Source organism: Lynx canadensis, chromosome E2 (genome assembly GCF_007474595.2).
Source record: "Lynx canadensis isolate LIC74 chromosome E2, mLynCan4.pri.v2, whole genome shotgun sequence".
Lineage (NCBI taxonomy): Eukaryota > Metazoa > Chordata > Mammalia > Carnivora > Felidae > Lynx > Lynx canadensis.
The window spans coordinates 51,337,103-51,475,222 of record NC_044317.1 but is presented as its reverse complement, the minus strand read 5'-3'; the positions used below and the strand labels follow the sequence as shown (position 1 = coordinate 51,475,222).

At 55.1% G+C, this 138,120-nt stretch overlaps 5 protein-coding genes across 11 annotated transcripts in view; 4 read left to right on the top strand and 1 right to left on the bottom strand.

The window, feature by feature from the left end:
• AP2S1 (adaptor related protein complex 2 subunit sigma 1) overlaps positions 1-10,633 on the top strand; it is a 17,848-nt gene extending 7,215 nt beyond the window's left edge. For 2 of the 3 annotated variants that reach the window (XM_030299076.1, XM_030299075.1), the window contains exons 2-5: positions 3,589-3,738; positions 9,560-9,673; positions 10,025-10,084; positions 10,268-10,633. In XM_030299076.1, the coding sequence (XP_030154936.1) occupies positions 3,589-3,738; positions 9,560-9,673; positions 10,025-10,084; positions 10,268-10,369 (426 nt within the window). In that variant the 3' untranslated portion in view covers positions 10,370-10,633. Of the gene's footprint in view, positions 1-2,092; positions 2,205-3,588; positions 3,739-9,559; positions 9,674-10,024; positions 10,085-10,267 lie in introns of those variants that run through there. The other variant, XM_030299077.1, reaches the window with a different exon arrangement.
• A 31,011-nt stretch (positions 10,634-41,644) lies between these two features.
• On the top strand, positions 41,645-53,793 carry SLC1A5 (solute carrier family 1 member 5). The gene is made up of 8 exons (XM_030298719.1): positions 41,645-42,813; positions 45,830-45,872; positions 46,305-46,352; positions 47,243-47,409; positions 50,076-50,309; positions 51,091-51,285; positions 51,430-51,564; positions 52,770-53,793. The coding sequence occupies exons 1-8, from the start codon at positions 42,245-42,247 to the stop codon at positions 53,002-53,004; spliced, it is 1,626 nt and encodes a 541-aa protein (XP_030154579.1). The 5' UTR covers positions 41,645-42,244; the 3' UTR covers positions 53,005-53,793.
• Positions 53,794-57,630: 3,837 nt separating this feature from the next.
• On the bottom strand, positions 57,631-67,670 carry LOC115502983 (fukutin related protein). Its single transcript, XM_030298887.1, has 2 exons — positions 66,527-67,670; positions 57,631-61,543 (listed from the first exon to the last, which is right to left on the bottom strand). Exon 2 carries the CDS (start codon positions 61,502-61,504, stop codon positions 60,017-60,019), a length of 1,488 nt encoding a protein of 495 aa, XP_030154747.1. The 5' UTR covers positions 61,505-61,543; positions 66,527-67,670; the 3' UTR covers positions 57,631-60,016.
• Positions 67,671-67,810: 140 nt separating this feature from the next.
• Positions 67,811-94,302, top strand: STRN4 (striatin 4). 4 transcript variants are annotated; one of them, XM_030299876.1, is made up of 19 exons: positions 68,038-68,109; positions 74,561-74,678; positions 75,524-75,627; positions 76,155-76,228; positions 77,259-77,337; positions 80,146-80,343; positions 82,228-82,369; positions 85,571-85,730; positions 86,284-86,418; positions 86,763-86,878; positions 88,427-88,602; positions 88,681-88,728; positions 89,039-89,160; positions 90,356-90,526; positions 90,685-90,825; positions 91,267-91,365; positions 91,478-91,564; positions 92,868-93,103; positions 93,336-94,302. In XM_030299876.1, the coding sequence occupies exons 2-18, from the start codon at positions 74,670-74,672 to the stop codon at positions 93,035-93,037; spliced, it is 2,031 nt and encodes a 676-aa protein (XP_030155736.1). In that variant the 5' UTR covers positions 68,038-68,109; positions 74,561-74,669; the 3' UTR covers positions 93,038-93,103; positions 93,336-94,302. The 4 variants fall into 4 exon arrangements, with proteins under 4 accessions (XP_030155735.1, XP_030155734.1, XP_030155732.1 ...); XM_030299875.1 differs by lacking the exon at positions 74,561-74,678 and having other exon boundaries at positions 67,811-68,109; positions 86,305-86,418; positions 86,784-86,878; XM_030299874.1 differs by lacking the exon at positions 74,561-74,678 and having other exon boundaries at positions 67,811-68,109; positions 86,305-86,418.
• Positions 94,303-96,846: 2,544 nt separating this feature from the next.
• Positions 96,847-131,637, top strand: PRKD2 (protein kinase D2). Of its 2 annotated transcripts, XM_030299871.2 has the most exons (18): positions 96,848-97,828; positions 99,922-100,060; positions 104,721-104,852; positions 107,911-108,065; positions 108,162-108,384; positions 109,983-110,060; positions 110,140-110,293; positions 113,106-113,223; positions 113,973-114,050; positions 114,857-115,115; positions 116,692-116,744; positions 116,884-116,956; positions 117,441-117,547; positions 118,794-118,955; positions 123,304-123,402; positions 126,824-127,091; positions 130,768-130,853; positions 131,171-131,637. In XM_030299871.2, the coding sequence occupies exons 1-18, from the start codon at positions 97,589-97,591 to the stop codon at positions 131,381-131,383; spliced, it is 2,637 nt and encodes an 878-aa protein (XP_030155731.1). In that variant the 5' UTR covers positions 96,848-97,588; the 3' UTR covers positions 131,384-131,637. The 2 variants fall into 2 exon arrangements, 1 of the variants encoding a protein (XP_030155731.1); XR_003965411.2 differs by lacking the exon at positions 131,171-131,637 and having other exon boundaries at positions 96,847-97,828; positions 126,799-127,091.
• Positions 131,638-138,120: the final 6,483 nt, after the last annotated feature.

Sequence of the window (138,120 nt, the reverse complement as noted above, 5' to 3'; positions counted from 1 at the left end):
TAGGCTGCTGTAGGGAATGGGGTCAGGGGAAGTGTGTTGCAAAGCAGGAGAAGGCTTGGAGGTAGGGAGTGGGTATTAGAAACGGTTGGGGGGCAATGGAACAGGTCCTTCCAAGAAGAGGGGTCTTGGGTAGGGATAGACATACAAGTGTGAGAGATGTGAATGGAGTTTTTGGAGCAAGGACTGGGCATTGGATTTGGCTCCCCTCCCCCAGGATGGGTCTTTGGGCAGGGAGCTGGAAAACAAGATCAATGGAGGTGGGTGTCAGAACGAGGGAGTCTGCCCCATAAACAGGGTCCTTGGAGGCAACACGGACCTTTGGAACAGGGGAGGAGGCCTTGGCGTCAGAGAAGGGATGTCCCCAGTAAAAGGCCTTCTGAGGCCTAAAAGAGGGGATTGATCGAAACCCAGAAATTGGAAGTCAAAACGGAAGAGCTCCAGGGGATGGGGGCTCAGAGACAGGGAAGGTTGGGGGGCATGCAGAGGGAACATCAGAGGGGTGAGGGTGCAGGAGGGAAGGGACCTCTTAGGGCAGATTCCCAGAGGTGGAGAGATTCTAATACAGAAGAGGTGTGTGAGGGAATTTGGGGGTGAGCGGCAGGACTCTCCCTCAGCTCTTTTAGCTCTCCTCCCCCATATACCCTATATATCTCTGGCTCTGCCCACAGGTTGTGGCTGCCTAGTGAGCCTCCCCCCAGCCAGGCCCAGGCCCTTTCCCTTTGTACCCGGGACCCCTGGCCTGCTAGGAAGTTGTTTTCCCTGGCTCAGCAGATGGGGTTCTTGGAAGGAGAGTGTAATATCCTGTTCCTGTCTGTCTTGATTGGTTGGGGGAGGGGGGACTATTGGAGAGTGAGGCTTAGGAAAGAGAGTGGACTCCCATGAACGGATAGAGGCTCCCGGAGAGTCAGCCAGGGTAAAGGGGTCCAGAGCAAAGCCTTTCGACTCCCAGGTGTGCTTTGTGGCTGTGAGACTTCTTTCTCTGAGCCTCAGTTTCTTCATCTATAAATGGGTATGCGCATGCCTGTCTCAAACAGAACTGGGCCTAAAGGCGGGCTTCCTAGCTGGGTGAAGTTGGGCCTTGGTTTTCTTTTCTTTTCTTACTATTTTTTAACTATTTATTTGTGGCGCCTGGGTAGGCTCAGTCGGTTAAGCATCCGACTTCAGCTCAGGTCATGATCTCAAAATCCATGGGTTCAAGCACTGCGTCGGGCTGTGTGCTGACAGCTCTGGAGCCTGGAGCCTGCTTCTGATTCTATGTTTCCCTCTCTCTGCCTCTTCCCCGCTGTCACTCTGTGTGTTTAAATAAACATTTAAAAAAAATTTTTTTTAAATGTTTATTTATTTATTTTGAGAGACAGAGTGCAAGCAGGGGAGGGGCTGAGAGAGAGGAACAGAGAGAGAACCCCAAGCAGGCTCGACGCTCAGCGCGGAGCCCGGCATGGGGCTCTGTTCCACGACCCCGGGATCCTGACCCAAGCTGAAATCAAGAGTCGGACCCATAACCGACTGAGCCACCCAGGCGCCCCGGGCCTTGGTTTTCTTAAAGTCAAATGATGGTGAATTATAATATCACTAAGAACTAATACTTGTGTAACATTTAGTATGTTCCAGCCACTGTGCTGGGCCCCTGACATTTCTTAACCCTTGCGACTATCTTATGAGGGAGGTGCTCTCATTATGTCCGTTATACAGAAGGAGAAACTGAGGCCCAGAGAGGCCAAGTTACTTGCCCATGGACACACAGCCAGGAGTGCCAGGATTCATTCAGGCTCTAGAGTCTGTGTTCTTAGCCACTTGGACAAATGCCTCTCAGCCATGATCACTAATCGTATCGAGGGCTGTACATATAACAGGCACTGTGCTAAGCACTTCAGGCATTAACTTGTTCACGTTTTCATAGTAGCCCTATGAGGGTTGACCTGGCTTTTCAGAATCACAAGAACGAATTTCCTAGCCCTCGCTGGCTGATGGTAATCAGAACTGACACAGCGCATAATCCTAACCAGGCACGGTGCTGGTCTAGATGCTTTTCATGCACTGTTTACTTCCCATAGCACTTTATGAGGCCCTTTCCAGGTGGATAAACTGAGGCACCAAGGAGTTCCATGACTTGAGAAGTGGCAGATGCTTTGGAAAACAGTTCAGCAGTTCCTGAGAAAGCGAGACGCAGCATTAACACAAGATCCAGCGGTTCCCCCCCCTAGGTATATACCCTAGAGAAATGAAAACATCACATGCACATAAGAGCTTGCATGCAAATGGTCATAGCGGCCTTATTCATAATCACCCAAAAGTGGAAATAACCCAAATGCCCATCAACGGATGGGTGGGTCAGCAAAACGAGGTATATCCATGCGGTGGAATGCGATTCAGCCATAAAAAGAAATGAAGCCTGGGGGCGCCTGGGTGGCTCAGTCGGTTAAGCGTCTGATTTCAGCTCAGGTCATGATCTCACGGTCGTTGGGTTCTGCGTTGACAGCTCAGAGCCTGGAGCCTGCTTCGGATTCTGCATCTCCCCCTCTCTCGACCCTCCCCAGCTCATGCTCTGTCTCTCCCTCTCAAAAATAAACATTAAAAAAAATTTTTTTTTGAAAAGAAAAGAAGTGAAGCCTGGACAGGCCTCCACGTGGGTGCGCTTTGAAAACACTGCCAAGGGACAGAAGGCAAACCAAGGGCCACATAGTTTCTGATTCTATTCACACGAAATGTCCAGAACAGGAAAATCTATAGAGATAGAAAGGTTCTTGTTTGCCAGCGGCCGGAGGGAGGGGAAGTGTCTGCTACACGGGTGGGGGTTTCTTTCTGGGGTGATGAAAATATTCTGGAATTAGAGACTAGTGATTTTTGCCCAATCATATGAATGCACTAAAAACCACTTGAACTGTATACATCTTGAATGGGTGAATTTTAGGTGGCGCGGTCGGTTAAGGTTCTGACTCTATGATCTCTAGCTGGTGAGATCCAGCCTAGTGTCAGGCCCCACGCTGACAGCGCAGAACCTGCTTGGGATTCCCTCTCTCCTCCTCTCTGGGCTCTGTCTCATGTGTGCGCTCTGTCTCTCTCTCTCTCTCTCTCTCTCTCTCAAAAGAAAGAAACATATCTTTTAAGTGGGTGAAATTTAAGAAATTGGTAAGGAAAAAGAAAATAAAAGAGTTGGGGTCTCCCGGATTCAGACCACAGAAGTCTGAAACTCAAAACATTTCCCGAGCGCATGCTACGTGCCGGCTCCTGAATTAAGCTTATAAACCTCTATCCCACCGAACACTGACAAGATGGATCTTCTTAGGAAACTTACTTTGCCGGTGGGGAGTCTGAGGCTGAGGGGGCGGATCCTTTGTCCAAGGTCAAACAGACAAAGATAGCGGAGCCTGGGCCTCAGGGCCAGGGAGTGGGAAAAGTCACTCCCTTGGGGTGTTGGGACCACCGGGCTCTGGGGAGCAGTTGAGACCCCAGAGGGCAGGCGGCAGGAGGCGTGGCCCCTGTCTACAGGCGTGGCCCGTGGGGGTGGGCGGGGCTTCGGGGCGGGGCATCCTGGACCAGCCCTCTCTCCCCGCCACGCTCACTTCCGCTTTCTCCTGCTGTCCCCAGATCCGCTTCATCCTCATCCAGAACCGGGCGGGCAAGACGCGCCTGGCCAAGTGGTACATGCAGTTCGATGACGACGAGAAACAGAAGCTGATCGAGGAGGTGCACGCCGTGGTCACTGTCCGAGATGCCAAACACACCAACTTTGTGGAGGTGATGCTCCCCTGCCCCCCCCATGCCTACCACACTCGCCTGCTTCCCTCCACCCGTCCTTCCTGCCCAGCCTCCTGCCCGACGCCTACAGGCAGGAACCCCTCGGGCCCTCTTTTCCTTCCCGCGTTCATTCCCTCAACACGCTTTGAGCTGGCGATCTTCCTTCTTTGCAAAGAACTTTTCATTGTGGGAAAAAAATTTTTCTTTAAATTTTAGTTTTAAGTCATCCCTACACCCAACGTGGGGCTCGAACCCACAACCCCGAGACCAAGAGTCACACGCTGTACCAGGCGCCAGGGTCCCCACGTTGTGAAGATTTTCGAACATACAGATTAATACAGTGAGAAGGAAGTTGATTGAAGATTCATACACCCACTATCCAGATTTCATCTGTATTAATATTTCACCCTTTGGCTCTACCTTTTCTTTTGGCTGAAGGATTTTTTTTTTTCTCGTGCCTTTTTAAAACTTCCTATAAAGGGGCGCCTGGGGTGGCCCAGATGGTTAAACGTCCGACTTTGGCTCAGGTCATGATCTCAGAGGTCCTGGGTTCGAGCCCCGCGTGGGGCTCTGTGCTGACAGCTCAGAGCCTGGAGCCTGCTTCAGATTCTGTATCTCCCTCTCTCTCTGCCTGTCCCCCATTCGTGCTCGCTTGCTCTCTCTCTCTCTCAAAGGTAAATAAACATTAAAAAGAAACTTATTTTAAAAAATTACTATAGGGGCGCCTGGGTGGCGCAGTCGGTTAAGCGTCCGACTTCAGCCAGGTCACGATCTCGCGGTCCGTGAGTTCGAGCCCCGCGTCGGGCTCTGGGCTGATGGCTCGGAGCCTGGAGCCTGTTTCCGATTCTGTGTCTCCCTCTCTCTCTGCCCCTCCCCCGTTCATGCTCTGTCTCTCTCTGTCCCAAAAATAAATAAAAATGTTGAAAAAAAAAATTACTATAAAAATGAGGGCGCCCAGGTACCTGGCTGGTTCAGTCGGTGGAGCACGTGACTCTTGATCTCAGGGTTGTGAGTTTACCCCCCCTTGGGTGTAGAGATTGCTTAAAAATAAAATCTTAAAAATGAAATAAAACTCTAGAAAAACACACACACACAAGTAGAGACTAAGGTAGCGAACTATCCCTTGCTGTAGTGTTTGAAATTAAGTTACAGAGATGATGACTTTTCACTCCTAATTATCTCAGAAAATAAAGATGCTTCCTTACATTACCGCAATATCATTAGCCGACCTGATGAAAGTAATCATACTCCCTTATTTACTCTAATACCCAATCAATAGTCGTAGCTGATTATTCAGAGCCAGTCAAGGATCTTGTATGGCTGTTTGTTGCTATGTCTCAGGTCCGTTCGTTCATTCATTCATTCATTCATTCGTTCATTTTAAGTAATCTCCATACCCAACAGGGGGCTTGAACTCATGACCCTGAGATCAAGAGTTGCAGGCTATACTGCCTGAACCAGCCCGGTGTCTTTAAATCAGGAAGGCTGTGTCTTTAATTCCCACGGCATCAGCCAGGCTGTAAGTTCAACACATTTAATGGGGGCCTACTGTATGCCGGGCACTGTTCCTTACTATTATTATTATTACGTTTATGTTTATTATTTTTGAGATAGAGCAGGGGAGAAGCTGAGAGAGGGGGAGACAGAGGCGCTGAAGCGGGCTCTGCGCTGACACCAGAGAGCCCAACGCGGGGCTCGAACTCACGAACTGTGAGATCATGACCTGAGCCGAAGTCGGACGCTTAACCAACCGAGCCACCCAGGTGCCCCCGCCGGGCACTGTTCTGGGTGCGGGAACTGAAAGATCCAAGTCCCTGCCCTGAGGGCACTGATGTTCTGGTCAGAGGGAGCCTGGTGACAAAGGTAGACCCTGGCGGGTGGTGATAGGTGCCCGGGAGCAAAAGCGTCATCTGTGGGAGGTGAAGTGCTGGCGTGTGTACAGCGGGGGTCGGAATGCAGGTGTCAGGGATTTAAGGAGGAAGTCTCGAAACGGTAGCATTGGAGCCAAGACCTGAAGGGGCTGAAGAAGTGGCAGGAGATGATATCTGAGAGGGAGGGAGCCCTCCCAACCCAGGGAGTAGCGAGTAAGGAGTAGCGAGCAAAGGCCCTGAGGCGGGAACCTAGTGGGGCATTCCTGGGATAGCAAGAAGGCTAGCGGGTCTGAGGTGCTGTAAGGCAGGGAGGAGGGCCGATGAGGTCAAAGAGATAACAGGGACAGATCACCTGGGGCCTCGTGGGCCTCATAAGACTTGAGCTCTTACGAGTGCGGTGGCTGTTCCGGGAGGGTTTTGAGCAGAGGAGGGAGGTGGGCCAGCTCAGGAAAGAGCAGGTTGAGGGCGAAGGCCAGGAGTGAGGTGTCTGTTCACACCCCAGCGGAGAATCCAGGACGGAGTGATGAACCGGAGTTTGGGCAGGATGTGGTGATCTGGAAGGTTCTGCACACTGCGGGCAAGGAAGGCCGAGGGACTTAGCGGGGTTGGGGGGTGGGGTGACGATCGACAGAGGGGAACAAAGGAGAGAAGAGAGGCCATATGTAGAGGCGGGAGGTGAGGAGGCAGAGGAAAGCCAGGAGATTCGGGGTTCCCAGCAGCCTAGAGAAAAGGGTTTCCAGGAGGAGGACGGGATGGGGGGCCTTGCGGGGAGCGGGGCGACGGGGCGAGAGCCGGTACAGCAGGTGCAGGATGGAAGGAGGGGGCGGATGCCCCGTCCCCCTGCTGCCAGCATAGTGGGCCTCCTGCTCGGAGTGCTGAGGGACCGGGAGCAGGTCGGTGATGCCAGCTGGGCAGGCGAGAAGGTCACAAGGGGCCCTGACGCCCAGATCTTCGGTTCCTCCCGATGTAGGCCATTCATTCATTCATTTGTTCCTTTGTGCGTTTATTTCCCACTCTCTCCCACCACCACCCAGAGAGGGCAGGGCTGGGACGGAGCAGCCGGGTGGGAGGAGGGCGCCTGACTCAGCCTGAGGGTCAGGGAGGGGTTCCCGGGGGAGGGAATGCAGTGGGGAATAAGAGAGAATTGGTGGGGCGCCTGGGTGGCTCAGTCGGTTAAGCCGCCGACTTCGGCTCAGGTCATGATCTCGCGGTCCGTGAGTTCGAGCCCCGCGTCGGGCTCTGTGCTGACAGCTCAGAGCCTGGAGCCTGCTTCCGATTCTGTGTCTCCCTCTCTCTCTGCCCCTCCCCCGTTCATGCTCTGTCTCTGTCTCAAAAATAAATAAAAGTTAAAAAAAATTTTTTTTTAAAAAAAAAGAGAGAATTGGTCCCTCCCCAACGAAGTGGGAAGGATCAGGGGTAGGAGACAATAAATACTGTCTCTCTCAGGAGACTGAGATCAGGGCAGGCTTCCTGGAGGAGGGGACTTGTGAGAGGAAAACCTAAGAATGAGTACCCAACGAGAAGGCCCAGGCCACCCAAACTTTCTTCCTCTCATTTGTTCATGAATGCCTATTCCTTAGCACCTATATTAGATTCCTTTTGCTGTGGTAACAAATCACTTTTTTCTTCTGGTTTATTTATTTATTTTGAGAGAGAGAGAGAGAGAGAGAGCGAGAGAGCGAGCACGCACACAAGTGAGGGAGGGTAGGTGAGAAGGAGAGACAGAATCCCAAGCAGGCTCCACGCCACCAGCGCCGAGCCCGATGTGCGGCTCGAACTCACTGACTGTGAGATCATGACCTGAGCCGAGATCAAGAGTTGGGACACTTAACCGACTGAGCCACCCAGGCACCCCTGTGGTAACAAATTACTAAACTTAGTGGCTCCAAACAACACAGATTCATTGTCTCAACAGTTCTTGAGGTCGGGCGTCCACAATGGGTCAGCAGGGGCTGAGTTCCCTCTGCGGGCTCCGGGGAGAGTCTGTTTCCTTGCCTTTCCCCCACTTCTGGAGGTGGCCCGTGTTCCTCCGCACGGGGGACCCCTTCTCCAGCTTCAAAGGCGGCAGCATAGCCTCTTGAACTCTCTCTCCCACCCACACTCTCCTGTCGTCTTCTTTCCCTTATAAGGATCATTGTGGAATTGCTCTGGGCCCCGTCGGGATAATCCCAGATCTCCCGTCTCAAGATCCTTAGCACACCTGCACAATCTCTTTTGCCATGTAAGGTCACCTATTCACGGATTCCAGGGATTAGGGCTTGGCCTTCTTCCCGTGCAGGGTGGTGCTGGGGACACGGCGGTGACAGCCCCAGCTCAGTCCAGTGAGGAGACAGACCTGCCCCCAGACAGTGACGCCTGGAGTGGTCAGGGTGGGGATGGGGGCCCCGTGGGGGGGGGCAGTTCAGAGGGGGCCTGCCCCAGCCTGCCGGAAGAGACTCATCTGAGAGTATATAGCAGGAGAAGGTGTGAAGGTGTGAGGCCGGATCCCTGAGAGAGAGAGAGAGAGAGAGAGAGCACACAAGGTGCCCATGGGGAGGGGCAGAGGGAGAGGGAGAGAGAGAATTCCGAGCAGGCGCTCAGTGCAGAGCCTGACTTGGGGCTCGATCCCAGGACCCTGAGATCATGACCCGAGCTGAAATCAAGAGTCGACGCTCAACTGAGTGAGCCACCCAGCTTCCCCGAGAAGCCTCCAAATTTAAAACTGAGGCATAGGAACAAGCCGGAAGGGTGATAGTGGGAGACGGAGAGCTTTCAGAAAAGAAAGAATGCTGGGCGCCTGGGTGGCTCAATCGGTGAAGCATCCGACTCTTGATTTCTGTTCAGGTCGTGATGTCAGGGTCCTGAGATTGAGCCCCACGCCTGCTTGGGATTCTCCCTCACTCCCTGCCCCTCCCCGGCTCGCTCTCTCTCTCTCTCTCTCTCTCTCTCTCTCTCTAAGTAAACAAATAAACTTAAAAAAAAAAAAGGAAAGGAAACATACTCAAAGTATAGAAATTAACAGAAGGATGAGCCCGGGGGGAGGAAAAAAAGAGGCATAAAAATCAGGGACTAATGTTTTGTAGTTTCCACCAGGTGGCGACAAAACATTCTAACACCAGACCCAGAGCTGGGATTTTTCAGATATTGGCCAAAGACCTTGTGCTTAGCAAACCCTGATGCCTATTTGTATCTATATCTATCTCTCTCTCTTTTTTATTTTTATTTTTTTTTAATTTTTTTAAATGTTTTATTTATTTTTGAGACAGAGAGAGACAGAGCATGAACAGGGGAGGGGCAGAGAGAGAGAGGGAGACACAGAATCTGAAACAGGCTCCAGGCTCTGAGCTGTCAGCCCCGGAGCCCGATGCGGGGCTCAAACTCACGGACCGCGAGATCATGACCTGAGCCGAAGTCGGAGGCTTAACCGACCAAGCCACCCAGGCGCCCCTCTCTCTTTTTTTAAAACAAATTTTATTTACTTTGAGAGAGAGAGAGAGAGAGCGCGCGCGCACCATGCCAAAGGGGGAGAGGTAGAGAGGAGGAGAAGGAGAATCCCAGGAAGGCTCTGTACTGTCCGTGCAAAGCCCAATGCGGGGCTCAAACCCACGCACCACGAGATCATGACCTGAGCCGAAGTCGGATGCTTAACCGAGCCCCCCAGGTGCCCCTGTATCTATCTCTTTGTCTACTCTCCCAGTGCAGACCTCAGTGCAGGCGCCCCCTCCTCCAGGAAGCCCTCCTGGATCCCCAGGCTGGGGATGACCGTGGATGAACCTCTGTGGGTTTGGGAGCCCCGCGAGGGGAGGGCCAGGCCTGTCTCCGTCACCACTGTGTCCCCGGCACAGGGCCAGACGCAGAGCAGGGCCTCAGGGACCGTGCATGGGATAAAGGACGGAATTTTTTGGCTCCGCTCTGCCCAGCACGTTGGGTCCTGGGCACAGCTGGGCGCTGACAGGCTCTCTGCCCTGCAGTTCCGGAACTTCAAGATCATTTACCGACGCTACGCTGGCCTCTACTTCTGCATCTGCGTGGATGTCAATGACAACAACCTGGCCTACCTGGAGGCCATCCACAACTTCGTGGAGGTGCAGGGGCAGGCGGGGGGTGGGGGGGCGGGGGAGCGGGTAGGGGCGCTGTGGCCCCCGGGCCCGACTCCCCGGAACCACCCCTGGTCTCCCCTCGGGATGCCCAGACCGGGTGGGTGGGGGGGGGCCTCCCTCTGCCCCTCCCTGCCCGTACAGTTTCCTCTTTCTCCCTCTGCCTGTCTGTCTGTCTTGTCTGCCGTCTTTCGCTCTCCGATCATCCCTGCCCTTGACTTTCTGCCTCTGACCGTCTCTGTCACCGCGTCTTTCCTCCTCCCTGCCTCCCCCTTCCTCAGTTTCTCTGCGTGTCTCTCCCTGCCCGGCTCTTACCATCTCTGCCTCCCCCCCCCCCAGGTCTTAAACGAGTATTTCCACAACGTCTGTGAGCTGGACCTGGTGTTCAATTTCTACAAGGTGGGCTTCCGGTCAGGAGGAGGGAGGAGGGCGGGCCGCCCGGTGCCTCTGCCCCTGTCCGTTTCCTGGCTCTCTGTCATCAGGGGTTCGGACCAGCACCTGTTGGGGGGTGGGGAGGTCTCCTTCACACCGGGGTCTCCCCCCCCCCCCGCCACCCCGCCCCATCGACCTCCCTCCGCTCAGGTTTACACGGTCGTGGACGAGATGTTCCTGGCCGGCGAGATCCGCGAGACCAGCCAGACGAAGGTGCTGAAGCAGCTGCTGATGCTCCAGTCCCTGGAGTGAGGGCGCAGGCCCCCCACCCGCCCCGGTCCCCCGGCTCCCTGCTCGCCCCCTTGCCAGGCCCGGGCCACCCCGGTGCCCTCCCTCAGCCGCCCGGGAGGAAGGCCCCCGCTGGGCCCGGGCCACCAGGAAGGAGACTGCACCCCACCGCCTCCGGGCCCAGCCGTGGGTGGAGGCCACCTCGCGCCTTCCGGGTAACCGTGCCCTTGTCGTGTGACGCTGTGAGTGCACGCGTGGAGCTCCCAATAAACCCATGGTCCCGCCCGGCCTGTGTCTCTGAGCCCTCGCCTGTTCGCCCTAGAAGCCGCAGGCACCAAGGGACGCCCCGCCATCCGTCGTCGGTCGGTCGGTTGACTAACCCGTTGGCCTGAGTGAGGCAGGTGCACCGGGTGCATTCCTGCCCGCCCGACCTGGAGGGGCGAGGGATTTAGACACTGAGCACTTGCTACTAAAATAGTAATACTCTTGCCAACATCTAACAGCACCAGGCGTCACCTTCCCTAATCCTCACAAGGTCGTGAGGAAGGGACTGGTAGTATCCCCGCTTTCCAGGTGAGATCACTGAGGCTCGGGAAGGTCAAAAGACTCGCCCGCAGTCACATATCTAGTGTGGCTAAGCTGGGTTTGTTCTGAGCCCTGGCAGGTGGCTCCAGTGTCTTTTTTTTTTTTTTTTTTTTTAATGTTTATTTTTGAGAAAGAGTGAGCGAGCGGGGAAAGGGCAGAGAGAGAGGGAGACAGAGGATCCAAAGCGGGCTCTGTGCTGAGAGCAGAGAGCCAGATGTGGGGCTCGAACTCATGAACCGCAAAATCATGACCTGAGCCGAAGTCTGATGCCTGACCAACTGAGCCGCCCAGGCATCCTGGCTGATAAGAGTTTTGTTTTGTTTTTCTTTCTTTTTTTATTTAATTTTTTTTTTAACATTTATTTATTTTTGAGACAGAGAGAGACAGAGCATGAGCAGAGGAGGCTCAGAGAGAGAGGGAGACACAGAATCCGAAACAGGTCCCAGGCTCTGAGCTGTCAGCCCAGAGCCCGACGCGGGGCTCGAACTCATGGACCGCGAGGTCAGGACCCGAGCCGAAGCCGGACGCCCAACTGACTGAGCCACCCAGGCGCCCCTGGTTTTGTCTTTTAAGTTTATTTATTTACTTGAGAGAGACAGAGACCGCGTGAGTAGGGGAGGGGCAGAGAGAGAGAGACTCCCAAGCAGGCTCCACACCGTCAGCACGGAGCCCGACGTGGGGCTCGAACCGTGAGATCACGACGGGAGCCCAAACCAAGAGTCGGATGCGCACCCAGCCAGCTGTCACCCAGGCGCCCCGGCGGTCGCCAATAGATTTTATCTCGCAGGGTTTGCTTGAGGGTGAAGTCAATCCTGAGAAAGTTGAGGGGGTGCGTGACATTAGGAAGCAAACGCTCACTGCACAGACCTGAAGTGCCCGCTGCGGGCCGGGCCCTGTCACAGACACCAGAGACGTCTGCGGAAGCGGACAATGAGCAGCCGGTCCGCAGAGGCGACTTTATAGATACGATCGTTACAACAGCGTGTTAGTTTCTCGCTGCTGCCGTAAGGACTTTCCCCGAACTCGGTGGCTTCAAACAACGGGGATTGGCGACTGACCACCGGAGGAGGGGTGAGGGTGGAGCGTCTGCGGCTGTCGAGGGAGTGGGAGGTGAGGCCCTCCCCGGGCTGCGGAAAGAGCGGGTGGGAGGAATATGCTGAGGTTCTCGGGACACGGCGAGCGTGTGAGTTTCCTGCAGCCGCTGTAACCTACGACCACGAAGCAAGGTGGCGTGAAAGGAGAAATCAAGCCCCTCCCAGTTCTGGGGGCCAGAAGTCTGAAATCAAGGTGTCAGCAGGGCCCTGCTCTCCCCGCCCCCCCCCACCGCCCCCGACACCCCAGGGTGGGGGGATCCTTTCTTGCCTCTTTCAGTTTCCCGTGGCTCCTGACATCCCCTGGGCAGGGACCACGTCCCTCCAGTCTCGGCCTCCATTGTCACGTGCTCTTCCCTTCGTGCCTGCACCTTCTCCTTTCCTTTCTCTTACAGGGACACTGGTCACGGGATTTAGGGTCCTCCAGGAATTATCCTATATGATAATATCTATTATATATAATATATCTAATATATCATATATTATCTATATGATCTTGGGGAGTCTGGGTGGCTCAGTCACTTGGGCATCTCGATTCTGGCTCAGGTCCTGAGCCATTTGTGCTCCACTGACGGTGCGGAGCCTGCTTGGGATTCTCTCTCTCTCTCCCTCTGTCTTTGCCCCTCCCCTGCTCATTCATTCTCTCTCTCTCTCTCTCTCTCTCTCTCTCTCTCTCTGTCAATAAATAAACATGAAAAAGGGGATAATTCACATGATCTCATCTCAGGATCTTTTAACATAATGACATCGGCAAAGACCCTTTTTCTGAATAAGGTCATGTTCACAGGCTCCAGGACGCGGCATTTCTGGGGAGGCGGGGTGGGGGACCATCCATCACTAGAGTGGGTTTGAGATACCTTGGGTCATCCAGGAAAGGTGACCAGGAGGCCTTTGAACACGCGGACTCTGAGGCTCAGAGAGGGAAGGATGTAGGGAGCGTTCCCTAATTTGTGCATTCAACACCTGTTTCTTGGGCACCTGCTATGTGCCAGTCACTGTTTAGCCCTGGGCGGATACCACAGCGAGCAGGACAGGTCACCTGAAGGCGATGGGGCAATGCATACATAAGCAAGTCCGTATCCGCTATGTCACAAAGTGAGGAGTGCAGCGGAGGCAAATAAAACAGGGAGAGGAGGCAGAGAAGCGTGGCGGATGCCATTTCTGTTCGAGATGATGGTCCGGAAAGCCTCTCCGGAGGAGGTGATGCTGGAGCTGAGAGTGAGAGAGGGGAGGGAGTGAACCGTGGGAGATTTTAGGGGACGACTGTCCCAAGCAGCGGGAACAGCAGGTGCAAAGGCCCTGGGGCAGAACACGCAAGGAAGCCAGCATGGCGGGAACAGCATGGGCAGAGGGGAGAGTGAAGGTGATGTGTTCAGAAGATAGAAGGATTGCGGGACGGGAAGGGGACGGCAGATTGCAGCGAGTTGCACCCGCTGTGGTGAGGACACTGGGTTGAGTTGAGAGCCACAGGAAGGATTGTTTGTTGGTGGTGGTTGGGAGGGCTTGGGGGGAAGGTGGTGACGGCTTTGTTGAGCTCGACCTCGCACTGCATGCAATTCCCCCACTTAAAACGTACAATTCAGAAGCTTTCAGGGTATTCGCAGGGGTGAGTTACATCACCACGATCACTGTTATTACCGAATTTGTTATTATTTTTAATGTTTTATTTATTTTTGAGAGGAGGGACGGGGGGGGGGGACAGGAGACCTGAAGCGGGGTCTGGGCTGACAGCAGAGAGCCCGACGCGGGGCTCGAACTCACAACCTGTGAGATCACCACCCGAGCCGAGATGGGACACTCAACCCACTGAGCCACCCAGGCGCTTTCAACGTGTGAAAATCCTCATCACCCCCCAAAAGACACCCGTGCCCTCAATTGCTGGCACCCCGCAATCCAGCCCCCACCTTCCCCCAGACCTGCTCCCCCACCAACCTTCTTTCGGTCTCTGTGACTCTGCCCGTTCCGGACGTTTCATAGAAACGGAGTCCTACCATCCGCGCTGCTCGCGAATGCTGAGCCAGGGAGGGAACGGAGAACCGCTAGCTGGGATTTCAGGGAGCGGAGAGGCCAGTGAGGTGACTGGAAGAGTCTGGGCGACAGAGGCCGCTGGCAGGGGCCAGGGGGGGGGCACCGCGACCGAAGTAAGGGGGGGGGGCGACACCGGATTCCGGACACGTTTTGAAGGCCGAGAGAGGACTTGCTGACAGCGTGAGGTCAGCTGGGAGAGAAATCAAGGATCCCTCCCGATTTTGCAGCCCCGAGCGTCGGGGTCGCTGGGGCCTCCTTTTCCAGGAGCGCGAAGCCAGCGGGAAGAACACGTCTAGTTGGTGCGCTCGAGTGTCCACTCGAGCGGTGCTTGGTGGGTCTGCGGCTCAGGAGAGAGGACGTTTGGAAGTTGCTAGAACGCTGCAGGTATGGACAGCCACGAGGTCGCTGAGGTCGCCACGCTGGGGGGGCGGGGGAGGGAGAAAGGAAGAGGAGAGATCAGAGGGTAACAGAGAGGCTGACAGGCCAGTGCGTAGGAAGGAAAGCCACCCAGAGCAGCGTCATCCAATCAAGGGGACCGGGGGGCTCAGGAGGAGAGAGTACCTGTGCCTTCCGTGCCGTTCAGATCACTGCACGATGGCCCTGTCAGGATGGCTCGCTTAGAAATACCTAATGTGGGGGTGCCTGGGTGGTGCAGTCGGTTAAGCATCCGACTTCAGCCAGGTCACGATCTCGCGGTCCGTGAGTTCGAGCCCCGCGTCAGGCTCTGGGCTGATGGCTCAGAGCCTGGAGCCTGTTTCCGATTCTGTGTCTCCCTCTCTCTCTGCCCCTCCCCCGTTCATGCTCTGTCTCTCTCTGTCCCAAGAATAAATAAAAAACGTTGAAAAAAAAATTAAAAAAAAAAAAGAAATACCTAATGTGGAGGAGGGGGGCGTGGCGCCTGGGGGGCTCAGTCAGTGAAGCCTCCGACTTGGTTTGAGCTCAGGTCATGATCTCAGGGTTCGTGAGTTCGAGCCCCACATCGGGCTCCGCCCTGGCCGTGCAGAGCCTGCTTGGGATTCTCTCTCTCTCCTTCTCTCTCTGCCCCTCCTGTGCTGTCTCTCTCTCTGTCTCTCTCTCTCTCAAAATAAATAAATAAACTTTTTGTAAAAAAAAAAAAAAGGTGAATTTTAGGATATGTGAATATACCTCAATTCTTAAAAGAAAGAAAGTGAAAAAAAAGAAAAGCTGCTGAGTGGTCACATCAGAGAAGGGCAGAGAATCGGCCGCTGGATTTGGTAAAGCGGGGTCAGCGGAGACCAGAGCAGGGCTGGTGGAGCCCAGTCCCTGGACCAATCAGAGCGGCTTCTGGAGAGCCCAGGAAAGAACAGGACAAAAGCCCCTAGAAACCCCTGGGAGGAAGCGTTGCTCTAAAAGAAAACAGTGGCTGGGGAGGGATGTGAGATCAGGGAGATGGGGATTTTTTTTTTAATGTTTATGTATTTATTTTTGAGAGAGAGAGAGAGAGAGCACAAGCAGCATAGGGGCAGAGAGAGAGAGAGAGAGGGAGACACAGAATCCGAAGCAGCTCCAGGCTCTGAGCCGTCAGCCCAGAGCCTGACGCGGGGCTCGAACCCACGAACTGAGAGATCGTGACCTGAGGCGAAGTCTAATGCTTAAGCGACTGAGCCACCCAGGTGCCCACCAGCCAAGGAGAAAGGCCTAGAACAGATTCTTGCTCCCAGCCCTCAGAAGGAACCAATCCTGCAACACTTCTGACCTCCTGTACCACGGGACAATACACTTCTGCCGTTTAAGCCACCCGGTCTGTGGGCCTTTCTTAAAACAGCCCCGGGAAACTAATCCATGTGGGAAAACAAAGCTACGAGAAAAGGCAAGAACCTTTTGAGCAGGAAGGAATACGAGGGCTTGCCTAACCAGAAATCAAGTTCATCATTATTTAGCCTCAGCCACTAAGAGACCATGGTATTTGCGTAAGATTAGGCAAGCAGATTACCAAAAAAAGAACAGACGGCTCAGAAACAGACCCACACATTCATGGAGATTTCATAAGACACAGAAGGTCGCCTTTCAGATCACGGAGGAAGGATGTGGGTTATCCACATGGGGCTGTCTAGAAAAGACTGCATTGAAAGTCAAAAACCTTCGGACATCAAAAGACACTGTAAACAAAATGAAAAGATGTGCCACAAGTTGTGGATGATAGTTGCAATCCATGTACCTGACAGAGGGATTCGTGTCCATAATATATAAAGAGCTCTTGAGTAATCAATAAGAACAAGACAGGGGCGCCTGGGTGGCTCAGTGGGTTCAGCATCCGACTTCGGCTCAGGTCGGTGGGTTCGAGCCCCACATCGGGCTCTGGGCTGACGGCTCGGGGCCCGGAGCCTGCTTCGGATTCCACGTCTCCCTCTCTCTCTGCCCCTCCCCGGCTTGCACTCTGTCTCTGCCTCTGTCTCTCTCCCTCTCAAAAATAAATACACATTAAAAAGTTAAAAAAAAAAAAAAAAGAACAAGACAAAACTGAATGAATAACCGTGCAAAAGAGGGAGGGGAAAACAGCCCCGGAAGTTCTGGAAGATGAGGAGAGGAGGCAGGTTATGAGATGGGAGATCTCTACCTCACACCGTATACCAAACATCTGCGATGTAACCTATGTGTAGTTATCAGTCCCCTGGGTGAAGACGGGCCTGGCAGAAGGGGGCGGGAGCTTCATCGACCTGGCTGAGAGTGAATTCAAGGTAAAGACGGGAGAAATTCTTTCTTTCCGGCCTGGGCAAGGGAGAGGCCGGCCCAGGCCAGAGGGAAACGGGAGGTGGAAGACAAGGGTGGCTCTGTGCCCAGCACTTGCCTGAGTCTTGTCAAGGGTGGCCAGGGTCAGCCGTGCCTTTCCTTCCCCCGTGACGCCCGCCCTTGGCCGACCACATCCTCTCTAATCGCCCTAGCGCATGTCAGGCACTTCCGGTGTGCAGCTCATGCTCAGTGGCTTGAGTCGCCTACTTTCTAGGGCGGCACAGACATCCTTCCAGACACGCGGGCTGGAAACTTTGAAGGGCCTCATGACTCACCTCTGCATCGCACGGCCCACATCCCAGCCAGCTGGAAGTCCTGTGGGTTTGACCTTCAGAATGTATCCGAAGCCTGACCCCCCACAGCCACCACCCCGGTCCCAGAGCCGTCGTCCCTCACCTTGGCCATGGCGGTCACCTTAACTGGGGCAGAAGGTTCCTTACGCGACGGCAGAACCCTTTCGCAGGAAGTGCACGATGTCACTCGCTTCTCTGAATCCCTTCTGCGGGGCGCTTGGGTGGCTCAGTTGGTTGAGCATCCGACTCTAGCTCAGGCCACGATCTCACGGTTCGTGAGTTCAAGCCCCTCGTCGGGCTTTGTGCTGACAGCGTGGAGCCTGCTTTGGATTCTCTGCCTCCCTCTCTCTCTTGCAAAAAAGAAAAACAACGAAAAAAAAATCCCATAGGAATCCCTCCTGCGGCTCTTGCCTCACTCACAAGGACCTAACGACGCCGCTGTCCCCTCTTTTGCCTCATTCCCCATCCTCTCTGCCCCTTGCACACTCTGTTCCATGCACACTGGCCTCTTTTGCTGTTCCTTGAGCTTATCAGACACAGTCCTGCCTCAGGGCCTTTGCACTTATTCTCTCTGCCTGGGACACAGTTCCCCCAGATATTTGTGTGCCTCCTTCTCTCACCTCGTTCAGGTCTCTACTCTAATGTCACCTCCCCCTGCCTGGCCTTCCTGACCTCACCACAGAAAATAGTTATCCTTGGGGCGCCTGGCTGGCTCACTCAGGAGAGCACGCGACTCTTGATCTCGGGGTTACGAGCTGGAGCCCCACGTTGGGCACAGAGATTACTTAAAAACAGAATCTTAGGGGCGCCTGGGTGGCTCAGTCGGTTGAGCGTCCGACTTCGGCTCAGGTCATGATCTCGCGGTCTGTGAGTTCGAGCCCCGCGTGGGGCTCTGTGCTGACAGCTCAGAGCCTGGAGCCTGCTTCGGGTTCTGTGTTCTCGCTCTCTCTCTGTCCCTCCCTTGCTCCTGCTCTGTCTCTCTCTCTCTCTCAAAAATAAACATAAAAAAATTTTTTTAATAAAAAAAATCTTAAAAACACACTCAATAATGATGTGTAGAAAACGCTCAAGAAATATTAAACGAGTGAACGAACAAATGAGTCCTCTCCCCAGCCCCAAAAGGTAGGGGAGAGGACTATCCCATTTCACAGGTGAGGAGACTGAGGCCCAGAGAGGCAAAGTCACCTGCTGGAGGCCACCCAGTTTCCATCTGCTGAGTTCTTGCTGCAAGGAAGGCTCGGCGCTCGGCCCCCAACTTGAAGGTTCTCTGACGGGGTCTGATTGTCCCCTGCTGGGCAGGTGAGGGCCAAGTCACTTAGCTGGCGCACAGACCCGGGGAGCGGCAGACCCGGGATTCGAGCCTGTCTGGGGTCAGGGCCATCGTTTCCCCTGTGGCTGCCGGCGAGCCGGTGTGAGAGGCCGAGCCAGATAACTCGACACCCTGATTCCATTTGTTGTTGCTTCGAACGTTTGCTTTTCATCCTCAACGTACGGGTTAACCCTGTGCTCTCATACCCCACGCAGGGCCCTGGACTTATTTGGAAGCCAATCCCAGATGTCACCTCAAGCGGCCACACGTCCCTTGGTATCCAGGCAGCCTTGGTGTCGTCGAATCTTCAAACATTGAAAACCACGACATGACAGGGGTTCCCCGGGGGGCTCAGTCGGTTAAGCGTCTGACTTCGGCTCAGGTCCCGATCTCACAGTTCATGAGCTCGAGCCTCGCGTCGGGCTCTGTGCTGACAGCTCGGAGCCTGGAGCCTGCTTCCGATGCTGTGTCTCCCTGTCTCTCTGTCCCTCCCCCACTCGGGCTCTGTCTCTCTCTCTCAAAAATAAACAAACATAAAAAAGTTTTTGTTTTTTTTTAATTTTTTTTCAACGTTTATTTATTTTTGGGACAGAGAGAGACAGAGCATGAACGGGGGAGGGGCAGAGAGAGAGGGAGACACAGAATCGGAAGCAGGCTCCAGGGTCCGAGCCATCAGCCCAGAGCCTGACGCGGGGCTCGAACTCACGGACCGCGAGATCGTGACCTGGCTGAAGTCGGATGCTTAACCGACTGCGCCACCCAGGCGCCCCCATAAAAAAGTTTTTTAATAAAAAAAAAAAAGCCAGACACAGAAGACCAACGTATGATCCATTGACGTGAAATCTGCAGAAGCAGCAAATCTATAAAGACAGAAAATAGACTGGTGGTTTACCAGGGGCTGGGAGGGATGGAGAGATTGGGGAGTGATGGCTAAGGGGTATGGTGGGTTTTGTTTTTTTTTTTAATGTTTATTTTTGAAAGAGAAAGAGAGAGAGACAGAGTGCGTGGGGGAGGGGCAGAGAGAGAGGGAGACACAGAATCCGAAGTGGGCTCCAGGCTCCGAGCTGTCAGCACAGAGCCCGACGCGGGGCTCGAACCCGTGAACTGGAGAACAGATTAGTGGTGACCAGGGGTTCAGAAGGAGGTCGGAGCAGAGAAAATGGGGGTGGCCACACCAGGATAATGCGGGGTCGGTGAGGGAGACGTTGTGATGGAATGCTCTGTATTCTGACCCGGTCAGTGTCAGGACATCCTGCTTGGGATACCGGACAGTCGGTCCTTGTGATTTGTAGATTCCATACTTGCGAATGCAAATACGGAAACCCCCAAAGTCAATACTGGCGGCACTTTCCGGGTCATTCCCAGACATGCACAGAATGGAAAAAAATAAGTCAATAAATAAAAAACTCGAGTCGCCCAACACACATTCCCAGCTGAAGTTGAACGGGGCTACAGGTCTGCCTTCCCCTTGCAGCTCCCACGCGGCAAACAAGCATCCTTTTCACGGTCTGTTTAAGTGCCACATTTTTTACATTTTTGTGCTTTCCGTTCGTGGTTTTCCCGTGTAAAACAGCCCCCAAGAGTCGTGCTGTCCAGAGTCCCCACGCGCAACAAGGCTGGGCTATGCCTCACGGAGAAAACGTGCACGATGTTTACGTGCGTTAGAAGAACTTCCCTCAGGTGTGAGTTACAGAGCTGTTGGCCTGAGTTCAAGGCCAAGGAATCCACAAGGGATATTATGTAAGGTGTTTTCAAAGAGAAACACACAGAAAACAAAGTTACATATTAATGGTTTCGTGAACATGTTGTAACCAGAAGCTGGCCAGAGCCTAACTGTATGCAGCCCCCGCCCCCGCCCCGCCCCCCTCGCCCCCCTCGCCCCGCCCACCACCGTGATTCAGTATTCGCTAACTCAGCATTTGCGGCAACTTGACATAGCATGACTGCCGCGAATGAAGAGAATCAACTGTACTATAGTTGTTTTTTTTTTTTTATTTTTTTCAACGTTTTTATTTATTTTTGGGACAGAGAGAGACAGAGCATGAACGGGGGAGGGGCAGAGAGAGAGGGAGACACAGAATCGGAAACAGGCTCCAGGCTCCGAGCCATCCGCCCAGAGCCTGACGCGGGGCTCGAACTCACGGACCGCGAGATCGTGACCTGGCTGAAGTCGGACGCTTAACCGACTGCGCCACCCAGGCGCCCCTAGTTGTTGTTGTTGTTTTTTTTTTAACATTTATTCACTTTTGAGAGAGAGAGAGCACACGTGAGTGGGGGGGAGGGGGCAGAGGGAGAGGGGGACAGAGGATCCCAAGCGGGTGCAATGCTGGCAGCAGCGAGCCTGAAGAGGGGGCTCAAACTCAAGCCGCCAGATCAAGACCCAAGCCAAGTCAGATGCTTAACTGACTGAGCCCCCCAGGCGCCCCTCAGCTGTACGCCACTTTTATAAGATGTTCCCATTGGAGAAAACTCAGTAAAAGGCACACAGGATCTCTCTGTATTTGATTTATTTCTTTAGCATTTTTTTTAATTTTTAAATTTAAATTTTTTTTAATTTTTTTTTAAACATTTATTTACTTTTGAGACAGAGAGAGACAAAGCATGAACGGGGGAGGGTCAGAGAGAGGGAGACACAGAATCTGAAACAGGCTCCAGGCTCCGAGCTGTCGGCACAGAGCCCGACGCGGGGCTCGAACTCACGGACGGACCACGAGATCATGACCTGAGCTGAAGTCGGCCGCTTAACCGACTGAGCCACCCAGGTGCCCCTTAAATTTAATTTTTAAAAAAGTAATCTCTTTGCCTGATGTGGGGCTTGAACTCCTGACGCCAAGATCAAGAGTGCGATGCTCCGGTGACCGAGACAGCCAGGAGCCCCTCTCTGTGTTGTTTTTATTTTTAGTTTCTTAATGTTTATTTGTTTTTGAGAGAGAGAGAGAGAGAGAGACACGCGGGGGGGGGGTAGTGGGGGAGGGGCAGAGAGAGAGGGAGACACAGGATCCAAAGCAGGGCTCCAAGCTGTCAGCACAGAGCCCGAGGCGGGGCTCGAACTCACAGAAGGCGAGATCATGACCTGAGCCAAAGTCGGACGCTTAACTGACTGAGGCGCCCTCTCTGCCTTGTTTTTTTTTTTTTTTTTTTTCTTTCTGCCTTGTTTTTTAAAACTGCAACGTGAATCTGGGGCGCCTGGGTGGCTCCGTGGGTTAAGCGTCCGACTTCGGCTCAGGTCATGATCTCGCGGTTCGTGGGTTCGAGCCCCGCGTGGGGCTCTGTGCTGACCGCTCAGAGCCTGGAGCCTGTTTCGGATTCTGTGTCTCCCTCCCTCTCTGCCCCTCCCCCGCTTGCCCAAGCTCTCTTGCTCTCAAAAATAAATAAACAATGGGGCGCCTGGGTGGCGCAGTCGGTTAAGCGTCCGACTTCAGCCAGGTCACGATCTCGCGGTCTGTGAGTTCGAGCCCCGCGTCAGGCTCTGGGCTGACGGCTCAGAGCCTGGAGCCTGTTTCAGATTCTGTGTCTCCCTCTCTCTCTGCCCCTCCCCCGTTCATGCTCTGTCTCTCTGTGTCCCAAAAATAAATAAACGTTGAAAAAAAAATTAAAAAAAAAATAAATAAACATTAAAAATTAAAAAAAATTGTTAAATAAACAACAATAAAATAACGTGCTGTCCTGGAATCCTGAAAACAGCCTTTGTTATCACTAGACCACACACATACACACGCACTGTGATTTTGGAGATTTATTCATTCTTTCAACAAACACTTCCTTTTTAAAAAAAAAAATTTGAATGTTTATTTTTGAGAGAGAGAAAGACAGAGCATACACAGGGGAGGGGCAGAGAGAGAGGGAGACACAGAATCTGAAATGGGCTCCAGGCTCTGAGCTGTCAGCACAGAGCCCGACGCGGGGCTCGAACCCACGGACCGCGAGATCATGACCTGAGCCGAAGTCGGACGCTGCACCTAAGACTGAGCCCCCCAGGCGCCCCTGAGATGTGTATCGGCTGGTTCAGTTTCCTGCTCCGAAAATCACCTGTTCAAGTCCTTCGTCCGTGTTTCTCGGCCCCTCCCCCGCTCATGCTCTGTCTCTCTCAAGATAAATAAATACACTTGAAACAAAAAATAAATCAGTAGATGGAACCATCAGGAATGAACTTGGCCAAGCAACGTGATCTTTTCGAGCCTTGGTTTGCCCATGTGTCAAGCAGGGTCGAAGAGGTGGGAGGCATTGCACGAGCCCGCGCCCCGAATTGCTTTTAGGGCCGCGCAGGGCACATCGTCAGCCCTGAATAAATCTCAGCCACGAGTCACGGCAAGAGTTCAATCGCGACAGAAGTTCTTGTGACTGAGATTTGGCTTCCTCCCTTCTGCCTTGGCTGTCTGTCCCCCCCTCCCCACCCCGCCCAGATGTCGCAGCAATCCATGTTAAAACCTAAGTTGATCCCATCTCTTCTCTGCTCCAAACCCCCTGGTGGCTCCCGTCTCCAAGCAAAAGCCAGGGTCTCACAAGGCCCCACGCCGTCTGTCACCCTGCCTAATGTCCCCATTGCATTTGCTGCTGCTGTTACCCTCGCTTACTCTGTGAAGTGCATTGGCTCCTTGAAACCTGGTCCTGATCTGAGCTTCCCCCCCCATCCCCCCCGCTAGAATCCTTCCTCTTCCCAGAATGCCCTTCCCACAATTCCAGGGGTCTGCTCAAATGTCATCTTGTCGTCCAGGACTTCCCTAAACACCCTATTTCAAATTCCAAACTTTGGGGCCGCCTGGGTGGCTCGGTGGGTTAAGCGTCCGACTTCGGCTCAGGTCATGATCTCTCAGTCCGTGAGTTCCAGCCCCGCGTCGGGCTCTGTGCTGACGGCTCAGAGCCTGGAGCCTGCTTCGGATTCCGTGTCTCCCCCTCTCCCCCCCTCCCCCACTCATGCTCTGTCTCTCAAGAATAAACATTAAAAACTTAATAATCCAGGGGCGCCTGGGTGGCGCAGTCGGTTAAGCGTCCGACTTCAGCCAGGTCACGATCTCGCGGTCCGTGAGTTCGAGCCCCGCGTCGGGCTCTGGGCTGATGGCTCAGAGCCTGGAGCCTGTTTCCGATTCTGTGTCTCCCTCTCTCTCTGCCCCTCCCCCGTTCATGCTCTGTCTCTCTCTGTCCCAAAAATAAATAAACGTTGAAAAAAAAAATATCATTAAAAAAAAAAAAAAAAAAAAAAAACTTAATAATCCTTCACTTAGTGCGATGTTTCAAGGTTCATCCACCTCGTCAGAATTTCCTTTCCTTCCCCCCCCCCCCCCACTGAGGTATTTTATTTGTACGTACGTATTACACCCTTCGAAAAAGACTGCCGGGACTCTCCCTCCTATACGTTGTTCTCCTACTCCCTCTTGGTCCGAGACACCAGCCGTGGTTTGTCAGCGCAAATAAAATCAGACTAATGGGACAGGTCTGGAAGCTTCAGAGCAATTTTCCCAGCTCCGTGATCGCCAGTGACTTCCGTGTAATCGGGCTTCATCATCGCAATTAGACGCTGGAAAATGACTCTGGAGCGTGGCCTAATAAGAACTTGGCAGACGCTTCCCTCGTGGGCATTGTTAACGCTCTGGAGTTCTCGAAAGCCTCCGCCAGGACGTTCACACCAGCCTGATGGAGGCGGGGAAAGATGGAGGGCGAATAATGTTCCATTGTGTGGACCTACGACATTTGGGTTATCCACTCATTCGTCGGTGGACTCGAGTTGTTTCCTAGACGGCTCAGACTCTACGTCTCCTCCCTTTCTGCCCACTCTCAGTGGGGACGTTGCTTTCTACATCACTGAGAGAAGAGAACCCACCAGAGGAAAACCTTCCCAGACTCCTCCCCACCCATCTACCTCTTGCCTCCTCCCACTACTCGGTGTACCGGTTATCTACTGCTGCGTAACAAAAAATCCCTCTGTGATATTCATGGATTCTGTAGGTCAGGAATTTGAGCGAGGCACAGCGAGGACAGCGCGTCTCTGCGCCCCGATATCTGGGGCCTCGGCCGGCTAGAGTGGCAGACCTGGGAGGTAACTCCCGGCTGGGAGCCGGAAACAGCTGGAGGGATCTTCACTACGTCCGGGAGTTGGTGCCGGCAGCTGGTGGCCGGGACCTCAGCTGGGCTGACGGCTGCCATACCTTTATGGGACCTCCCGGCGTGGGCTCCTTGATCATCCGCAGAGCCAAGCGGCTGGGTTCCAGGAGCGGGCGCCCTAAAAGCAAGTGGGAAATACCTGGTCCTCGGAAGCCTGACCTCCACTCGCTTTACTGGTCTGCGTAGACGCGAAGGTTTGCCCGGTGTCAAGGGCGAGGGAACGTACCCTCACACAAAACACCCTCAGTGGGAGTGGGTGGGGGGCGCCCGGTGGCTCAGCCGGTTAAGCATCCATCTCCTGGTTTGGGCTCGGGTCGTGATCTCAAGGTTCATGAGTTCGAGCCCCGTGTTGGCCCCGCGCTGCCAGTGTAGAGCCTGCTTGGGATTCTCTCTCTCTCTTCCTCTCTCCCTGCCCCTCCCCCACTCGCGCTGTCTCTGTCTCTCTCAAAAGAAACACATACACTTAAAAAAAAAAAAAAACCACAGTGGGAGGCACGTCGAGGTCGCACTGTAAGAGCGTGTGGGACGGGAGAGATTGTTGTGTCTATCTTTGGCAAACGCCGTGGTCGCCCTTGAGCCTGGGGACCCTTCCTGTTTTGCCTAGATATGGACAACATTCCAGCCGGGCCCCTTCTCTCCTCCGCTTCTCCTTTGGCATCTAGGAATCTAGATCACCCCCACCAGCACTCAAAACGGTTTGATCTTCTCTGACCTTTCTATTAAAAAAAGAAAAAAAAAATACTGATCCGAGTGCTCGGGTGGCTCAGTGGGTGAAGCGTCTGACTCTTGATTTCGGCTCAGGTCACGATCTCACGGTTCATGAGTTCGAGCCCCGCACCGGGCTCTCTGTCGGCAGTGTGGTCTACTTGGGATACTCTGCCTCTGTCTCTCTCTCTCTCTCTCTATCAAAAATAAATAAATAGGGGCGCCTGGGGGGGGTTCAGTCAGGTAAGCGTCCAACTTCAGCTCAGGTCATGATCTCACGGTCGTGAGTTCGAGCCCCGCGTCGGGCTCTGTGCTGACCGCTCGGAGCCTGGAGCCTGCTTCGGATTCGGTGACTCCCTCTCTCTCTGCCCCTGCCCTGCTCACAGTCTCTCTCTCTCTCTCTCTCTTAAAAATAAATAAACATTAAAAAACATTTTTTAATAAATAAGTAAACGTTAAAAAATACGGACTCCCCAGCCCCCTCTATTATATCCTCAGCCCTTAGGACAGTGCCTGGCGCATAGTAGGCGCCTAGTGAATATCCTTTGAGCAACATTTTGAGTGAAACTGGTAATAAGAGTTGCCTCCGGGAAGGGGACCTGCGTGGGCAGCAGATATCGTTTAAAAGATTGTGAGCTGCCGGCACCCAACCTGAAAGGTACTCCCCCCTCCCTTTAAAATCCTAAAAATGGAATACTTTTCCCTTTAGGCCTTTCGAACCTTCTGAGTTACACAGTCTGACTACATCTTACCCATCGACATGAAGAGATTGTATTATTTTTTTAATCTTATTTTTAATGCTTTTACTTTCGAGAGAGAGACAGACAGAGACAGAGCACGAGCAGGGGAGGGGCAGAGAGAGAGAGGGAGACACAGAATCCGAAGCGGGCTCCAGGCTCCGAGCTGTCAGCACAGAGCCCGACGCGGGGCTCGAACCCACAGACCGCGAGATCATGACCTGAGCCGAACCCGGACGTTCAACCGACTGAACCACCCAGGCGCCCCAATATTGTATTATTTTTAAAGATTAGCCCAGCATGGGGTGCCTGGCGGGGGGGCGGGGTGGGGGCTCCTTCGGTTAAGCGTCCAGCTTCGCCTCGGGTCTGATTGCGTGGTTGGAGAGTTCGAGCCCCACATCGAGCTCTGCACTGACAGTGCAGCGCCTGCCTGGGGTTCTCTCTCTCTCTCTCTCTCAAAATAAATAAACTGAAAAAGAAAAGGAAAAAAAAAAAGATTCATTCAGCCTCTGGCCCCAAATGAGTCAGCAACTGAAAATCGCGTGCTGTCACTGGGGTGGGACCCCCCGCCTTTCAACCCTGCCTTTCAACCCTGCCTTTCATTCTCCTTCCCTGAACACCGACGCCTGGGAATCTCTGTCTCCTCTGAGCCTCCCCACGCTGGCCCGGCCCGAGGGCAGCCCTGGAAGTGTTTGATCCGACCACTTCAGAGCCCTCACCTTGGACGGCAGCCCATCAGAGGCCCCTGGCCTTGTTGGGAATCCTCCCCAGAGGAGCCTTTGAGGATGGGATGGAAGACAGTAGCCCGATGGGGCGCTCAGGAACGCAGGCCTGGGTCAGGAAGAGGCAAGGCTGAGGGGAGACAGGGAGGCAGCCAAGGTCAGCCTCCCGGGGCGTTTACTGATGAAGTTTCCGGGTGAAGGTGGGGGGCGCGGGGTCCGGAGCTGACGGCCAAGAGAGGATTCCCGAAGACGTCTTTGGTGCAAACAGGGGATTTTATCAAGCCCCGGGGACAGGACCCGTGGGCGGGGAGAGCTACTCTGGGGTCGTGACAGGTAACTCATCCTATCCCCTCGGGTTGGGAGGGGATCAGGGACAGAGGAAGTCTCTCAGGTATTTCGGAAGCAAGTGCCCCCGGCGAAGTGTCGCCATCGAGGCAGCCGAGCCCCTGGGGGGAGGTCACTCTGCCCGTGTCAAGGACGTGCCAATGGGCTGGAGGCAGTAAGGGGACGTAATTCTTCGTTTGCCTTAGGTTCCCCCCTCTCCGCGGCAAGCACTTAAACCCCTTTCCTGTGTTCGTGGGGAGCCCCCGGGGGTGTCCGGGGAATATCACACGTATTCCACCAGGGGGAGGGGCTGCTGCTGGCCTGTGCTGTGCCCTCAGCTTGCTCCATGCGCCCTCGTCATTTACCGAGCACCTGCTGTGTACCCAGGTGTGTGCTGGACAGGGCTGGGGACCCAGTGGTGATCAGTCCTACCCCGGGCATTGCAGGAGACAGGCCGATGACTAGAGAGTGACAAGCCTGGGCTGAACAGGATCGGGATGGGGGTACCTGATGCAGCCAAGGAGGGCTTCCCGGAGGAGGGGATGCTACCAAGCTCCTGACAGAGTCGACGACTCCCATGGAGACCTGTCTTTTCAGCTGCATCTGATGACACTTTCCCTGGTTCCCTTCGATCCAGCCACACTGGCCTGCTTCCTGATTCCCGAACTCTCTGAGCTCATTCCCAGCCTCTGGGCCATTGCGCTCGCTGTTCCCTCCGCCTGCTTCTCCCTTCCCACTTCCTCACCAGGAGGGCACCTTCTCAGTCAGATCGCAGACCAATTATTCTTACAGGATTTAACTTAAAAAAAAAAAAACAAAAACAACAAAAACCCTGTTCCTACTTCCACGGGCTCCCTTTTGTGTCTGCCGAGGCCTCCCTTCACCCCCCAGCTCCCTAATCCCTGTCCGGGTGCCTGACAAAGAGTTGACGCCTGTCAGATCATTGTCACGTGGAGGAAGGAAGCTGACATCTCCCTCTGGGGGTGCAACCCAGTCCGGTGCTCCTGCCCTTGTAGACGGGATACGAAGGATTCAGATTTGCTGTTGTTTTCAAGGTTTATTTATTTTTGAGAGAGAGGGAGAGAGAGAGAGAGCATGAGCAGGGGAGGGGCAGAGAGAGAGGGAGACACAGACTCCGACGCAGGCTCCAAGGCTCTGAGCTGTCGGCACAGAGCCTGATGCGGGTCTCGAACCCCCAAACCGCGAGATCGTGACCCGAGCCGAAGCGGGACGCTCAACCGACTGAGCCACCCGGGCGCCCCAAGGATTCGCAGCTTCGATCCCCTGGACAGTTGGAGGCGGTGGGTCTTATCGGGATCCTTTGGTGCGGGGACGGAGGTGGCCAAAGTGCCTTTTGGGGAGGCCCTGCGGCTGGCTCGCAGAGGCCAAGCCAAGAGGGCCGGGTCTGAGGGACAAGCCTCGCCTCCCAGCACCCCTAAGGGCTTCGTGCAGAACATTCCGTGGCGGGGCCTTCTGGAACAGGCGATGAGGGCTTGGCAGCCCTGTCCAGTCCCCGCTCTCGGGTCACTGCCCCAGCGTCCTCGCAGCCCACGCTCACCCTCCTCCATCCCTGTTCCCCACAGCAGCCCGAGGCAGTACTTTTTATAGAACACTTGAAAAAAAATCTTAATAGGTAATTAAAGGCACAGATCTCTAAAAGCACCGGAAGGGGATGCAGTGAAAGCCTTCCCTTCCCCCCTGGGGCCCCTCCGGGTGGGGGGGGGGTGCCCTGGGGCCACCAGTTTCTTGGTTTTTTTCCCAGAGATAGTCGATCATATGTAAGTAAGCACAGCTAGTGAAATGTTATGGAGGTAATTCACATGATCCTGCCCCCCCCCTTTTTTTTTAAATGTAAGGGTACGTTCAGGGGCGCCTGGCTGGCTCAGTTGCTGGAGCTGGTGACTCTCGATCTCGGGGTTGTGAGTTCGAGCCCCACGTTGGTCGTAGAGCCTCCTTAAAAAAAAAAAAAAGAATATATTCACTTATTCAACACTTGCGTATTGAGCGCCTACTGTATGCCGGGTACCGTTCTAGGCACTGGGGCTCCAGCAGGGAAGGGAGTTGACATTCCAAGTGGGGAAGGCAGTAGATCCACAAAGTAAGTACATGTTAACGTTACGTAGTGGGTCGGATGTTGGGAGCTGGGGTCCCTGGATGGCTTGGTCCTTAAGGGTTCGACTCTTGGTTTCTGCTCAGGTCAGGAGCTCACGGTTCCTGAGATCGAGCTCCCCCCCCCCCCACCGCCACGCGGGGGATTCTCTTCCTCTCTCTGTGCCCCTCACGCGTGTTTGTGTGAGTATGCTTTTTCTCAAAATAAACCTCAGTACTCGATCTCAAGTAGCTATCTCTCAGTGGGCTGTGGGGTTATGAGGAAATTCGATCTCACCTGCCTTTCTTTCTGCCTTTGCTTCCCATATCCGTGGTTATCTGGGGACAGGGGTGCAAACAGCAGCGGGAACAGCACGTGCAAAGGCCCTGAGGTAGGAGCCTGAAGCGTTCCACATCTGGAAAGGAGCCTCGAAGCTGAAGAGCGGGGCTCACTCTTCAGCGAGAAGAGTGAGGCCCAGACACGGCCTTGTAGCGACTTGTGCAAAAGTTGGCTTTCTCTTTCTCATCTGGGAGATGTCTCCCTGGTGTGCTGGGGCTGGCTTGTAACCGTCTGTGAGAGCTGATTGCCAAACTTTCGGGAATTTTGCAAGCCGGTCGTTAAACTCGGCCAGTTCCCGGAAATGAAATGACGTGCACTCGCGATGAAATAAATTACATTAAACACAAAGACGATCAGTGGTCAACATGTGTCTCTCCGTGACGAGGAGGCTAATCTCTGCGCCAGAGATTATTTATGTCTGTCTTGTCCACACGGTAGAAACACTCCCTAACGTGTGGGCCATCGGTGTCTGTGGTTTTCTTTTAAGTAGGCTTCGCGCCCAGCCTGGAGTCCCACCCGGGGCCTGAACTCACGAGCCTGAGATCAAGGCCTGAGCTGAGATCCGGAGCTGGACGCTTAACCGGGGCTGCTGTGTATTTCTTCCGATCTCCGCTTTCGACAAGGTCATATTAGAAACCGGTAACCTGCAAATCAGGGCTGTTTCCACCCCCAAAGAGCCAGTGGTTAACTATTTACCAGCATGCCGTTGTAATGCAAAGAGATTAGGCTCTTTTTTTCTTTTTTTCCTGTAAAGTTGTGTGCTATTTTTTTAAAAATGTGTATTTATTTTTGAGAGAGAGAGACAGAGAGAGGGAGAGAGAGAGCAGGAGCAGAGGAGGGGCAGAGAGAGAGGGAGACACAGAATCCCAAGCGGGCTCCAGGTTCCGAGCCGTCAGCACAGGGCCCGACGCGGGGCTCGAACTCACGAACCCGTGAGATTGTGACCTGGGCCGAAGTCGGACGCGTAACCGACCGAGTTACCTGTCACCCAGGTGCCCCTGCGGCTTAAACTCTTGGATGGCTCTGGCTGCCTGATTCTTCCAAGGCCCCGGTCCTTCGGCGTTGGGGCCTGTCCCTCTGTCTTGTGACAGGAAGGTTGTTGCATCACGACCCCACCGATGATGGGGTTTTGGGGTGATGGTGGGGTTCGGAGCCGACAGCCAAGAAAGAATTCTTGAAGACGTCTTTGGTGCAAACGGGATTTTATTAAAGCCCGGAGACAGGACCCATGAGCGGGGAGAGCTACTCTGGGGTCGTGACAGGTAACTGATTCTATCCCCTCGGGTTGGGAGGGGATCAGGGATAGAGGAAGTCTCTCAGGTATTTCGGAAGCAAGGTTTCCAGGACTTTGAGGGGCTCGCCGGGTTAGGAAAACGCCATTGATTACCGTTTAGTAAAACCTCAGTCGTCTGACCCTTCAGATGGCTAGCAGGGGCCATAAACGGGGAGTATCTTGGGGGAGTGGACATAAAGGAAGTTTCCAAAGGCATTTTTCTACGTCCAAGTGACTCACGGGATCCTGGGGGGGGGGGGGTCAGGATAATATTAGGCCAAGATTCTCTTGTGTCCCCCCGCAAAGTGTCCTCATCGAGGCAGCTAAGCTCCTAGAAGGAGGTCATTCTGCCCGTTTCAAGGATGTGCCAATGGGCTGGAGGCAGTAAGGGGATTTAACTCTTCATTTGCCTTAGTTTCCCAGGTCACCATGGCAAGCACTGAAACCCCTTTCGTTTGTTCTTGGGGAGCCCGGGGGTGTCCAGAGACTATCACACGGATCCCACCTGGGGGCGGGAGCTTGTATTTTGCCCTCAGCCTGCGTTATGTTCCCTCATGACCACGACCCCTTGTAAATCGCACATTCCAAGCCACCTCGATAATCTGCTGTCTGTCCCCTGAGATGGGCCGTGTTCCCACCCGCTCTTGTTTTCTGCCGCCTTCCCCTTCTCCGGGAGCTTACCCCCAGAGCCCTAGAGCCGACTGACTCTTACGGGATCCCTTCGGTCCCTTTGTACGTCAGGGGCCTGAGAGCCTTATTGCCTCCGTCTTCCGCAAAATCAGAAACGGGTCGGCCCGTCGGAGTGAAAAGTCGTCCAGTTGGCTGGCTTCAGGCGTAGCTGGCTTCAGGGGGCTCGAACGATGCCACGAGGCCCATCTCGACCCGTCAGTTCTGTTCTCCTCTGCGCTGGCACCCTTTAGGGGTCCCCCCTCGTGGTCACAGGAGGCGAGGGGCTGGAGGCGGTGACAAGGTTCCCGGCAGCGAGAGGAGCCCCGTGTGGGGTGTGCCCGCTCCGGTGCTAGAACCCAGATCCTGGGAAACGATCCGTAGCTACCGATCGCTCTGCGGGCCTGACTCCCAAGACGGGAGGAGTTCTTGCCCACTCGCGAAATTCCTCGGGCGAGAGGCTGAGGGGGAGCACCTGCCTCGGCTCTGGAGGTAGAAATCCAGAGTTCGGATCCTGCCTGTTCTTTGGTGTGATGAAAACAGGTTTGGAACCAGGTACTGCTGATGTCTACACCGTGAGTGTGTTCAACACCACTGGATTGTACTCTTTCGAATGATGAAAAGAGCCCAGGGGCGCCTGGGTGGCTCAGTCGGTTAGGCGTCCGACTTCGGCTCAGGTCACGATCTCGCGGTCCGTGAGTTCGAGCCCCGCGTCGGGCTCTGTGCTGACAGCTCGGAGCCTGGAGCCTGCTTCGGATTCTGTGTCTCCCTCTCACTGACCCTCCCCTGTTCATGCTCTGTCTCTCTCTCTGTCTCAAAAATAAATAAACGTTAAAAAAAAGAGTCCACATCATGTTATGTATATTTAAAAAAAATTTTTTTTAATGTGTACTTATTTTTTGAGAGAGAGAGAGAGCGAGCATGAGCAGGGGAGGGGCAGAAGGGGAGACGCAGAATCCGAAGCAGGCTCCAGGCGGTCAGCTCGGGGCCCGACGCGGGGCTCGAACCCCCAAGCTGTGCGATCGTGACCTGAGCCGAAGTCGGACGCTTAACTGACTAAGCCACCCAGGCGCCCCTCAGGTTATGTATATTTTACCACGGCGTGAAAAGTAAGAAGGCCAAAGATGCTAAGAATAATAATCAGATACAATATAAAGTAAAAGGAGAAGGAAAAAGGTCTCGGTGCGACCACTCACCGGCTGCGTGAACCCTGGGCGGGGCCGGCCGCCTCTCTGTACCTCTGTCTACGGGACTGTCACAATAAGGGTAATTTTGGCGGCTTGTTGAGAGGCTCAAACAGGTTGAGACATGTGCCGTCCCGGAAGCACCCAGGATTTGGTGAGGGTTCAATGGTTGGTAATAATTACACCAAACTACGGGTTGCTAATTGAAAGAAGTCCAATGTCAAATTCACTGTCATGGTCTGGTCGGGCTGCTTTACCAAAATGCCGCAGACCGGATGGCTCGTCAACGATAGAAGTTTATCGGTCGCTGTTCTAGAGGCTGGAAGTCGGAGATCGGGGTGCCTGGTGGCATGGCGTGGGCAGGTGGGGGCCCCGTTCTGGTAACAGACTCGTCGCCTCGCCTGGCAGAAGGGGCGACGCTGCTTTTTGGAGCCTCTTTTTTTTTTTTAATTTTTTTTGAGAGAGAGAGAGAGAGGAGGGAGGTGCAGAGAGAGAGGGACGCAGAGAATCCCAAGCAGGCTCCACGCTGTCGGCACAGAGCCCAAATTGCAGGGCTCGAACTCGCAAACTGTGAGGTCATGACCTGAGCCGAAATCAAGAGTTGGACGCTCAGCCGACTGAGCCAGGCGCCCCTGGGGGGGGGGTTAGGGTTTCTACATATAAACTTGGGGGTGACACGCACACTCAGACCGTCGCGATCACATACTGTGCGGTTCCGTTTGTGCGAACGATCCCCAGAAGAGGCAAGTCCACAGAAACAGAACGTGGATTACTGGTGTTGGCACCCGGGGGCAGGGATGGGGAGTCACTGCTTCATGGGCACGGGTTTCCCTGGCAGGGGCTGGGGGAGGTGACAAAAATGATTTGGAACTAGACAGAGGTGGTGGTTGCACAACACTGGCACTGTACCGAATGGCGCTGAATTGTTTGCTTGAAAACGGTTCATTTTCATGTTGTGTCGGTTTCACCCCCCCAAAAAAAATTTTTTTTTAAATGTATACTTATTTTAAAAATTCTACGTTTCTTTATTTTTGAGAGCGAGAGAGACAGAGTGTGAGCGGGGGGAGAGGCAGCGAGAGAGGGAGACGTAGAATCCAAAGCAGGCTCCAGGCCATGAGCCATCAGCACAGAGCCCGACGCGGGGCTCGAACACATGGACCGTGAGGTCGTGACCCGAGCCGAAGTCAGACGCTCAACCGACTGAGCCACCCAGGCGCCCCTTATTTATTTATTTTTTAAATACGTTTTTTTTTTTTAATTTTTTTTTTCAACGTTTATTTATTTTTGGGACAGAGAGAGACAGAGCATGAACGGGGGAGGGGCAGAGAGAGAGGGAGACACAGAATCGGAAACAGGCTCCAGGCTCTGAGCCGTCAGCCCAGAGCCCGACGCGGGGCTCGAACTCACGGACCGCGAGATCGTGACCTGGCTGAAGTCGGACGCTTAACCGACTGCGCCACCCAGGCGCCCCTAAATACGTTTTTTTAACTTGGTGCCTTGGGGTCAAAAAGATAAAATGGATGGAAGGTATCTTGATGTCCTTCTCGGACTTCTCTGGTTATTCTGGGTGTTTGTGCCCTCCGCTCTTCCCGGCCTGATACCCCATCTCCATCCCCGCTGACGGCTTCTCTGCCTTGGCCAGTAATGCCCTGGGGGACTTTGTGACTCGGTTTCCTTGTCTGTACCACGAGGGGATCGGACCCACTGGTCTCTAATGGGCCCTCAAATGGTAACTAAGCGTTACTTGAGGTCAAGGTGGCAACATCGTTCACCGTCCTCCCCACCCCACAACTCCGGCGGGGGGGGGGGGGGCTTTGCCCAGAGCCTGTTGATCAGCACTCAGATGAACTCAGATGCCCCGTCATCTCAAGCTCAAGTGCAAATCCCGACCCCCCCTCAAAGCCAGGTCACAGAAGTAAAGCGGTGGCTCTTTGGACGTTTCTCCGGGGACCCAGCTGGCCAGCCGCACAGGTGGGGAGAGCACTTGATACTCAGGGGCTGCCCTAGCCTCAGGGGGCTGGAGGTGACAAAAACTCCAGACTCACAACGTCCTGGTCCTTCGCGCCGGCTGCCTTCAGAGATGACACCCACATAGTCACCGTGAACAGGCTGCGTGATCATTTACCCTTTGAATTAGCTCCTGACGAGGCCATGTTCCTTTTTTTTAATTTGTTTTTTTTTAATGTTTATTTTATTTTATTTTTAATGTTTATTTATTTTTGAGACAGAGAGAGACACAGCATGAGCAGGGAAGGGGCAGAGAGAGAGGGAGACACAGAATGTGAAGCAGGCTCCAGGCTCTGAGCTGTCAGCACAGAGCCCGACGCGGGGCTCGAACTCACGGACCGCGAGATTGTGACCTGAGCCGAAGTCGGACGCTTAACCGACTGAGCCACCCAGGCGCCCCAATGTATATTTTATTTTTGAGAGCGGGGGGAAGGGCAGAGAGAGAGGGAGACACAGAATCGGAAGCAGCCTCCAGGCTCCGAGCGGTCAGCACGGAGCCCGACGCGGGGCTCGAACCCCCAAGCTCTGAGATCATGACCTGAGCCGAAGTGGGCCGCCCAACCAAATGAGCCACCCAGGTGTCCCAAGGCCATGTTCCTTTGGATTCGCCTCAGACCCCCCCCCCCCGCCCCCAGGGGGGGTATGGCTTGGCGAACTTCTGACCAGGGATCTCTAAAGGGAAAAGCCAATAATCTGATATACTGATAGACTAATGTACCATATACTGACCTCTTATCACATGGCCAAGGCCTATCTTTTGCAGCCACCTGGTTTTATTTAATTCTCCTGCCACCCTGGGGGTAAATACGACTTTCATCTTGCTTCAGAGATGAGGACATGAGGCTCAGAGGTAGAATCCCTCGCCCAAGGTCAGCTGAGAAGTGGGAGGGCCCCTGTCGCTGCCCCGTACCCTTGACCCCACACCCTTGACCATTATCCTATCCTGACTCCCTGAAAGCATCCAGTGTCTTTCCATCCAGGTCACCCAAGCTCTGAGGCAGCGGTGGGGTCCCGGGGCAGGCCCGGGAGTGGAGGACAAGGGGGCAGCTGGCCTGGGAACCAGCTCCCAGGACCTTAACTGGGTGTGGGGAGAAGTAAGGAGGGCAGCACCCTCTCTCTGGGCCTTCAGGCCCAGAAACCCGAGAGTTACTGTTGCGCCACAAGCCCCAGAGACCTGACGGCCTGCAGCTGGGCGGGGGCGGGGCAGAGCAGCCCAGACAAGCCGGCTCCTAAATAAATAACCAGAAAGGTAGGAAGGGAAGGTCTGGGCGAGTCTCCAGGGTCCCAGGCCGCGGCTTCCCAGACAGGCCTGGATGCCCGAAGGCCCCGAGTCTTTTGGCTCCGGTGTACCCAAGTGGCCTGCCTCCTTCCTTTCCTTCCCGCTTCTGAAAGAGTCAGACCACACTCCCAGAGCCCCTACTGTGCGCCCCGGCCCCGTGCAGGGCAATGTTGGCGACTCGGCGGTGAAGACGCCCCCACCCTCCAGCCCAATGGTGGGGACAGACCTATCCCCAGACAGTGACCATCCAGAGTGGGCAGGGCTGGGATGGGAGACTCGAGGGACTGGAGGAGCTTAGAGGGACACGTGACCCAGGCTGGGGGTCTGGAGGACACAGGGGATCCCTGGGTTGGCATGAGAAAATCTTGGCTGAAAGCAAAGAGACGTTTGTGTGAGAAAAAGATGGGGAGACGATTGGGTAGGGGGCCGCAGACCAGTGTTTTTCAAAGTGTTTCCGATTTGGGGCGCCTGAGTGGCTCAGTCGGTAGAGCGTCCGACTTCGGCTCAGGTCACCATCTTACGGTCCGTGAGTTCGAGCCCCGCGTCGGGCTCTGTGCTGACGGCTCAGGGCCTGGAGGCTGTTTCAGATTCTGTGTCTCCCTCTCTCTGACCCTCTCCCGTTCATGCTCTGTCTCTCTGTCTCAAAAATAAATAAACGTTAAAAAAAATTAAAAACAATTTTTTCCAAGTGTGTCCAATTTACCTCACTCGACGCACAACAGAATTCATATTTTATCGGCAACGCAGTGTGTGTGTGAACAGGTGCGCGCCCACAGTTAAGTTAAAATACCAGGAAACCATAATTATTTTTACACATGCCCCGATTGACTGCTTGAGACTCACTGTTTTACGCCTAGTAGGTTAACAACTGAGGTTGGAAAATACAGATCTGGAGGGGCGCCCGGGTGGCTCGGTCCCTTGAGCGGCCGACTTCGGCTCAGGTCAGGATTTCACGTTGCACGAGTTCGAGCCCTTCATGGGGCTCTCTGCTTTCAACACAGAGCCTTCTTCTGATCTTCTGTCCCCCGCCCCGCCCCTCCCCTGCTCACGCTCTCTCAAAAATAAATAACATTAAAAAAAAAAAAGAAAGAAAATACAGATGTATAGACTGTGCTAAGAACCCCTAAGCACTCCCATCAAAGGAGTGCAATTCTAGAATCTTGAGGACCGGCCACTGATATTCTCGTTCTCTTCTTCTGGGGTTGTGGTAGGATTTTCCTTCCTTCTGTTTTGCCTCAGGGCCGGGAATCTGTAGGTCAACATGCAATGGAAGCATGTGATGTGGTTACTAAGACTCCCTGAGGACAGAGTGGAACCCCCTTGGCCACCGCTGTGACCGCAGCAGGACCCCGCTGCCTTTAAACCGAATTAAATGAATGATTTTGACTAAAGTCTTTTTTTTAAAGACTTTGTTTTTTTAATGTGTATGTATTCCTTTTGAGAGAGAGAGAGAGAGAGAGAGAGAGAGAGAAGAAAGAGCAGGAGAAGAGAGAGAAAAGGAGAGGGAGAATCCCAAGCAGCCGCCCTGATGTCAGCGCAGAGATGGGGCTCGATCTCACGAACCGTGAGAACCGTGAGATCACGACCCGAGTCGAAATCAAGAGCCAGACGCTCAACCGACGGAGCCACCCAGGCGCCCCAGGACTTTATTTTACACCCCATGTGGGGTTCGGACTCATGACCCCGAGATCAAGAGTCGCATGGTCTCCCGACTGAGCCAGCCAGACGCCCCCTCCGGGCCTCATTTCTTGGCAGTTTCCAAATGGAACTCTTAGTTTCATAAATTCCTCACTTCCAGGTCTTTCTGCCCGGGCTGTGTCCTCTGCCCTTCCCCTTTCCCTCCTTCCTTCGCTGCTCAGCTCTGACGTCCTTCACAGTTCAGCTCAGATGCCCCCTCGTCCAGGAAACCGTCCCTGGCCTCACTTCCCAGACTGGACTTCTCAGAAAAAGTTTGCTGAACACATGAATGCAAATCTGAGGGAGGAGCAGAGGCCGCATCCTCTGGGGGCTCCCGATCACAGGTCTGAGGGAGGTGGCGGATGCCCCCCACCCCCCCGAAGTCAACTCGGTCCCTCCAGCTGTCAGATACCCCGCCCTCTCACGGAGCCAAACGATACCCATTTCGCGGGCGGCAGACTGAGGCCAGGAAGGCCCTCCCTGCTCCGTGCGGTGCAGATGCCACACCGCTCCGCCCAGCGTCCTCCGGGCCCCTCTCACCTCCTTCCCAGAGCCCCAGGCCTTTTCTTTTCCAATGATGAAATTCCAGTCTGGGTGGGAGGCTTGGCGGAGGGGAAGGAAGGCTGGCTGGGACTAGTTGGTATACTTTTCTCTCCAAGCCTGAGGAGGGGAAGGGGTGGGGACGCTCCACCGGCCAATCCTGGACCAAACCCTCAAACCTTCCCCTCTTGGCCCAGACCCACCCCGTACTTCCCGAACGTTCGGGGCGACTTTGAGTTCCAGGGTCCCCTGAGTCCTGGAGACTCCTCCCCACCATCTTGCCTCCCCATCTGGCACCCCCACGCTTGAAATTCAAGAGCAGGGCCTGGGCGCAGGCTGGCCCTTGCCCGTGTTGCCCAACCAGCCTGGGCCACGTCTCCGTCCCCAGGGCCCTGCTCACCAGGAGGGCTGCCAGAAGCTTCCCTGCCCCCCTCCCCGCCCCCCCCCAGCCTGGCCACCTGCAGCCGCCGCACCTGAAACCCAGCTGCCAGGTCCCAGCTGCTTCCTCTCAGGCTCTGTTTGCCCAGTTGCCCCGAGACCCGAACGCTTCTCGGGTGGGGAGCACCAGCCTGGGCGTCTGTGTCCGAGGGAAGATACGGAAAAAGCCCTTTTCCACTTTGGCCTTAGATAAAATGTGGATCTCAAGAGGTCATCCCAGCTTCGAATCCCATGAGGGCTGCAGTTGGCCGGCCACCGACCCAGAGCACTTGGTAGACGTGACCTTGGTTGGTCCCTCCGTGAGCTCTGAGGCCAGACGCCGCCGCTGCCGTCTCCGTTTGGCAGCTGAGGGAGCCCCAGCGCTCACGCTGAACCGCAAAGCCACGCTTTTGTCTCTGAAAGCAGCCACTCCGGGCAGCTTCTGTGACACCCTGCAAGAGACCGTCAGTGCATTCGAGACAGAGGCGGGTAAATACTTGTTTTCCCCCACAGAAGGTGCGGGGCCCGGTCCTCTGCGCCTTCTCTCGCCCCTCGTGTGTTCCTCCTCAACAATATTTCTGGACACCGGATTTATTTCTGAAGCCTGCCCTCCACCCAGGTCCCCGTCTGTCTCGTCTTATTTGACGGCTCTTCTGTGTTCTGCTCTGTGGCTGTGGTTTGTTGACTGACTGAGGGAATGAATCGCTGGACAGACAGATGCCCAGCCGGAGAATTTAGACTTTGTCCCTAGGGAAGCCACTGGGGCCATTCAGAGGGTGGAGTGACTAAGTCAGGGCCACGCCTGGGAACATTCTGAGCTCTTCTCAAGTCTGGGGCTTTGCAGGTTCTGGTCCCTTTGCCCAGAATACCCTCTCCCTGGGCTTGGTCCAACTCTTTGCTATCCCAGGCGGGATGTCTCCTCCTCCGGGAAGCCTTCCCTGACCCCCGCGTTGGGTCAAGCATCCCTTCTGGGCTGCCCATCCCAGCCCTGCTCTCTCTGTCATCACCTTCTGGGGATGAGTGGTCTCCCCACTTGTCCTGTGAGTCCCCGCAGGACAGGGCCCTAGCACCATCCATCACAGAGCCTGACATTGTGCTCGGAATAGATGATGGTCCCTCGACAGAAATGCCTCTGCTTACGGGAGGAGCCACGTGCAGGGGTAGCCATAGTGTCCCATTAGGGGTTGAGGGCGCAGCCTAGGGTCAGAGACACCCGAGTTCAAATTCCCTGCCCAGGTAGGGGGTTTGGGCCACAGCAAACCCCATTCCTCCGTCTGCTCCCAAATCAGAAAAACTAGGGCTTGAGGTCTCAAGGATTAGTGGCGACAAGATAACGTCCGACAGCATTTCTAACGGGGCGGAAGCCTCTCTTCCTGCCGCCTCAGGGCTTTGCACCTGCCGGTAAGTGGCGGAGGCCGGATTCGAACCCATGCCTCGGTAGCTTTAGCGCCCACACTTTCTCGCGCACAGCCAAGCCCAGGAGCTGAGCAGGAGTTTGTTAAATGAAAATAACTTCAGCCTGTAAGAGTGAGAAGGGGGTGGGGGCTTTCTAAAGCAGTGGAGGAGGGAAGATTTGGGAACGCGGAGTGTCTGAGAGACACAGGTCGGAGGTCCGCAAGGCCACACGTGCCTGGGGTGGCACGTGCTTCAGAGCCTGGGCAGATCTCAGCTCAGCCTGGCCCCACTGGCTGAGATCCTGCAGATGTGTTCTCAAAGACAGTTCTCAAAGCTCCTTCCCTTGGGGCGCCTGGGTGGCGCAGTCGGTTAAGCCTCCGACTTCAGCCAGGTCACGATCTCGCGGTCTATGGGTTCGAGCCCCGCGTCAGGCTCTGGGCTGATGGCTCAGAGCCTGGAGCCTGTTTCCGATTCTGTGTCTCCCTCTCTCTCTGCCCCTCCCCCGTTCATGCTCTGTCTCTCTCTGTCCCAAAAATAAACGTTGAAAAAAAAAATAAAAAAAAAAAACAAAACAAAAAAAACAAACTCCTTCCCAAGTGGGTCTGGGTCTCGGGCTGGTGGTGACCAGGAGGGAGAACTCACCAGCAGCACCCGGAGCTGGTCGGAGCCCAAACCATATTTTTTAGGGCTCTAAAATAAATAAACAACAAAGAAAATTAAGCAAAATGAAGTTTAAAAAGTGAATGGATGAATGGATAGGGAGATAAGTGGGCAGAAATTATATAGACGAGATACTGACATCTATGCCTATAATATAGATAATACACACGACAGAGAAATTTGATGAAATAATTGTAGATATGGATGTTGCCTGCAAGATGCTTCACAATTTTTTTGTATGTTTGACATTTCTCATAATAAAATGTGGGGGGAAATATTTGGTGAAAGCGTTTGTGAAATAATTAGCACATAAGAGTGGATTCTAATTTTTAACGAGTGAATTATGAATTGCATACCCAGGGGTGAGTGGATTACCACCCTAATATAGGAACTGCCGTTATTGATAAGCGTCGGGCTCTGAACTGGGAATATTTATTTTAAACCCGTGTTTTAAGATTTTATTTTTAGGTAATGTCTACACCCAACGTAGGGATCGAACCTACAACCCGGAGATCAAGAGTCGCAGGCAGGCTCCACCCACTGAGCCCGCCGGGCGCCCCGGGAACATTTTATTTGTTTTCCTTGTTAACATTATTGAATAAATACCTCCATCTAATTGAAATCTTAACGCCAATCGTGGGCGGGATGAGCTTTTCCTAATCTGCATTTTACATTCGAGGAATTTGAGCTCCGAGGGGCGACGAAAGACTGGACTCGGGGCGGAGCCGTCGCCGCTGGGTTGAGCCACCTGCCGACCACTTGCACTTTCTAGAGACCCTCAAGCCAGGGAACTGTTGTGGGTTAACGGCCCCCACCTGCATCGCGATTCCTTTGGCGGGAAAAAAAAAAAAAAGCCTCGCTCGTTAGGCCCCGCCCCAACAGCGCCCCGCCCCCGTCCCCGTTCCCCCCCCCCCCCCACAGTGTCCCCGCCCCTCGATAGAGAGTTTGTTAGTCTGCCTTCTACGGTTGATTGGCCCCGCTCTGGCCTCAGCCCCACCTCTCGCTCGCAGAATGGCCCATTAAACACCGCCGCCAATCGGCGCCCGCGGTTCGCTGCCCGCCTTCTCAAGCCTCGCCCCTGCCCTTAATTCTCGCAGCTTCCGCCGTGCGGGCTCAGAGCCACGCGGCGCGCCCGCGAGCTGCCCCCGGGATCGGTGGCCGTTACCTCCCAGGGTCCTGGACCGCAGCCTTCCGCACTCAGGGGCTTGGATCTCCCCTCCCGGACGCAAAAGCCCAGCTCCCCTCTTCCTGGAGCTCTTGTCTCCCGTCCCCCAGGTTCAAGCTTCCCAGCCTCCGTTTCCAGGACCCCGGCGCCCCGGATCCCTGCCTCCCGGATCGGCGCTACCGGGACGTGGCCTCTTGAGGACCTCTGCCACTTGGACGCCTTCAGCCTTCCAGAGCCCAAGAACCCCTGTCCCAGCCTGATACACTCCTGTATTCCCATCCCTAGGGCCGAGAAACCCAGGGGCTCCCAGCTTTCGGGCGCAGGACACAACCTGGAAGAGCAGAGGAGCCTCGGCGCCCAGCTTCGGGATCTCAGACACTCCAGCTTCCACGAGCCAAGGAACCCCGGCGCTGTGAACTCCCAGCTCCAAGGAACCCTCCAAAGTTCCGGCCTCCAGGCTGTGTTACAAAACTCTCCGTTCTAAGGAACGTCGGCGTTCCAGGAAGGAGCCCCCCAAGCGCTCGCAGCTTCCAGACGCCGCAGAACTCCGGGGGGCGTTCCAACATGGTGGCCGATCCCCCGCGCGGAGACCCCAAGGGGTTCGAGGCGGCCGAGCCCACCGGGAACGGTGCCCCGACGTTGCTCCCTAAAGAGGACCCCGACCCGGCAGGAGGCCGCTGCTGCGGTTCCCGGGAGCGGGTGCGCCGCTGCCTTCGCGCCAACCTGCTGGTGCTGCTGACGGTGGCGGCCGTGGTGGCAGGCGTGGCGCTGGGGCTGGGGGTCTCGGGGGCCGGTGGCGCGCTAGCGCTGGGCCCCGCGCGCCTGGCGGCCTTCGCCTTCCCCGGCGAGCTGCTGCTGCGCCTGCTGAAGATGATCATACTGCCGCTGGTGGTGTGTAGCCTGATCGGCGGCGCCTCCAGCCTGGACTCGAGCGCGCTCGGCCGCCTGGGCGCCTGGGCGCTGCTCTTTTTCCTGGTCACCACGCTGCTGGCGTCCGCGCTCGGCGTGGGCTTGGCGCTGGCCCTGCGGCCGGGCGCCACCTTCGCCGCCATCAACGCCTCGGTCGGCGCCACGGGCGCCGAGGAAGAGGCCCCCAGCAAGGAAGTCCTCGATTCGTTCCTGGATCTTGTGAGGTCAGACCCCGCCCGCCCGGTGGAAGTCGTCGAGGGGGGGGGGCGGGGGCGGGGAAGCCACGTGGGGAGGGGACCCGTGTTAGGGATGGCCGGAGCGACCACGCGAACGCTAGAGGGTTTTGAGTCCTCCAGAGCCCGGACACCCCCCGCCCCCGGCCCCCGCCCCAGGGCTGGATGGTGATGGTGTGGCCCTTTGAGGGTCAGAGTCCAGCGAGTGAGGACAGACCCCTGGGGAAGGAGGCTTCGAATGGGGGCGCCTGGGGACGTAAGTGGGGACGCTGCAAGACGGTGATAAGACAAGGAAGTCTTGTAGAGGGAAGAAAGTAATGCTTGGGGAGTTTGTGGGGGAGGGAAGGGATACAGAGGCTTTTCTGTGAGGGGCGAGGATTCTGGGGGGACTTGGGAGGGGATTTGGGGGCGCTCAGGGCCTCAGGATTTGAGTCCAGAGTCAGAGAGCTTGTGACCCCCGAGGAGTTCATAGGGGACCTGAGGAGATCTGAGTGACCTGTGCCAGGCCCTCTTCCCAGTCCCAGGGCTCCCCCACATTATGTGTCATCCCCGTTACCCGGACACAGCCAGGTTTTTTTCTCAGCCTCCCTTCTCCGCCCGGGCCTGGGCCCTGGCCACTTCCCTTTTTACATCTTCCTGCTAAATCCTGCCACCTCCAAAGACTTGCCATTCCATTTCTCGCCCCCCCAACCACCAGGCGGCCCAGAAGCGGGGGCCAGCGGGACCGGTTAGAAAGAGAGCAGGCTCTTTGCCTTCTGGTCTCTGCTCCCCCCCCCCAGCCCCCCGCCCCATCCCAAGAATAGTTCTTCCCTTTTGAGGAGGGCAGACCGCTGGGTCCACATGGCCTTGCCTTTGGGACCTCCTGATTCAGTGTCTCCAGGTGGGTTGGGGACTTCCAGGAAGTGGGGGGGGGAGGAAATGATGAGTCACAGAACAGGGTTCTCCCAGCCTCTCGGGGGGGGGGGGTATCAGCGCAGGCTGAGATGAGACTCTGGGGCCGGCTTGGTGTCCCAAAGCTGTAGTGGATGGTTGTCTCCTGGCGGGGCGAGATTAGCTGGGTCCTGGCCCAGCCCTGCCAGGCCTGGGTGGATACGGGCCTCCCGGGCCAAGGGCACACCCACTCGAGGGCTGTTGATGTGTATGTGTACACGCTCCCCCTGTGAGCCAAAATAGAAGTCACTCACACTTGGCCAGCCCCTCAGAGACTTTTCTGGAACGTCTCAGAACCACACAGCTTTCTGGCCAATTGACGCGGAGCTGGACACAGGCCCTCGGACACCCAGCCACAGCTGTGGCCTCTCTCACACTGACGCGTGGCCTTACACCGGCTGTTACACGTGTGCTCACCCACGGTGTACTAACATCCCTTTACACGGCCACTCGAGGATGCCACTGACCACAGCGGCGCATCGAGCGTCACCTAGGCACACGCTCAAGAGCACGTGCGCACCGACCCTGTCCCGAGAGTCTGAACCCTCACCTCTGCCCCCGAGTTTCTCACGTGTTGACATGAGAAACTGTCTAGGGACCCACAGCAACCGCCGTTCCCCCACTCACGTGGAGCGTGAGGAGTGGTTGGGACCTTCCAGCCAGCTGTCTGGGTTCCCTTTACTGTTTTTATGTTTAAGTACTCTTGTTCTTTTTTTTTTTTTTTTTTTGAATTTTTTTTTCAACGTTTATTTATTTTTGGGACAGAGAGAGACAGAGCATGAACGGGGGAGGGGCAAAGAGAGAGGGAGACACAGAATCGGAAGCAGGCTCCAGGCTCTGGGCCATCATCAGCCCAGAGCCTGACGCGGGGCTCGAACTCACGGACCGCGAGATCGTGACCTGGCTGAAGTCGGACGCTTAACCGACTGCGCCACCCAGGCGCCCCTTGTTCTTAATGTTTATATATTTTTGAGAGAGAGAGAGAGAGAGAGACAGAGCGCGAGCAGGGGAGGGGCAGAGAGAGAGAGAGGAAGACACAGAATCCGAAGCAGGCTCCGGGCTCCGAGCTGGCAGCACAGAGCCCGGCAATGCGGGTCTCGAACTCCCGAACCACGAGATCATGACCTGAGCCGAAGTTGGCCGCTCAAGTGACTTGAGGCATCCTGGCGCCCCTACTTTTTTTTTTTTTTTTTTTTTTTTTAAGAGAGAGAGCACGCGAGGGTGGGGGAGAGGGACAGAGGGAGAGCGATTGAGAGAGAGAGAGAATCTCAAGCTCAGTGCGGAGTCTCAGGGTCGGCTCAGTCTCACAAACCATGAGATCCAGACCTGAACGGAAATCAAGAGTCGGATGCTCAACCGATTGAGTCACCCAGGCGCCCCACGGTTCCCTTTTCTAGAAAATGGGGATGACGGTGCGGATCCCTGAGCCAGGATTACACGAGTGGCTTTAGATCAAGCACTGCAGGGACTGTGGACACTTCAGCCCTTCTTTTCTTCCCTCTCCGAGACGCAAGAGGGTCAGGGTCCCGCTGATCTCCTGACACGCCCAGTGGGGTTGAATGCGGGCTGCCGCACACACACCGCCATCCCTTGTCACCTTCTCTCACTACCCCTTTTCCAATGCACCCCCGTCCCCTGCCTTTCTCAGCCCGGCCCCAGGGCTGCAGCGTTTCTCGGCCCTCCAGGAGGAAGTTGGCTGATGCAACACGCCCAGGGTATTAAGTTTGCTGCCCGGGGTGGAGCTGAGGCCCAGGTGACCCTGCCCCAGCCTGCCTTGGGAAGCCAGCATTCCTTAGGGCCAGTCCGCCAGTCCGCAATCCCTCGGGGCTGGCCGGCCACCCCATGGGGGCCCTGGGAGGCCAGCTCAGACTCCCCACACCCTGGAAAAGTGTGCAGGCCAGGGCTCAACTCTGCCTGACCAAGCCTGGCTGGGGCCTGGGGGCCAGTGGGGCCTCCCGAGTTTTTTCCCATCGCAAGAGGCCAACCCAGCTCCTCAGACCCCCCCTCCCGCCCCGTAACCCCCCCCCCACCGTGGTATTTACTAACACGCCCCTCCCCTCCGTGTCTGTCTCTGCAGAAATATCTTCCCCTCCAACCTGGTGTCCGCAGCCTTCAGCTCAGTGAGTCCTTGGGGGTGTGTCCCGAGGGGTGGGGGGCGGGCAAGGAGGGGGAGAGCCAGTTGGAGCCCCTTGGTGCCAGCTCTACGGTGCTGCCTGGCCAAGGGCACATGCCCGCATATTTCTGAACGATCTCGCAGGGTCCTTGGGGAACCTCCGAAACCCATCCCGTGCCCCTCCTCGAGAAAGGAGCATGTGGGTTCTGAGCCCCTTCTGGGTTCTAATTCCAGTGGCGTGACCCCGGGCAACTGCCTTTTCCTCTCTGAGAGCCTCGGTTTCCGCCTCTGGAAAATGGGCGCCTGATAAGAAAATCCTGCCTCGGGGCGGTGGCTGGCGGGGATAAAAGGAGATCATGTTTAGGGGGCGCTTAGGGCAGGACAGGGTGGGGGAGCCTCCATGGCCACGGATACTGACTGTTCCCAACCCCACCTGCAGTACAGTACCGTCTATGAAAGCAGATGGATCAACGGAACCAAGGTGAAGGTGAGAGCAGGGGAAGGGATGGGGGGAGGAAGGGGTGCATCCCTTGGCCCGTTGTTGTGGGTTTTCCATTTTGCTCCCACCCCGGCCTTTGTCCCCTGTCTTCAGACATCTGGTGGTATTTGTTTTACACTCTCTGCAGCCTCTCCCCCGTTTCTGTCTCTTCTGGTACCTTCGTTTGGCCCCCTCTTCTCCCTCCCTGGTCCGGGCTTCTCTTTTGCCCGAATCCCATCCTGCCCTGGGATGATCTGCCCCCAGAGCCCCCCTCTCCTCCCTACCCTCCTCCGCCTGGCAGCCAGAGTGGTCTTTCCAAAGCACAGACCTGACGCTGTCTCTCCCCTGCCTGCGGCCCCTTTGGGCTCCCTAGTGCCCTCAGAAGAAAGCCCAGGCTTCTGGCCACAATCCCGGAGACCCTGCAGAATCGGGCTTCTGCCCGGCCGCCCACCCAGCTTCCTGTTTTGGCTCTGCCCGGCCTATTCCAGCCCCAGTGGGTTTCTTTCTGCTCTTCGAATGCCCGAGCTGCTGCCCTTTCCAGACTGTTGCGCATTGTTTCCTCTCTCTGGAACCTTCTACCGCCGCTCTTTACCTGGTTCATCCTCCTCCAGATCTCTGCCCCTTCCTCCACGAAGCCCTCCCTGATCCGCCTCCCCCCAACCAAGCCGGCAACGCCTTCAATTCCCACACTACCTTGGGTTTCCCTAGTCCAACCATCGTGGGTGGTCCCTGATGACAGGTCTGTTTCCCCAGGACCTGGACCGTGAGCCTTGGGAGGAAGGGACCCAAGGAGCCATCTTGTCTGTGCTGGGTCCCAGCAGTGCCCAGAACAGGCCCTTAGTGACCGCGCAGGTTGACTGAGTTTCCTCCTCCCTTTCTGATCTGTTCCTCACCCAAAGGTGCCCGTTGGGGATGAGGTAGATAGTATGAACATCCTGGGCCTGGTGGTATTTGCCATTATCTTTGGCGTGGCCCTGCAGAAGCTGGGGCCCGAGGGAGAGCTGCTTATCCGCTTCTTCAACTCCTTCAATGACGCCACCATGGTGCTGGTCTCCTGGATCATGTGGTAGGTGGGGGGAGTGGGGGCTGGGGATGTGGGATCGGGCAACCCTCCCTCTGCTGCTTGGAGCCGCCCGGCCTGGGCCCGCACCCAGCGTTGACCGTCCCCTGGCTGTGTGACTTTGGGCAAGTGACTTACCCTCTCTGTGCCTCAGTTTCCTCATTATAACGTGAGGACAGTGCTGTATCCCCTGGGAGCTAAGACTGACGGGGGCACCTTCCGGACCCTCCTGGAAAGTGACAAAAGGACGGCCAAGCCGTGGCCCCGGTTTAGCTAGTGCATCTCAGTTGCAGAGACTTAAATGTGATCGAATGTACAGGAGACGAGTGGCATGAGGTAAAGGTAAAGCACTTACAAAGTGGGTTGTTTTTTTTTTTAATTATTTTGAGAGAGAGAGTGAGCTTGCGTGTCTGCATACACGTGCTAGCACAAGAGTGGGACAGGGGCAGAGAGAGGGAGAGCGAGAATCCCAAGCAGGTCCTGTGCTGACAGCACAGAGCCTGACTCGGGGCTCGATCCCACGAACGGTGAGACCATGACCTGAGCCGAAATCAAGAGCCAGATGCTTAACCGACTGAGCCACCCAGGCGCCGCCCCCCCCGCCCCAAAATGTTTTAAAGGCCTAACACCTGCTGAGCATTTACTTAATGTTAGCTATGATTATTATTATTATCAGTTTTATTAAATGATCTCACATGTGCAGAGGCCTCTGGCTTCTACCTTCCCTGGATCGAGATCCAGGATCTTGAGATCGAGAAGGTGGGAAATCAGGAGAGGGAGCAGGATTGCTGCATTTTTAACAAATCCCTCCGCTCCCTGCCCCCCCCCCCCGCCCCATCCTGATTCTGGTGCAGGCGACATTTAAGAGGCTGCACAACCTCGTAAAGGCTCCTTGCCAGAGAGTCAGGGTGGTGGGTGGGTAAGAGCAGGCTCCAAGCCGCTTCCCACCCGCGTGCCCTCTAACAAGTTACTTACCTCGCTGTGTCTCAGTTTCCCCATCTGGACAATGGGATTGACAGTTCCAGGCACAAATGAGTTAAAACGTGTAAAGTCCTGGGGCGCCTGGGCGGCTCCGTCGGTTGAGCGTCCAACTTCGGCTCAGGTCGTGATCTCACGGTCCGTGAGTTCGAGCCCCACGTCAGGCTCTGTGCTGACAGCCCGGAGCCTGCTTCGGATTCTGTGTCTCCCTCTCTCTCTGCCCCTCTCTTGCTCGCGCTCTGTCTCCCTCGCTCTCAAAAATAAATAAACGTTAAACAAAACAAAAGAAAAACGTGTAAAGTCCTTGGGGCACTGCCTGACCTATAGCGTGCCTCTGATCAACACTAATCTTATAACTTGTGGGCACATCCCACAGGCCAGAGCTTGGGCATTTGGCCAAACGTAGCTTTACAGGTGGCTGGGAAATGCCGCCTTTCTTCTGTTACCAAAGAGGGGAAGGGGTTTGAGAGACAACAAGCCGCAGTGATCAGAGAGGCAGTCTTGGGAGGCTTCCTGGCTGGGAGGCACGAGCGCCCCTGGGATCTTTGCTCCAGGAAAGGGCGATAATTCCAGCAGAAGTTCATAGATCACTTATTGTGTACAAAAAGCTTTCAAGTCCTTTCACCTAGCACCTCATTAACGTCCGACATTCCTATGAGGCTGGTAGCAATGTCCCTGTTTGACGGACCTGTGAGATTTTAATTCAACCATAGCTTCAAAAGACTAAAAGAGGGGCTCCCTCGTGGGATTGCGGTAAAGATTCAACCACTTTATATCTATGGGTTTTTTTTTTTTAAATTTTTTTTTCAACGTTTATTTATTTTTGGGACAGAGAGAGACAGAGCATGAACGGGCGAGGGGCAGAGAGAGAGGGAGACACAGAATCGGAAACAGGCTCCAGGCTCCGAGCCATCAGCCCAGAGCCCGACGCGGGGCTCGAACTCACGGACCGCGAGATCGTGACCTGGCTGAAGTCGGACGCTTAACCGACTGCGCCACCGAGGCGCCCCAATGGGTTGTTATTAAGACATGAACCGCGGACTGTTTATATTGCATGGACGTGGGGAGAGATTGAATCGGTTTAAATCATCCTAGCTGCTATAACCACGAACCCAGAAAACGTACATGCCTCACGCATGGGGTGGGGGGGCACGTGTTAAGTCCAAATCTGGTTGGCGATTGTACTTCGGCTGGCAATAGAGGCTCCCAGGCTTCTTTGATCTCCCTCTGCTCAATTCTCTTCCTTTTTTTTTTTTTTTTTTCTTTTTAATGTTTAGTTTTGGGAGAGAAAAAACGTGAGTGGGGGAGAGGCAGAGAGGGAGGGAAACGCCAGTCTCCGAAGCAGGCTCCAGGCCCTGAGCTGTCAGCCGCGAGCCCGATGTGGGGCTCGAACTCATGAACTGCGAGATCATGACCTGAGCGGAAGTTGGGCGTGTAACTGACAGCCCCCTGCTCCCTGCCAGGCGCCCCTCCCCTCTGCCCTATTTTTTTTTTTTTTTTCCCCCTCTGCCCTATTTTTAAGGGGATCGAGCTTGGAGGATGGCAGGCAGGGAAGGTGCCCGAACTCAATCACACATGGATCTGGGTGTCTCCTGCCCGCGAGGGAGGTTGTAGTCCGGCTGCGCACTGAGCGCAAAGCCCGGCCCTGGGCGGGCACGGAGTCGGAGGCTGCAGTGGGTCTCCTGTGTAATTAGGTATGCCCCCGTGGGCATCTTGTTCCTGGTGGCTGGCAAGATCGTGGCCGTGGAGGACGTGGCGCTGCTCTTCACCAGTCTCGGCAAATACATCCTGTGCTGCCTGCTGGGCCACGCCATCCACGGGCTCCTGGTGCTGCCCCTCATCTACTTCCTCTTCACCCGCAAAAACCCCTACCGCTTCCTGTGGGGTATCGTGACACCGCTGGCCACTGCCTTCGGGACCTCTTCTAGGTATGGCCTTGGGGCAGACCAATGCAGGATTTTTAAGCTAAGGGGCCCTAAGTGGACATCAGCTTTCCGGGGACCCTTGAAATTTCGTATCTGGGGACGTTGGATCTGGGTACAGGGGCCATACTTTAGTAAGTTTCTCATAAGGTCCTGGAACCGTCCCCCTCCACCCCCCCCACCCCACCCCCGCATTTGGAAAACCACTGACTGCTTAGAGATTTCTTCTTCCCTTCCTGAAAACCTCTCCTCCACAAGGCCTGGCCCTAGGGGACAGTGGTCTAGTGCTGCCCCCTGGATCCAACCTCTGGGAGCTCTTTCCACCCTTTACTAGGTATTTTGTCCACCTGTCCCCTCAGAACCTGGCTGTCCCCACAGCAGCAGCCCCAAGGGAATAGTAATTCTTAGCCAAGGTCTATTATTGGTGGAGTGGGGGGGGGGGGGTTGGAAGTGTGCTAGACATGATAGAATTTAGGTTTCAATTTTTGTGTGTATTGTGAAGGAGAGCCGTCCATACCCTCCCAGGGGGTCGAGGCCTCACACAGGTTGGAATCCTGACATTCTACAGGATCCCCGCCCCCCCCCCCCCCCCCCCCCCCCCCCCCCGGCTCTGGGAAGAGAAGGGCCGAGAACCGCAGAAGGCTGGGGGTGGCGAGGCGCGGGGCTGGCGGGGGCGGGGTCTAGGCTGGCGGGCGGAGCATGGGCTTGTGCTGATTGGCCAGCGCGGTCTGGGCGGGGCTTCGGCAGGGGGCGGGTCAAGTGCGCTAACTGACCTGCCGCCGCTCAGCTCGGCCACGCTGCCACTGATGATGAAGTGCGTGGAGGAGAGGAATGGCGTCGCCAAGCACATCAGCCGCTTCATCCTACCCATCGGTGCCACCGTCAACATGGATGGGGCGGCGCTCTTCCAGTGTGTGGCCGCAGTGTTCATCGCACAGCTCAACCAGCAACCCCTGGACTTTGTGAAGATCATCACCATCCTGTGAGTGTGGGTGGCTGCAGCTAGGACCCCGGGCCCACTTGACCCCTCCCCCGAGAATGGACAGAGGCCGGAGGGGGGCAGGGCTCCCGTGAAGGCTTCTCCCCCTACCGAGATCTTCCGCTGACCGCCCTTCTCTTCCCCCAGGGTCACCGCCACGGCGTCCAGCGTGGGGGCCGCGGGCATTCCGTCTGGAGGTGTTCTCACTCTGGCCATCATCCTGGAGGCAGTCAACCTGCCAGTTCACGACATCTCCTTGATCCTGGCTGTGGACTGGCTAGTGTAAGTTTGGGTTTGGGGCTTCAGGGGCCCAAGGGGTACCCTGGGAAAGGAGATGAACAAGAAGGTCATCGAGAGCCTCCGAGGAGGAGAGTAGAGGAAGGAAGGAGTTCCAGAGGAAAGGGGATGGCACCTTGAGCGTTCTAATCAGAAGGGAAGAAGGGATCTTTGAGGTTCTTTTTTTTTTTTTCATGGTTATTTATTTATTTACTTCAGAGAGAGAGAGAGAGAGAGAGAGAATCCCAGGCAGGCCCCATGTTGTCAGTGCTGAGCCCCATGTGGGAATAGGCCAATCTGTAGACTGTGGGTTAGCAGTTGCCAGGGGCTAGAGGGAGGAGGGAATGGAGAATAACTGTTTAATGGGTATAAGAGTGTCTTTAGAATGATGGAAACGGTCTGGAATGAAATAGATGTGATGGTCGTACAACTCTGAATATGCGAAAAGCCATGGGATTGTATACTTTCAAAGGGTGAATTTTACCGTATGTGAATTACAGCCCCATGTTTGAAAATGGCACACACCCCCACAAAGTATAAGGCGGCCAAAAGAGATCTTTAGGATTATGAGAAAGGCCTGAGGGAGAGCATAGTATTTCAGTGGGAAGAGGAGAGGTGGATGGGTCTTTTGAGGCCCCAAGAAAAGGGAGGAATGAACTTTTTGAGGTTCTAGGAGGAGCAAATCTTGTGCTTTATTGGAAGAAGTATCATTTGGGGTCCCGAGAGGATGGAGGAGGAGATCGTTGGGGTTCTAAGGCAAAGAAAGTGTGATGGGGCGCTTAGATTTCATGGAAAAGAAGAGAGGTAGGGGGCTTCTTGGATCCCGGATGAAAAGATCTTGGAGGCTCTAGGAGGAAGGGATATTTGGGAGGATAGAGCAATGAGTTGGATCTAGAAGCAGAACAGGGTTCCATGAAGGAGGGTGTGGCGAGGACCTCAAGATCTTGGGGGGGGGGGCGCCTGGGTGGGTCAGTCGGTTGAGCATCCGACTCTTGATTTTGGCTCAAGTCATGGTCTCCTGGTTCGTGGGTTTGAGCTCTGTTTCAGGCTCCACTCTGATAGTACGGAACCTGCTTGGGATTCTCTATCTCGGAAAAAAAAAAAAAAAAGATTCGGGAGGAGAGGTGGGAAGGTTGGGCCCTCCCCTCTCCTCTCTCCCCTCCCCCCTCCCCCCTCCCCCCTCCCACTCACTTCCCTATCCTGTTCTTCAGGGACCGATCCTGCACAGTCCTCAATGTGGAAGGTGATGCCTTTGGGGCGGGACTCCTCCAAAATTACATGGATCGTGCAGAGATGCGGAGTTCGGTGCCAGAGTTGATCCAAGTGAAGAGTGAGATGCCCCTGGCTCCACTGCCCGCCCCCACTGAGGAGGGGAACCCCCTCCTCAAACACCGCCTGGGATCTGCTGGAGATGCAGACCCCTGCGAGAAGGAGTCGGTTATGTAAACCCCATGGGGACTTTCCCTGCGCTGATGGGGGCACTCTGGACATTGGGATTGTGAACCGGGGTTCTGGAGGCCCTTCCTGCTGCACACTTAAGGGATCCAGGGTCCCAGCCTCTCTCCCTGACATCAGATCTGGGAGGCCTCGATGCTGGGGTATCGGCGTGTGTGTGTGTGTGTGTGTGTGTGTGTGTGTTTTGCGGCTCCATGGCACATCCCACCCTGTCCTCAGGCCCTCTGTTCCCTCCGCTGTAACAAACACTCCTGGGGACCCTGCCAGGGTGGGGGAGACTGAGGACAAATACTGCTGTCACTCCAAAGGACGTTTTTTAGCAATAAAACTATCAAGTGTATCTCTTCGGATGTTTCTAAGACCAAAAGCATGAGCCACACAGAAAAAAACCGAACGTGACAAGTCAGAACCCACTGACATAAGATACCTGCTTGTCAAAAAACACCATCGACGGGGCGCCCGGGTGGCTCAGTCGGTGAAGCGATCTCGTAAATGTTCCGTGTCTCGACGCGGGTGGTGCTCACACAGACGTATGCATTTGGGGAAGTTCGCCTGCACACTTAAGATGCGCGCGATTTTACCCCACGTGATGCCATCTTGCAGCTGAAAAGGTACAACTCACTCCTGGGAAGAGACTGACTTTCTGCTGTAGCCACTTACGGGTACTTCCCTGATACTTGAACTCTATCCAATAGTGGCAGTAATGACCTGCTCTCCCCCCCCCCTTTTTTTATTTAAACCAGAATTTGCTGTTTGAATAAAAAACCTGCCGTGCAAGTGTTTTGAGTCCGGGATGTGGATGTAACGATCCTGTCTTGTATGCTGCTGAAACGTGTTATACATTACTAATAATTATCTTCCCCCTTCCTAGGGCCCTGTGCAGGCTCCTGCCAGGTGCCCGGGAGGCACCGCCAACCCAAGTCCAATTGTAGATGGTATCTTGGGGTATCTTTTGCATCTTTTCGTTGGTTTGTTTTCGTGTATTTCGTTCCATCGCGTGACCATTGCAGTGTGGAAGGAGAGTCTAATTCATATCTGATTCTGTGCAAAACTGTTGTGTATCACACACAAACATAACCACTAATGAGCTCATTAAGTGTTGAATAGTTAAGCAGTTGATACATTCAGTGCTTTCTATTAGGCTCAAGTCCTTGGTGGGTGGTTATAAAAGTGTTGAAGGGTTTTAATGGTATTTGGGGAAGATGGTTGGGGTTGCTGGAAGGAGCTGGGAGGGCACGGTTTTCCCCACTTAAAATAATTGTTTGTCCTCAGATTTTCCATTCGATGCTTTTTTGGGAACGGATTAGATTTAGATTATGAAGGGTGCCTGTTTATTTTTTTTTTTTTAACGTTTATTTATTTTTGAGACAGAGAGAGACAGAGCATGAACGGGGGAGGGGCAGAGAGAGAGGGAGACACAGAATCGGAAGCAGGCTCCAGGCTATCATCAGCCCAGAGCCTGACGCGGGGCTCGAACTCACGGACCGTGAGATCGTGACCTGGCTGAAGTCGGACGCTTAACCGACTGCGCCACCCAGGCGCCCCAAAGGGTGCCTGTTTAAAGAGATACACACATGCATAGGTAATATATGTACTGTATATAGAATATGTGTATATACGAGGAATACATAACCCAGACAGGCCCAACAGAATAGTATTTCCCTTTTCCTCTATTCCATTTTTTTAAAAATTATTCTTGAGAGAATGTGAGTGGGGGAGGAGCATAGAGAGGGAGGGGGGACAGAGGATCCGAAGCGGGCTCCATGCTGACAGCAGCCAGCCCCATGCGGGGCTCGAACTCACGAACCATGAGATCATGACCCGAGCGGAAGTCGGACGCTTAACCAACGGAGCCACCCAGGCACCTCTTTCTATTCCATTTTTTAAGATTTGCTGGGCACATGCCACTACTTTGCTGATCTGGGTCAGGAACCATTTCAGGCCTCCTCAGTGTGGACAGGTGCTCCAGACCTGTTTCCCACCACCACGTGCCCACCACCTTAGTCCTGTTCACCACTGTATGCTCGGCACAGCGTGGGGACTGGCACAGAGTAGGTACTCGATAAACATTTGCAGAATGAATGAATTGGGCTCCAGCTACAGAGCCGCCTGGCTAGAAGAGGCTGTTAGGCTAGCTCAGATCCTGCTTTTTGCTACCTGCCAGCTGTGTGACCTTGTGTAAGTACTAGGGAGTCTCACCCTCTGGTGACAATGGCTCTGTGTGTGCCTCACCCAAAGGCCACTAGTGAGGTTTACATAAGAGCAGAAGGCAAAGCGCACGTGAGGCCACCTTCCAGGGCCCGGCTCCCACCTCCCGCTCCCTTCCTTCATTGCCAGATCCACCCCTGTTTTTGGGGACACCCCTCTTGCTCCTTTGAAGAAGCCTGGCTTGGGAGGAAGTGCTCAGGCTAGCCCTGCACTAGGCTTGGACCTGCGTCCTGGGCTCATAGTCACAGGATGGGGGTGGGGGACTGGCAGACACAGGGTGGTGACAGCTTTGTCTCTCCTAGTGACAACGTTTCTAGGGCGGTTGGACTTTTGTAGGGGGGAGGGGTCAACCTTAAGGTATAACTTGCATCCCATAAAGTGCATCTGCTAAAGTAGGTAATTGGATGGGGGGGGGGGGGCGCCTGGGTGACTCAGTCGTTTGGGCGGCCGACTTGACTCCAGCTCAGGTCATGATCTCGCAGTCTGTGAGTTCGAGCCCCGCGTCGGGCTCTGCGCTGACAGCTCTGAGCCTGAGAGCCTGCTTCAGCTTCTGTGTGTCTCTCTCTGCCCCTCCCCCACTCGCTCTCTCTCAAAAATGAATAACCGTTAGAGAATTTAAAGAATAATGTAATTGCATGAGTTTTGACAAGATGCATACGTTAGTGAAGCCCACCACATTCAAGATACACGATACTCCCACCGCCCCCAGATTTCCTGCTGCTCCTTTGCAGTCTATCCCTCTCCGCCCGACAACCACTGATCTGCTTTGGGTCACTAAGGATTAGTTTGTCTCTTCTAGAATTTCGCATTGGTGGAGTTATATAGTATGTTGCCTTTTGCGCCCTGCTTCTCTTACTTTGTATCGTGCCTTTGAGATTTTAGGCATGTTTTTGCACAGACCAGTTTATTCCTTTTTGTGTTTAATCACCAAAGAGTATTCTGCTCTCCACCCTTCACGTTTGTTTACCCATTCACCTGTAATGGACACTGGGTGGTTTCCAGCTTGGGGCTAATGTATATAAAGGTGCATTTGTACATGGCTCTTTGCCTGCCCTCCACTTTCCATAGCAAATATTTTGCAATGCCCACGAAGGGTACACAAATATTTGCTGCTCGGTAAAGGGAGCGGACCATCCAACAGCATTTAAGACAGGGGGCTCCATTCCCTCCATCTATGCCCAGTGTTAACCCCTTGGTTGCCGGGGTCAGGGAGATCCAGGGAGTCCCCACGTCCAGCCGGGGGAGTGATAATACGGGGGCGGGGGGGGGGGTGGTCATGGCAGTGGTCGTTTAGCAACAGGTTGAATCTATAATCTGATATTTTCATGTTTGAACCACCCTGAGGGCCACACCAGCGCATGTGATGGCTTGACTATCAGCTCTGGGAAAACCCTCTTGGCTCTGCTGAAATGGAATGAAATGAAATAGATAATATAACTCATCTACGCATGACTTTATTTAAGTTTACTTATTTTAGTTACCTCTATACCCAGTGTGGGGCTCAATCTCATGACCCTGAGAGCAAGAGTCACATGCTCTTTTGATGGAGCCCGTCAGGCGCCCCCTGCACATGATTTTAAAAATAATCTCTTAGGGGCGCCTGGGTGGCTCAGTCGGTTAAGCATCTGACTCTTGATTTTCGGCTCAGGTCCTGATCTCACAGTTCATGGGTTCGAGCCCCACCTTGGTCAGCCCAGAGTCTGCTCGGGATTCTCTCTCTCCCTCTCTGCCCCCCCCCCCCACTTGTGCTTGCACTCTCAAAATAAACTTAAAAAAAACCCCACACAACCCCCCCCATCTCTTTATTGCCCTAAATGTAACAACAAAGAAATAAAACGATAATTTATAACAGGAATTTTAATACGAAAATCTGTGGGGCAGAACCGAGAACCCAAGGAGGTAGCTAGATATTTACATGGGTAATGTAGGCAGCTCCCGCCGGCTGGAAACACACGCTATTGGTGTTTGATTATCAAGAGCCACGTAGACCATGATTTTCAGAAATTGTTGACAATCCTTGGCCGGGTTTTGAACAAAACACCATACATACTTGCCTCATTTAGGATGTATCAAAACCTGACAAAAAGAACTTTGTGTTTGCAATGAATAGAGAGTTCGGTTCTGGGCTCAGATAATTTTTTTAATTAAATTTTAATGTTTATTTTTGAGAGAGAGAAAAAGAGAGAGACAAGAGTGGGAGTGGGGTACGGGCAGAGAGAGAGGGAGACACAGAGTCCCAAGCAGACTCCAGGCTCTGAGCTGTCAGCACAGAGCCCGACGCGGGGCTCGAACTCACGAACCGCGAGATCGTGACCTGAGCCTAAGTTGGATGCTTAACCGACTGAGCCACCCAGCCGCCCCTTTTGATTTCTAAACTTTATTTACTTTTTACTTATTTACGTAATCCCTGCACCTGAGGTGGGGCTTGAACTCACGATCCAGAGATCAAGAGTCGCATGCTCTTCTGACTGAGCCAGCCGGACCACCCTGGGCTCCGACGGTTCTTAACCAGGGTTTTCTGAGTGAGGCTAAAATTTGGTTAGTAGACATTGGTACGAACGTGCTGGTTTTTACAATACCGAAACATCTCTGTTCTAGCTAAAAGAGAAAGCATTAAACTCAGTAATACACATCCTCATATAAACTCCTTAATTCAAGTCAATTGCTGCAGCAGGTTTTCTGCCATATTATTACTTAATCGATAATAAAGACAGCGAATGCACAAAGCTGTCACACAGTATTAGAGAGGCTACAAAAGATTTTAGTGTAATTGCTGATAGTTCAAGAACAGTGAGGAGAGGAGAAAACACCAAAACGCCGTGGATAATGCCAAGAGAAATGATCTGTTGAGACCCCAAGTCACCTGATGAAACTGAGCTCAGTGGGAAGTTGCCAGAAGCACTCGTTGTGGTTCCCTTATCAAATCACAGCTAAGGCAGGGTTACTTTATATATATTTTATATAATAAATAAATAAATACGCGGTATATATATTCATAAATATATACGAATATATATATGTATATATAGCTGTGTCAAGAAATCACACCAACAATTTCTAAGTAAGTTTCTAAATAAAACAAAATCATTGCAACGATTAAGAACGATGTGAGCTTCAGCTTATGTTCCTGGCAAACAACTTAAAGAAATATGTATACAGAGAGGGATCGTTTCCATTCTTTAGAGAATCAAAAAGAAATATTTAAATAGACGGATGCATATACTAACTTATATATTAATTTATATTACTGTACCTGTTACAAAAGGTTTTGGACATCACACATCCTTCACGAATGCCCTGTGGGGCATTTCAAAACCGCATGTGACAAGGGACGATGTTTTATTAGGTGGAGACGCCCTGCATATTATGGGACGTCTCCATCCCTGGGCCGTGGCTCTGGAGAGCCAAGAGCACCCCGTGATCACCCCAAATCATCCCCATATGTTTCCCAAACGCTCCACGGAAACCCAACAGTCTCGGGGCCATTTGCGGGTTCAGTGGCTAAAAACAGAGGCTGTGTTCTAAGAAGTCAGGCTTTGGACATCTGAGTCTCAGGGGACTGGGACAAATTTGCATGCGTCTTCCCTCTTGCTGGCCTGTGAGGTCTCCTCCTCCAAGGGCTTCATGTGTCTGCAATGACACCGATCCCCCACACCCGACCTATAGGTTCAGGGAGGCCGTGACTTGCCTAAGATGACCAGGAAAATAAGTGGCCAAGCCAGGAGCCAACCCCAGCCTTGATTCCTGACCCCTTTACCACCCAAGTGCCACCCAGCACCCAGTCACCTCCATTTCTTAGGTGCAAAGCAGAGTTTCCGAGAGGCAGAGCGGTACCACAGAGAGGGGCATAGTATCCAACTTCTGTGTGCGCTCCAGACTGACTGCCTGGGTTCAAGTCCCTGCTCGGTCACTTCCCAAGCTGTCTGACCTTGGGCAAATGGCTTTACCATTCTAGCCTCAGTTTGCTCCCCTGTAAAATGGAAATAATAGCAGCTCTCACCTCAGGACCTGGGGGTGAGACATAAATCAGTGAATCTGTGGGAAATACTGAGAAGGATGCCTGGCACACGGTATGTGCTGAGTAACGTGAGTTATGACGACTGTTTATCCGGCCGTGCAGTGGGCTAACAGGTGCAGAGAGCTGAAATAATGAGGTAACACCGTTAACATGGAGTGGGGCCGCATCCAGGACCCGGTTCTTAACCATAGCTGCAGCTCAGGGCTCTGAGCCTGTTTCCCTCCTCTGGAAGAGGAGGTCAAGGGCAGCATGCACCTCCCGGGGCTCTCGAAGGGCGATAGTTATCCGGTCCTGCAAGACACAGGGGATTAGAGAGGCCCGAGACTCAAGAGTCAGGAAAGCAACAGAACAACGGAGGGGACAGGCTTACCGGCGCCTTGGCCCCACAGCAGGACAACGGCGCCCCCTGGTGGCGGAAGCAGCCCCAGCAACCAAGTGCCCCACGGACTGTGAGCTGGACAGAGGGGCACAGAGAAGCTGGGACAGTCGCCCAGGCCCACCTAAGTCGCAAGTGGTAGAGCTGGGGTTTTGGTCGCGGCAGTCCGGCCCAGAACCCACACGCTTTCCTCTTTACAAAAAGTGTCCGTGCTCTGAATAAAGCCCACGCTCTCGGAAATCTTGGGCAGCGTAGGTCTTCAACGTCCGGGCCTGTGCTGGGCCTTGCAGGGCAGCTGGGCATCCCCGGCCCGCCCACCAAACGCCAGCGGCGCCGAAGCAAAGGCCAGCTCCCCGCGCATGAGCATTCTTCTCCCGACCCCAGGAGCGGCCGCTGGAGCCTCAGCCGCTTCCCGCCAAGCTCAGAAGTGACGGGTTGGGGTACTCGGGGTTCTCGATGACCCCGGGGCCGAACTTGAGCTCCAGGAAGCGACGGTAGTTGTTAGGCGCCTGCGCCACGAAGCCAGCGAAGGGCAGGGGCACGAGAGGCTGCAGGAAGTGTTCGGGGAACTCGACATCCTGCCGGTGGTCCAGCCACGTGTCCTTGGTCATGACCCCGTTGCGGGGGTAGAAAGGCCACAGGTCCACGTGCAGATGGTTGCTCTCGCTGTACTGCACGCGGAAGAAGTCGCCCTCTACGGCCTTCTCCCACACGAAGCCGCGCTCGTCCACCACCGAGCCCGCCTCGGCGCCGCGCAGCTGCTCGCAGTTGCCCACGTCCTCCAGGTAGATGCCCAGGTCCACGTCGTAGTCCCACGGGATGATGTCCCCGTGGCGGGCGGCCCCCAGCAGCGAGCCGCCCTCCAGCCAGTAGCGCACGCCCGCCGCCTCCAGCACGCCCACCACGTAGCGGGCGGTCTCGCGCAGCGCGCGCAGGCAGCACGGCGGCGTCCAGCGCTGCTCGTACAGGTAGGCCGGCGTGTCGCCCACCACCGTCCCGAAGCAGCGCGGCGTCTCCTTGCTGCAGCCGAACCACTCGAGCCGCCCGCCCTCCCCGCTCACCAGGCGGATGCCCAGCGCGCGCAGCAGCGCCGCCCGCCGCGCGCGCCCCTCGCGCTCCGCCTTCCAGCGCGCGTGGGCCGTGGCCAGCGGGGGCAGGCGCGCCGCGCCGAACGGCAGGTCCAGCAGCCGCACGGCCCAGCCGCGGAGGGCCGTCTGCAGGAAGAGGCCGGTGCCCACCGGCCGGGCCAGGGGCGCCGACAGGTTGAAGAGGTCGCGGGCGCGCAGGAGCACCACGGCGTCTCCGTCCAGGGCGTCGCAGCGGGGCGCGGACGGGGCGGGGCCGTAGCGGGCGGTCCACTCGCGCAGGCTGACGTTCAGGGCCAGGCAGCGGGCGGGGTTGGCGGAGGCGACGGGGGCGGCCACCAGGCGTGCACCTCCGGCCCGGAGCACCTCCACCATGTGCTCCAGCTGGCCCGGTACCTCGGCCCTAGCCCCGTCGGGCACCAGGGCCACGAATTCGGTGGCTACATAGGTCTCGGGGCGCGAGGCGGCGGCGGGCCGGTCCAGGGCGGGCTGGAGTAGCGCCAGACGCACGTTGGGAACCCGGGGCAGGGCCAGGGGTGGGTAGGGGAGCGTGTCGGCGGCCACCACCACCGGCTGGGCTGCGTCCTGTTGCAGGAAGGAGTCCACCAGCTCTGGCACCGCGTTGTCGAAGGCCTCGAACTCGCGCACCAGGACGGTGACGCGGGGGCCGGCGGCAGCTCCACGGCGGGGACCCCGGGCCCGGGAGTTCCTGGGCTGGTGCTGTAGCCACGAGACATAGAAGAGGACCAGGAGGTTGAGCGTGATGGCGGCTGCCAGGACAGCCTGGCAGCGGGTGAGCCGCATGGGGCCAAAGTCGGGCCCTAGCTGGGCCTCCAGGGCATCCTGGGGAGGGAGAATGAAAGGGGAGGCTGGAGCTGGTTGTCAGAAACCTCCTACCAGACCTCCTTAATCCTCAGCATTGCCCTTCTCTCCCAGCCCTTTCTCTATGTAGTGTCAGCTCTGACTTGCCCTCCTCCAGGAAGCCCTCTCTGACTTCCCATCCACCCCCCTCTGGGCTCCTTCAGCTCCTTGGGTTCTCCCACCCTAGCCCACCACTCTCCGTCATTACTGCGTGGGGGCAGGTCTGCATCCTCCCACTGGATTGTGGGACCCATGAGGGCCGGCCCTGAGCGGGTCTCGATCACTGCTGGGTCCCACGTTCCACCCAGCTCAGGACCTGGTGCTTAGCAAGTTTTTATCAAGTGATTCACCTTCCCTTCTTCCTTGTTCAATCCCACCTATTCCTTATCCTTTTCTTTGTCGACTTCTCATTCTGTTTTGGGTTCGATTAGAAATGCCCAGCTCCATCCCCGAGCCCAGGCTGCACCTTCTGCTCCACCGTTCCCTCCTCCAGGAAGCCCCTCCTGATCTCTCTCTCCTGTCCCTCTCACACCCTGTCCGGGCTGCAGGGGGAGGCTGCAGCATGGGCACCGAGCCCCTCCCCCACAGTCCCCTTCTCACTTCCTCAACTCCTGTGCCATCTGGTCATCTGATGGTCGGCCAGATTGGTTTGGTTTTGCAAGAGAAGCTAGAAATGTTTTCTTAAATCAGAATTATCCCGATTTTTAATACTGCCTACTCATTAAATTAAACAACCACCACGGACTGGATCACACTCCTAGAAACATAGGGGCGCCTGCCTGGCTCAGTCCATTAAGCATCAGACTCTTGATTTCGGCTCAGGTCATGATCTCACAGTTCATGGGCTCGAGTCCCACCTCCGGCTCTGTGCTGTCAGCACAGAGCCTGCTTGGGGTTCTGTCTCTTCTCTCTCTCTCTCTCTCTCTCTCTGCCCCTCCTCCGTGCTCGCTCTCTCTCAAAATAAATAAACTTAACAAACAAACAAATTCCTAGAGCCAGAAAGTAGAAAGGTGGTTGCCAGGGGCTGTGAGGAGGGTGAAATGGAGTTGTTTAATGGGTATAGATTTCCAGTTTTGCAAGATTGAGAAAGTTCTGGAAACTGCACAATAATGTCAAATATATACAACACTACTGACCTATGCGCTTAAGAATTGTTTAGATGAGGGGTGCCTGGGTGGCTCAGTCGGTTAAGCGTCGGACTTCGGCTCAGGTGTCGGGCTCTGTGCTGACAGCTCCTGCTTCGGATTCTGTGTCTCCCTCTCTCTCTGCCCCTCCCTTGCTCATACTCATGCTCTGTCTCTCAAAAATAAATAAATGTAAAAAATGAAAAAAATTTGTTTAGATGATAAATTTTGCTTTGTGTATTTTATTACAACTCAAAAAAAATTTGTTTTAATGTTTAGTTTTGAGAGAGAGCGCGAACAGGGGAGGGGCAGAGAGAGAGGGAGACATAGAATCTGAATCAGGCTCCGGGCTCTGAGCTGTCCGCACAGAGCCCGCCGTGGGGTTCCAACTCAGGAACGGTGAGATCGTGACCTGAGCCGAAGTCGGATGCTTCACCGACTGAGCCACCCAGGCGCCCCCACAACTAAAATTTTTTTAAATGTCTGTTTGTTGAGAGAGCATGAGCAGGGAAGGGACAGAGACAGACAATCCCAAGCAGGCTCTTGCTGTCAGCACAGAGCCCGACAGGGGGCTTGAACTCACGAACCATGAGATCACGACCTGAGCCGAAATCAAGAGTCAGCCGCTTAACAGACGGAGTCACCCAGGTCCCCCTAGAATTTTTTTTTTTTTTTTTTTCAAGGGGAGTGGGACAGCCCAAAAGAGGCTGGGGAGGTAGGGCACGCCCACTCTTCATTCATTGGCCGCACTCCTAAGCAACCTCCAGGTGGCGCTGTCTCCCTGTGCCCCGCACAACTTTGAAGCTCTGGCTGGTCTCCGGCACAGGAGCAGATACTCAGAATGTTTTTCCACGAGGGATTTCCATGGGTTTCTACTCCTCCCGGGAAGGGTGACCTCAGAGATCCAGCTGATCTTCCCACCCACCTAAATACTTCTGACCAAAGCTCCCCCTTGGGCCCGGGTCCACCCAGATCCCCCCTCAGCCTCCCCGGTCTCCTTTTTTTTTTTTTTTTTTAATGTTTTTATTAATTTTTGAGAGGGAGCGAGCATGTGTGAGGCGGAGGAGGGGCAGAGAGAGGGAGACTGAGGATCTGAAGCGGGCTCTGTACTGACAGCAGAGAGCCTGATGTGGGGCTTGAACCCTCAAATGCAAGATCATGACCTGAGCTCAACCGACTGAGCCACCCAGGCACCCCTCCCTGGTCTCCTGACTAAATCCCCTCCTCGTGGCAGCCAGAGAGGTTTTCATAAAGCACAAACCTGACCTCTCCCTCCCTGGTCCGAACCTGCCATGGCTCTTCGGTAACCCGAGGAGAAAGTTTAAGTTTCTTACAACATCCCCCGAGCCCTTGGGTGACCTGTCCCTTGCTGGCCCACCGGGTCCAGCCCCGTCTCCTGCCATGTGTCAGACTCTGTGCCTAAGCCACCTTGGACTTCGCCTCAAAGTCCAAAGCCTTTGGACATTCTGTTCCTTCTGCTTCTCCTCCCAAACACCCCTCCTCCCCATGCCTCTTTTCTCCTGGAGAACGCCCACGTACGCTTTAGGCCTCAGCTCTGATGGCTCCTCCCCCAGGAAGACCTCCCCGAACCCCAGGCTGGGTCAGAAGTCCTCCCTGGGCCCCCCATGCCTCAAGTTCCTGAAGCCAAACTCTGCACTATGTGGCCCGAGTCTTCCTGCCTCTTCCCTCTCTATCTCCTACCAGGAATAGGCTCCTATCTCTCTTCACCCATCCCAGGCCTGTTTCCCCTTCTCTGACTCGCCTCGGCTGACACTTAAGAATCCAAGTTGCACTTTAAGAGCAACTTTTATTTTTATGTTTATTTTTTGATAGAGAGAGAGGGGATCTGAAGTGCGCTCGCACTGATGGCAGAGAACCTGATGCGGGGCTTGAACTCACAAACTCTGAGATCGTGACCTGAGCCGAAGTCGGACACTTAATTGACTGAGCCACTGAGGCGCCCTAACAACTTAAGTTTTAGAACCTTGGAATTGCCTTCTGGATCTTAGATTGATTCTTCCTTCCTTCAGTCCTTCCCTCTGTTTGTGGAACTCCTACAACGTGCCAGGCACTGTTTGAGGCACTGGGGACACAGCAGTGGACACATGGCACACAAAGACAGACAGCAACCCTGACCTCACATTACTGGGGGGGGGGGGGGAGGGGACTTTGGAACCACAGAATCTTCGGGGCCTTAAAAATCTTAGACGCTTAGAGCGTATGTACATAGAAGCACAGGAGAGACCACGGATAGTTTCGGAACCTTTTGAAGATTCTAAAAAGAGACCATCACCCTGCTCTGCCCGCATCTCCCAACAGTCTGTTCCCCACTCAGCGCCCAGAGGCATCCTGTTAAAACTCAAATTAGATCCCGTCCTGCGTCTGCTCAGACCCTTCTGTGGCCCACAACTCACTCAAGGGAAAAGCCGAGTCTTTACCGGGGCCCCCCGGGCTCCGTCTAATCCTCCACCCCCTCCCACTCTTAGCTCCAGCCGCGCTGCCCGCCAAACACCAGCGTTCAAATACCTCCGGGACACCACGGCCAAAGATCAGCGGCTCCTCCTGCCCGGAAGCTCATCCCCAGGTCTCCACATGGCTCCTCCCTCCTGGCCTTCAGGCCTCTCCTCAAATGTCACCTGTCCAGTGAACCCTCTCTTTGCCTTTTCTTTCTCAAAATGCATCTCCCCGTCACCCACGTGGGCACAGCTCAGTGCCTGACACATAGCAGGTGCCTAATAAAGTTGTGTGGCACCAGTGACTGAGTCTAGGTGTTCAGATGGGGAACGTGGGGCTCAGAGATAGAAACCATGGAGAACTCAGGTCTCTACTTCTCAGGCCCTGGCTCTTGGAATGCTCTGTCTGGCTGACGCTAGGCCCCAAGGTGCCCAGCCGGACAGAGGACAGAAATGGGGTCCTCAGAGACCAGTGAGTATGACAGTCAGACGAGCAAGCGAAGGCACCAGAGAATAAAGAGAAAGGAATCACCCAGCCCCCTGACTAGGTTGCTCTTGGCTTCCCCAACTATGAGGGCTCAAATCTCCTTTATCGAGGCAAAGTGGATGAAATGATGATTTTGAAGGTGCGAACGTTCTCTCTCTGAATCCCATCAGGATGATACTATCAACGATTCTAGCCAATCGTGATACGCCAGACCCCTTTCTAAGCACTTTACACATAGGAACTTGTTTGCTCTTCAAGTTCTGATCACATTTAGAGATGAGGAAAACTGCAGCACAGAGAAGTGAAGTCACTCGTTCCAGGTCACACAGCTGGGAGATGGTGGACCCAGATGTGACTCCCAAACCTGGCGAGTTTTGTCCAGGGTCTTTGTCCAGTTTATTGTTTTCAACCAATAAACTCTGCTATCCCTCTTGGGTCCACTCAAGACGGCCCAGCTCTCTGTCCACCCTCAGCGAACATTCTGCAGGTGCTTTCAAAGCTGAATATGGCATATTCCGTACTTCAACCCATTAACTCTTCTGGGGACTCGGGAAGACGGAGGCAGTCATTGGGCAGGCCCTCCAGAGGTAAGCAGACAAAAACCACACTCACAACTTACAGATAGGTCAGGAGACCAGCAGGGGGTGTGGCAGAGGAAAGGGGGTCAGGGAAGGAGAGGACAGTTCAGAGGAGACTTTGTGTCTCTTCATGTCCCATCAAACAAGGGTCAGTGGATCCAGATAGGTTCACCCGGCCTGAGCTCTGATCTGGACTGAGTCTTAGCTGCTGCATCTGCGGGGTGCGAATGCGGCAGGTGAAGAAAATGAGCGATGTGTAGGAACGGCTTTGGGGACAAGGGCGATTTCCACCTGAGTGCTGGTGACACTGTGGGACTTCTTACCTCCTAGGCTGCTGTGGGAGCTCCCGGTGGGCGGTTCCAGACCAGCTCAAATGCACTGCTGAGGGAACAAGGACCAGAAAACCCCAAATCAGCCAATTTTGCACAAGAGAGTACGGCTTCATCTTACCTACAGAAGTGGCAGCGAGAAGGTCAGAGAATCCTTTTTCTTGAAGTTCCATAAGCTCAGGCACCACCTGGAGTGTCTCAGGAGTGGGTGGGAAGGGTGTCAGTTACCACAGCGACCTATAACCATCCCTTTCTTATGAATGTGTCCAGAGAGGTGGGGCTAGAAGTGACCAGAGCTGTTACCATGACAACGCCTTCCCTAGACACACTCCATCCTGAGACACAATCCTAAAACATCCCCTGCCTTGGTGGGCCTGGTTCCTAGGGTCCCTGGAAGGGGGGGGGGGGGGGGGGGAAGGTGGGAGGTGGGGCTGCTCTTGTTACCATAGTAACCAGGGCTTGACCTTGCCCGTCTCCACCTCCTGGGCCAGGCCCTGTAACCATAGCAACTAGTCCTCCGCAGAGCATCTTCTCTAAATAAAAACACCTGGTTGGTTTGGGCCACAGGCCTCCCACGACGAGAAAGGGGGGGGGGATCCGGTTACCATGGTAATGCCAGCTGGGCGGCTAGGGGGAGGGGTTGGGAAAGAGGTGTTCTCTCAGCAGTCAGTGTCCTTGGGGCTGGGGTCCTTGCTACCTGAGTGCTAGGTGAGGTTGCTATAGTAACCGAAGGAGGGTGGGGGCAGAAGGACCACCAGGGGCTTAGTTAGCAACCTTCCCCAAGTCCAGTGACAGGGCAGGTTTGGGACTTCATAACCACAAAGGGGGAGGCTTCCAGACCGCGGAAGGGTTACCATGACTACCGACCCCGGCCAGGAATCAGGGAGGATGGGGCCATCGCAGAAATCACCCTTGGTGGTCGCCCTTTCTCTCTGACACTGTTTGTCCAGGAGAGTGGCATTTGGGTCTGGAGGGGGGTTAGAATCTTTCTTTGGGGCGAAGGGGCAGGAAACGGCCCCTCCCAAAGTCCCGCTTTTCCTAGGGGCGACCCTAGTGCTGGGCCTGGGTCTCCTGAGCTTTCCTCGAGGTGCGCGCTTCCGTCCCGCCCCCTCCCACCCACCCGCGCTTTCGGGGTCGACCCGGGTGGGCGAGGCGCGCGCCGGGCCTCGTTCCCATCACCAGCCCCCCCGGCCCCCGCCAAGCGCGCGCGCGGGCGGTGCGCGCGGGGGGGGGGGGGGTACGGCCGCGCAGGCGCGCGAGGCACAGCGGGCGCGCGGGCCGGCCCCGGGGCCTCCATGATGGAGGAGCGAGCGGCCGCCGCGGTCGCCGCCGCCGCCTCCTCCTGCCGCCCGCTCGGCTCCGGCGCGGGCCCCGGCCCGACGGGGGCGGCCCCGGCCTCTGCCGCTGCCCCGGGGCCCGGCCCGGCCGGTAAGGGAGGCGGCGGCGGAGGCAGCCCGGGGCCTTCAGCGGGGCCCGAGCCCCTGAGCCTGCCCGGGATCCTGCACTTTATCCAGCACGAGTGGGCGCGCTTCGAAGCGGAGAAGGCCCGCTGGGAGGCCGAGCGCGCCGAGCTGCAGGTGAGCGCCGCCCCGGGACCCCCCGACCCCCCGCCCGGCCCGGCCCGGCCTCACCCGCCGCCGCCGCCGCCGCCATCTTGGAGCAATGGCCGCCGGGACGGCCGGGGGGGCGGGAGGGGACCGCGACCGGCCCGGAGACCGAGAGAGGGGCCGTCCGAGGGGGCTCCTGAGGCACCCGGCGGCTCGAGGCGGGAGGGGGCGGGAGAGCCCGACCGGGGCCGGCCGAGAGGAGGCGCGCAGGGCATCGGACCCGGCTGCGAGCGGGAGTGGGAGCGAGCGGACCGGCAGACGGGTTCCCGGGAGAGGGGCCTCGGGCCCTGAGGGGAGCCCAGGAGAACTCAGCGGAGGGTGGTGGGAGGAGTTGGGGGGGGGTTCTTGTTGGGAGTGAGCGGAAGCCCGAAGGGTGCCCAGGGGTTCCGACCTCCGTCCCCGACCAGGTGAGGAGCCTGATGGGGTTTAGAGGGGAGAGAGCGGAGGTCGGGGGGGACGTGGGAGCCGCTGAGGGCCAGAGTGGAACGAGCGGGGAACCGGCCTGCGTAGGAAGAGGAAGTCAGGGAGCCTGGGACGGGGTGTGTTTCGGATTGTTTGGACGGTGGAGGCGAAACGAAAAGACGGCTGTATGAGGACTCGGGATGAGAGGAGAGCCTCGAGGGGTCCAGGAGGAAGATGTGTGCCCTTCCCTTTCAGGAGGGAACTTTGGGGAGGCCTGGCCTGTGTGGCTGAACAGTGCAGGGAGGCGTCCCCGGGGCAGAAGCATGGACAGGGCCAGGACTTGACCTAGGAGCCTGTATGGAAGAGCTGCGGAGCGGAAACTCTAGTTTTGGGAGTGAGTGGGTGTGGGGGAGGGGGCGGGAGGAGGGGGGATTTGAGACGGGAGGTGTGTGCAGATGTCAGGTGGAGAACCCTGGACTGGAGTGCGCTGGCGTCCAACATGGAGATAAGGGGACCTGGATGGGGACAGGGAGGAGGAATCCAGGGGCACCTGGAAGATGGCAGGGGGAGCATTTTGCAGAGCAGGTAGACAGCATAGAAGAAGCATCTTAGAAGGACCCCGGGAGGAGATATGTTTGTGGAAGTTTCCAGGAGAGGACCCCATGGTTTGTGGAGTAGTTTGGGAGAGGAGTGTGCCCAGGGATGATGTTTGGGAGAGCTTGAGGAATTGGCCTGGGTTACGTGACCTTGAGAAGTGCGGGTCCGCTTGCTGAGCGCTCCGCAGAGCAGAGCTGGGGCGTCAGAGTTGCGAGGATATGAAGGGATCCGGGGATGGGCAGCAAGGATTCTGAGGGTTCCTGGGCTGGGGTATAATTAGCAGGAGCTGGTACCAATTCTAGCAGCCCATCTCTCTCCTTCCGGCTCACTGTTTTCCTGTCCAGTTGATGTGGGGACCCAAATAACTGATTAGAATTTTGTCCAGAGGAAGAATAAAGAGAGCGTTCCGCAATTCTCCCACCCCTAGGGAGGGATCTTAGCTGTGTGGTAGCTGGGGCTCGGCACTGAGGTGGGAGAGGAATCCTTATGTAAGCACCCCTCACTTTTGTGTTCGATTCGCAGTTTCCGGAGCTCTTCCCCAGCGTACATCTCTCATCAGATCTCAATACCCCATTATGTAGACAGGGCCAGTGTCATTGCCCTCATTCAGCTTGTTGCTGAAACTGATGCCAGCCGCTGTTTAGTGAGCACATAGGAGGTGCCAGGCCTGTATGAAGCACTTTAGCTAGAGACATGGTATCGTTTAATCCTTGCAGCGTTCAGCAAGGGTAAGTAATAGCATTCCCCCCACCACCCTGCTATTCTCTATTTGAGAAAAGAATCCCAAAAGGAAAGGGAGGCTCTAGGACAGTCAGTGATTGATCTAGGATCACAGCCTGTGGGTAGAAGGGCTGGTCTATGGGCTTTTAAAAGCACATGCTCTGTACCTCTCTGCTGTCCAGTACAGATGAGGAAACTGTTCCCAGGAAGCCCAGTGGCCTCCTCAGGATCATCCAAACAGTCATAGGCAGACCTGGGATTGCATTTTGGTCTCTGGGACCGCAAGCCGGTGCACCCTACAGCACCCACCCTACCGCTGTCCCGTATTTGTGATGAACGAGAGAAGAGTTATGCTTATTCCCTCCCTCAGTGGCTCTTGGCAGGAACTCACGAACAGGACCCAGTTAGGCTCTCCCAGGTCTAGGCTGCGGCGTTAACTTACTTTGTATTTTTGTTTGCTGTTCGTTCCGTCCCATTAATAAAAGCGCACAGATCTCAGGAGTGTTTGCGTGTGTGTATATGCACGTATATAAGTGTGTACTTACGAGTGAGAGGGGACAGTCCCCCTCTTGTCCCTTCCCTGCTCTCCCCTGAAACTGTTACTGCTGTAAAAGTAGTTCAGCTCTGCCCTGTGTGATATGCGAGGTCTATTATGTGTATCATTTTGTGACTTTTTTCACAGTCTCTGTGTCTTGATGTTCCTTTCCTATCGGCACAGAGAGCTCTCTTGTTACTTTTGATAACTACATTGGGCTGGATGTTTGCACCATTCCTCCTTTAGATGACCTTGTGGACAGATTTTAGCCTGTTTCCAGTTTTTCCTTCAGAAATGGTGGCGGTGACTATCTTTGCAGGGCAGGTGGATGGGATGATAGAATAGATACGCTTATGAGACGGTGATGGGTTCTGCCAGGTTACCCCGCGGTCACACCCCCAATAGCAGCACCTTTTTTTGCATACCTGTGCCCGGAATACTTACCGCTTGCTTACAGAAGTGTGACTTCTCCCTCCCGCGAGGTCCTTTAAGGCCTGTGCTGTGTCAGACTTTTGCGAGGAGCCCTGAATGCCTTTTCTCCAAATAGCTGAGCTACAGCTGCTCCTGGCACAGGACCTGCTGAGCATCAGTGTGCGCTAGACGAGGCAGCCCCTCGTGTGGTCCTGCCAGGAGGTACCCAAGGATTGGAGCAGGGAGGTGGCACAGATGTGGTCTGACGATACGCAGGACTTTGTCAGGTGGGGGATTCTGAGAGGCAGGCAGCGCGGTTCCTGCCCTTCAGAAACTTCCAGGCTAACAGAGGAGGCGGGTGTGCACAGGAGGCTGCAGAGAACCGTGTACACGTTCACACGCAAGCTGGGTACTTGATGGGGTGCCTCTGCTTGAAGCACAGTGATCGTTTCAAGAAAGCATAAAATATTTTAATGAAAACGTAAGTTGAAGTCGCAAATATTTGTGTTTTGTAGGTAATGTGTGTTGCGAATTTAGGGTAAGTCAACTCAGGGTAAAGTAAGCACGAGAGATCACATACAAACCCTATCGCTTATCGACCCATGGCACCTCTGGGGAGGGGAGCTGCTTGAGGACAGGAGAAACCTCTCAGGGGACCCTCAGCTGGATGCCCACTTAGGAGCAGCGAGGGGGAGTAGTGGTGAGTGTGGCAGCAGGGAAGGTGTGGAACTGGCCGCTCCCCACTTCCAGCCTCACTAGGGGCTCCGACAGATGGGGGGGGGGGCGTCCTCCCTGGGAGGAGCCCGTGCAGCTTGGGAAGGTGGAGTGCAGGAGACACAGGGCTAGGTGGGTCCAGAAGGGGAGCACACAGGACTGGGGGCTGGGACAGGAAGCCCAGCACCAGCCCCTGGGAGGATTGAGATGCTGAGGCTCCCGGGAAGCCTTTCCCGCGCTGCCTGGCTGGAAGGGGGGAGCAGCCGCAGGAGAGGTGGCAGCTGAGTTTGGGAACGGATCTGGGGTGGGGGAGGGGGTGTTCTAACAGTCGGGCCAGAGGGAGTGGCAGTGGGTGGATGTGGTGGGTAGAGAAACTTCCAGATCCTGGGCTTACTTGCCAGCCTACCACGGCACTCAGGTCAGACAGACAGCACGGGCTGCCGGCATTTTCAGAGGTAGGAGGGACTGGCCCCTGACACTTCCCCTTTCCATGGGATTCTGTTGAGTTGGTTCGGGGCTTCAACCACATGTTTGTGGTTCTCTCTCTCCTCCCTTTGCCAGAGGAACTGGGGAAGGGACAGCGGAGCAGAGTGGGCTGAGCCAGGTTCTTGCACCATCATTAGGAGAAGGGAGATGGGGACTTGACGTGGTGGTAACAAGGAGATACAGGGGCCAGGCTGAGCATGTGTGAGGGTCTGGCACGTTCTTGACTTCCCTTTCTCCCCCCACAGACTGAGGTCACCCGTGTCATCAGTCCTGCCTCCTTAGCACCTCAGATCCACTAACCCAGCACCCCCATCTGGTCTGAGCCACTGTCATTTCTCCCTGGCGTTTCTGGGACTGCCTCCTGTGACTGGCCTTCAGTTGTGTGGGCATGCCCCTCCCCCCAGGCCATCAGTTCTCCATAGTATAGCTGGAATTATCTTTGTAACATGCACTGATCCCATCTCTCCCTTGTTTGAAACCTTTCCATGGCTTCCCCTGTGCTCTTAGGACAACCTTCGAACCCTAACTTGGTCTGCGGTCCTTTCTCGGGCCTACAAGCCTCTCTGCCTTTCTTCGTGAACCCTGTTGCACATTCTGATGTGGCCACACTGGCCTCAATTTATGACCCCACTGGCGGAATACGAGTGTGCCTGTCTCCCGGTTCTTGGCCAGTCCAGGCATTACTTAGCATGTACGTGCTCAGTTCTCAGCTAACCTGAGGGAGAGACCTGGTCCCTAGAGCAGGACCGAGGTGACAGTTGGCTTGTGGGCACAGATCTTGTCTCTACCCTCTTCCAGCAGCCACTCTACTCCCCTGGCTGACTTCTGACAGCCTTCGGGTCTTGGCTGAACTGTGCATCTTGACTCCAGAAACGGGTTGGGTGTCCCTTGTCCCATAACACCCTTTGCTTCCTCACCGTGGCCCTAGTCAAATCGTGTGTTGGTTGTCGATGCTCCTGCCTGTCTCCTGTGCTGCACTGAGAGCTCTGTGGGGCCAGGAACCACTCAGACAAATGCCTCATGCAGGACCTGGCTGTCACAGGCTGTCACAGGTGCTGGATGCTGGAATGAATGGAGGCTCTCAGCAGGCTGTACTGGCCCTGGGAACCAGAACACTCGCTGTGGAAGCCACAGAGGGTAGGGAGGACGGTGAGGAGGTAACTCAGAGCTTGTGTTTGGCGATCGACCTTTTCTTCTCCACCTCTCTCCCCCACCTTCTAAAATAGACGGGACAGGGTAGACTTGGGTGACTGAGAAGATACACAAAGGACAGACGTTTCAGACTTCCAAGGTGGTGATCACACGAGAGTCCGCCTGTCTAGCCTTAGATATTTACGTACGTATGTGTTGATTTAACGTTTGTTTATTTTTGAGAGAGACAGAGTGTGAGCAGGGGAGGGGTGGAGAGAGGGAGACACAGACTCTGAAGCAGGCTCCGGGCTCTGAGCTGTCAGCACAGAGCCTGATGTGGGGCCCAAACCCATGAACCGTGAGATCATGACCTGAGCCGGAGTTGGATGCTCAATAGACTGAGCCACCCAGGCGCCCCTGTGTTAATTTAAAACGTAGAGCGAAAACAGTGTTCACAGGGGCGGGGTGGGGAGTCCCATTCCTTCAATGGACGGAGGATTTTTTCCCCCCATAGTGTACCTGGTGACGTACGGCGATCTGTCTGTTATTTGTCCCCTCCCCTCTGTAACACACGTCTCATCTTGTTTAGTGCTGTTCTCTGTCTGTAGCTGTATCTGATACTTAGTTGGAGCTCAGTAAGTATTGGTGTCAACGGGTGAACACGTGAAACCTTTGTTTTATGTCAATGCACATATATCCTTTTTTATTCTCTCAAAAAGAAGCCTACGTTGCACTTATAGCTGTAGGCTAGCTACATCCCTGGAAGTGGACCTGTCAGGACAAAGGGAATGTGCGTTTGACATTTTTATAAACATGGCCAAATTGCCCTCCAGGAAGGGTGCGTCGATTTATGACCCCACCAGCGGAATATGAGCGTGCCTGTTTCCCTGGTTCTCAGCCAGTGCCAGGCATTACTTAGCACCTGCTCGGTTCTCAGCTAACCTGAGGGAAAGACCTGGTCCCTGGAGCACGACAGAGGCGATAGTTGGCTTGTGGGCACAGGCTGTGCTGCACTGCCAAGTGCACAGGGCAGATAGGTCATGGCCCTTGGAGCCCCAAGGAGAGGGAGAGCCGTGAGGGGCGGGCATCCGAGAGGCTACTGAAACTTACAGTCCTGGAGCAGGGCTTTGAGAATGGTCATGGCCTGGAAGAGGGGTCTGTGGCCAGACCCGGGGCTTCTGGTGGAGTCACCGAAGTCCTCCAGCAAGCACGTGGTGTTTGGGGAACGGCTGCGAAGACGACGCAGCCGCCTGTGGGGCAGGAGGCCTGTAAGCCACAGACCTCTCCGCTCAATGGGGCTTGGGTCTCAGAGGGCTCTTCACTCCCTTAAGGAGCTGGGCCCATTTCAGCGTTGCGGAAGAACGGACAGGGAGAATAAAAATAATAGGTAGGAGCTGGCATTTATTAGCCCTTCTTCTGTGCTAGGCCTCGGACTGAGAAGAACTTAACACATGAGGGGCAGGCACTCTCGTGAGCCCCATTTTCTAGAAGGGGAAATGGAGGCTCAGAGAAGGCCGGTGACCTGCCTAAGATCATGCAGCAAGTAAGTGGCCGAGCCCGGCCTGGAGCTCAGGCTGTCCCAGCCTGTCACAGTGGAGCACTTGGGGAGAAGCCAGGGTTGAGCCCTGCTCTCAGGGCTTTGGCACAGGACTTCTGGAACATGGTCAGGGGCCAGGATCCTGCCTCGAAGGCCGTTGGCCCAGTGTCTCCAAAAGACCTGTTGACAGACCAGAGCAGACTGGGGTAGCCCATGCCAGCAGACGGTGTGAAGTGGTTGGCAGGGGCCCTGGGTCATGTCTGTGGCATGTCTCGCTCACCCTGGGCAGACTCCGGTGGGGCGCGTGGTCCCCACGGTGGGGGTTGGGTGGTAAAGCTTTTGCATTGGAGCGGGAGCTGAGCTGAGCCACCCACTCTTGTCCCTAAGCTCCAGAAGTAGCTTCCTACGCCTCCCAGAGACAGATGCTCTGGTAGAAATAGTGAGACGCCACCTCCACCAGCACTGTAGGGGACAGCACCTGCCTTAGGGTGGGGGAGAAGGAGCCCAGGGCTCCTCATGCCTACCTCCCCCGCCTTCGTCCCCGGTCCGGCTTCTCCCCAAAAGCCAGGGGCCACGTTAGGCCCGAGCTGGCCCCGTTTTAATTGCAAGGGTTAAAGACTCCTCCTCAGCTCTTTCACGGTGGGTCACATGGCAGGGGACTCTGGAAACAGATCCAGCATGCCCTGTCGCTGCTCCATTGAACCCTGGCTCGGGGCCTTCACGCCTGAGGAAGTGGCTGCTGCATGTCATTGTGGGGGTAGGGGCTGGCGCTGACTGTCCCTGCGTGAGCGAGGGACGCACATCAGTGAGCCTGAGCCCTGCTGCCTTCCCGTTCCCTCCTATCCCTCCAGGCTCAGGTAGCCTTCCTCCAGGGAGAAAGGAAAGGGCAAGAGAACCTCAAGACAGACCTGGTGCGACGGATCAAGATGTTGGAGTACGCCCTGAAGCAGGAAAGGTGAGCCCTGCTGCCCTGGAATGCTGCCTTCTGAAGTCAGGCCCGGACGGAGGCTCAGGAGGCCGGCCGCATGCCTTCCGGCTGAGGGAGGTTTGGAGCCTGGCATTCTCTTCCCCGTCGCCCACCGCCGTGTGGTTCCAGTGGGGGGGACGGAAGAGGGCGCCGTAGGTGGAGTTCAGGATAACGGCTGCTAACAGTTTTCATAGTGGCGGCGGCCCCTGCCGAATGCTCACCGCCTCGTTCCCCTTCCTCCCGCCTAATGGGTCCAGGTGAGGCTTCCAGAGGGTGAGGACTTCTTCGGGGTCTCCTGGAGCCGGGGTAGCTCCCCAGTCTGCCTGACTCCAAAGAGTGGGTCCCTCTCAACGCCACGTGTGGTGCCTCTCCCCCCAGCGCTGCTTCCTGAAGGCCGGGGTGGGGGCGGTAGGAGAGTGGGCTGGGGGGCCCCTGGAATCTGGGGCGCCTGAGGTGAGTGCTGGCCCAGTCCGCTCCTCTGCATCTGTCCTCCAGGAATCGTTTTGCTCTTTTAGGGCCAAGTATCACAAGTTGAAGTTCGGGACAGACCTGAACCAGGGGGAGAAGAAGCCAGAACTGGCAGAACAAGGTACCCAGCGTCAGATCCACCCTCCTTGCGCCCCCCGTTCCCAACAACCCTGAACGTGACGTTGTGCGCAGAGTGGGGTCGCCTCTTTCTTACTTCGCTCCACAGGAAGCAGCCTTGGCCGAGTGGGGGGCTGGGGAGGGCTTGCACCTCACTCTCAGCGCCCCTCTTCGTGGGCTGCTCTGCAGGGCCCCAGAGTGGGGAGGGTGGTGGATAGCGAGGTGGAGAGTGAGGAAGGCCTGTCCTGCCTGCCATCCCTCCGTGAAACCGACAGACAGCGTCCCTAATGTTCTAAGCTCCCTGGAAGAGGGCTCTGTTCACCAACAGGTAAGGAGGGCCGGTGTGCCAGGGAGAGGGACGCGTGCACAGGAGCACGACGATGTGCAGGAGGGTATGTTAGGGGACAGGGAGTTACTGGGTGAGACTGGAACAAGTGGTGTGGGGGTAGTGGAGGCGACCAGCTGGGCGACCCAGCAAGGCCTTCAGTGCCGCGTGAACGGCGATGCTGTTATTTATGTCAGACCCCTGCTACCAGGACAGGAGCTCCACAGGGCAGGGGTCTTGGTCACTGATGTCACCCAGGTGCCCAGTCAGGAGCCTGGTTGATGCCGAGTGAGTAGTTAATAAAATAAACAGACGGTCTCATTTAATCCTCATAAGGATCCCGAGAGGTAGGTGCTACCGTTATTAACTGATTTTCTCAGAAGAGGAAACTGAGGCTCAGAGATGTAAAGCAGCCTGCTCAGTGGCACACAGCCGGAACAAGGCAGAACCGGATTTGAAGTACAGAGCCTGCTCTATATACGCTCTCCGAACAGGATCGGATTCCCGTGTAGGAAAATAACAAGGAGAGTAGAGGGCGTGGAGGGGAGAGGGTAGTAGGTTTCCAACGCCGTCAGGTAGGGACTCAGTAGGACCTGTGACAGTGACCTGATAGTGACTCTTTAGGGCTTGAGGATGAGGAAGGGGGAGGAGGTGATGGGTACGTGGCAGCACCCCAAGACAACCTGCCTCCTTTGTCTCCACTCTCCAGTTTCCAATGGCCCCATGGAGTCGGTCACCCTGGAGAACAGCCCGCTGGTGTGGAAGGAGGGGCGCCAGCTTCTCCGACAGTGAGTGTGCAGGGCAGGGGTGCCGGGCTGGGGTAGGCAGAGGCACGTGTTTGGCTTGGGAGATCAACTTGAAGACTCCACAGTCCTTCCTGTGCCCGCCGGGTGGTTGGAGGACATCGAACTGTCCTTGCTGGATCCTTGCTGGCCTGTCATGCTGTGGGTGGAGGCTGGCCTGGAGGGAGGACTTGCCTGCAGGAGGCAGACATGGGGCACCTTTGCTCTTGAGAAGTGACCCCAGAGGCCTCTGGCTTTTAAAAAAGGGGGTATTGTGTTATTAAAGAGGTTTGTGTTTTTTTATTTTTGTCATTTGAAGAAGTGACTTTTTTTTAGGTTTCTTTATTTTGAGAGAGAGAGAAAGAGAGCATAGGAGAGACAGAGAGAGAGGAGGAGAGAGAGAGGATCCCAATCTGTCAGAGCAGAACCCGATGCAGGGCTCGAACTCATGGACTGTGAGATCATGACCTGAGCCGAAACAGAGTCGGATGCCTAACCGGCTGTGCCACCCAGGCGCCCCATGTCCCTGATTTCCTTAAGCTAAATATCTGGAAGCACATTGCTAGCTTCCAGTGTGTGCAGGCAGTCACAGCAGAATGGTTGTAACACGCAGCACCTGCCGGGCGCCTGTTCTGTGCCTGGCGCTGTGCTGAATGTCGCGCTCACGTTGATTCCTCGCGAGACTTCCTGTGCGGTAGGCTCCTAGAGTTCCCCTAACGGCATGGGTGCGGAGAGGGCGTGTGTTTGCATAAGATGACAGCGCTGTCAAGTGGAGGGTCCGAGAGGTGATCTTGGGGGTCCACCCCCAGAGCCCAGCTTCTTCACCGCTGTTCTTCCCTGCCTCTCCCCTGCAGGGGTAGAGGGGACCTCGGACACAGGCAGGCACTCTAGATGACACGGCAGGTGAAGGCAGGTGTGCTCCAGTGTGTGAGGGGCAGTCTCGGGGGTCCCCAAGGGACAAGGTCATGGTGAACATAAAAGGCTTCTTGAGGAGCCACCAGAGGACCAGCGAGGGACTCTTGTATCTTTTAAAGCCACAGATACCCACGATTGATTTTCCCCCTATTTTTAACTTTTAGACTAGTCCCAGCTAGTTTCCATTTTTTTTAATTACAGAAGTAATAAAAAGTAATTTGTAGAAGTGAGTAGAGTAAGTTGTAAAGGTTTATTTCACATCTCGAAACCCTTGTTCTGAAGGTTGAAAGTCACTGCTGTTGAGTTTAGTGTGTCTGTCTCTTTCCAGGCCTTGTCGGGGGGGGCATACTTCAAATGTGTTTGTGTGTGATCTTATACTCTTGCACACATTAACACTTTTGTTGTTGTTGTTTGTTTATTTTTGAGAGAGAGACACAGAGTGTGAGCAGGGGAAGGGCAGAGAGAGGGAGACACAGACTCCGAAGCAGGCTCCAGGCTCCGAGCTGTCAGCCCAGAGCCCGACACGGGACTCGAATTCACGAACCGTGAGATTATGACCTGAGCCGAAGTCGGACGCTCAACTGACTGAGCCACCCAGGCGCCCCTAACACTTTTTAAGAAAACGTTTATTTATTTACTTGGAGAGAGGGAGAGAGAGAGATGGAGCAGCGGAGGGGCACAGGGAGAGGGAGCCCGAGAATCCCAAGCAGGCTCCACACTGTCAGTTCAGAGCCTGACTCATGGCTTGATCTCGTGAACCGTGAGGTCCTGGCCTGAGCCAAAGTCAGGACACTTAACTGAGCCACCCAGGCGCCCCAACACTTTTTTTTTTTTTTAAACTGAATTATACGGATCACGTAACTTATTTCGTGAAACCGTTTACCGTGGCCGTCTTGGCACTCTGCCTCCTTTATTTTCTGCCTAGCGTCCCCATCAGTCATTTGCGGCCATGGTCCTCTGCAGTGCACATGTTGCTTGGCCCCTGCATTTTGGCTCTTATGTACAACATCCTGGCAAGCATCTGTGTAGCTGCATTGTGCCTGTGTATAAAGGCTTCTCCTGGAAATAGACTTGAAAGCGAAACAGCAGGGCCAGGGTATGCTTATTTAAAATACTGGTGTGCCGGGGCGCCTGTGTGGTGCAGTACGTTGAACATCCGACACTTGATCTCGGCTCAGGTCATGATCTCACGGTTCTTGAGTTTGAGCCCCACATAGGGTTCTGCACTGATGGTGTGGAGCCTGCTTGGGATTCTGTCTCTCCCTCTCTGCCCCTCCCCTGCTTGTATGTGTGTGTTCCATCTCTCTCTCTCTCTCCCTCTCTCTCAAAATAAACCTAAAAAAAAGGAAATCTAAAATACTGGTGTAGAGGCACCTGAGGGGCTCAGTCGGTTGAGCATCCGACTTTGGCTCAGGTCACGATCTCACGGTCCATGGGTTTGGAGCCTCACGTCGGGCTCTGTGCTGACAGCTCAGAATGAACCTGCTTTGGATTCTGTGTCTCCCTCTCTCTGCCCTCCCCCACTCACACTCTGCCTCTCTCAAAAATAAATAAACGTTAAAAATTTTTTTAATTAAAAAAATACCGGTGTGTAGTCTTTATTATTTTTTTCTTAACATTTATTTATCTTTGAGAGACAGAGTGGGAGTGGGAGAGGGGCAGAGAGAGAGAGGGAGACACAGAATCCGAAGCAGGCCCCAGGCTCCGGGCTGTCAGCACAGAGCCCAAGGCCGGGCTCGAACCCACGAACCGTGAGATCGTGACCTGACCTGAGGTTGGACGCTTAACCGAATGAGCCACTCAGGCGCCCCCTGATGTGTCGTCTTAAGTTGCTTCTCCAAAAAGGCTGTCCCAGTTTGCAGGAGACCCCTGACCCACGCCAGTGCTGTTTCCCTGCAGGTACCTGGAGGAGGTGGGCTATACGGACACCATCCTGGACATGCGGTCCAAACGTGTGCGGTCCCTACTAGGTCGCTCGTTGGAGCTCAATGGGGCCGTGGAGCCCAGCGAAGGTGGCTCCAGGGCCACGCCAGGCCCCGGGGGGCTCAGCGGGGGTGAGTCGCTGCTGGTGAAACAGATCGAAGAGCAGATCAAAAGGTGAGCCCTTGATGAGGCCTGGCAGGTCTGTTCCTCTGTGTCCCCTCCTGATGAAGGCCGATGTCAGAAACGCCAATGGTGCTCCCTGGTGCTCTGGTGGCCACTTCCTTCCTGGCGGGTATTGTGGGTCCGTTTGCTCCAGAGCCTTCAGTGCCTTCGTTGTGGGATCCCTGGATTCTCTTCTGGGTCCCCCTGCACATACTCCCGTGGTGTCATCTTCGTGCCGATGCGCGTCACGGCTCACGTCCGGCACGGCGCTTCTTCTGAGGCTCAGGCCTTAAACCGCTCAGCACGTGGGGCAGCAGCTGAAGGCAGAGCCTGGGTGGCACCCCCAGCCCCCGGTGGGGAGCAGAATACACGGCCACCGCCCTGGGGAGCTCTCACTTGTTCATCGTCTCACTGGTAGTTGTTCCTCAGCATTTGGTGACGTTCAGTGCTGTGCAGAAGGGGAAGAAGGAAGAGTGATAGGCAGTGGCCCTGCTTTGAATGGGCGGCGGGGGGCCTCTTCACGGGGTGACATCTGGGCAGAGAACCGCAGGAGATGGAGTAAGCCGCCCACGGGAACAGCGACCGTCAGGGTCCCGAGACTTGGCATGTTGAGGAACCCGCGGCCAGGCCTGTGTGGCTGCAGGGAGTGAGCATGTGGGGCTGTGGTCTGTGGTGAGGTTGAAATCTCAGGAGTGAGATGAAATGGGGCTGTACCGGCCACGATAGGGAGTTTGGATTCTTCTCTACGGGTTGTGGGAAGCCCGTGGTTTCGAGCGGGGGTGTGACACAATCCGGTGTGCTGGTCGGCTTCGAGGAGGAAGGGCTGGAGGGCAGGAGCGGGAGTGCGGCTGGGAGCCTCCTGCGGTGTCCTGGCGAGAAGCGGAGGGCGCGCCAAGCGGCCAGCCTCTCCGTGGGTTTTCTTTTGGAAGGAGTGGATGTCAGGAGAGGAGGGAAACCAGGGGGTGGCTCTGGGGTTCGGGCCAAGCAACGGGAGCCGCGACAGGGGAGACGAGTGGAAGGAGCGTCAAGGGGGCCATCGAGGGCGGGCGGAGTCTGCGGCCGGGCGGCCCCCAGTGCAGGTGACGCATGGCCAGCCTGGAGATCGGGTGGGGGTGGTGGGGGCTGGACTCCGAACTCCCCTCTAGTTCACCAGCATGCGGGCGGGGTTGGCAGGCTAGAGGCAGCAGCCGAGGAGGCTGGGCCGGAGCAGCCGTGTTGCCGAAGGAAACCCCAGAGATGCTCTGCTGGGAGGCCGCACACCATGCGGCCAGGACGCGGTGCCGGATTTGGCAGCCCAGAGGAAAGATCTGTCCTCCGGGCAGTGACCGTAGACCTGGGCAGTTGGCAGGAACTCTCCGGAGCATTGGCCCCGTGGCCATAAAGGAGGATGTTTGTGTTTATCTGAACTTTGAATTCCACCCACTTTTCTGCCCTGGAGTCAGGTTTGGGCAAATAACCCTTTTGTTAAAACCCGTTATCCGCTTGGAGGCATCAGACGGTTGGCCAGGAGTGGAAATGGGAGGCCATCTGTCAGTCGGGAGGGTGCAGGTGCGTTGACGGCTGGGCCGCCCACGGGGCCCCGGGCGTTTTCAGAGTGACCGGTTCCTCTTTCCCGCCCGGCGCGTCTGCCGCTTGCCTGATCCGCGCCTGTGGTTTGCCCGGGCCGTGGGAACAGGGGCTGCTGAGTCAGCGACATTCCCTCGGCCCACTCTCCTGACCCGGCACGTGAAGGTGTCGGGGTGGGGTGAGTGTCTGTTGGTCAGAGGCTGCGATTGGAGCCCCGTGTGTGATCATGGTGGTTTCAGCCCCCTTGAGCGCCGGGGCCAGGCTCTGGCCACCTCTGAGCTTTGCCACCTGGCGGGACTAATGCCCCCCCTGCCCCCCTGTCGTGGGCAGGAACGCGGCAGGCAAAGATGGCAAAGAGCGCCTGAGCGGCTCGGTGCTGGAGCAGATCCCCTTCCTGCAGAGCTGTGAGGACGAGGACAGTGACGAGGACGACGAGTTGGACAGTGTGCAGCACAAGAAACAGCGGGTGAAGGTGCGCTCCCCGCCCCATCCCCTCCCCCGGGAGGGCCCCCCTGCTTTGTGTGCCAGCGGCACAGTGCCCCCCTGGGTGCTCTTGGGGCCGTGTCTCTGGCCACGCCCCTGCCTCGGTAACCCATCAGGGCCTCGTCTTCCCCCACCCGTCTCCTCCCATCCTTTCTTCAGCTCCGAGAGGCTTCAACTCTCCAGACTGGGCCAGCCACACGCTGCCCTCTCCGCGCGCTCTGTCCCTTGGGCTAGTCTGACCTCCATCACCCACACCACGTGGCTCTCTGTCTTCTCTCTCGATAGACTGTGAGCACTACCAGGCGGGGACTTAGTGTGCTCGCAAGCGGGTGTCCTCCCGCTCTTCTCTTCCCTGCACCCAGCCCCCGGCGTGGATGGCCGCTGCGGTCAGCCCGGGGCCAGGTTGGGGCATCCGTGGGGGCCTTGGTAGTTTTGAGCATCCATCCTGCCCTTGCGTCGAGACCGAGGCCCAGGGGCACCCCCCACAGGCCAGAGTCCAGATCTCAGCTTGGCTTCAAGATAATGGCCCTCGCCCCATTTGACCCCTGCGCCTCGACTGCCAGAGCCACCGTGTTCCTGCCGTTTCAGTCGCACCGTCCCCAGGCATGATGTGGGCTCACCTCACCTGTCCAGTAAAAAAAAACCTCGCTTTGGGCCTGTGCGGACCTAGCTCTGCTCTAGCAGCGGCGACATGGAGAGAGAGGTCCGGTCCCTGGCATGGGGAGCCGGCAGCCGGCAGGGGGCTGGTAAGCAGTCCTGTGCCAAGGGACGTGCTGCCATGCGGGCTGCACGAAGGGGGCCTGTGTGGGGCCTTCCCATCAGAGCCCTTCTCTGCCTCCTTCAGCCTCACCTTAGCGCCCCTCCTCCGCCGCCCCTCCATGCCGCCTTCTCTGACCTCTCACCGGCCCTTCCTCCCCTTCCCTCGGCAGGGTCGGAGCCACCTGGACCCGGACCGCTCTGGGTCCTCCCTGTCTGGTGTCCCCACGTCTGTGTGGGACCACGTCTGTCCTTGCCACAGCTCTGTCTCCAGGGTCCCCGGTGCGGCTCAGCACAGGGTCCCGCCTAGCGTAGGCGCTTGGGGAACGCACAGAGCCAGGACGCTGGAGCTGGGTTCCAGGAGAATCAGGATGTCTCCGAGGCTGGGGCCTCTGATCTTGTTCGTGGTCTCTCGTGTGCCTTTTGGGATTTTCACTCCTTTTTCAGCTCTTACCTCATCCTCCTCTGGGAGGCCTGCCCGCTCCTCTCTGCTCCTCCCAGCAGAGATCATCGCTGACTTACACTCCCTCGGGCTTTTGTGTCCGTCCCCGCACTTGTCCTGCGGGCCCTGCGGGGGAGGCTCATCAGACAAGGGTCTCGCGCCTCCCCGGGCCCGCTCTCTCACCCAGGTCACCCTTTAGTGACCAGACTGTTCTTCCAAAGACCTCTAAGGCTCCCGCAGCGGCCACTGGCCTGGCTGTGTGCCTTCGGGCATGTGATTCTCTTTGTCTTAGCGGCAGTTTCGGGGGCTCACCGTCTCTGTCTCTGGGTTGTTGAGGATTTCTTTAACGTGAATTCGTGCCTATGGAGTCCTTGGCTACGCTGGGACTGGCCGCACCCGGTGCTCGGTGGTGGCAGTATTCGCAGCGCTGGGCACGGTGGACAGAACAGAACTGCACGGGACACCTGTGTCGTGGGCCCTGGAGAACGCCTGTTTACGCTTCCATGCTTTTGCAGAGCCCTGGCCCCACTGGGGCCTCTCTGGGCACGCTGGCCAATCCTTGAGGGAAGGAGGAGGAGGTCGCCGCGTCCCGTCCCTCTGGTCCTCCCACACAGGCCAGTGGCTGGCGCCTCACGGACGCCTGAGCGATTGTGACTCCACGGGTTCATAGCCTGCTGTGCCGGCTTGGAGTGCTGGGCCTGCGTGGGGGCGGGGGGGGGGGGTCAGCCACACCCTCGAGGAGCCTGCGGTCTGACTGAGGCTGGCCTTGTGAGTGCCCGGACTCGGTCCAGTCCGGGGACACTTGGGAGGGAGAAGATTCCCCGAAAGGGGTGGTGTTTGAGGCCGGTGGTCGCCAGAGTCCCCGTGCCGGGCCGGGGTGTGCTCTGACACCAGCACCTAGAGCAGAAGTCAGAGAGAGACCCGAACTGTCGTTGAAAATCCTGGAACCCCCCTGAGTCGTTTCAGGCAGCCGTGGGGGTTGCGCGCACACAGCCCCTGGACGGCACTTTGTGTACGACGTGGTGACGCGGGCACCGCAGGAGGGTGAAGGATCGGATGCGGGTGTCCCTGTGGAAGGCCGGGCCGCGAGGGGAAATGCGGGCGCCGTGCTGCTCCGAAGTCCCACGTCTGGGATGGGGTCCGAGCTTGCGGAGGGAGGAACACGAGAGGGTTTGGTCGTGACCCTGCGGAAGACCTCGCCTGCCTGGCATCCTGCTCCTCCGGGCGGGGGGACGGTTGCTGTGCGCTCTCGGTCCAAGGTGGCGCGCGCTACGGAGCCTCAGCCCACCCGGCGAGATGGAAGGGAGACTCGGAGGACCCTCGGTGATCTTCCGGTCCAGAGCCGCCTCAGCGTCTCGAGAACGGCTTGGACCGGGGACCTGGGATGCGGGGCTTCGCTGCTCAGCCTCGGGTTCCTCATCTGTAGTATGGGAATAAGCACAGCCATGCCAACTCTTCACAAGGTTGTGAAGTCACACGGGTGAAGCTCGCTTGGTGTGCTGAAGAGCGCGTAGAGGCTGGCACGGAGTTCGATAAGCCTTTGCCACCGTCACCCCCGCGCGTCCGTGCCACTCGAATCGTGCATCTCCGCACACTCGCTTACACACGTAGGCACATACGTCTCTCCCCTCTGCCCTGCGGCGGCCTTTGCTGTCTGCCTCTCCCCACCCCCTCCATACAGGCTTGCGGAAGGGGAGGGTGGGGCCTGTGAGGGGATCACAGGTGGGGGCAGGGGTGGGGTGGCCGGGAGGAGGAAGAGACTTCGGAGCTGTGGGGCCACCTCGGCCCCTGAAGGCTGCCAGCAGGGGGAGCGCTGCCACCAAAGCGCGTCCCGGCCCCCGGGAAGGGCACGAGGGGAGGGAGGTGGAGCTGTGTCCGGTGTGGGACACTTTCAGGCAGGGCCAGCTGGTTCCCGGAGGCGCGGCGGGCCTGGGCTTGGGCTCGCGCTGCGGGAGGGAGCCTCCTGACCCGTCTGGTTTCCTCCATGCCCAGCTGCCCTCCAAGGCCCTGGTGCCTGAAATGGAGGACGAGGACGAGGAGGATGACTCTGAAGATGCCATCAACGAGTTCGATTTCTTGGGCTCGGGAGAGGATGGGGAGGGCTCTCCGGACCCTCGACGATGTGCCGCAGAGGGGACCCACCACGAGTTGGGTAAGCTGAGGGTTTTCTGGCCAGCCGTCCTCACCAGGCGAGGTAGGGGCACACGCGGCCGCCCACAGCTGCTTCCTGCCCCAGGGTCGCCACCGGACGGATACGCTTCCTGAGAGGAGGGTGGCCGAGGAGAGCAGGAGCCCCACACCGTGGCGGCCGGGCCCTCACCCCTTCCCTGGAAAATCCCTGTGGGGACGCAGGCGGGCCCAGCTCTTCCCGGAACGGGGCCTCTGGCCCTCCGCGCAAGCGTCTAGTTCTTGGACCTCGGGGAGGGAACAGGACGAGGACCTGGCAGGCAGAGGCAGTCAGGGCAGGGCTGCATTCTCCTGTTCTGTGACCCCGAGCCACGAGGCCCTCGGCCATCACACAGGATGGCCGGGGACTGAGTTCCCTGCAAGGCTGGCACCACAGAGCATCCTAGCTCAGTGCGCCTCCTCTACCTGACCCCACTCCCACTTCGAGCCCTGGAGCTCCCTGGTCAGGACTTTCCGGCTACCTCACGTTGGCAGGAGAGGCCTCCGGTGGCTAAGGTGAACCGGAACACGGGCTCCAGCCCCGTGCTTTGTCCCTGCAGAAAGCCGGCGGGTCAAACTCCAGGGAATTTTGGCCGACCTTCGGGATGTGGATGGGCTGCCCCCTAAAGTGACCGGTCCCCCTCCTGGTACACCCCAGCCCCGGCCACACGAAGGTAAGCGGCCCCTCCCCCCCCCGGGCCCAGTCCCCTGGGGTCCATAGCAGAGGGGGGCTGCAGAGCTAAGCCCAGGGCTTCTATGTCCTCAGGGTCGAAGCCTGGCCTCTAGTCTGCAGCCTCCCTGTCCCAAAAGTTTGTCTGTCTGTCTGTCTCCCTCTTTTTTTGTCTGTCCTGCCCTGTCTGTCTGTCTGTCTCTTCCTGTCTCTTTCTTTCCAGCTGTGATTCTTGATCTCGTCCTCTCCCTGTCTCTTTCTGACTCCTTATCTCCCCCTCTGCCTCTTTCTGTCTTTCTTTCTCTCTCCCTGCCCCTCTCCGCCCCTTCCCTCCCCTCCCCCTACCAGGTTCCTTTGGCTTCTCCTCAGACGTTTTCATCATGGACACTATCGGGGGCGGGGAGGTGAGCCTGGGGGACTTGGCAGATCTCACCGTCACCAACGACAACGACCTCAGCTGTGATGTAAGTTCTTGGGGTGCCCTACCCCCCACAGGCCCTCATTGGGCATCCCGCACTGTGCCCACTCTTGCTGAGCTCTGACCGGGTGCCTGGCCTGCGCTGGGTCCCTTAGCGGGAGGACGCTGTGAGGTCATTCGGCAGCTCACCTGTTGTACAGAGGGGTGCGGACATGTACTCGGCACGGGGCTTGACAGGGTCGCCGAGGCACAGGGTCTGGAAGACACCTCGGCCCCTGCCATCTCCTGTACGCAGTGCTCCCTCCCACCCCTGGCCTACGTGCCCCTCACATCCAGGCCCCGGATGGGCTGGCGGCAGGGCAGGACGGCATCAGAAGGGGAAGGGGGCTCTGGGTTGGCACAGCGTGGGGAAGCGGACTTGAGTAGGAGATAGGAATTGAGCTGAACTTGACAGCCAGAAACCAAAAAACCAGGCGTGGATGGGGCCTGGTAGGCAGGTGGGCCGGGGTGCCAGGGAGGCCTTTAGGGCCGGTGTTTGGAGCCCCAGACCCACAGATGGGCCTCTGGCCCTCTGGTCTCTGCATCGGGTGCACGTGCACATTTCCCCCAGGAACGTTCACCACAGCTTTTAGCAGGATCTCGAGCGGTTGGTTCCCCAGCAGGGTTGTGGGCCCTGCTGTGAGATGCCAGGAAGGGGGGCCGAAGTAGAGGCTTCGAGCAGGCGTGTGTGCCTGTGAGGGGGTAACCACACAGTGGCGGAGCCTCTGGCCCTAAAGTACGAGGGCATTGGTGACAGCTGCGGTGGGGACCTTTGGGGATAGAGCCCAGACCGAGGGCTTTATCAGCTGTGGAGCCCGTGTTGGGGCAGGACATGGCATCTCGCCTGACAGTCTGCTCATCCTCCTTCCCGATGGGCTGCCCCTGGGTCCCCCGCTCAGAGAGTGACACCACCATCCACCAGGGCACCTGCAGGGTCTCTGGGACTCCCCCAGCAACCTGTTGATTCTGCTCCCCAGTCTCTCCCTTCTGTGCATACCTGTCCCCATTTCTGCTCCCCAGCATGTGGTCTCTGTGCCCTCTCTTTGCCTGAGAGGCTTCTCTCAGGGCCCCTTGGCCCCTGCAGCCACTCGTATCTTCCTACATCCAATCCGTGTCATTTCCCTGCTGTAAACCCTTCCATGGCTCCCTGTTTCACTTAGGATGAGATACGGGTTCCTAGAAGTGGCTCCAGCCCCAGCTCCTGCCACTCTCTCCCTTGCTTTCTACAACCCAGGCCTCCCCTCAGGCTCTAGGTCTGGCCTGCAGCCTCAGGGACTTTGTTCATGCAGTGTCCTCCCTCAGTCCCCTCCCCTGATCTGGGTAAGTCCTGCTCTCTTGACACCTTAGGAAAGCCACACTGACCCCCACAGAGGCGGTCAGGCTGCTCGGGTACTCAGAGTTCAGGGACCTGGCAGCGCGGGGCAAACTGACTTGACTGCTTTCCGGAAGCCCCCTCTGTGGGTCTGGGTGGGGAAGGGACCGGTCCTTGGCCTCCTGGATGTCAGTCCGTGTCTGCGGGACCGTGGGGACGCTGAGGCACCTCCCCCTACCCCAGCTCTCTGACAGCAAAGATGCCTTTAAGAAGACGTGGAACCCCAAGTTCACCCTGCGCTCACACTACGACGGCGTGCGCTCCCTGGCTTTCCACCACAGCCAGGCCGCCCTGCTCACCGCCTCTGAGGACGGCACGCTCAAGCTCTGGAACCTGCAGAAAGCTGTCACGGCCAAGAAGTGAGGGCGGCAACCCCGGGTTGGCGGGAGCGGAGGGGAGGGGCTCTCGGTGACATCCGGCTCCTCTGCCTCCCCCAGGAACGCCGCGCTGGATGTGGAGCCTATCCACGCCTTCCGGGCTCACAGGTGGGGAAGCGCCCCCACAGGCGGTCTGGCCCCGGCCCTTTGCACACACACCCCCTTGCTCCCCGTGCTCTGCAGACACGGTGCTCCCACGGCCGGTTCTGGGCGCAGCCTTCGGAGGAGGAGATGGGTGTGGGGAGCTAGGGGCAGGCCGGTCCGGGGGCACCACCGGAGCCCCGGAGCCCCGGAGGCCGGATTCCTTTTGGCCGTCCTCGAAAAATCTAGCAGAGGACCTCAAGATCCCATGGAGGGGGCCGGAGGAGGGCTGAGGCTGAGTTTTTCATTTCTCCTTCGCCACTTTCGTACCTTTCAGGGGCCCTGTGTTGGCAGTAGCCATGGGCAGCAACAGCGAGTACTGCTACAGCGGCGGGGCCGACGCCCGCATCCACAGCTGGAAGATTCCGGACCTCAACGTGGACCCCTATGACGGCTACGGTGAGGACGGCTCCCTCCTCTGGCTCCCACCCCCCTTGTCCACCGGAGCCTCTTCGTTCCCTCAGTGCCCACCCGTGCCTAGCGATGCGGGGCCCGGGGGGCGGCGGGGGGGCGGGGGGCGCACCGTGTGCCCCCAGCCCGGGTGAGCCTGGAGCCTCGTGTTCAGCCTGTGACGGGGGTCAGATGGGCCGAGGCAGGAAAGCGGTGGCGTTGGGGGGCCGCTTCCTAGAGGAGCTGGCGGGTGAGCGGACTCGGAATCCACACCGGGGCCGGGGACCGGCCCATGCAGGGGCTTGGTAGGCCCTGCCGGTGTCTTCCTGTGGCCGAGTGCAGGCAGTCGGTGAGAAGTGGAGCAGGTGACAGGGGACAAGTTAGTTGGGCCAGGCTGTAGGAAGTCTGCACTTGATCCTTGGCACCCCTTTAAGAGTTAAGTGGAAAAGTGACCGCACTGCTATTTATTGTACGTCCCCCTCCTTCTGATGCCTCTTCCGATAACTTTCTTGGTCGCACGCGTGGCTCTTTACTGCTTTGTGGTGGTAGAGTTTAGAGGTCTGTGTCTTCCCAAGAACAGTCCCACCCCGTAAAAGGTCAAGGGTCAGTCCCAGGTAGTCTGTGCTCTGGGCCATGCGAGCTGCCACGCGTTGGGGGTCAGCAGGGCCTGACCAGAGCACGCCGTGTGGACTTGAGTGACGGGGGAGGCAGAGGTGGGAAGGATCAGAGGGCTTTAGAGAGACTGGGCAGGGCTTGTGCCCTGGGGGCGAGGAGCCAGGGCAGGCAGAGTGGGGCACGACTCACGAGTCCCAAGCTGCAGAGGGTCTTGGGGCCACAGAGCCACCATTGTTCCTTCACCAAGGAGGACCAATGCTCCTTCACCATTGTTCCCCTTCACCAAGTCCTAAAACTTGTGTATTGAGCGCTCATTCTGTGCCAGGCACTATGGTGGGCCCTGCGGGTGTGGCAAGGGAATCCCTGCCCTCTGGAGCTTCTGTTCAGAGCCAGTGGTCAGAGTGTGCGTGGCCGCTGCGGCGGGTTCCAGCGGTGACGGCTCCGAGGGCAGGAGGAGTCTGGGTAGAGCTGGGTGAATGGGCGGCTAAGCCGGGCAGCCTGGCTCTCAGCAGGGGTCGGTGCCCTGGAGCTGTCTGGGGTGGGGCCGCTGGCCCTGACCTAGCTTGTTTCCTTCCTCCGCTGGGTCTAGACCCGAGTGTGCTGAGCCACGTGCTGGAGGGCCACGGGGACGCTGTATGGGGCCTAGCCTTCAGCCCCACCTCCCAGCGCCTGGCCTCCTGCTCTGCTGACGGCACCATCCGCATCTGGGACCCGAGCAGCAGCAGCCCAACCTGCCTCTGTACCTTCCTCACAGCCAGCGGTGAGTCGGGGGAGCAGGGCTGGGCGCGGGGTGGGCGTGGGAACACGTCACAGAGGAACATGCCTCCCCACGAGGGGCCCAGGCTTCCCAAGTCCCGTCCCGCAGCCCCAGGGCAGGACCAGGTCTGTTAAGCAGCCCTCCCTTCCCTGTGCCCTCAGATCATGGGATCCCCACCTCAGTGGCCTTCACCAGCACCGAGCCCGCCCACATCGTGGCCTCCTTCCGCTCTGGCGACACCGTCTTGTACGACCTGGAGGCTGGCAGTGCCCTCCTCTCGTTGGAATCCCGGGGGAACAGTGGTAAGAGGGGCCTCAGGGACAGGGGCTGGTATCTGAATGCCTCCAGGGCCCCGGTTCCTCCTGTGGCTCTGCTGAGCCGGTGTCTCATCAGCAGAAGATGTCTCCCCTACCCCCTCGGGGGCTCTGGGTAGGAAGGAGATAAGGTCCCAGCAGCTGCCTGGCTCTCGGGAGGGCTGAGGGGACAGAGATCATCAGGAACTCGCCCGCCAAGCCTCTTGGCAGAATGCATGGCCCTTATGGGTGGCTCGTACCCATCCTGTGGCACCCCAGGCGTCTTACGGCTGAAGCACTGTGGCCCAGGGAAGGGAGAGGCCTGGGAGCCCAGGCCCCCGGCCAGCTGAGCAGACAGCAGGGCCGTGGAGCCGTGGTTCTCTTCCTCTGGTCTTTGTCCTGGTCTCCCTGATTTCCCCGACATCCTTCCCTCTCCTCCTCTCCTTCCAGGCCCAACCCAGATCAACCAGGTGGTGAGTCACCCAAACCAGCCCCTCACCATCACCGCCCACGACGACAGAGGCATCCGCTTCCTGGACAGCCGGACAGGTGAGGCCCAGCCTTCCTGGTCCCCGCTCACTCGTGCTCACGGTGTCCCGTCGGGCCCTTGACCTTCCCCGCCAAGGGAAAGTAACCTGCCGCCCACCCTCTCTCCTCTTAGGGAAATCCGTGCACTCTATGGTTGCCCACCTGGACGCGGTCACCTGCCTAGCCGTGGACCCCAACGGCGTGTTCCTGATGTCGGGAAGTAAGTCGGGGCTCTCCTGGCTCCTAAGGAGCAAGGGTGTGTGGGAGCCGAAGAGGAAGAGACGCGGGCACTGGTCACGAGGGCGTATTCTGGGGCCCCCTCCCGCAGGGAGGCAGGGGCAGGGAGCCTCCCGGCAGAGACCGCGCACGCTCAGCCCACCGGAAGCTTTTGCGTGCGTCTTCCCGCTTCATCCAGATCACGCTGTCGGAAGGGTATGTCATACCCGTGTGCAGATGCGGAAACGGGCTCGTGGAGGTTCCGTGATTTGGTCGAGCATGGTGGGTTGGCTGCAGGAACAAGTCCGAGTGTGTCTGGCTCTCAGTCCCCACAGGATTGTTAACATTTGGAGCCACGTGCTCCGTGGATAAGGGCACTGGGGCCCGGCCACCACGGGGCTGTGCCTCAGAAGGATGAGGCGCGACGTGGGCAGGCGGGGAAGGGAGGTGAAGCGTGTGCCGGGCCGTTAGGAGTGCCATGGGCGAGGGGCCTCCTTCCGCTCACCTCTGCTCCCCACTGTCAGAGTATGTGGGAGGTTGCAAGCGAGCACACAGAGGGCGTGGGAGAGCACGTGGACGGGCCTGGTCCCATCGTGGCTGGGTCTTTGCCTGGTGACGGTAGCAGCTGTGCCTGCAGGTGCCGGTAGAGGGGGTGTCAGGGAGGTCAAGCCCAGGGCAGAGAGGATTTGGGACAGGGCCCAGGTCCTCCGTATATAAGGGACACATCGAGCCAGCCTCCGCCACAGCCAGCCTGGTCCTTCGGACGCAGAATTTGGGCCGTCTCTGAAGGGGGCTCTTGCCCCAGGGCCCGGCCCTGTCCGCTCCACCCTCTCTGGCCTCCTCTCCATGCTCCTGCTCAGGCTGCTGCAGCCGTACCCGCCTCCTGCCCGTCCCCTGGCCACCCCTGCTGTTCCTCCGCATACCCCCGTGGCCCTTCTGTCATCACGGTGACCAGCTTGTGCCGGTGCTGCTGTCCGCCTGGCATTGCTCCTCCTGTTTTCTCATTTACCGGGGGCCACGTTGGAAATGTCAACAGCACTGGGTGGGCAGCTTTGCCCAGGACGTTCACTGTGTCCCCGGGGCCTGGTACGCAGGTGCCCGGTGAACACTTGGTAACTAATGGGTGGACGGCCAGCTGGGATAAAAGCATTCTCCTTTGGGCTGGGCGTCAGGAGGTGGCCGGCAGAGGTGGGGGACAAGAGGATGGAGACACCCCCCCCATTGTTGAGGCTCCTCCAGTGGGGGAGGTTCGGGGAAGCCGGGGTACCTGCTGGGGGACAGTGCTCTCTGCTCCCACACCTGCGCAGGCCATGACTGCTCCCTGCGTCTGTGGAGCCTGGACAACAAAACGTGCGTGCAGGAGATCACGGCCCACCGCAAGAAGCACGAGGAGGCCATCCACGCTGTCGCGTGCCACCCCAGCAAGGCCCTCATTGCCAGCGCAGGCGCCGACGCCCTGGCCAAGGTCTTCGTATGATGCCCACCTGGCCCCGCCCCGGCCTCCACCTCGGCTGGGGAGCGGGGCCAGGCAGGTGGGACTGAGGTGAGAGGCCGGACAGGAGGGAGGCTTGGTCTTGGGAGGGCTTCTAGAAACCCTCTGCGTCCTCACCCCTGACGGGAGGGACCTCGGATGTATCCCTTTGCCTGGCACTTCAGGAGGGGGCCACGTTCCCAAGGTGGAAAGCCCTGGGCGTCGAGAGAGGGGACGGAGGTGGCCCGACCTCTCGTACCCGGGGTGTCATGCTCCAGTCTCCCCTCCCTTCTGTCTCCCTCAGGCGGCTCCCAGCCTCGGCGGAGGCCCGGAGGCCCGGCCTCTTCCCGCCTGCCTTGGAACCTGGTGGTGCTAATGCCCCTTTCCCTGGGAGGCCATCCCCCACAGCCTCCCCTCTTCCCCAAGCATCCCGGGGGGCAGCCTCCTTCAGGACTTACCCTCCCGGACGTCCTCGAGGAGTTTCCTCTCTGCACCCGGACACCCAGTCCTGGTATCTGAGCTGCTTTCTTGGGTGCAGCACAGCCAGGGCTGGGTGTCCTTGGGGATCAGCTTTTCCAAGACGCCAGAAGGTGCCAGGTTCTCTCTTTGAACCCCCGATCCCCCCTCCTTCTTCCCAGACCTGGGTGGTAGCTGTGCCGGGAAGAGCCCCAGGCGCCCCCGCTCTGGGTCCCCTGGGAAGCCGTGGCACCAGCTGGACCCTGGTCCTCCTCAGCGGGGAGCGCCCGGCCTGGTCCACCCCAGAAGCTAGCCCCAGTCCACCACCCTCTCCTCCAGTTCCCTCAACACAGCTTTCCAGACACTACCCAGCGCCTCCAGGGCCAGTAACTGCCTGGGGATCAGGTGATGCCCTCGGGGGAGGCGCCCACCCCTCCCCTCCCTCCCCCAGCACTCTTCCAAGGGCAACCCCCCAGCCCCCACGGGGTCACCCATGGGGAGAGATGGCCTTCTCTCACCCCTCCCTGGGGCATGGAGGCTGGAGGGGGTCCCCCTGGTCCCCCACAACTCCCTGTATATCTGTATAAATAAATGGGATTTTAATGGAGCCCCGCCCCCACCCATGTTGTTATCACTGTGTGATAGTCTGTGTCTCCTCTCCTGGCCCTCCACTCTCTTCCTCTATTTATTTCACTCTTTTTTTGGGTTCCACCCTGAGCCCTCGGGCCCCCTTCAAGGTTCCTGTTTATAAGCCCCGTCCCCTCTGCCCTGGACTTGGATGTGAAACTTGTCTCAATAAACCCTTTGGAGTAAGATGGGTGGCGGTGCTGACTGTTGAGGGGGCTCAGGGGACCAGGGACTTCAGGAGAGGGGTAATTGGTTCTGCCTGGGCTGGGTGGAGCTCAGGGAGGGGATGATGGGTTGGGGTTTTGTGGTAGGGTGGGGGGGGGGTGCCAGAGAGGGGCCCAGGGTTTGGGCGGGTTGTGGGTGGAGGGCCGGAAATGGGGGCACAGGACCGAATCTCCCCGGGCCCCTCCTTTCTGTTCCTGAGCACACTCCTTCCCCAGGGGCCTCAGCAGCAGCCTGGGGGCAGAGCCCTGAGAAACATGACATGATGTGACAGCTTGAGACTCCCCCTCCCCACCCCCAGCCCCCATGTGTGATGGGTGGTAGGAGGCCAGAGGGCTCATCCTGAGTACTTAACTCCCCACCTCGCCTGTCCTCCCCACGTGGGCCTGGGCTTACTAGAGCCTCAGCCACCATGGAGGGTGAAGGGAGAGCTCCCGCCATGCGGGGAGGAGCCCTGAGGAGTCCCTTCCCCTCACCAAGGTGGTCAGACCCAAGTGGTCAGTTACGCACCCAGTGGGAACCAGATGCCACACCAAGTTCCTCACGTGCTATTTCACTGGGTCCTCACGACACCCTCCAAAAGTGGGATCGTTAGACCAAGTTACAGAAAACAGGGTGCAGGCGGGGGGCTGCTCAGGGCCTCCAGAAGATCATCAGAATTTGTACCCAGTCCTGTGGGACTCCCTCTGCACACCCCTGGCCCTCGGCACGGTCTGTACAACGTGCCTGACGCTAAGGCCCACCCCCTGGGTTGTCAAGGGCTGTGCCCCAGTGCCCACAGTAGGACCTGGCTCCTGTCGGGGCCCTAGGAACGCTTGAAGAAGGATGCAGGTTGGCAGATGGCCATCAGGTGACACTGACAGGAGCCTAACTGTGAGCTCCACGTGGCCTTGTTCACCCCTCATCCCTCTGGGCTCTGAGCAGCTTCCCCAGGTGGTGGTTTGGGTTTTCACTCCAGCCTCAGACTTCCTTCCTTCCCCAGCCCCAGCCGGCCCAGCCCCCGGATGTGGTGGCACTCGCTACTGTACCGACGACCTCAGCTGCCCCTAGCAGCCCTTTACCGGGAAGGGGGGCCCGTCCCGAGGCCCCCAGCCCCAGCCAGCCCTGCTGGTCTGGAACCCAGGCGGGCAGGTGGCCCATCTCTACTGGGATGTCTTTGGAGCTCAAAGCCAGGCCTTGAACCTTCAGTGAAGGGGATGGGGGCGGTAGCAGCTTCAGTGGTGATCTCGGACAAGTCGTAATGCCCCATGGGGGGGTTCTGTTTCCTGAATGTAAACTAATGGCAGCCACTGTTCTTACTAGCTGGGGAAGAGAAATCGAGTCTGAATTGCTCCTGACCAGGCTGGAGGAACTGTTTTAGGACAAGCTTGGCACGTAGTAGGCCGGCATTCAATGCTTCCTGAGACGACTGACTGAATGAACATACTCTACTTAACCCCTGAGTGCTCGAGGTGCCTACCCCTTTATTTGTGCAAATTACAGTGATGGCCACCACCTACTGAACCTCAGCTGTGTGCCAGGCGCCATCATACAACCTCATTAATCCCCACAAAGACCCTCCGGGGTCAGTCCTATCACTGTCCCATCTAACAGAGGGAGAAACAGGCCCAGAGAGGGGAAGCCACTCACCTAAAGGCACACAGACACATGCACAGTTCCCCCAGGAGAACAAACTGTTCTCCCTCTATGAGGTGGGGGTGGGGGTGTTGTCTTCCCCGGTTGCTATGGCCCTTTCAGGCACCCCCCCCCCAACTCCCGGTCTGTGGCTCTCCACTCCTGAGGGCTGGGGCGGAGTGGCGAGCTGATTAAAGGAAACTACACCCCTTCTCTGTCGGCCCTGGGTCTGACTCTCCCTGCACAGATAATCCAGCTCCAGCCCCTCCAGGTTTCTCCATGCACCTTGCCAAGATTGCCAGAGACAGACATGAGTCAGGGTCCTTCTGCCCATCTGGAGACCTCTGCCTTCCCATCTGTGTAGCGGGCTTGAGGGGGTGGGGGGAGGGATCTCTACAGCACCCCCTCTCCTGGGCGGGGTGGGGTAGGGGTGGGGAGGACGACGATCTGAGAAGAGGCAGACCGAGTTCAGAGATCCCGGAGCGGGCTGGACCTGACACCAGTTTCCCACCCTTTCCCCTGCGGTGGGCGCCGGATGCGGGCCAGGCTAGACGGGCCCCCTTCCTTAAAGGGCCAGGCGCCTCCTCAGCCCGGGCCCCCGCGACCTGTGGCGGGGATGAGGGTGCCTCGCCCCTCCTCTCCAACTCTGGGAATAGTTAACTTTCTAGACTTGGGTGTGTTGGGGGGTAGGAATCGGTCCCGGATCCCTGCCCTGCCCTGCATCTCGCACCCCAGACTCCCGGACCCAGGAGGGGCAGGTGATGCCCCCACTCGGAGGTGCGGGGCCCGCCCTCTCCTTCCGCCCCCGGCCCCTCGACAGGCTCCGCCCATCTCGACGTCACCGAGGCCCGCGCGGATTGGCCGACTGCGCCATCGCTCCGGACACTTCCTCCTGGGCCGCAGCCGCAGAGTTAAACTTTGGAGGGGGAAAAAGAGCCACCGGCGCCCGGCGCCGGGCGACCCTCCCTTGCCCCCCTCCCCGCCCCCTCCACCGCCGCTGGGAACGCCCCCTTCTCCACGGCCCCCGACCGAACTTTTCTCCAACTTCTGAGACCCGTGAGATTCCCTCCTTAGTACCCCGGCCCTCAGGCTCCCTCTGCCCATCCCTGGGCCCGTCGGATCCCTGGGATCCACTCGATCCCCGACTCAGAGACCCCTGTCCTCCACCCCCAGGGTCTGGTGAATCCCCTCGGGCCCCCTTCTTAATTGGATCCTCTTCTTAGAGCCATTGGATTCTGCGATCCTACTCCCCCCCACCCCCTCCGCCCGCTCTCTTCTCAAGCCTTTCTCTCCCCAAGGGGCCTCTGGATCCTGGGCTCTCCTGATCCCTGAGATCCCGACCTGCTAGATTTTCTTGATTTCTTAGAATCTCTCAATCTCTGGGTGCCTCAAACCATTAGATCTCTCCTTTATGATTCCCGGGCGTCTGATCCACTAGACCACACTTCTCTAATTTCCCAGGGTCCCGCCATCCTCGAGTGCCCTCAACCTGCTAGGTTTCTTTTCTCGTAGCCCCGGGATCCCAGCACTCCCGCTACCAGCTTACGAGCTCCCTTGGATCCAGTGACCCGGGGTCCCCGGACTCCTTCAGCTGGATCCCGGGTGGGCGCCGGGCGGCCGGTCCCGGGCCTCTCCCCTATGGCCGCCCCCCCCTCCCATCTCGCCGGGCTCCCAGGCTCTCCCGGGCCTGGGTCTCCTCCGCCCCCCGGCGGCTTGGAGTTGCAGTCGCCGCCACCGCAGCTGGCCCAGATCCCAGCTCCGAGCTCCGGGGTCTCCTTCCACATCCAGATCGGGCTGACCCGCGAGTTTGTGCTGCTGCCCACCGCCTCCGAGCTGGCCCATGTGAAGCAGCTGGCTTGCTCCATCGTGGACCAGAAGGTGAGGGTGCAGCGTCTCTCCTCCAGCTTGGGGAGAGGTCTGCAGGGGGCGGGGCGCTGCCAGAGGTGGCCTGGAGCCCGGCATAGGGGAGGGAGAAGAAGGACGATGAAACCTTGGGCGACTGGGAGGTGGGGGTGGGGCATTTAGGCCCCCAGTTGCCTCCTCACCCCACTCTCCTTTTGAGGGAGGCCAGGGCAGGGGTGGGGTGCTCCAAAGGTCTCCCCAAGTTGCGTGTCCCTGTATGTTGTTGTCTTCTGCAGCCAGCAGGGAGGAAGGGAGAGGCCAGCTAGGTGTAGAAGTGGGAAGGAAGGGGCCGGTGGGGTGAGCAGATGGGGGACCTCCGCATTCAAGCCCATCCCGGACCTCCCATTTGGTGGAAACAGTAGAAATCCAAGCCGCACCGGCTGTGGCTATCGGGTGACACGTGTGGGTGTGGGCGCTTGCACTAGCTGCCGTGGGGTAAGTGAGGTCTCAGAGCCCAATCTCTGCCCTCCCCCAGGCCTGAGATGTGTGTGGTGGGGCCAGCACCTCTTTGGAACCCCCAGAAGCTCGGGGGACTCTGTCCCCACTCCTCAGGTCTGATGCCGGCCTATGAAAACAGGCCTTCCCCAACCCCAGCCTTACCTCGGTGAGAAGCTGGGGATCACGGGCCGAGAGGGAATCAGGTGGCACTCAATGCGTGAATTCTAGAACGTCAAAAGTTAGGATAGTGGGATTCTCTGTTGTTGGAGTTCGAGACTGTAAAAATGTTAGAATATTAGATTCCTGGGCTGCTGGAATCTTAGACCGTGAACATGTTAGACTTTTGGAATGCTGGGTTGTTGCAATCCTAATGGTAAAATATTCAAACACTAGAATCCTCGTGTATTAGATTCCTAGAACATGAAAATACCAGACCGTGCTACTCTGGGGTGGCGAAATCCTCAAACATAGAATATGTTCGAACCTGAGATAGATGTATATAATACTATCATGCGAGCATGTTGGAATCCCAAAATGTCCACGTTCCAGAATCTTCTCAGACCCCTGATAATGAATTCTTTGGGCTTCCGAGAAACCTCAGGAACTGAGCCAACTCCCCCATTTTACACACAAGGCAACTGACACCTAGAGAAAGCCCCCTCTCCCCCCCCATCCCCCCCCCCCACCTACCCGACCAAGCAGTCAGGGCCTAGGCCCTGTCACCTGAACCCTCTCCCAGCAGACAAGAACACATGGGGCTTCCTTCACCCTCCACCCAATCCCCAAACCCAGAGGCCTAGTTTTCACACCCAACTCGGGGGCTCTGTGAGAAAACTGGGTGGGGGTGGGGTAGGTTGGAGGGCAGATTGCCCCCTGGGGGTAATTTGTCCGGGGGCGCTCACATCTTCTGCCTACTCCCTCAGGCCTCACCCCCCGTTTTGTTGTGCCTTCTCTGTCCAGGTGTGGCACGTCCCTTCCCTTCTTTCCAGCTGCCCCACCTGGGCTGTTTCACTTTCTGTTCTACCAGGTTTCATTTCCTGTCCCCCCCCTCCCCCCCCAGCAACCAACCAGCCCAAGCTAGGGACTGGGACACCTGGGTCCTTTGGGCATTGGGTGGGGGGGGGCACCCTCCCTACCTCCAGCTCCCTTGAGCCCTAGCCTTCCTGCCGCCACCCCCGCACCCCCCAGATGTCCTAAATCCCCTTCTTCTAGCTGGCCCCACCCTAGTGCTGGGCTTGGAGCCAGGTAACAGGGACAATAGATCCAGGAAGGAAGTTGGGGAGGCGGGGAGAGTAAAGGAGCCGGTGTTCGCTTAGCCCCTCACCACACACACCCGCCCCCCTGGAAAATTCTAGATGCCCGCGCTCCCAGAGCCACTCTCCCTCCCACCCTAGTTTCTTTGTCCGGCCACCAAACTCTGTCAGCGGTGCTGTCTCCCAGCACACCTGGGGCCCTGGCACCCCGCCTGAGCTTTGAGCTGCACCCGGGAGGGAGCAGGCAGGAAGCTAGGGCTGCGGGGTCTCTGTTTCCGGGGGAAGCAGCCGGCCCTGCCCTGGGAGCGTTCCAGACCGCCCGCTGAAGGCAGCTCGGGGAGCCTTTCTCGGTCACCGCCTCCCTCTCCCGCCCCTCAGTTCCCCGAGTGTGGCTTCTACGGCCTTTACGACAAGATCCTTCTCTTCAAACATGACCCCACGTCGGCCAACCTCTTGCAGCTGGTGCGCTCAGTTGGAGACATCCAGGAGGGCGACCTGGTGGAGGTGGTGCTGTCGGGTGAGCGGTGGAGGCCCCCCTATGGGCGCAGCCTGTAGCTGGGGGTGGGGACGGGGCGCAGTGTGTGTGTGTGTGTGTGTGTGTGTGTGTGTGTGTGTGTGTAGAGGGGGGAACGGATAGAGGTGAGACGGGACATCTGGAGGAGGGAAAGGGAGAGGTGGGCCCAGAAACCTGCTTCTTAAAGTCGGGGCCAGTGGTTCGAAGCCCCGGTTGCAAGTTAGAGCTTTTACAAACCACGGCCTGGGAGGGAGTAAATATATTGTGCGGCCTGGGAAGGAGTAAATATATTGTGCGGCTACCCCAGCAACATCAGTGAATCTCACACTTCCTAATGCCGAAAGCTGAAAGATGCTAGACATCAGACTACGTATGTTATCATTTCCTCGAGGAAGCACCGAGAAGGATGCGATCGCTATACGGTGTTAGGAGGGAGGAACGTGGGTGCCTCCGGAGAAGATAGAGTGTGGGCCAGGAGGGAGATTTCTGGGGACTGATTCCAACTTCCATTATTTATCAAGATGTTGGTGACGGGGTGTGTGCAGTTTGACCATTCACTGAGCCGTGCACTTGAGATGTGACCTTGTCTATCCGTGCCTCCCCCCACCCCGCCCCGTGACATGCTAAATGGAATCAGACTCTGCGAGGTTAGATGTAGTGTGGGCACCTGTATTTTCAGCCAGAACTTAGCTACCCACTAGCCGTTCGCATTAAACAACGAATTTTTTTAATGTTTATTTATTTTTGAGAGAGACAGAGCATGAGCAGGGGAGGGGAAGAGAGAGAGGGAGACACAGAATCCAAAGCAGGCTCTAGGCTCTGAGCTGTCAGCACAGAGCCCGACGCGGGGCTCGAACTCACAGACCGTGAGATCGTGACCTGAGCTGAAGTCGGACGCTCAACCGACTGAGCCACCCAGGCGCCCCTGTCCTCACTTTTCTTTGATCTGGCGGAGCTGGCCTGTTCTCTGTCCCTTGAGCAAGCGAAGCTGTCCCCTGTCTCTGGGTCTGTGCACTTGTCCTCTGTGCCTCCCTCCCTGCCCTGTCTTCTCACAGCTACCTCCTTCTTGTTATTTGGATCCGAGCTTAAGTGCCATTTCTTCCAGTGTCTGAAATTCCCTTGTCTATTTGTGTGTGAATGTTTTTTTGCCTGTCTCCCCGAAAAATGTCAGCTCCCCGAGAGTGGGGTGTAAACCTGTCTTGTTCATAGCTTTACCCTGAGTATGTAAACGGTGCTTGGCACACAGAAGAGAGTCCCCTTTCTGTCACACAATAACGAGGATAATAGCTCAATATTAGACTGAATTTCGGGAGTGGGGCAGGGGTAGGAAAGAGAATGAGAGTTAGTTTAAAAATGAACCTTTAGGGGCGCCTGGGTGGGTCAGTCGGTTAAGCATCCGACTTTGGCTCAGGTCATGATCTCTCAGTTCATGAGTTCAAGCCCCGTGTTGGGGCTCTGCGCTGACAGCTCGGAGCCTGGAGCCTGCTTCGGATTCTGTGTCTCCCTCTCTCTCTGCCTTCTGCATTCCTCCCCCACTTGCACTCTGTCTCTGTCTCTCAAAAATAAACATTAAAAAAATTAAAAAATAAATACATAAATAAAAAATAAAAATGAAACTTTAAAAATAAAAGCTAATGGGGTGCCTGGGTGGCTCAGGTGGGTAAACACCCGACTTCAGCTCAGGCCATGATCTCAAAGTTCGTGAGTTCGAGCCCCACGTCGGGCTCCATGCTGACGGTACAGAGCCTGCTTGGGATTCTCTCTCTCCCTCTCCCTCCCTCTCTCTCTCTCTCTCTCTCTCCCTCTCTCCCCGCCCCCATGCCCCTTCCCCTCACTTGCTCCCTCTCTCTCTCTCAAAATAAATTAATAAACTTAAAAAAATCATTCTAAAATAAAATGATTTATTCTAACCATTCTAACCATTCTAACCGTTCTTGAGCAACTTTCTATGTGGTCTGTTTAAAGAGCACTGTTTAAAAATTTTTTTTAATTTAAAAAACTTAAGGGGCCCCTGGGTGGCTCAGTCAGTTAAGCGTCCAACTCTTGATCTCAGCTCAGGTCTTAATCTCAGGGTTGTGAGTTCAAGCCCCTACTTAAAAAAAAAGAAAAATTTTTGTTAACTTAAAAAAAAAAATACGGTGTGCTTGACTGACTCAGTCAGTAAAACATGTGACTCTTGATCTCAGGGTTGTGGGTTCGAGCCCCACACTGGGTGTAGAGATTACTTAAAAACAAAATCTTAAATAATAAAAGAACAGTGTTTTCAATGCTTTCCATATATTCATTTAGCCCTTAAGAAAGAATTTATAAACAGGGCACCTGAGTGGCTCAGTCGGTTAAGTGTAAAACTCTTGATTTTGCCTTAGGTCATGATCTCACGGTTTTGTGAGTTCGAGCCCCAAGTTGGGCTCTGGGCCGACTCTGCAGAGCCTGCTTGGGATTCTCTCTCTCCCTCTCCCTCTCCTCCCCCTCCCAGCTCACGCTCTCTCTCTCTCTCTCTCTCTCTCTCTGTCTCTCTCAAAAGAAATAAATAAACAAAAAATTATTTAAAAATGAATCTATAAAGAATACTATTATGATACTGGGCATGTTCTTTCCAAGACACCTGCGTGGTTCCTACCCTTGCTTCCTTTGGAGGCCTTCCTCAATCACCTGTTTAACATTGGACCACTTACACCTTCCCTATCTCCCTTCCCTGCTTAATTTTTCTCCTAAGCCCTTATTGACTTCTGGCCTGCTGTATGTGTGTGTGTGTGTGTGTGTGTGTGTGTGTATACATATATATATATAGAGAGAGAGAGAGAGAGAGAGAGAGTAGTTGTAACTTATTTCTGGGATATAGATATTGTATAAACATATATACATAATTTGCTATATATATATACACATATATATGTATACATATATATACATATATATATACATAAAAAGTATATATATATATATATTTATATGTAATTTTATGCTAGGGAAAACCAGAGCCCGCAACTCATGTTGGTCCTCATAAATATTTGTCCCGTTATTGAGATAGGAAACAATTGCTTGACAGTTTGGTTTTTTTTTTTAATTATTTGAGTATAGTTGGCACAAGATGTATACTTTATTAGTTACACAGTTCAGCGAGGAAGTAAGTACAGTGCTAAAAGCATGAACTTTGGAGCTGCACTGGCCTGGGTTCGATTTCAAGTTCCACAGTTTGCAAGCTGTGTGACCTTGGGCAAGTTGTTTCACCTCTCTGTGCTGCCATCTTCTCATCTGGAAAATGGGGACAATGGCAGGATGTATCTCCAGGGCTCTTTTTTTTTTTTTCAACGTTTATTTATTTTTTGGGGGGACAGAGAGAGACAGAGCATGAACGGGGGAAGGGCAGAGAGAGAGGGAGACACAGAATCGGAAACAGGCTCCAGGCTCCGAGCCATCAGCCCAGAGCCCGACGCGGGGCTCGAACTCACGGACCGCGAGATCGTGACCTGGCTGAAGTCGGACGCTTAACCGACTGCGCCACCCAGGCGCCCCATCTCCAGGGCTCTTGAGACAACTGAATTCATTATTTTATTTTATTTTAAGTTTATTTATTTATTTTGATAGAGAGGGAGAGAGTACCAGCAGGAGAGGGCAGAGAGAGAGGGAGAGAGAATCCCAAGCAGGCTCTCCACTGTCAGCACAGAGCCCTAGGCACGACGCGGTGAGATCATGACCTGAGCCAAAGTCAAGAGTCTCAACCGACCGAGCCCCCCAGGTGCCCCTGAATTTGTTAGTATTTTAAAATACTTGGCGCAGTGCCTGGCACAAGGTGACTGCTAGATTGGGTGATTGTTAAATAGGAATATTTATATTTTCTTTATTTTGGGGGTCTGCCCCCGCTTACTAGAGGCTAGGAAGGGAGTTTGTTTTGTTCTGTGTGGTGCCCCTAGCACCTAGGACAATACTCAGTAAATGTTTGCTGGATTTCCATTTTAAAGTTTATTTATTTATTTTAATTTATTTTGAGAGAGAGAGAGCAAGGGGGGAAGGGGCAGAGAGAGAGAGGGAGACAGCATCCCAAACAGGCCTGGGGCTCTCAGCCCAGAGTCCCAATGCGGGGCTCTAACTCACGAACTGTGATATCGCGACCTGCCCGGAAATCGAAGAGTCCGAAGTTTAAACAACTGAGCCACCCGGGCGCTCCTGTTGGATTTCCCCTTTAAAGATGAGGACATTGAGATACATAGGTATTTGTTTTTTCTCTTGAGGCTCGAGCTGTATCCTAGACCAAGTAGATCGCAGACTCTGAGGATGAGACTTAGGCATCTGTACTTTTCAATTTGATTTAAAAATGTTTAACTGTGAAATATTCGTAACGTAAATTTACCGTGTTAACCATTTGCGCGTCTCCTGTTCAGTAGTGTTAGTTACATTCACGCTTCCCTGCAACAGTCTCCAGGAGTGTTTTCATCTTGCAAAACTGAATCTCTGTATCCGCTCAACGACTCCCCAGTCCCTGGCATAGGTGTGTGCCCCGGTGGTGAAACTGGGATTTGAACCCAGGTAGAGTGTAGTATGCGAGTAAATGAATGAAGGCAGGCAAGATGAAGCCTTGCAGCCGGGAGGACTGTGAGAAACCCAGGACCCTACAGCCTCCGCTGCCCCGGCTCAACCGTCCGCCTCCCCCTGCTGCCTGCAGCTTCGGCCACCTTCGAGGACTTCCAGATCCGCCCCCACGCCCTCACCGTTCACTCCTACCGAGCGCCTGCCTTCTGCGATCACTGCGGGGAGATGCTCTTCGGCCTTGTGCGCCAGGGCCTCAAGTGTGATGGTGAGGGGAGAGGGGCTGGAGGCGGGGCCAAGGGGTAGGGGGCGGGCAGGAGGGTGGGGCTGGGGTGGGGTTCAGGTGTAGGAGGCGGGGCTCGGGGGCAGAGGCAAGGGCCGGGAGGCACCGCATGGGGGAGGAACAGGAGGTGGGGTGGGAGGCGGGGCTTGGGCGAGGGGCGGGGTCTGGGTGGGGCTCAGCTCCGGAGGAGGAGCCTGAGAGGTGGAGCTCCGAGGGAGAGGTAAAAGGGGGAGGAGCGTGAGAGAGGAAAAGGGGAATGTGCGCGCGGGGAAGAAGGCGGAGCCTGCAACTGGGATGGACCAGAGAAACAGCCAGTAGGAGGTACATATTAAGGGATATTTGGAAGGAATTCCTGTAAGGGAATTGTAAGCCCCTGTCAGGGGGAGTCTGGCTAAGCAACTCTGAAATCCATAGGGCAGCCGGTCAGGAAGGGCAGGCAGAAGCTGAAACTGCTGTTCACTGGCAGAATTTCTTCATCTGAGAAATCTCACTTCTACTTTCTACGGAGGGAAACGGGCCCACCCAGCCTAACTAGGACCCTCTCCCTCACTTCAAGTCATCCGATTGCCGACTTGATTCACATCCACCAAACACCTTTACAAGCAGTCCCTACATTTCGTGTCTGAATTACCGAGGATGCTAACCTAGCCAATTTGACACAGGCACCTGACCATCACAGTCCAGTCCTTATTGACTTGGCACCTCAGTGGGCCAGGGCTGTCATAACCAAATACCACAGGCCGACTGGCTTAAACAACACGTATTTATAACTCAGAGTTCCAGAGGCGGGGAAGTTTAAGATCAAGCTTCGGGCAGGGTTTGGTGCCTGGTGAGGACCTTTTCCTGGCTTGCAGATGGCTGCTATCTTGCCGTGTGCTCACATGGCGTGTGGAGAGACAACAACTTCTGAAAGGTCTTCCTTTTATAAAAGACCCCAATTGCGTCGGATCAGGGCCCCACCTTTATGGCCTCATTTAATGTTAGTTATCTCCTTAAAGGCCCATCTCCAAATACAGTCACATTGCAGGTTAGGGCATCATCCTATGAGATTGGAGGGGTGGACACATGTTCAGTCTACAACAAGCACCCAGGCACATGTCTTTAATTTTATCATACTTAAAAAAAATAAATAAATAAAGGAACACACAGTGTTCCTTTAGCCCAGATGTCTCAAGGTTAAGCCCGAGTGTCAAGTTCCGCGGGTCCACTCTTCCTATCTTTGATGCTTCTGAGGGAGAGCGTTGAGATCTCACCCTGCCTGCAGAGGAAGGTCACACACCCGCCTTGACTCTACACACAGCAGCGGAAGACCATCCGTTGTTCGAAGACCGTCTGCCCCGCCATTGTTTGTTCAATGTGAGCCTCTATTAGAGCATGTTTTCCGATATTCCGTCATCCAAGGATCTCCAGCTTTGCGGCTGTCATGCTCAAATGGAAATCTAGAGTCTGGAACACCAGATGACCTACAGAATGGACCAGAGTTGTTACCATGCAGCCCTAAATAGACTTGTGGCGTTTAAGGACTCTTCGGATAAGAGCCATATCAGGCCTGCAGAAAACTGATTCTGTGCGTTCAGAGCTGCTGTCAATATTGCTCTCATGCACACACCGTATCCAATCCTTTTTTTTTTTTAAGCTTTTTTATTTATTTTGAGGACACCATATCCAACTCTTGACGTCTTGGCATCTGGAAGGTTTCTTTAACGTTTATTTTTGAGAAAGAGTGCCCACGCGGGCGCTCACACACACAGTCATGTGTGGGGAAGGAGCAGAGACACAGGGAGAGAGAGAATCCCAATCGACGCGGGGCTCGAGCCCACAAACCACAAGATCAGCTCAGCTACCGGCCTAGAAGGTTCTGGGCCAGGTAAAGAACCAGGAGCAGGTGAGGCGCTTCTATCAGACTTGACACCTTCCGATGAGGGTTTGATTCTACCTTGATACTCACACACGGAATCACGGATGAAACTCTGAAATTCCAATGAAGGACATGAGTGAATAAAGGTCAACGCTGGAAAGTGTTTCCCTGTACACAAAGGCCATTTTCCATCCTGAAGCTTTTCTGGTAGCACCACCTTTGGGAAAGCCCATGACCGCCGGGCTGTCAGAAGACGGGCTTCACGAAGCGTTCCCCGAGGAGCTTCCAAAGGCGGGAGGAACATTCTCCACTCCAGAACAGAGCGCCGTCTTGGAATCATTTGGAGTCACTGGAGGTGTACTAGAGTAAGGCTTCGGGAAGCCTCTTAGGAAAACAAGCTGAGTCTGTCCAGGCTTTCATGGACGAGGATTTTTATTTATTTTTATTAAAATTTTTTTGTCTTTGAGAGAGAGTCGGGGGGGAGGGGCAGAGGGAGAGACACAGAATCCGGATCAGGCTCCCCCCCCTCCCCACCTCGGGGCTTGAACCCATGAACCTCCAGAACCTCCAGATCACGACCTGAGCCGAAGCCCCGAGCTTAACGGACCTGAGCCCCCCAGGCCCTCTTGCTGTTCAGTCTTCTGCTTCCTTATCCTGTAACTTACATCCAACACAGTGCTTGCTCTAGCAACGAGCATCCGCGAGTTGGAGCGATACGGAGACGAGGAGCATGGTCCCCGCGCGAGGATGACAGGCACATTCGTGAATGTTCCGTATGAAAAAAGGGATGAGGGGATAGAAGGAAGAGAACAAAATATTGGCGTCCGCATAGGTCGGAATAAGGAAGACACAGCCCGTGCTCGTGCACTCTTCGTTTGTGCCGCTGGTCACGTGGTTGTGGCCCCTTCTTCCGCGACCCAATCCACATGCCCTGGGCCCTCAGCGAGCACCTCACCCGCTCCTGGTTCTTTGCCTGGTCCAGAACCTTCTAGGCCAGTAGTAGTTCTACCTGAATTGAGTCCCTGTAACTTTTCATTGGCTTTAATGGCACTACCAGGCCCCCCCCCCCCCCCGGAGAGATCTACTGTATTTCCGATCCACGGAAAAGGAAAGGGGGGGTGGGGCAGAGCGTTAGAGCCCAGGCCTGGTGGAAGCGTGTCTCTGATCGTCTGGCGCCCCCCGCAGGCTGCGGACTGAACTACCACAAGCGCTGCGCCTTCAGCATCCCCAACAACTGCAGCGGGGCCCGCAAGCGCCGCCTGTCGTCCACGTCTCTGGCCAGTGGCCATTCCGTGCGCCTCAGCACCTCTGAGTCCCTGCCCTGCATGGCCGATGAGCTGGTGAGGGGCTGGGGAGTGGGTGGGCCGGTGGCGGTGGCCCGGGCGGGTGACAGGGCCCAGGCACTAATGCGTCCCTCCCGTCTTGCTGCCCGATAGAGCCGGAGTACCACCGAGCTCCTGCCTCGCCGGCCCCCGTCCTCCTCCTCCTCCTCTTCTGCCTCCTCCTACACGGGACGCCCGATCGAGCTAGACAAGATGCTGCTCTCCAAGGTCAAGGTGCCGCACACATTCCTCATCCACAGCTACACCCGGCCCACCGTCTGCCAGGCTTGCAAGAAACTCCTCAAAGGCCTCTTTCGCCAGGGCCTGCAGTGCAAAGGTCAGCGGGGCCCCGCGGGGAGACAGACGGGGTCAGGGGTCAGACGCCCCCCCCCCCCCCCGCCCCACCTCCCACTCGACACATACATACACTGGCTTAGCAGCTTAGGGGTTCTCTCCCCTGGGCTCCCAGCAGGCCGTAAGAATCCCACTATTCTGGGGGTGCCTGGCTGGCTCAGGCGGTAGGGCGCATGACTCTTGACCTCGGGGTTGTGAGTTCGAGGCCCGTGTTGGGTGCGGAGATTACTTAAAAATAAAATCTTAAAAAAAAAAAAAATGGGGCAGCTGGGTGGCTCAGCGGGTTAAGCTCCTGACTTCAGCTCAGGTCCTGATCTCACAGCTGGTAAGTTCGAGCACCGAGTCAGGCTCTGTGCTGATAGCTCAGAGCCTGGAAATTTAGCTTTATAAAGCCACTTAGCATGGAATTAAAAAAATTTTTTTTAAATGTTTATTTATTTTTGAGAGACAGCAAGAGTGGGGGAGGGGCAGAGAGAGAGACACACACATGCACAGAATCCGAAGTAGGCTCCAGACTCTGAGCTGTCAACACAGAGCCCGACGTGGGGCTGGAATTCATCAACCATGAGATCATGACTTGAGCTGAAAGTTGGCCGCTTAACTGACTGAGCCACCCAGGTGCCCCGCATGGAATTCTCAAATTGCAGATCTTGAGAATTCTGGAACCATGGAATGTTAGAAGCATAGGCTTCAGGAATTCTGGGCTGTAGGACTCAGCGAAAAGAACCACAGAAACTTTAGGTTCGTAAAGCCTAGAACTACCAAGTTATAGATTCTCAGAATACTGGAACTTTACAACCATCGGATTTGAGAATAATGGAAGACGAGAAGCATCGCATGGGAAGCATGGGATCCTAGAGTCCTAGAAATCTAGAACACGGAACTTTGAATTCTAGAATCTAGAAAATCAGAAATCTAGATCCATAAAAACTTAGAGCTGTCCAATTCTAGGATTCATTGGAACAAAAAAATTACAAAATCTTAGCTGCACACAGCTAAAGAACAATAAGCACATTAAGGTTTAGAATCTTAGGTGTATGGGATCCTGGAACCTTGGAATCATCAGATTCTGGAGTCTTCGCAGTCCAGAACTGTAGAGTCACTGCATTCTAGAATGTATGTATAGAAAACCCTAAAACCTTGGACCTCAAGGAGGCTCGGTAGTCTAGAATCATAGAACTGTAGAATTGTAGATGTGTCAAGTTCTAGAAACTTGCGTGTCAAAATCTGGAGTCTTAGAAATCTAGAATTGAAAGAAGGAAGGAAAGAAAGGGAAGGAGGGAGGGAGGGAGGAAGGGTTATCCAGCCCAAAATATCCTTAGTGCCAGAGGTTGGGAAACCCTTTCCTGAGGGTTCAAAGTCCAGAATCATGGAATGGTAGATAGACCCTATTACATTCTAGAATTTCAGAAGGAAACCGGCTCAAAGAGGGATAGCCAGAGAAGGTTCGGCTGGGTTTCCTGCCCCAAACAGCGAGTGGAGCATCTGTTGGGTCTGGGGGATAGGAGTCAAGATTCAGCCCTTACAGGTGACCTCCCTTTCCCCTGCCACCTGTCCGCTTGTTCCCTGTCCTCATACCAGACTGCAAGTTTAACTGTCACAAACGCTGCGCCACCCGTGTCCCTAACGACTGTTTGGGGGAGGCACTCATCAACGGAGGTGAGAGGCTGTGGGCTGGGCGGGAAGGGGGTGGGGGCAGGGCCGGGCGGAGGCCCCTCTGATGCCCCTGTGCCCCTAGATGTGCCGATGGATGAGGCCACCGACTACAGCGAGGCTGACAAGAGCTCCCTCATGGATGAATCCGACGACTCCGGGGTCATCCCGGGCTCCCACTCGGAAAATGCCCTCCACGCCAGCGAAGAGGAGGAAGGCGAGGGAGGCGAGGCCCAGAGGTACCCAGCGCACCCTCGGGGGAAGGCCCTTCCTCTCGCTAGAATGGGTTGGCATCACCCTGTAAATCTGCTAGGCACCCACACCTTTATTTTTCAACGTTACCTTTTCTCTTGAATAATGTGTATTGAAAACAAAGTTTTCACACACACGTATTTTCATTCAGGTTGCATTTCCGTTCAAAAGGCAGAATGTCAAACCCTCCCGCCTCCCAGCTGCTTAGCCCCGCTCCCTGAGGATTGCCCCTGGGATCGGCCGCTGGCGGGTCCTTCCAGAAACAGTCTGTGTTGCAGAGGGACAGTGCAAAGAATGAGAACACGGGGGTCTGGAACCAGACTGCTGTGTGGCCCTTAGGCAGGAGACGACCCTCCCTAGGGCCTCAGTTTCCCCACCAGTAAGATGGGGATAAATTAGTACGTACCTTTGGGGACTGTCGTAAGGAGAAAATCAGCGGATACAAACAAAGTGCCTAAAATAGTGCCTGGCACGCAGTAAGGGTTAAAAATGTTGGCTCTTCTTGGGGCGCCGGGGTGGCTTAGTCGGTTTCAGGTCACCATCTCGCTGTTCATGAGTTTGAGCCCCGAAGCCGCACGTCGGGCTCTGTGCTCACAGTGTGGGAACTGGCTTGGGATTCTCTCTCTCTGCCCTTTCCTCTGCTCACGTGCTCTCTCTCTCTCTCTCTCTCTCTCTCAAAATAAATAAACTTTAAAGTTAGCTCTTCTCAGAGAGAAAACTACCCATTTTCTTTTAACCACTTTGGCCTCAGATTGACTGGTACGGCCTGCACAAGCCCTTTCCCCTTTTGGTGCCTCAGTCTTCCCATCTGTAAAATGGGGAAGGGGAGAACCATCCCCAGGGACCCGACAGGCAGTGGCTTTCTTCTGGCATGGGAGCTCTAAAAAATAATACTAAGTTGCTTGACTGTACATTTTTTTAAATTTTAATTAATGAATGTATTTGTTTATTCTGAGAGCGAGATTGTGAGAGAGAGAAAAAAAAGCGCGAGTGGGGGAGAGGCAGAGAGAGAGGGAAAGAGAGAATTTCAAGCAGGCTCCGCCCGGCCGGTGGCAGAGCCCGATGCGGGGCTCGAACCCACGAACCGTGAGATCGTGACCTGACCCAAAAATCAAGAGGCAGAGGCTTAACCAACTGAGCCACCGAGGCGCCCCTAATTATACATTTTAAAATTATAAAAGGAATTCATATTTATCCTGGACGTTATTTATTTATTTTTAATTTTGTTAATGTTTATTTACTTTTTTTTTTTTAATTTTTTTTTTTCAACGTTTATTTATTTTTGGGACAGAGAGAGACAGAGCATGAATGGGGGAGGGGCAGAGAGAGAGGGAGACACAGAACCGGAAACAGGCTCCAGGCTCTGAGCCATCAGAGCATATAAATAGGAGTAACCTGGGGATTGAAACCGTCAGCGAGGGAAGCATTTGTTCTTGAACTAAATCCTTCCCATAAGGACCACGAGGATCACCGTCCCCACTTCTAGGCTAGAAGATTGAGCCTCAGTGGCTTTGGCCAATAATGAGTAAGGGAAAGGAGCTGTGACGTCACCCCACAGGGCTGGGGCGGCATAAAGGTGGTGCAGATGGTCAGCCACTTCCACGGTGCGTCGGTAAAGATTTAATGAGCACCTACTGGGTTCTGGACTCCCAAGCATTACAGCAGTGAACCAAGCCTGTAAAACTCTCCAGCCTCATAGAGCAGACACTCTAGTTGGGGAGACCGGTAATAAACAGACACATCCATAGCCTCAGGTATCGATAACTGCTATCAAAAGGAAATAAAAATAAAGCAAAGAGAGGAGGCAGAGAATGAAGACATGTTGTTTTAGTTTGGGTCACTAAAGGAGGCCTCTCTGAGGAGGTGACATTTGAAGAGATCTGAAGGAGGGGAGGAAGGGAGCCATGTGGATGATAGTTGGTGGAAGAGCCTACCAAGCAAAGGGAACAGCAAGTGCAAAGGCCCTGAGGTAGCGTCAAGCATGTTCCAGGAACAGCACAGAGCTTGGTGTGGCCGGAGCAGGGATGGGGTGGGAGACCAGGCCAGAGGGGGGGATTGGTATGCAGGTCACAATGGCTGAAGAGAGTTTCTTACTGGTGCCACCTGACCCAAGCTGCCTGGAAGCTCAAATTCTCTTTCTGCCAGGTCTTTCCCGGGAGTGTTGAGCAACAGAATAACAGGGCGTCAGAGTTGGATCTTGATGGACTTGGGCCGGGTGGGGGTGTCGGGAGAGGCAGCCCATTTCACAGATGAGGAAACCAAGTCTCAGGCAAAGGGAAGTGCCAGGGCCACCCGAATCCTGATTTAGTGCAGGGCTCAAGGGGTTGTTGGTTCTGGAGTCGAGCGTGTCTCTTAATCTCTCTCGGCCTTCGTTTTCCCTCTGTAGTAATAACGTGGGCACAGATGAGGGCAAATGAGGCACAGACAGGTCGAGTCACTTGCCCAGTGTTACACAACTGGCTCCACAATCACCGGGCTCATTTTGGAGGCTCACTGTGTGCCGAGCACTGTGCTCAACTCCTTAAAAGGGTTTTCACTTCTCACAACAACCCCTTCGGGCAGAGAAACTGAGGCACATAGAGCTTGGGTGATACGCCAGGCAGCCTGACTTCCGAAGCCAGCCTTTTAATGTGGCCCTCTCAAGAGTTCCCTTCCTCGTTAAGGGAAACCTGGAAACCACCGAAGCGTGGCCCCCAACTCCCAACTCCTGCCGGCCCAGAGATGTGCCCCGCCGTCCCAGGTGCTCATGGGTATTTTCCACTGGTAACATCTCGCCTCTTCCTCTCCTCTCCCCCTCAGCTCCTTGGGGTACATCCCTCTAATGAGGGTAGTACAGTCGGTGCGACACACGACACGGAAATCTAGCACCACCCTGCGCGAGGGTTGGGTGGTTCATTACAGCAACAAGGACACGCTGGTGAGTGGGCGGGGTGGGGCGGAGCTAGAGTTGGGGGAGGGGCAAGATTCGCTGGAGGGGGCGGGGCTGGATGGGTTGTGGTGGGCGGAGCCAAGGTGGAGGCGGGGCTAGACAGAGGGATGGTTCTGAGGGAGGGAGGAAGGGCCCTGGGAGTCAGGGAAGAGGCGGGGCTAAGGACAAGGTTGGGGGGGCATGGGATCCGGAACCGGGAAGCTGGAGTTAGGGGCGGGGGCGAGAAGGGTTAAGGTAATAGAGGATGGGATGGCGGGGGGGGGGGGGGGGGTGGGCCGGGCTAGAAGCATAACTAGAGGTAATTAAGGGGGGGGGGTGATAATAGGGTGGTACCAGGTAGGGCGAAGTTGGAAGGGAGGGAACGGGAGGGCTTATAGTGGGGGGCAGGCAGGAGACAGGGGTGGGGCAGGGTTAGGGGCAGAGGAGCCAGGCTGGAGGCTGACCTAAAGTTAGAGAGGGGTTATGGGGCGGGGCAAAGTGGGGTGGAGCCGAAGCTAAGGAGGGAGAGGAGAGATCAATCTGAGAAGGGGATGAGGTGGGGGTGGGGCTGGAGCTAGAAATGGGCGGGGCCTTGCGGGAGACGGAGCTAGAGTTAGAGTGCGTCCCTAGAGGCGGAAGGGGTGGGGCCTGCGGGGGCGGGGCTAGGGCTAGGGGCGGGGTTTGGCCCCGGAAAGGGCTGGAGCCCCAGGCGCGCCCAGGGCGCCCCACCTCACCCTCTGGGGCACCTCTCCCAACAGAGGAAGCGGCATTATTGGCGCCTGGACTGCAAGTGCATCACGCTCTTCCAGAACAACACCACCAACAGATACTACAAGGTGGCCCAGCTCCCCCAGACCTCCTCCACTCCTCTCCCAGTTGCCTGCCGGCTTGCTTGTCATCAGCAAATGGGCCCCGCTCGGCCCCACCACTTTCCAGCGGGGGACCCCGGGTGGCTTACCTCACCTCTCTGCGTCTCACGTCTCGCACCTCAAAGACTAGTCCTCGTCGCAGGGCTGCTGCCCCGAATTCAAAGATAACCGACGAGAAGCAGTTAGCTGGGGGCCTGGCATGTGTTGAGGTCCCCGTTATCATCATTACTTTATAAGGAATTAGTGGATTATTTATTAGTATTGCTCACCACCTCCCGTGGCTGCCTTGGGCTCCAGGCTGTCTCCTCGCTGCGTCCTTGCTCCTGCCCTTGCCCCCACAGTCTTGGTGCTCCCTTGCTCTAAACCCTTCCATGGCTCCCCAGAGTCCTGGAGACAAAACCCGGGTTCCTCCCTGTGGCCCTTGAGGCCCCTCATGGCCTAGCCATAGCCTGATGTCCTTCCATTTACTCTCATTTACAACTACTGTGTGCTGTGCACCATGCATGTGATGGGAATCGAATACGTCCCTTGAAAACAAGCCTTTTCCCACCTCAGGGCCTTTGCACATGCTCTTAACACCATCCGCCACCGGCTGGCCTCTTCTTACCTTTCTGATCTCTGCTTCATGTAACTTCTGCCGGGAGGCTTTTCCTGACTCCTCTGCAGTTCAGGCCCTTCCCACTGACCCTGGATTCTGTGTGCTCTTCTGAGTAAGTGCGGAGCCCCAGGGTCCGCCTGGCCTCCTCACTGGTGCCGGTTGTGTGTCCTGCCAGGAAATTCCACTGTCAGAAATCCTCACCGTGGAGCCCGCCCAGAACTTCAGCCTTGTGCCACCGGGCACCAACCCCCACTGCTTCGAGATTGTCACTGCCAATGTCACCTACTTTGTGGGCGAGACGCCCGGTGGGGCCCCAGGGGGCCCCAGTGGGCAGGGGGCCGAGGCCGCCCGGGGCTGGGAAACGGCCATCCGCCAGGCCTTGATGCCCGTCATCCTCCAGGATGCGCCCAGCACCCCGGGCCACACACCCCACAGTAAGTCCCCACCCTGGGCCCTGAGCGGATGGATCTGGGGGGGGGTGGTGTGGGGTCCCAGGGAAGGGAAGAGCGAGGAAGAAGGCAGGGAATGGCACAGTGGAGAATGTGGCTTCTGGACTCGGCTGGCCTGGGTCCAAATCTCCATTAAGCCCGGACCCAGCGTGTGGCCTTGGACAGGTCACTTCTCTTGTCTGAATCTTGTCCCAGGTGGTGACAACTCCTCCAGATTGTGCGTTCAGACTATTTAATTCATGAATTTGCTGAGTGTCTTCTCTGTGCCCATCCTGTGCTGGACAGTACTGGGGACATAGCTGTGACCAAAACAGCCCAGGGCCTGCCCTCACCTGCTCAGAGTCCAGTAAGGGAGACAGACTTGTCCCCAGACAGTGACGACCCAGAGTGGGGGAGCCCGGACAGGGGAGCCAGAGGGCTGTTGGGAGCTCAGAGGGGATGGTTAATCCAGCCTGGGTATCTAGGAGGGCTTCCTGGAGGTGGCAACATCTGAGTTGAGCCATGGAAGCTGAGGAGGGGTGAAAGAGGGGCAAGCAAATGGGAAATAGTTCAAGCAGGGGGAAAAGATGATCAGAAAGTCCAAGGCCCCTGCCTTCTGGAGCTCAATCCAGAGTGAGTGACAGACACCGATCACATCATCCTGTGTGAATGACCAGTGTGATGTAGAATGTGCTCCGGGGTAATGTGACATGGCCTCAGGAGGCATTTGCGCTGAGACTGAGTGTCGAGGAGGATTGAACTAAGTCCAGAGGCAGGGACACGCATTCCTGGCAGAGGGGACAGAAAATGCAAGGCAGGAGCTAGGAGGGAACCTGCTGTATCCGAGGCCCAGCAAGGAGGCCAGGGTGTCGGGAGCACACATCATGGTGGGGGTTGAAGTCAAAGAAATAAATGATGGCCCGGTGCCTGTTAGGCCATTGAAGTGTCTTGGGCTTGCTCCTGAGGGCCCTGGGGAGCCATGGCGGGGTTTTGAGCAGGGGGAGGGCAGGCTCAGGTTGGTGCTTCAGCAAGCTCCCTCTGGAGGCTGGATAGGAGAGAGCAGAACAGGGGCGGAGAGACCGTGGAGGAGGATGAAGGGCCAGGCCTGGAATGGGGAGGGGATAGATGTTCAAATGGCAGAAGGATCAGAACTTTGGAAATGTCTGGCTCTGATTGGGTGGTCGGGTGGCGAGCTTAGGGGGAAGATGTTGGAATCAGCGTGTGCCTTCCCGCCGAGCCTCAGTTTCCTCCTCTGTAAGGTGGGATCGGCACGCTTCCCTGGGCACTGAGCTCATGGGGTGCAGTGCTCGGCGAAATCATCCGTGACGTCACTTCTTGAGCCCCCCACCCCAGTATATATCTCGTTTACTTCTCCCCCGGCCCTATGAGGGAGCACCTGATGTTATCCCCATTCTCTAGATGTGGAAACTGAGGTTCATAACGGACAAGTCAGCAGCCTGCAGCTGCGCTGGATTCCCTGGATTCAAATCCGGGTGGAGTTACGGGTGAAGATATTCTTGAGCCCGGGGTCAACCCACCTCCACCTCTCCCCTCTCCCCTCTCCCCTCTCCCCTCTCCGTAGGACAAGCTTCTCTGAGCATCTCCGTGTCTAACAGCCAGATCCAAGAGAATGTGGTGAGACCCTGCCCCCACCCCATGGTCCCAAGGATGGCCTCTGCCTCCCACACAGCCTCCCAGCCCTCTTGCCCTTCCCAGTCTCTTCGATGCCCTGTCTCCATTGGCACTCCTGACCCTCCCCGTCCCCACCTTACAGGACATCGCCACCGTCTACCAGATTTTCCCTGATGAGGTGCTGGGCTCGGGGCAGTTTGGAGTGGTCTATGGAGGTAAGGATGCTTCCGAGCTCATCCAGAGGGGATCCTGGGGGGGTTCTGGGCTCCAGACCTTCCTATCTGATTGACCACATGCTCACCTCCTGTTCTGGTTGACTTTAGAAGGCTAGATCCTCTTGGCGGATGGTCACAGACTCTCCTTTTCTTACTGGGCAAAGCCAATGGACTTCTTCCTGTTATTACTAGGGAGAGCAAATTCTGCCCTTCGGCCACAGAGCTAGTTCCGAGATTCTGATTGGCTATAAATCTAATTTACCGCCTCAGAACTCTGTCTTTTACCTTCTTCATTATGCCTTTGTCCCCCAAGGCCCCCCACCTCTCACATCTCTCCTGGGGACCCCACAGAGCCACCTTGATGGCCTTCTGTCCACCTTTGTTCAACTATGCCTGTGCCTCTGTGGCGGGGGGCAGGGGGGTGTGCGTCTTGCCAGGACTGGAAGGTCTTGCTCCCCTCGCCCCCCACCTCCCCTACCCCCAGGAAAGCACCGGAAGACAGGCCGGGACGTGGCAGTAAAGGTCATCGACAAACTGCGTTTCCCCACCAAGCAGGAAAGCCAGCTGCGGAACGAAGTGGCCATTCTGCAGGTGACCACCGGGCTCCGGGGCCCAGCTCTGCCCCCACCTAGGAGGGACCTTCCCTTCCTACTTCCTCCTTTCAGGGGCTAACCCAGGCTGCGGGGGTGGTCAGGGAAGGCTTACTGGAGGAGGGAATAGGCGTATGGAGACTGAAGGGATGGGAAGGTGTTCTGAGCAGAAGTCCTCTAGGAATTTGAAGTCCAAGGTTGCTAGATGGTTTATGTGTGGGGAGGTGGTGGGAGGTGAGGCCAGGGAAGAGGGTGGGGCCACACCCTGTGGATTTTCTCCTGAGGGTACTGGGGAACCATGGAAAGATTTTGAGCCAGGAAGGGGCATGGGTGAGTGTATACTTTGGGAAGTTCCCTCTGGCTGCTGCTGGAGGATGGGACCAGAGTCTGGAGCTCCGGGAGGAGGCTGGGTGGGGACCTCGATGGGAGACATGAGGTTAGGCCAGGCAGGGCTGGGGGGGAGAGGGCAAAGGATTAAAAAAAATTTTTTTTAATGTTTATTTATTTGTGAGAGACAGAGACAGACAGAGTGTGAGTGGGGGAAGGGCAGAGAGCGAGGGAGACACAGAATCCGAAGCAGGCTCCGGGCTCCGAGCCGTTTGGCACAGAGCCCAATGCGGGGCTCGAACTCACAAACCATGAGATCATGACCTGAGCCAAAGTCGGATGCCTAACCAACTGAGCCGCCCAGGTGCCCTGAGAGGGCAAAGGATTTAAAAGACAGACCTTCCCTCCCAACCCTGGACCTTCAACAGAACTTCAAGATTTAGATCCTTCTAGATACCTGGTGGTGTGGGGATGTGCTTCTGTCTGGGCCTGTGGGAAGCCCCTTCCCCCACCCCCCCGGAAAGGAGCTGCTCACCCCCCAGGGACATTTTTAAAAAATATTTATTTATTTTGAGAGAGAGAGAGAGAGAGAGAGAGAGAGAGAGAGAGAGAGAGAGAGGTGGGGGGAGGGGCAGAGAGAGAGAGAGGGAGAGAGAAAATCCCAAGCAGGCTCCACATGGCTAGCGCGGAGCTGGGCGTGGGGCGCCACGCAGGGCTTGAACCCACGAACCATGAGATCACAACCTGAGCTGAAATCAAAAGTCAGACGCTTGACAGACGGAGCCCCCCGGGCGCCCGGGGACATCCTTCTTATTTGTCGTCTTGTCTGGAAGCCATGGGAGCATGGCTTGCCTCTCGGGTCCCAAGTTCGTGGGCCACCGAGACCCTGACGACCACCCTACCCCCCACCCCACCCCCAGAGTCTGCGGCACCCGGGGATCGTGAACCTGGACTGCATGTTTGAGACGCCTGAGAAGGTGTTCGTGGTAATGGAGAAGCTGCATGGGGACATGCTCGAGATGATCCTCTCCAGCGAGAAGGGCCGGCTGCCCGAGCGCCTCACCAAGTTCCTCATCACCCAGGTGCGCCCCCTCCCCTGCCCCCGCCCCCGCCCCCCTCTGCCCGGCTCCCCACCCGCCCTGCGCTCAGGCCCCGCAGACACTGCGTGGGAGTCGCGATCGCGGATGATAAAAAAATATACTAATAGAGTAATAATAGCAACAATAGAAAAAAAAAATAAACCAACTGAGCCACCCAGGTGCCCCAGAATGATAGTTTTATTTTTATTTATTTATTTTTTAAAATTTTTAAGTGTTTTATTTGTTTTTGAGAGAGAGAGAGAGAGAGAGAGAGAGAGAGAGAGATTGTGAGCCGGTGAGGGGCAGAGAGAGGAGACACAGAATCCGAAGCAGGTCCCAGGCTCCGAGCTGTCAGCACACAACCCGATCCGGGGCTCAAACTCCCGAACACTGAGATCATGACCTGAGCGGAGTCGGACGCTTAACCGACTGAGCCACCCAGGCGCCCCAGAATGATACTTTTAAAATAATAATAGAGTCATAATAGAACAGACTGTGGATTAATAAAAGAGGAACAACAATAGAAAATCATAGAGTGGTAAAAATAATAGACTAGTAGTCATACTAGTTATTAGTGTAGACAAATAATAAATAATGTTTATATGTTGGATTACTTTATATAATGCGGCTCCCCAGGCCTGACAATATTCATATAGACAAAGGGAACGGGAGAGAGTCCTTTCGGTGGGGAGCTCATTCATTCATTACATTGTTCAACAGACACTCCCTGGGCCTCAGCTCTGTTCCCGCCCCGTGGAGGGGACAGTGCTGGCCACACATCTAGATCGAGGTAGCCCAGCCCTGGACAGTGATCACCCAGAATGGGCAGGGCTGGGATGGGGGATGCTAATAACGGTGATAAATAATGCAGTCGCTAACCTTTATTGAGCACTTACTGTGTGCCAGGCAGTGTTTTTAACTCATTTTACCTCCATAGCGACCTTTGTGGCAATGGCTGTTGTCACGCCCGTTTTCCAGTTGAGAAACATGAGGCACAGAGACTTGAAGTAACTTGCCCGGGGTCACACAGCTGGTGGGATTTGAACGTAGGGTCTATGCTTTTAACTAGCAATGTCCAACTAATTGGTGTTATCTGTGCCTCTCTGCCTCTTACTTTCTTCACTAAAATAGTACTTCTGGGAGGCTATTTTGTTTCAGTACGTAGTTAGCCGAACTGCCTTTTTTTTCTGAGCTGTATCCCGAGGCGGATATCGCCAAAATCCCTAATTGCTGAGCACTTAGGTTGTTTTCACTTTTCCACTATTACAAATAACCTCCTGTGACTATTTGTCTACAAACGTTGCTGGGCTCTGGTGGGAGAATTTCCATAGAATGCGTTTCAGATAATGGACTCCTGAGTCCAGGGGAATGTGCTTTAGAATTTTTTTTAACATGCTGCCCAGTTACTCTCTAAACTCCCTTTCAGTCTTTGCTCTCAACAACAATTTGAGGGTGTCTACTTTCTCCTTGCTAACTCTGGATAAAATAATCACCACTCTCATAGGTGGAAAAACACTTCATGTGGCTTCATTTGGCAGTTTAAAAATTATGGGTCAGGTGGAGCATACTTTCCTATGTTTACTGGCCTGTGTTTTATATACCCTTTGCCCATTTTTCAGTTGGATTGATCTTATTGAATTGTAAGAGCTCTTTGCATATGACGGACACTGGATCTTTGTCACTTGTGTTGTTCAATTTTTTTTTTTTTATCCCAGTATTTGTTTTCCTTTCCCTTTCATTCATGGCTTTTATTTGCCATTAAGAATTTAACTTTTGCAATGTTAAATGTTGCCTTTCAAGGTTTCTGGGTTTTACAGCCTTCCTAGAAAGGCCTGCTCACAGGCTGGTCCCTCACCTGATTCTAGGGCTTCTTCTCTTGGTTGCAAAATCCCCTGTGCTGTGCTTCCTTTATACAGACCCAGCACCCTCGCTCTCCCCAGCACTGTGTCTTTGTTAGGGTGGCTTGTGGGGTGTAGACAGAAGCCTACTGGGGGGGCTTATCCAGACTCCATGTGGAGAGAGGGAACTGCCTGCCCTCAGCAACTGGTTGCTTTCTCTTTCTGGTCTCCCATCTTTTCTTCTCTTTGTCTGTGCTTCTCTCTCTCTGTCTCTCTCTCTCTCTGCAGATGTCTGCCTTCTCCTCTTGTCTGCTCTACCCCAAGTCCTGTGCTAGGCCCTTTACTCACGGGCTTGCTTAGGCTTCACAACTGCCTTCCAAGGTAGGTATTACTCTAATCCCCATCTTACAGATGAGGAAACTGAGGTGGAGAGAGGGCCCATGTCCTGTCCGTAACAACAGCAATAGCCAACATAGTGCTTGCTCTGTGCCAGATACTGCCCTAGGGACTTTTTATTTTATTTTTTTAAGATTTTACTTTTATGTAATCTCCACAACCAGCGTGAGGCTCGAACTCACAACCCTGAGATCAAGAGTCACTCACTCCAGGGGTGCCTGGGTGGCTCAGTCGGTTAAGCTTCCAACTTCAGCTCAGGTCATGATCTCACGGTCCGTGAGTTCGAGCCCCGCGTCGGGCTCTCTGCTGACAGCTTGGGGCCTGGAGCCTGCTTCGGATTCTGTGTCTCCCTCTCTCTCTGCCCCTCCCCCGCTCATGCTCTGTGTGTCTCTCTCTCTCAAAAATAAACAAACATTAAAAAAAAAAAAAAGTTGCCCTCCACTAACTGAGCCAGCCAGGCGCCCCTGTCCTAAACACCTTTTATGCGTCAACCCATTTAAACTTCAACAGCAACCCCTGAGGATAGGTACTTTTGTTACCCCCATTTTACAGATGAGAAAACTGAGACCCGGAGAGTTAAAGTGGCTTGCCCAAGGCCACAAGCTAGTAAGTGTAGAGCCAGATTTTCCACCTAGGTAGGCTGGCTCTAGCATTTGATATAAAATGTAGATCATATTGGTATTTGTATTGTTTCATTATATATTTTATATATATATATATATATATTTTTTTTTTAATATTTGTTTATTTTTGAGAGACAGAGTGTGAGTTGGGGTGGGGGGGGGACAGAGAGGGGGATATAAAATCCGAAGCAGGCTCTAGGCTCTGAGCTGTCAGCACAGAGCCTGACACGGGGCTGGAACTCACAACCCATGAGATCATGACCTGAGCCGAAGTCAGAGGCTCCACCAACAGAGCCACCCAGGCACCCCAATATTATGTGTATATATATTATATTATATATATATAATATATAATATATAATATACAATATATTATATATTATATATATAATATACTATATATAATATATACTATACTATATATAGTATATACATATATACACTATATATATATATATATAACTATATATATTACACTATATATAGTATATATATATACATTATATATAGTATATATATAGTATATATATAGTATATAGTATATATATAGTATATATATATAGTATATAGTATATACTATATATATATAGTATATATACTATACTATATATATAGTATATACACTATACTATACTATATATATAGTATATACATATATACACTATATGTATATACTATATATATACACTATATATATAGTATATATATACTATATATGTATGATATAGTATATATACTATATATATACTATATATGTATGATATAGTATATATACTATATATATACTATATATATACTATATATAGTATATATATATAATATATACTATACTATATATAATATATATACTATTCTATATATACTATATATACTATATATAATTATATATATTTTATATAATATATGTATGTTATATATAATATATAATATATAATATATAATATATATTTTATATATTATATTATATATTTTATATATATATTTATATATATATTTTATATATATAGTGGATGAAAAATACTTTTTAAAAAATGGGGTCACATAATAGTACTTCCTTAAAGGCTGCTACTTTATTAATAGCATCCCCCCCACACACACCTTTTATAAGTAAACTCCAGGCCCAAAGGAAGGCCTGAGCTCGTGACCTCAGAGATCTCAAGTCATGTGCTCTACTGGCTGAGCCAGCCAGGAGCCTCAGTAATAGTTCTTTTTTGTCAGGAGCTTATCACATGCCAGACGATCTCAGGATCTTCCTAAACCCACTGCTCCGGCTGAGCCTTTCTAGAATTATCCAACTCCTAGCTCGGATGTAATGGTTTTGGGATTCTGAGATTCTCATTTGGAGCCCCAATGCCCCCTGCCCCCGGTCCTGGGGAGACATCTTCAGGGGTGCAGAGAGAGGCATGGATGGGGTTTGGAGGGCTGGCCGCGGAAGTCAGAATCTGAAGCAGGTACCTTTCTATGTTCCTTACTGGCCCCATCTCCTCCCCTCAGATCCTGGTGGCCTTGAGACACCTTCACTTCAAGAACATCGTCCACTGTGATTTGAAACCAGAAAACGTGTTGCTGGCATCCGCTGACCCATTTCCTCAGGTCAGTTACGTCCCAGCTTGATTTGGGGAAGTCCAGCTAACACTGGAGGCTGGTGGGGGTTGTACGAATAGGCCAACTGGACACAGAGACTCAAGATAACAGTGGCTTAAATAAAATAGAGGATGTTTCTCACTCATGTAGCGTCCAGCATAAGCATTTTGAGGCTGAAACAGCAGTTTCTTAGTGTCAGGTATTCGGCTCCGGCTGTCTTGTTCTGGCCTCTCTGTGATGTTGTCAGTATTGAAGGGTCATGATGGTCCCTATCATGTGAAAAGATAATAGGGAGAAGGAGGAAAGAAACAGGGTGGAGGAAATGGGCACACCCCCTTCCTTTTGGAGCCTTCTAGCATCCCATTGGCCAGGTCTTGATCATGTGGTCATGGCTGGCTGCAAGGGAGGCTGGGAAATGTAGTCTTTATTCTGCATGGCTCTGTGGGCAATTACTTTCAAGATTTTTCTTTTATTTTTATGTTTTACTTTGTATTTGAGAGAGAGAGAGAAAGAGAGAGAGTTTGAGCAGGGGAGGGGCAGAGAGACAGACAGAATCCAAAGCAGGCTCCAGGCTCCGAGCTGTCAGCACAGAGCCCGAGGTGAGGCTCAAACTCACGACCCACGAGATCGCCATCTGAGCCGAAGTCGGGCACTTAACCGACTGAGCCACCCAGGCACTGGTGACATTAACTTTAAAGATTTTATTTATTTATTTACTTACTTACTTATAGAGTGTGCAAGCAGGAGGTGGGGGACAGAGAGAGAGGGAGAGAGAGAACCCCAAGCAGGCTATCCACTGCCAGTGCAGAGCCCAACACGAGCCTTGAACTCACGAACCGTGAGATCGTGACCTGCCCTGAGATCAAGAGTCGGATGCTCACCCAACTGAGCTACCCAGGTGCCCCAAGTTATCTCTACTCCCAAAGTGGGGCTCGAACCCACAACCCTGAGATCAAGAGTCACATGCTCCACTGACTGAGCCAGCCAGGCGCCCCTGGTGATCTTGACTTTAATAATACACTTTATCCCAGTATATTCAAATATTATCATTTCAATGTGTAATCAACATAAAAATTATTAATGAAATATTCTTTCTTTCCATACCAAGTTTCAAAATCTGGTGTGTGTTTAACACCTAGAGCACAAATTCAGATATGAAATTTTTATCGGAAATATTTGATTTGGGAAAAAAATAAATATTTGATTTTGTGCTTAGATTTCATAAAATTAGCGGTTGGAAAAGTAGATTGACCTATCCAAGTGGTTCCAAGCATATTTAAAAGCTGTCCAGTAACTAAGTCTAGAATCTTTTCTTCTAATAGTAAAAGAGGATATTATTCTCATTAACATTTATTTTGGAAGGGTAAAAGATTTTGACTCCCAGTGGAAACAACTTATGTCAACCCCATAGTTTCCTTCTGCTTCCAGAAGTTCAGTATTAGTGGCAGCCTGGGATGTAACACAGGATGTAACACAGTTTTTACACATAAAACTGTAGGAAATTTAATGAAAATTAAATAAAAACTAGTTTGTCAATTGCACTTGCCATATCCAAGGGCTCGGTAGCCACAAGTAGCCAGTGGCCACCTTATGGGTCAGTGCAAGTCACAGAGAGAAGAACAAATGTTGATCATATTGTCACGATAATGTCATATCTGTAATGAGTTCCCTGACATGGTTCTGTGAGCTCACATAACTATGTAGCCCACTGGAGGGTCAGAGAAAAACTCTCTGAAGAAAGAGTAAGAGTCTATTTTTTTTTTTGGATGGACAAGTATTCCAGGCAGGGGGAACAGTCTGTGCAAAGGCCCTGTAGCCAGTTTTTTTTTTTTTTAAACAGCTTTATCAAGATACAATTTACACATGATACAATTCACTGATTCAGATATACAATGTGGGGGTGGCTGGGTGGCTCAGTTGGTTAAGTGTCTGACTCTTGATTTCAGCTCAGGTCACGATCTCATGGTTCGTGAGTTTGAGCCCCACATCAGGCTCTGTGCTGACGGTGTGGAGCCTGCTTGAGATTCTCTCTCTCTCTCTCTCTCTCTCTCTCTCTCTCTCTCTCTCTCCCCCTCCCTCCCTCCTCTCTCTGCCCCTCCCTCCTTCTCTCTCGCTCTCTTAAATAAATAAACTTAAAAAAAAAACCCCAAAGTGTACAATTCAGTGGGTTTTAGTGTATTCACAGAGTTGTGCAGCCCATTTTAGAACATGTCATCACCCCCAAAACAGACCCCGTACCCCTTAGACATCATCCCCCAATCCCACCACCCTTCATCCCAACCATGAATCTACTTTCTGTAGATTTGCCTGTTCTGGGCGTTTTGCATAAACAGAATATCCAACGCTAGATAGGCCCTTTGTGTCTGGCTTCTCTCACTTAGATGTTTTCAGAGCTCGTTTATGTCGTCGCATGGCTCGCTACTCCCAAGTAATATTCCATTGTAACATCTGGAGAAAAGGGTGGATCTTTGAAAAGGAAAAGGATCTCAGGACAGTGTGGCCTGGCTGTCACATCGAGTCAGTGGTTGGGCTGTGGCTGATTCCGAGGGCAGGCAACAGAGGCTTGGGGCTCCAAGGGTCTTGGACTCTGGAGAGCCATAGTGAGCCATAGAAAAGATTTTGAGCAGGGGAGGGAGGAACAATACATGAACAGAGATGGCAGCATGGAAAGGGTGCTGCCTATGAACTGATGGGAAGGAGGGCAGGACCTTGAACCCAGGTGTGGCTGGCTCCACAGCCTGTCCGTGACCCTAGACTGCCTCCACCATCAAGGGAAAGTTGGGCGAACACCTGTTGCTGTCTGCTGGCTTTGAGGGTCAGCAGTTCACGTGCGGGTGTCCCATTGAATCCCCAGGGAAGCTGGAGAGGAAGCTGCTGTTAACATCCTCGATACACATGACCTCGCTGGGGCTGGGACGAGTTGGGTCCTGCCCCTGAGATCTTGAAACTCACATTGAGCTAGACGCTGCTCCCAGCACTTTGCATGTATTTATTCTCAGTCCATACAACCACCCTTTAAGGTGGGGATTTTTAGGATCCCCGTTGTACAAAAGAGGAAACAGAGGCACGAGGTGGTTAAGAGACCTGCTCAGTGTGGCGGAAGCCTAGGAGCAGGTGGCATTTATTAGGCGCTCACGGCATATGGGGCATTTATCACCCTATGCGCCTTAGATGGATACACTCACGTAATCCTCATGGCGGCCCTTTGAGGTCGGCGGGTTTGATCCCCCTCCTCCTACAGATGAGGAAACTGAAGCACAGAGAGAGGAAGTCACTTGCCCAAGGTCACTTGACTAGTGGGAGGAGAGGCTTGGACCTGAACCAGCATTCAGTTTTGTCTGGAATGCCACGGAGGGGCGTGGTGGTGGGGACCCCGGGTGGGGTGCAGCCTTAACACTCCTTCAGACCCTCCACCCCACGCCCTCTGCAGGTGAAGCTGTGCGACTTCGGCTTCGCGCGCATCATCGGCGAGAAGTCGTTCCGGCGCTCGGTGGTGGGCACGCCTGCCTACCTGGCGCCCGAGGTGCTGCTCAACCAGGGCTACAACCGCTCCCTGGACATGTGGTCGGTGGGCGTGATCATGTACGTCAGCCTCAGTGGCACGTTCCCCTTCAACGAGGATGAGGACATCAAAGACCAGATCCAGAACGCCGCCTTCATGTACCCAGCCTGCCCCTGGAGCTGCATCTCCTCCGGAGGTGGGCGGAGGCGAGGGGCGGAGGGCGCGGAGGGGGGCGGGGCCGGAGGGGCGGGGCCGCAGAAGAGGTGGAGCCCTGAAACAACTATGGGGGTGGAGCCTAGCGACGGGTGGGGCCACGGGGAGGGCGGTCCTTTAAAAGGTGAGGTGCCCTGGACCTGGAACCTTGGGGCGGGGACTCAGGGGTTTGTGTGGAACCAGTCAGGCCTGGTTCCTAGTTCACAGGAAACGAAGTGTTCCAGAAGCAGGGGACAGACGGCGCCTTGGGGCCTGAGCGAGGTTTGGCTGGTCTAGGGCGGGACCAGGAGAGGGACCGCTGGACCTGAGGAAACCTAACAGCTGGGGTGGCCAGAAGAGGCAGATCCTTCCTCCCATGGCATTGGCTGGGGCCTGGAGGCTTTGGGGTTATGACCCCGGAAGGGTTAGCCTTGCAAAAGCAGTGGCCCCGGAGGGCAGCTCATTTGCTGGGTGCCGGGCAGACTTGGGCCTGGGGCCAAGGGGGCAGGTCCAGCGATGGAGGGGACTGGTTTAGGGGCGTGGCGAGAGGAGGGGCAGGGCCATGGAGGGTTTCTGAAGCTGTCCAGAAGGACCTGTCCTGGGACCAAAGTCACCTGAACCTAGAAGCGGGTGGGAATGGGGGGCGCATAGTGAGGGGAGCCAGGCCTGAGACGGACAGTGGGATTCGGGGGCTTCGGCGTTGTGGCCGGGTGGTGACACTGGGTCTTGTGACTTGGGCCCCAGGAGGCTTGTAACTTTGGGGCCCCAGCCAGGTGTGGGGACGCGCCTACGGCGGGGCTAAGATACTGGGGCACGTGAGGGGGTTGTAAGAACAAGGGGGCAGGTCCCGGAGCCGGGGAGCTCAGGAAGACAGAGTATGCGAGGGGGGCTAAGAAGACAATCACTATTCAGAACAGTTTATGCAACAACTACCTACTGTGTGCCCAGCACTGACTGTCCTAGGTTCTGGGAATACTGGGATGAATAGGAGAGAAGGGATCACGTGAGGAGGAGGTTGCGAAGAGAAGGTTGTCGAGGAAGGAAGGGCCCTAGAGGGATGTGGCCTCATGGAGCTGGCAGGGCGGGGGGCGGGGAGGGGTGCCGTGGGGGTTAGTGCAGAAAAAGGTGGCAGTGGTGGGCCTGAGACAGGTAAGCACTAAGTGATAAGAATGTGCATTCTCGAGCGCTAGAGTAATACTGGGGGGTCCTCAGCGTGGTCTTTTGGGACCCACTCAGAAGTCTCAGTAAGAGTGAATCTGGTGTGGATGGCCATGTGTGAGGGAGGCCGTGTGGGTAAGGCCTGTACTCAGAGGGGTTCACACAGTGAGGCCTTGTTCTTCAAGGCTTCTGATCAAGGAGACAGCCTTGGACGAGTGATGGCTTGTCTTGAGTGCCTGACACTCGCCAATTCTCCTTTTCCTAAAAGACAGGCCGGTCTCTGGGCCTTCTGCAGGAAACCGCTGGCTGACTACCGTCGAATAAGTTTGTTTTATTTTCATTTTATTTTTGTGCGCCTGGCAAGTGATCTTTGGATTTTCATTGACCAGGGTGACGCAATATTTTCATTTTCACCTTGAAAAATGAATTTTTAAAAAGGGAAGTGATGTGAAACCGAATGCTGTCGGTTTTTGTTTAATACTCCCATGGCTCAAATTTTTAAATATACAGAATGGGGGGCGCCTGGGTGGCTCAGTCGGTTGAGCGTCTGACTCCGGCTCAGGTCATGATCTCGCGGTTTGTGAGTTCGAGCCCCACATCGGGCTCTGTGCTGACAGCTCAGAGCCTGGAGCCTGCTTTGGATTCTGTGTCTTCCTCTCTCTCTGCTCCTCCCCCCTCTCAAAAATAAATATTAAATATACAGAAGGATCTATAGTGAAAATTCTCTCAGTCCTTTGTTATTCTTCCCAAAGACCATGGCTATTACAAGTCTTTTTACAAGTCTGGGTGGCTCAGTTAAGCGTCGACTCTTGATTTGGGCTCAGGTCATGGTCTCCTGGTTCGTGGGATCGAGCCCCTCGTTGGGCTCTGTGCTGACAGCGTGGAGGCTGCTTGGGATTCTCTCTCTTCATCTCTCTGCCCCTCCCCTGCTCACGCTCTCTTTCCCCCTCTCAAAATAAATACACAAACATTTTTTTAAAAGTTATAGGGGCACCTGGGTGGCGCAGTTGGTTAAGCGTCCAACTCTTGATTTTGGCTCAAGTCAGGATCTCACGGTTCGTGACTTTGAGCCCTGAGTCAGGCCCCATGCTGACAGTGCAAAGCCTGCTTGGGATCCTCTCTCTCTCCCTCTCTTATTGCCTCTCTCTCAAAATAGATAAATACAAACTTTTATTTTAAAAAAAGTTATAAAAAATAGTGCAAGAAAATATGTGGATCTATATTCTTTTATTTCCCCCTTTTACGCAGATGGCAGCTTACTGTTTTTCAATTTGCATTGTCCACTTCACGGTATATCTTGGACAAATGGTTTGGCTTAAACAAAAATATATATTTTTAATTTTTTTTTTTAACGTTTATTTATTTTTGGGACAGAGAGAGACAGAGCATGAACGGGGGAGGGGCAGAGAGAGAGGGAGACACAGAATCGGAAACAGGCTCCAGGCTCTGAGCCATCAGCCCAGAGCCTGACGCGGGGCTCGAACTCACGACCGCGAGATCGTGACCTGGCTGAAGTCGGACGCTCAACCGACTGCGCCACCCAGGCGCCCCCAAAAATATATATTTTTAAAAATTTTGTTTCAATCCAAGTTAGTTAACATATAGTATAATAATGGTCTCAGGAGTAAAATTTAGTGATTCATCACTTACATAGAACACCCAGGGCTCATCCCAACAAGTGTCCACCTTAATGCCCATCGCCCATTTAGCCCACCGCCCCACCCTCTCCCATCCAGCAACCCTCAGTTTGTTCTCTGTATTTAGGAGTCTCTCATAATTTGCCTCTCTCTCTCTCTCTCTTTTTAATGTTTTATTTGAGAAAGAGAGACAGAGTGCAAGTGGGGGAAGGGCAGAGAGAGGGAGACACAGAATCGGAAGCAGGCTTCAGGCTCTGAGCTGTCAGCACAGAGCCCGACGAGGGGCTCGAACTCACAAGCCGGGAGATACGACCTGAGCCAAAGCCGGATGCTTAACCGACGGAGCCATCCAGGCGCCCCCCTCCCTCTGTGTTTTTATCTTGTTTTTCCTTCCCTTCCCCTGTGTTCATCTGTTTTGCTTCTTAAATTCCACATGTGAGTGAAATCATATGATATTTATCTTTCTCCGACTTATTTCACTTAGCATAATACACTCTTCCACCCAGTTGTTGCAAATGGCCAGATTTCATGCCACTGTATATGCTTAAAGAAAAATATTAAGCGAGGAGTAGTACAGGTGTTCCTGTATGCACCTCTGTATGACAAAGCTTATGAAGGTGACCTAGAAATGGGGAAACTGAGGGAGAGTCTTGGTGAAGAGATGTAGGAGCTAGTGTGTGTGCAACGTCGGAGGAGGGGGGGGGCAAAATGGTAATTTAATGAGGAAACGGGTGGGTGAGCGAGTGGTGCAGGTGAGGCTTCAAAGCCACCGGGGCCATGCAGAGGGAAGGCCCCGGATGGTAGGCACGCAGGCTGGAGTGGCCTGTTGGAGGGGAGGGGCGGCCCCTCAGCGCGCAGGACTTGAACTGTCTCCTTCCCGTGCAGCCATTGACCTCATCAACAACCTGCTGCAGGTGAAGATGCGCAAGCGCTACAGCGTGGACAAATCTCTCAGTCACCCCTGGTTACAGGTGATGCAGGGGGCGGGGCTGAGGGCGAAGGGGGAGGGAGGTCCTATTGGCTGGGTTGGGGTAAGGGGAGGAACCAGATGGCTTATAGGCTGTGCGGGTGGTGAAGGATGCAGGTACATTTTCCGTGGCTCGCGAACGTGGCTGAGGTTCCCATTGGCTGGGCTGTAGAAGGAGGTGGAGCTGAATTTCTATTGGCTGGGCGGGTTGTGAAGGGCGTGGCTTCACCTTCCCTGGTACCCGGCCCGTCTCCCGCGGGGTGGATACGGTGCGGGCGCTGTGTGCTCTGTGCCTGCTAACCTTTGGTCTCCGGGGCCCAGGAGTACCAGACGTGGCTGGACCTCCGAGAGCTGGAGGGGAAGATGGGCGAGCGGTACATCACGCACGAGAGTGACGACGCGCGCTGGGAGCAGTTCGTGGCCGAGCACCCGCTGCCCGGGCCCGGCCTGCCCGCCGATGGGGACTTCGGTGGGGCCCTCCCGCCGCAGGACCACGAGATGCAGGGGCTGGCCGAGCGCATCAGCGTCCTCTGAGGCCCCGTGCCCCCCGCCCTGGCTGCCCCATGATGCTGTCCTCCCGTCCCCGGAGAGCTGCCCTCCCGCACCATCTCATGGAACTGTTCCATCTAAGGAGAAGCGGCTTCCTGCCCAAACCGGATGGCGCACGCCCCGGGGGAGGAGCACGGCGGGTGTCCGTGGAGGGGTGTAGTTATTTGCAACGTGAACTCCCCAGCAATTAAAACGAACTCATCTCTGGCCCCATGGCCTGAGTCTCTGGCCACACCGCACTCTCGTATCATGAGTCTATCGTTCACGGAGCTGGAGTTCACCCGGAAAGAGGATATTTCCTAAAAGGGGGTGGGGTGGGAGAGGTGGCGGCGAGGGGGCTGGAAGCTGGAGGACTTTTGGAAGAAGGAGCAACAGGGGTGGGAAACCTGGAGGGAGGACTGCCAGGAGGGAAGTCTGGAAGGGGGAAGGTACGGAGGGGAGCAGAAGGAGGATGGGGAAGCGAAAAGCAGGAAGAGTTCGAAAAGGAAGGAGTAAGCCCGGAGGGGAGGATGGATGCAGGAGCCCGACTGGAGGCTCGGAGGGTTTGGAGCAAAGTAACCCCATGGCTTGTTTGATCCACTGTTTTGGTTGGGGACATTACTACTAATCACAACCACTGATAAGAACAATGCAGTTAGCGCAAGTCTGGTCCGGAGTAGAAACCTGATGCGCAATATTTAGTATTTTCTTTTAAACCGATGCGGTGACTTCTCTACGCACAGAATGTGTTCATTCACTGGGTCATCCATCTGTCACACTGTGGTGGGTGATGCTGGGGACACAGTGGTGACTGAGACCGCCCAGACTCTGCCCTCAGGGGGTTCGCCATCCAGCGGAGAGAGAGACCCGTCCCAGGACAGTGAAGACCCAGAGTGGGTATGGCTGGGTGAGTCTCAAGCGAGCCTCGGGGTCGGGAAGGCCGGTCTTCGGAGCTAACTTCTCAAGCTCCATCCCGGTCCTGAGATTGTAGGCAGAGGGAACATCGCTCCACCTTTGACCCCTGCCCTCCAGCTCCTCATTGTCACCCAGACTATGTTTTTAATGTTTATTTATTTTTGAGAGAGAGAGAGAGAGAGAGCGCCAGTGGGAGAGGGGCAGAGAGCCAGGTGACAGAGGATCCGAAGCAACTCCACAGTGACAGCGTAGAGCCAGATGAGGGCTCGAACTCACGAACTGTGAGATCATGACCTGAGCCGAAGACAAGAATCAGACACTTAACCGACTGAGCCATCCAGGCTCAGTTTGTTTGTTTGTTTGTTTGTTTGTTTAATTTAAATTTGAGCTAGCATAGAGTGCGATATTGGTTTCAGGAGTAGAAATTCAGTGATTCATCCCTTACATAAAACACCCAGTGCTCAGCACAAATGCCCTCATTAGTACCCATCACCCATCTGGCCCATCTCCCACCCACCTCCCTCTGTCAACTCGTGATTTGTTCTCTACAGCTAAGAGTCTCTTGTGGTTTGTTTCCCTCTCTTCTCTTCATCCATCAATGGACATTTGGACTCTTTCCATAGTTTGGCTACTGTTGATAATCCAGAGCGACGGCTCTTTGATTTAAAGAAGTTCATTGGGCACCTGGGTGGTTCAGTCAGTTAAGCGTCCGGCTTCAGCTCAGGTCATGATCTCGCAGTTCACAAGTTCGAGCCCCCACGTCGGGCTCCGTGCCGACAGCTCAGAGCCTGGAGCCTGCTTTGGATTCTGTGTCTCTCTCTTTCTCTCTCTGTCCCTCCCCCACTCGTACTCTGTCTCTTTCTCAAAAATAAGTGAAACATTTAAAAAATTAAAAAAAAAAAAAGCTCAGATGAGGGGGGCACCTGGGTGGCTCAGTTGGCTAAGTGCCTGACTCTTGATTCTGGCTCAGGTCATGATCTCATGGCTCCTAGGTTCGAGCCCCGCCTCAGGCTCCGTGCTGACAGCATGAAGTCTGCTTGGGATTCTCTCCTTCTGTCTCCACCCCTCCCCCACTCACACACACTTTCTCTCAAAATAAATAGAAACTTAAAAAAAAAAAAAAAAGAAGTTCAGATGAATCTCAATGAGGATCGCCAGATAAATGAGAATACCTTTGAGGCATAATTCGAGCTGATAATATTGGAGAGTGTCTCTTGGATTCCATCTCGAATGCTTCTCCCTCTAAAACTGATTGGTCTGGGGCGCCTGGGTGGCTCAGTCGGTTAAACAAGCGGCCGACTTCGGCTCAGGTCATGATCTTGCAGTCTGGGAGTTCGAGCCCCGCATCGGGCTCTGTGCTGACCATTCAGAGCCTGGAGCCTGTTTCAGATTCTGTGTCTCTTTCTCTTTGACCCTCCCCCGTTCATGCTCTGTCTCTCTCTGTCTGAAAAATAAATAAACGTTAAAGAAATTTTTTTTAAATAAAAATAAAAATAAAACTGATTGGTCCAAGGCCCAGGAGGGTAGACAACAGATAGACAAATCCGTCTCTAATGACAGACCCACATTGGGAAATATACAGAATGCCTACTCAGGCCTGATCCTGGATAATCCCACTGCTTCGATCTTGGCCACTAGTTTTGTTAAGTTTGAGGCCAGAAATTAGACGATCAAAAACATGACGTGAGGGACGCCTGGCTGGCTCAGTCCAAAGAGCATCGAGAGCAATTCTTGATCTCAGGGTTGTCAGTTCAAGGCCCACGTTGGGTGTAGAGATTACTTAAATGAATAAAGAAATAAAAACTTAAAAAAAAAAAAAAAAACCGTAACATGAGCTGGAGAAATACCTTGATTGCAGAATTCCATGACGTTAGTCCAACATCAATCATGAGGATGCCGGGGCACATCAAAGCAAAGCCACACAGTGTCACTTAAGGCCCCACACCTTGAATTTGAAAAAAAAAAAAAAAAAAAAAGCCCATTCTGTCAGGGCCATTGGATACTACCAACCCTGCTCTTTTTTTTTTTTTTAATGTTTATTTATTTTTGAGACAGAGAGAGACAGCATGAACGGGGGAGGGTAAGAGAGAGGGAGACACAGAACCTGAAAGAGGCTCCAGGCTCTGAGCTGTCAGCACAGAGCCCGACGCGGGGCTCGAACTCACGGACCGCGAGATCGTGACCTGGCTGAAGTCGGACGCTTAACTGACTGAGCCACCCAGGCGCCCCCTACCAACCCTGATCTTGATAGAGGTGCTTGTAGGGACTATAAAGAAAAGGGACACCAAATTCGAGGGTTAAGATTTAGTCTCCCCAAGGATCCCCTTCTGACAGGCTTTCTCCGTGTCCATAAATACCCCTCAAGCCTTTGGCATATGGCTAGGCCAAGACCTGTAGGCCATAAATAAGAGTCAAACCTGGGTCGCTGCGAGTTCCCAATCCGAACACTGTCTCTGCCTCTCTATCCCTTCCGGCACCACCCAGCTTACCTTACGAACGCCTCGTCCGTCTACACATTCTTTCATTTCCCTCTACGTCCAGATTCTCCATCTTTTTGTTCTCACCCGGGAAAGTCCACAATGCACAGGGACAGGAGTGCCTCAAGAGGTCACGGAAACCCCCTCTTCCTTTCCGGGGACCCTGAATGCTCATTTGAGGGGTGTGGTTCCCCTTGCCATACCCACCCCCCCCCCAAATCCAATATGTGGATGATCCCCCCACTCGGCTCACTCACTGACACTCAACACGTACCCCCCAGAGACACGAGGTGTCTAGGGACGCATTGCCACGACGTTAAGCCACAAGCACCCGACTTCCGCACCCGAAGGCTCACGGTAGCCACAGGAGGAATTTATCCCATCGTTCGTGGCATCTCGACCCAAGACTAAAACGCAACTCCAGTGGTTTCTGAGGCTGCGATGGGTTGAAGTGTGTCCCCTCCCCCGACCCCAAAAAGATAGGTTGAAGTCTTATCCCCCCGTCCGTCAGCATGTAACCTGATTTGGAAATAGGATGGGTTGCAGGCAGGTTGAGCCTTGTCTCACGTACCCCTCAAAGACTCCTTCTAACTCACCGCCTGGTCGTGACAGTAACCTCTCCCTATCCCTAGCATAGATGAGTCAGGATTTCTGGGCTCCTTCGCATCCTGCCCCTTCACGGGACTCAGTCTCAGACCATAACAACCCTAACGGCAGGAACCACCTCCCCACTGCACTCACCCAGATTTTCCAGCTATCAAAACACTACCCACCCCGAGTCAACGGGGGCCGCTCGTAATTTCTCTTGGCAACAAGCGGCGTCACCCCTCCTGTGACTCATTTCATGGCCCCGGTCCCGTCCCTACATCTTCTCCTTGCTGTCCCAGCTTCAATCAGCATTTATTGGCTGAGCCCCTCAGCTAAATGAGACAATTATTTCCATGAGTCTTGGGTTGCCCCCCGTGAGGCATGCCTTGTGTGTGAGGATTTTGCAGACTGGTACCGACCTACCAGCCGGACTGGCTTCTGTTATCTTGCCAATCCTGTGAGCCCTTTTCAGAGTTTTGATCCCCCTTCAGTCTATTCATGTCTAACCTTTACTCTTTCTTCTCTCCACCCCTCACTGAATTCCCCACAAACGTAGGAGACCAGCCACATCCTGCGAAGGCTGAAAGTCACCCTACAGACACAGGGTCTAGGATGACTGCGACCCCCTTTCTCATTAGCATCAGAGGAGTCAAATGCTTAGCAGTAAGCCCCGAGGATTTAATAGGGCCTCCACCCATGTTTGGGCAACTTTTGCGCCCAGGTCCGGGGCTTCCGAGGGAGGGCCTTGTATGTTACAGTTGGAAGTTTCTGCTGCATGTTCATTTCCAGGGACTCCTCAGACATCTCATCATCAATGGGATCATCAAGAGGCCAACGAGGTGGGGACGCCTGGGTGGCTCAGTTGGTTGAGCATCTGACTCTTGATTTCAGCTCAACTCATGATCTCATGGTTCATGAGATCGAGCCCTGGGTCGGGCTGTACGTTGATAGTGCGGAGCCTGATTGGGATTCTCTCTCTCTCTCCCTCTCTCTCTCTCTCTCTCTCTCTCTCTGCCCCTCCTTTACCTACACGTGTATGCCCCCTGCTCTCTAGATAAACAGACTCAAAAAGGTGGAGGGGCAATGAGGTTATCTGCAGAATTGTGACCGCTGTTCTGACTCCATCAACCAAGGATCTCTCTGTTCCTCCTTCTTGCAACCCTGCCAACTGGCTGCCCTCGGGCCTCAAATCTTGGTTTTACCCCCTTATTCAACCATTAATAATTCTCTTTTTTATTTATTTTCCTAGGAATACCCATCTTTGAATGCCCAGTGACCAAATCCTAAATCAGTTTCAGATCCAGCATTTTATGCAAGAAATGGTTCAACTGGCTTTGCACAAACAGCAGGGATGGAAAACCAATCCTGACATCACCCCAGACACTAACTACTGAGAAAATCTTGTTTGCAACTGAGCTCCCTAGATCCACCTATCATGAATCTCGATCATCTCCCCGCTGTTGGAAAATTAAGGCAGTTAAAGGACAGTCTAGGTCTGTCTTAAACAAGAGGGGGATTGACTATAGTTTGTCTCTACTAAAGTCCAAGTTCATTGGGACTCACGAGATTATTTCGTACTTATTTATCAGACCCTTCTGTGGCTCTTTCTACATAGAAGGCTCTAGACAAATATCTCGCTCAGTCCTCAGAATGAGTCTATCTGGTAGATAATGTTATGACCCCCATCATACAGATGAGGAGACCGAGGCACAGATGTTAACCAAGTTTCTCAAAGTCACGCAGCTAGAAAGGGGCAGGGCTGGGGCTCACACGCCCTTCCCCTTCCCCTCCCCCTAGTCTAGTTCCAGAGTCTTAGCTCTCAAGAGTACCACCGCCTCTCCAGCTTACGACCAGAATGCATTCTGGTGCAGGAGGGTCCTAGAAGAGGGAGGTTCTCATACGATCTTCTGGGCCCTGGCCTTTAGGGAGTTAAGGTCTGTCTGAGAAATGGGTATGAACACTGGAGCTAGATCTTGAAGGTTGTAGGGGGACACACTCGGCGTAGTGACACAGGCTGGCCGCCTGAGGGGGCGCCAGCCCGGCTCGCGGAGCCAGGGGAGCCAGAGGGAACCTTGGAAACCAAAGTCAGGTTCAGACTCTTAGGACCACAGAACGTCGAGAACAGAGCATCTTAGAATGCTGAGAACAAAGCCTCTTAGAACGTAGAACAAAGGCTCCTGGAATCGTAGAATGGTGAACGCAATATCCCGTACGATCTGGGAGACAAAAGACGCTTAGATTCTGTTCTGGTCGAATTATAGAATCTTCCACCCAGGATGGTCTTCTAATTCCAGAATTTGGGATGTCATCGATCTCAGACTCTTAGTTAGAAGTTGAGACTGTCTACATAATTTGGGAAGCCTGCTGCAAGATGAAGATGCGGAGCCCCTTGTTCAAAAAATAAGAATTTCAAGACAGGAACAGCCGAATATTAAACCAAGCACAGGGCCCTCCTAAGCTGGTCACACGCCGGTGAAGCCGGTCCCGCTTAGAAGCATCATTTTATGGGAGGATGCCGGTCTTAGCCAGCCTGGTCCTCTGGTTATACAGCTGAGTGTCTGGGAAGGCTTCGTGGAAGAGGAGGCAAAATCAGGGCTCGACTCAATAACCCTCTCCGCCCCCCCCGCACAGCCTCAGCAGCTTAGGGTTGCTAGGGGTGGGGGGGGGGGAGAGGAACAGCTGCCAAACTGTCACGTGGACCCATTCCCTATTTATAGATCACCCCTTCCCCTCTCGCGGGACAGTCCAATGGTAGCCTGAGCT

What these genes read in the sequence shown, in the direction of transcription:
- PRKD2 (XM_030299871.2), top strand. Translation starts at nt 97,589, where the DNA reads ATGGCCGCCCCCCCCTCCCATCTCGCCGGGCTCCCAGGCTCTCCCGGG. An exon ending in CCAGGGCCTGCAGTGCAAAG is followed by an intron (nt 108,385 to 109,982) that starts GTCAGCGGGGCC and finishes TCCTCATACCAG; the next exon opens with ACTGCAAGTTTAACTGTCAC. An exon ending in CCAAGTTCCTCATCACCCAG is followed by an intron (nt 118,956 to 123,303) that starts GTGCGCCCCCTC and finishes TCCTCCCCTCAG; the next exon opens with ATCCTGGTGGCCTTGAGACA.
- LOC115502983 (XM_030298887.1), bottom strand. Translation starts at nt 61,504, where the DNA reads ATGCGGCTCACCCGCTGCCAGGCTGTCCTGGCAGCCGCCATCACGCTC.
- SLC1A5 (XM_030298719.1), top strand. Translation starts at nt 42,245, where the DNA reads ATGGTGGCCGATCCCCCGCGCGGAGACCCCAAGGGGTTCGAGGCGGCC. An exon ending in TGTCCGCAGCCTTCAGCTCA is followed by an intron (nt 45,873 to 46,304) that starts GTGAGTCCTTGG and finishes CCCCACCTGCAG; the next exon opens with TACAGTACCGTCTATGAAAG. An exon ending in CTGGCTGTGGACTGGCTAGT is followed by an intron (nt 51,565 to 52,769) that starts GTAAGTTTGGGT and finishes CCTGTTCTTCAG; the next exon opens with GGACCGATCCTGCACAGTCC.
- STRN4 (XM_030299872.1), top strand. Translation starts at nt 67,828, where the DNA reads ATGATGGAGGAGCGAGCGGCCGCCGCGGTCGCCGCCGCCGCCTCCTCC. An exon ending in TACCTTCCTCACAGCCAGCG is followed by an intron (nt 90,527 to 90,684) that starts GTGAGTCGGGGG and finishes CTGTGCCCTCAG; the next exon opens with ATCATGGGATCCCCACCTCA. An exon ending in GGAATCCCGGGGGAACAGTG is followed by an intron (nt 90,826 to 91,266) that starts GTAAGAGGGGCC and finishes CTCTCCTTCCAG; the next exon opens with GCCCAACCCAGATCAACCAG.